The 130,000-nt window shown below is 40.8% G+C and overlaps 1 protein-coding gene across 3 annotated transcripts; it reads left to right on the forward strand.

The window, feature by feature from the left end:
• The first annotated feature begins 43,932 nt into the window (after positions 1 to 43,932).
• On the forward strand, positions 43,933 to 106,755 carry LOC149313730 (endoplasmic reticulum junction formation protein lunapark-like). 3 transcript variants are annotated; one of them, XM_089519703.1, is made up of 13 exons: positions 43,933 to 44,097; positions 52,605 to 52,693; positions 62,943 to 62,987; positions 65,578 to 65,765; positions 71,821 to 71,879; positions 78,382 to 78,422; positions 91,209 to 91,292; positions 91,373 to 91,424; positions 94,927 to 95,151; positions 98,467 to 98,572; positions 99,491 to 99,561; positions 103,186 to 103,356; positions 105,792 to 106,755. In XM_089519703.1, exons 2-13 carry the CDS (start codon positions 52,667 to 52,669, stop codon positions 105,983 to 105,985), a joined length of 1,263 nt encoding a protein of 420 aa, XP_089375829.1. In that variant the 5' UTR covers positions 43,933 to 44,097; positions 52,605 to 52,666; the 3' UTR covers positions 105,986 to 106,755. The 3 variants fall into 3 exon arrangements, with proteins under 3 accessions (XP_089375829.1, XP_089375831.1, XP_089375830.1); XM_089519705.1 differs by having other exon boundaries at positions 62,946 to 62,987; XM_089519704.1 differs by having other exon boundaries at positions 43,933 to 44,042.
• Positions 106,756 to 130,000: the final 23,245 nt, after the last annotated feature.

A 130,000-nucleotide genomic window follows, 5' to 3' on the forward strand; every position in this document is an offset into this window, starting at 1 on the left:
ACACTTGGACTCACAGTTCAAGAACTGCTTAGCTGAGGCTAAGCAATAACGGATCCATATTGAAATACAACGAGGAACACATAGGACCGAAGCAGGTAGACCTTCTCTCTTACCTTTCAGCCATCCAAACCTTACAGTGCAATTTACAATCAAGCCCCTTGAGTTCCATGTGAATCACGGACTGCCTCCTTTAACGAGTAGAGAGACATAGAGAGGCCTAAAAAGCAGCAGATCTAGTTGGATCTTGGAAGCTAAGCAGGGTCAACCCTGGTTAGTACTTGGATGGCAGACTGCCAACTAATACCAGGTGTTGCAGGCTATACTTCAGAGGAGGGAACTGGCAAAACAATCCCCCAGTATTCCTTGCCTGAAACTGAAATTCAGGTGGATCTGAAGGTTAGACCTAAGTGACACTCAACCTTTTTCATAACAACAGTGCAGCAATTTAGGTCCAAAACACACTGCAGAAATAATCCAGTTTGACACCGCTTTAACTGCCCTGGCTCAGTGCCAGGAAATTCTGGGAACTAGTTTTTGTGAAACATCGATCCTTCTCTGTCAGACAGCTCTGGTGTCACAATAAACTACAATTCCCAGGATTCCTTAGCACTGAGCCAGGGCAGTTAAAGCCATCTCAAACTGGATTTTTTCCCCTTTCTGCTGTGTGTTTTGGACACTGGAATACTTTATCTCCCGCTATCAACCTGCCAGAGCTTTAAAATAACCAGGAGAAGGCTGTCTCTCAAGGTGCATCTACACTCCAAAATCATGCAGTTTGAGAGTACTTTAAGTGCTGTAGCTCCATCCTATGGAACCCTGGGATTTGTAGTTTTATAAGGCCTTTAGCCTTCTCTACCAAAAAGTGCTGGTGCCTCACCAAACTACAAATCCCAGGATTCTGCAGAATGGAGCCATGGCAGCTAAGGTGATGTCAAATTGCATTATTTCTAAAGTGTCGATGTACTCACAGTCCCCTCACAAGCAGCTTGGTGAGGACAGGAGAGAGGGCCTTCTCAGTGGCTCCTCCCACCCATAATAATAATAATAATAATAATAAAACGTATTTTTGTCCCACCCTCTGCACAACACACCCTTTGGAATTGCCTTCTGCAGGAAGCATGTGTAATCACTCCCAGGGAGGCTTCTTATTGAGGGTGTCTTTATTTTTTTATGTTTTCAAACAATTTTATACTATTTTGTGATTATTTTGATTGTTTTACAGACTGTATTTTTAGATTTTAACTTACTTTCCACCCTGTGATTTGCCTTGGCTCTCACTTGGAGAGAAAGGTAGCATATAAGTCCCACAGGGCTCTGTCCTGGGCCCAGTTCTATTCAACATCTTTATCAATGGAGGACAGAATTGGGAGCATACTCATCAAATTTGCAGATGACACCAAATTAGGAGGAGTAGCTAATATTCCAGAGGACAGGATCAAAATTCAAAATGACTTGAATAGACTAGAAAGCTGGGCCAAAGCTAACAAAATGAATGTCAACACTGAGAAATGTAAGGTACTGCACTTAGGGCAGAAAAATGAAATGTACAGATATAGGATGGGGGACACCTGGCTTAAGGAGACAACATGTGAAAGGGATCTAGGAGTCCAAGTAGACCACAAGTTGAACATGAGTCAACAGTGCGATGCTAACAAGCCAATGCAATTTTATGCTGCATCAATAGAAGTATAGTGTCTAGATCAAGGGAAGTAACAGTGCCACTCTATTCTGCTCTGGTCAGGCCCCACCTGGAATACTGTGTCCAGTTCTGGGCACCACAATTCAAAAAGGATAAAATGGAGTGTGTCCAAAGGAGGGTCACCAAAATGGTGAAGGGTCTGGAAACCATGGCCTATAAGGAAAGGGAGCTGAGGATGTTTAGCCTGGAGAAGAGAAGGTTAAGAGGTGATATGATAGCCCTGTTTAAATATTTGAAGGGATGTCACATTGAGGAGGGAGCTAACTTGTTTTCTGCTACTCCAGAGAACAGGACCCGGAGCAATGGATACAAGCTGTAGGAAAAGAGATTCCACCTCAACATTAGGAGGAACTTCCTGACAGTAAGGGCTGTTTGACAGTGGAACACACTCCTTCCTCGCTCGGAGTGTAGGAGTCTCCTTCTTTGGAGGTCTTCAAACAGAGGCTGGATGGCCATCTGTCAGAGATGATTTGATTGAGATTTCCTGCATGGCAGAATGGGGTTGGACTGGATGGCCCTTGCGGTCTCTTCCAAATGCTATGATTCTATGAAACAAATCTTAGGAAGAAAATCACTGTAATAGGTTGCCTTAGGGTTGCCATAAGTCAGAAACGGGTGTCCAACCAAAACAATAGTAAACCTCTGAAGTTTTGCCAAGAAAAAAACCTACATTAGGATTGGCCTAAATCAGCATCAGTGAGAAGGCACATAACAACAAATGCATCAGCATAACTTTCCTCAAAAATGGGACCTGAACCTACAGGGCTTTAAGTGCCCTGTCTGTCAGCTACACCGAAATGCTAGCAGAAGGCTCAATAAAATGTAGAGACTGACCTCAGGGTCAGCCAGCATACCCCCTTCTCCTCCTCATCTTTGTTTGGCCTGCTAAACAGTTCTGGAGGTCTGGAAGGTCTGCTTTTTACTTTCTGACATAGTTACATCTTGGTTTAATAAAGGTAGTACCCCACGATGACAGTGTGAGTTGTTATTCCTTATGGGCCTGCACAGCTGCCTTTGCATTTGTTTACCCCACATGATGTGTAAACCCACATGATGGGAAAACCCACATGATGGGAAAACCGTTGACCTTTTTAGAGAAAAAAACGTCAGCTATATAATACCTCTAATACATAAATTATAAACAATGGCCTAAAGTCACTTTTTAATCTCAAGCAGAGTAGGCCCATGAAGTCAATGGAATTTACATCCTCCTTCACTCACCAAAGTTCCCATTCGCTGGATGAACCTATTCTAGTCTGGACTAAACAACTGGATTTAGCCTAATGACAATGGTGCATCATGAGTAAATCTCTCTAAAAGCAAACATGATGGGGTGATATAACCACAATCCACTTAAATCCCAAGGATTTAATGGCCTATGGATTTATGGACTCTTTTCCCGCTGTTGGCTTGAGCTCATTAGACAGAGGTAGCTCCTGTTGTTTCCAAACATAAGCCTCAGGATCCAGTGTTCAAGCTGTGAATTTAAAGCCAGCCATCCTGGGATGACAAATCCCAATGAATGCAGAGAGGCCTTTTGGAAAAAATAGACAGGACCCTTTAACACCAGACTTTACTTGGAAAATTATGCTCCTGCCTCAAAAGTAGCTGGCCACTTATTTCCCAGTAAATGTCCCCAGATGTAGCGCTGGTCTAAAATATTTTGACAGACAGTTAATCTCGCCAGAGGGTCAGCTTTGCCTCTTACCCCATCTGAAACACTAGAGCAATGGGAGCACTTCCATGGCCATGAAGGGGACAGTCTTCCTATTGCTTCTGAGGATAGGCTCTGCTGCTGGAGATGGGATTTGGTGAAGCTATGAGTTACTCATCCTGAGAAAGTCAACCCATTTAATTAATTGCTGAATAGTGAATAGTCAACTCATAGGTAAATCCCAATGATTCAATGAGTCTACAGTGCTTTGAACCACCAATAATAGGCTTTAGGTCAGCAGTAGCACCACCACCACCTCAGAGCATGATATCGTGCAACGAATCCTACCCCTCAACTGAAAATTGTACTTTGCACCAAGTCTTCAACTGCTGCTGCAGACACAAAACAACATGAACTGCAAACTTTAAGGAAGACATTTAGGGACTGAAAACCTCAGGGTAGTTTCATCTCTTTGTTCTTGTCCAAGGTGATGCAGAAATAAGGAAGTCCTATGGGTTAAGCCAGAGAGCCAGCATGATGTAGTGACCAGGAGACTGGGGGACTAGAGTTCGAATCTTGGCTTGGCCATAGAAACCCACTGGGTGATCTTAAGCCAACCATGCTCTCTCAGCCTCAGAGGAAGGCAATGGCAACCCCCCCCCCCCTGAACTGCTCTTGCCAAGAAAACCCCATGCTAGGGTCTCTATCAGTCAGAAACGACTTGAAGGCACACCAAGGGCCAAGGCATTGACTCTCAGCTCACTAACTGAAAGCTATGCAGAGAGATCTTGTAGCACCTTTGAGACTTTACTAAAGAAAGAAGCTGGCAGCATGAGCTTTCCTAGACTTCAGTCCACTTCCTCAGATGCTTTTGGTCCAAATGCACTTGAGGAAGTAGACTTTAGTCTAGGAAAGCTCATGCTGCCAACTTCTTTCTTTAGTTAAGTCTCAAAGGTGCTACAAGATCTCTCTGCATACTATTCGACAGACTAACACGGCTATATGTTTTGGTTGAAGGGCGGCAGCCTTGCTCACAAGCGGACCTTCCGTGGGATTTGCAGTCGCTCCCTCCTGCGACCTGGATCAATCCTCCCTTGCTTCCTTGCTTCCCTTCCCCTCCATCTTGTGTTGGCGACTGAACAGTCCCTCAGCTCAAAGAAATCCTTGGCCATGGGAGACAAGAGAGAAAAAAGGCTGAAGAGGAGAAGGCCCAGGAGTTTCGTTTTGCCTGTTTTTAAGCGAGGAGGGAGAGGGAATTAGCGGGAGAAGAGCAGGTGGCTACCGAGAAGCTGCTGCCCAGAGTCAAAAAAAGCCCTCCCCAGCTGGTGCCATCCTGGCTTTGCTCCCAGGAGCGCCTTTGTTCTTCTTCTGGGAGGGAAGGAGGGAGGGACACCCCCAAATGCCCAGCATCCTGTTCCTGAAATCTCACAGGCCTCGGCAGGGAAGGGATGCAAGAGAACCCCAGTCTCCTGGATCCCAGTATCGGGAACTTTTCGAAACGGCTCGATCCTCCTCCTTCGTCCAGACGCACTTTATGAAGCCTAATAGTAAATCCTTCTTGTGATTCAAGGGAAGAGGCAGGAACAACACCTCGATGAGCTTGAAAAACGTCGTTTGTGTCTGTCTGTGAACTGTGCAACATATGCACGCCCAGGTTCTCCTCTTTCCCCCTTCCCCCTTGTATTTAAATGGTATGTCGTAACTTTTTTTAAAAAAATGATACTAATCTGATTTTCACCAGTTATTAAGGTGGCAGATATGACTGTATATGCTTGTTGTACATAGGACTAAGTATACAACACACATACATATGTATACCTATACCTATACATATATGTATACCTACACACACGAGCGCATACTATGTGTGTGTGTGCATATATATATATACACACACACACACACCTGTATATACTTATATACCTATACACACACACACACACACACATATATTCTTTCTCTATATATACATATACAAACCTATATATATATCTATATACCTATGTACACACACATACATACACACTCCCTACGTATACATATATAGCTATATATACATAGATATACACACAGAGACAGAAGCCAGCAACCGCTTGTATACAGATGTTGTACATAGGACCAAGTATTACAACATGTATCTATGTTGCACGTAGGTAAGCCTACAGAGACAGAAGCCAGCAACTGCGTGTGGTGTAGACCTTGCTCTTCATCCATTCCAAGGGAAAGGGAATTAACTGGGGGGAAAGGCTATCGGGGAAGGGAAGATCTTAGGGGGAAAACCCCGACTTTCTTTCCCATTTCTCAGGAAGCCAAAGGGACTGGCCGAAAAGTCAACCTCCTTCAAAGCGAGGAACCTTAAGGAAGCCTCTGTGAGCCAAAGTCCACAGAGAGTGGCTGCTGGGGTTGCGGTCTAAAGGCTGATTCCTCAGAATCCTGCCTTAATTATTCCATCGGTTAAGGTTGGTTCTTACTTTTCTATCCATTTCCTAATCAAGGCAAGGCAGCGCCTTGCAACAACTGGATTTTGCTCCATCCTCCTTCCGGAGCTCCCAGAGGCTGCGTCCACACTGCAGAAATAATCCAGCTCCACACCACTTTAACTGCCATGGCTCAGTGCTATGGAATTCTGGGAACTGTGGCTTGTTGTGGCCCCAGAGCTCTCCGACAGGGAAGGCTAAATGTCTCACAAAACTGCAATTCCCAGAAGTCGATAGCATTGAGCCAGGGCAGTTAAAGCGATGTCAGTCTCGATTATTTCTGCAAGACTCCAGGGCTCTCCTTTCCCTATTTACTTCCATGGGTTTCTTGGAAAGACCCTAAGCCTTGTCATGTTGGGCAAAATGGTGGGTGGTGGGCCCAGGCCTGGAGGGTTCACCTCAACCGTCTTGGTTCCCATTTTAGGAGAAAAGGGGGATATAAGTGCAATCAGTCAATCAGTCAATCAATCAATCAATCAATCAGACATTAAAAGGAACCCAAGGCCTAAGTGGCCAACAACTCAGAGTCATCCGGATTTAGCATAGTTTACCAAGGCTGCATCTCCACTGAAGAATTAATACAGTTTGATACCTCTTTAACTGTCATGGCTCCATCCTATAGTATCCAGGGATTTGAACAGTTGGTCCTCCCTATTCACGACTCTCACAGATTCAGTCCTCCGTGGCTAGAAACATATTTTACAAAATATGCCATATATAAAAACAAACATCGTTTTTACCATTTTATATAAGTGACACCATTTTACTACACTGTTGTATTTAATGAGATTTGAGCATCCAAGGGGAGTCCTAGAACAAGTCTACAGCTTTAAATCTCAGTCCAGTACTCAGACTTAACTCCCACTGAATGTAAAGGGACTTATTCCCATGAAAGTGAGGGCAGCACCGCCTTATGTGCAGTGTGAGTGAAGTATTAAATCTACCTGTTTTTGCTTCTGATCTGTGTGCCTCTTTTCCCCCATTTTTTGAGTGATCTCATGCCATGCAGGGCTGAAAGTCCTCTGATGAAATTGCTAATGGACCTACTCGGTCACTGCCCACTACTGTGAGTGCTGGCATTACTTGCTGCTTGGAGTTCATATATATATATATATATATATATATATATATATATATATGCGCCTTCCAGTCACGATCTCTTGCAGAATCCCTCTCTTGGAAGCCTAGTGGTCCAGTTAACCCACGTTGAGAAACACTGGGTTAGTCTATGGAGGAACCAAGTTACTAATTGGAATAGCACTATATTATTATTATTATTATTATTATTATTATTATTAAATTTATGTTGCTGAATTGTGAAATGGACCACATATAGAGTGTGGATGACCACCTGTCGGGAGTGATGATGGTGTATTCCTGCATGGCAGAGGGTTGGACTGGATGACCCTTGGGATCCCTTCCTACTCTAGGATTCTGAGTCTTACCCCAGCCACGATGTCTGAAGCTGGTGACCCGAAGAAAACCCGTGTTCTCTCATCCCCTCCCTCTCCCAGATCTGCAAGGCACTGGACCAGCCTTACCAGATTGCTTAAAGATGACCAAAACAACGATTGGTAGTTTTTCGTTATGTGTTATTATTGATTTATCAGTGACATTTGTATCCTACCGTTTCCCAAAGAACTTCAGGTAGTGCACAGGGCGCCTCTCCACAAAATAACCTCACAACAACCCTGTGAGGTAGCTCCGATTGAGATTATTGGGGCTGAGGGTCCCCGGTTACTTTCTAGATACCCTCTTGTGAAGGCTCTGGGACGTTGTTGTTGTTGTTGTTGTTGCTGTGTGCCTTCAAAAGTCATTTCTAACTTATGAGGACCCCCTAAGAGGCTTTCTTGGCGGAATTTGTTCAGAAGATATTTGCCCTTGCCTCCCTCCAAGGCTGAGAGAGTGCGACTTGCCAGTAGGTTTCCATGGCCGAGCCCATAGTCGAACTGCAGAAATAATACAGTTCGACACTGCTTTAACTGTCATGGCTCCATGCTATGGGATCCTGGGATTTGTAGTTTGTTGTAGCACCAGAGCTCTCTGAAAGAGATGGCTGAATGTCTCACAAAAGGACAACCCTCAGAATTCCATTGCCTTGAGCCATGGCAGTTAAAGAGGTGTTAAAACTGCAATATTTCTGCAGTGCAGATGCATGCTAGCCTAGTGGTCAAACCTCTAAACTAGGCTTTCCCAGAAAGGTCTGGGGTACTCTCCTTGATCCTGAAGGGCCATGGGTTGCCAGGGACACCGTGGTCCTAGATTTAAGGCATCCTTCAAGAGGAGAGCTCTTGCCTCTCAATGGCTGTACTCTTTCATTTCAATGTATTTCAATTCTCGCGATTGGAAGCAATGGGAGTCAGCAGACTGCAAATATCCTAGGCTCCTTCCCTTACACCTTTCAGAACAGACACACACTCTTCCTTTGGAGAGTATAAACCTCACTGAGGCTGAAAAGGGAACGAGCCTAGGAGATATGTAATTAAGTGGATAGTAATTCCTAACAACAACAACAACACCTACAGGAAAGGCAATTGCCCCAGAAGAAATGGAACTTTCCCCCTCCCAGTTCCTTGTGATTAGAATCGGGTTCGTGCTTTTGGTTTTCTGTTCTTTTTTTAACTAATAAGAAATCAATAGGAACGAAGTGGCTTAAATTAAAACACCCCGGCGCAGCTGTAGTCGCGAATCCGACTTGTGACGCGTAGTTTCCGCGTTAATGATCGGATTTCAGCGTCGGTGATTGATCTGATGCTTTGATCGCTTCCAGCTCCTTTTCTAACGATTGAAGGGAGCTTTAAAGGTTTCCTCCTTTTCGAGCAGGGTTTCCTGACCAGGCTGCATCCACACTGTAAAAAGTAACCCGGTTTGACACAGCTTTTACTGCCCTGCTTCAATGCTCTGGGAACTGGAGTTTGTTCAGTCAAAGCGGTGTCAAACCGAGTTATTTTTTGCAGTGTGTATGCGGCCCATGCAGATGGTCCTCCCGGCTCGCTCTTGGGAGGAAAGTTTCAAGTCTGTCGGTCTTCCTGCCTTCTGCTCTATTCCTCTTCCTCCTCCTCCTCTTCTTCTTTCTCCAGCCGCTTCCTAACCTTCCCAACCGCAGAACTCAATTATAAGAGCTTTGATTACATCGATATATCTTGATAGCGCTCCAAATGCGGGGATGTCAAGGGTAATGCTTCCAAGAGGAGGCCCCGGCGCAGCCATTCATACGCCAGGCGCCTGACAGCTCTTTGATGGCCAAAATGATGCTCTCCCTCTCTCTATCTCAAGACTGCAGAAAGAGAGAGAGAGAGAGAGAGAGAGAGAGAGAGAGAGAGAGAGAAGCCGCACAAAGGCAGAGCTCAGGCAAAAACAGAGAAAAGCAGCACCAGCACTTTGAGAGGAAATTAATTAATTGAATGACATTAAAGTCGGCGTAGTAATTTGTTTGTTGGACTGGGGACCAGGGTTCGATTCGGACGAAATCAGAGGCCTTACTCTGGAAAGAGAAGGTTGTTGTTGTGTGCCTTCGTTTCAGACTAATGCGAATCTGTCATGAGGTTTCCTTGGCAAGTTTCTTCAGAGTGGGTTTGCCATTGCCTTCCTTTGAGGCTGAGAGAGTGTGACTTGCCCAGAGTCACCCAGTGGGTTTCACAACTGAGCTGTGAATCGAGGATTTGGAGGCACAAAAACAAGAACTTAACAGAGGGTTGCCATAAACCCGACTAGCCTTGAAGGTCGATATCACCACCAACAAGTGAAAGAAAGAAAAGTGGCAGCATGAGCTTTCTTACACTGAAGTCTACTTCCTCAGATGCATTTGGAGGAAGTATCAACTGACGAAGTAGACTGAATGCATCTGAAGAAGTGGGTTTAAGTCTAGGAAAGCTCATGCTACCAACGTCTTTCTTTCAGTGAGTCTCAAAGATGCTGCAAGATCTGTTCACATACTGATTTTAGAGACGAACACGGCTATGTCTTTGAATTCTACCATGAACAAAGAAAGCGGTGCCCGTCTCCAGGTCCCTCTTTGAGGGCCTTCAGGTGCCTTTGCTTTCCGAGGGGGAGGAAGCCTGCCAGCCCTCCCGGCTCTGGGGGATAGAGCCTTGCTTGGAGTCACCAGGCTTTAGAGCAGTGGTCCCCAAACTGCTCTTTAAGAGAATTTTGGACTTCAGCTCTCAGAAGCCTCAGCCATGTTGGCCAATAGTCCGGGATTCTGGGAGCTGAAGTCCAAAATCCATTAAAGAGCACAGTTTGGGGATCGCTGCTTTAGAGCAAGAACTGCTGTTGGACTGCAACGGCCCATCACCTTAGTCCGCGTGGCCCATGGTGAGGTGGGGGATGTTGGGAGTTGTAGTCCAGCAACTCATGGAGTCCCAGAGGTTGGCCGCCCCTGGTTTAGAGGTCGGGTTTCCCTTTCCTCTCTCCCCTCCTGCCCTGGAGAAAAAGGCCAGCACCGGGAAGGCAATAAATGGGACTTCTTTCTAAGAATGCAGTTCTGATCAGCAGTGATGCATGGATCAAGTTATGAGCAGTGTTTAACTTTTGGATGCCTAGGGAAGGATGACGCGCTTTCCCCCAAATCCTCTTTTCTCCAGTTCCTTCGGGTTGTGCCATCCACCTCACTATGTGTATTCCAGAGGCTGCAGTTCCCAGAATCCCCTAGCATTGAGTCGAGGCGTCAAAGTAGATGATTTCGTCAGTGAGGATGCAGCCAAAGGGTGTTAAAGAGAACAAATATCACAAACATTTGGGCACAAAAAGACTCTACACCGCCAATTATCACGTGCAGATCAAGTTGCCCATGATCACAAAATGTGAGCATGTTGTACTTCCTGAGCATTTTTGCAATCTGATATCCCACTGATGAGCAACGTGCGCCTTTCCGGATGTAGTCGAACTGCAAGTCCCAAGTGCCTTAGCCAATATGGTAGGGGATTCTGGGAGATGCAGCCTAAGAGTATCTGGAGGGCTGCGTGTTGCTCATCCTCGCCATACACTTTTACCTTGTAATCAAACCTCATTAGTCCACTGACCGAAACCCAACTGCTAGTACCCTGCGTGGGGTAGTAGTTTGAGCCTTGGTGACCAGGGTTCAGATCCTCGCTGGAGAATAAAAACCCATTGGGTGACCGTGGCCAAGTCACACTCTCTCAGCCTCAGAGGATGGCAAAAGCAACCCCTCCTCTGAAGAAACTTGCCAAGAAAACCTTAGGATAGCATTGCTTTAGGGTCTCCATGACTCAAAAACGACTTGGAGGCACGCCACAACCAAGGGTAGCCGCTTTGAGACTAACTGAAAGAAAGAAGTTGGCAGCGTAAGCTTTCCTAGACTTAAGTCTACTTCCTCAGATACATTTCTATATCTACTGAGTCTACAGAGTAACAGGGCTTATATTTGAATTCTGCCAACAAAGTGCCATGCCAGAGCAGACCCATACAGTCAAAGCGGTTCCCAGAAGCGTGGCCCTATTACTGATTTCTGGACTCTGCGGGGACAAGAAATCAGATCCAGACAGAGGTGGGGCTTCCATCCGAGTAGAATAGGGAGAGTTGCATTGATCTGGAGTCCAAATCTTGTCACCGCAAAGCCCCAAGGGCTACAGACAGGCACCGCATTCAGACCTCCTTCCCCTTGGGATCATTTTAAAAGGTAGTTTGGGCCGAAGTGCCTCTGAAGACCCTCAGCAGAAGTCGCCCCAGAAGATCTTCGTGGGAATTGCAATAAGAAGGTTTAGAGTGGTTTCTGGCAGTCACCCTTGGGAGTATATCGTGGAGCCCAGGGGGCTTACAGAGACCCTCTTAGCCCTCTGGGTAAAAAAGGGGGGGCGGCTGGGGGTTCAGTTTAAGGAAGGGCTCCTATTTCCCTTGGGCTGCTTCTGCACTGCAGAAATAATGCACTTTAACCCCGCTTTGTGTCATGGCTCCACCTTATGGAATCTTGCGATTTACGTTTGTAGTTGTGTGCCTTCAAGTCGTTCCCCACTAATGGCGACCCTATCATGACAAGTTTCTTCAGAGGAGGTTTGCCATTGCCATCCCCTGAGGCTGAGAGGGTGTGATTTGCCCAAGGTCACGGAGTGGGTTTCCTGGCTTGGCTGGGATTCGAACCCTGGTCTCCAGAGTTCATATCTCCCAAAACTACAGATCCCAACATTCCATGGCATTGAGCCATGGCAGTTAAATCGGTGTCAAACTGCGTTCTTTCCGTAGTGCAGATTCAGTCTTGTAGGGATCAGTTTTGCCAAGGCCGCGTAAAACATCATTTAATGAATTCTAGAGGACCTCAAGTAGTATCCATTAGACACAGCGACAATAACAACAGGTCGGCCGCCTTGAAAATCTGTTGTAGCAGGGTTCCCCAATGAGTCCACACTCTTTCATCACGAGAGGGGAGGCACCGATCCAAGTGCTCGGAACTACAACTCCCATTAACCCCAACCATCGTGGCCGATGCCCGAGGACAGCGGGCTTTGTAGTCCTGTAGGGCGCCCATCTCTGGGAAGGTTGGTTTAGCTTGGAAGGAAGGGCATAAGTGAGGGATGGATCTGGCTGAAAGAGGCAGAAAACAATTTAGCCCCCTTCTTACTCCGTGGCTCAAGGAATTGTTACACCGCTTTATGAAATGGGAGAGGTAGGATTGATCTCGAAAATAGTGTAGCCACTGGAAACTCCAGTGCAATGTTTCCCATTGTATTTGACTTCAGCTCCCAGAATTCTTAGCTTTTGGCCACGGCGACTGAGGCTTCTGGGAGCTGAGGTCCCAAAAGCTGGAGGACGAAAGTTTAGGGACCCCTGCTCTAGTGCAACTGTCCCTTGCTCACCCAAGAAATTTGCTACTATAGCATCCATAAGAGGTAATGCATGTCAAAGGCACAAAACCTAATTTTCTTAAGGAAAAGAGAGAGAGAGAGAAAAGGAAGGAAGGAAGGAAGGAAGGAAGGAAGGAAGGAAAGAAAGAAAGAAAGAAAGAAAGAAAGAAAGAAAGAAAGGCTTCTCTATATCTGACAGGCCTATGTTGGTAAAATTCCGGTAGTTATCATGGAGCACACGACAGTAGCCATGATAACGATTCCTAAAATATTGCTGCTGTCCCTCCTCCTTTCCAGCTTGATCTTTAAATCCTCCTGAAGGGTGCAACAACTTTATGGCTCGGCTCCCCAGCTGCTGAGAGCGGATGGGCAGTGGAACAAAAGTCCTGGGAGGCCGCTTCTCAGCAAAGGTTGAGCTGCTCTAGCTGTGGACTTCTGCACTGGCAGATGTTGGGCTAGCTGGCCCTGTGCTCCCTTCCCACTCTCTTAGTCTATGCTGTTGGAGGCAATTTGAAGTCAATAGCTGCTGGTGGCCACCACGTCTAGAGCCAGGGTTTTAGTCCTCCAACCAGCTCCAGAACCTTGGATAGCTCCTTGTAAATCTGGAATAAAGCTCACCGCTGATTCACAGAACCTCTGCTGTGGAAGCCACCTTCCAGCAGTGGCAATGTTCACCATCCCTCACTGCTGACTACGGCGGCTAAGGCTGATGGGAGTTGTGGTCCATCAACACCTGAAGGGTCGCCCGCTGACCTAATCTTATTGGTCTAACCCCCTCTTGGAATCTCAAATGCCTTTCCTCTTGTCTAAGAGAATACACTCTGGTCAGAAACTCTCTTGTTTTCAGCTGTTTCCAAGCTGGTAACCCTAGGAAGGGCAAGAGAGACAGTGTGGAGTAGTGGTTTGAGTGCTGGACTATGACTCTGGAGACCAAGGTTTGGTTGCCAGCTCAGCCATGAAAGCCCACTGGGTGACCTGGGGCAAGTCACACTCTCTCAACCTCAAGGAAAGGCAATGGTGAACCTCCTCTGAACAAACCTTGGCAAGAAAACCTCATGGCCTTAGGGCCGCCATAAGTCAAAAATGACTTGTGGGCACACAACAACAACAACAACAATAACAACAACCCTAGGGGACCTTTGGTCAAGCCTGCTGTTGAGTCTGATCCTGCCTGTTTCCTAGCAGGCAAGCCTCAGGGCTAATTCAGTGGCCAGGTGGGTGCATATAGAGGTGAAAGCCCATTGAACACAAACGGGTTATGCCCCGCTGAGCTCATTTCTGAGGAAACGGGGGCGACAGGGCTGCCCCATAAGCCCCAGAGCTTTGTTTTCTTGCAAGCCGCCTTGGGTGTTACTGTATATTTCATGAAATGATGTTCTTACTTTTGTCAGAATGGCAGTCTGAGTTCTGAAGGAACAAGAAACAAGGAAGTCTTTGATACTGTGATAGTTCCATACTGTGCAGAAATGAGCTTACTGTGTATTACCCTCATTTTATGAGGAATTCTTGGGACCTGATGGGGTGCCTGGCAAGATCCTAACCATCAGGCAAGCATACCTTCATTGCACTAAGATTGGGCAGACTGGAGTGGCATTCACAGCTATAGAACAATCCCTCCTTGGTCTACTCAGGAGTAAGTCCTCTTTATGGGTAGCTCTCATTGAACACAGGCGCCTCTTCTAAATGGTAAAGACGGATCAGAATGCAACCAGCCCAGCTATTGCCTGTTGTAGAACCCGAGGCCTGGCAACCAAGTGGATGAAACCATCTCCAAGGCTCCTTATCCTCCACTGCTCTGCTTAAGCCTTGGAGATTAATACACTTATTATGGTATCCCTGCTTGAGTCTATCCATCTAGCATATGGCCTTCCTCTCTTTCTACTCCCCTCCATATTTCCTAGCATTATTGCCTTTTCTAATGAGTCATTCCTTCTCATGGTGTGCTCAAAGGACTACAGCCTCAACTTGATCATCTTGGCTTCCAGGGAGAGTTCAGGTTTGATCTGTTGTTTGTCATTTTGGCTGTCTGCACTATCCTTAGCACTCTTCTCCAACAGCACATCTCAAATAAATTAATTTTCTTCCTATCTGCTTTCTTCACTGTCCAGCTCTCACATCCGTACATGGTGATGGGGAATATTATTACTACTATTTTGTTTTATATTATATATTATTTTATTTTCTGATATCCTGCTTTTCTCCCAATATAGAATAGTGCCTCAAGGCAGTGAAAATAATGGATTGGAGGATTCTAACTTTAGTGCTCAGTTCTTTACTCTTTCAGATCTTGATTAATTCTTTCATGGCTGCTCTTCCCATGTCTAGCTTTTTCTTATTTCTTGACTGCAGTCTCCTTTCTGATCAACCCAAGATGTCTGCCTGCAGCATTGCCTTGAAGGATGATGGTGATGATGGGCAGTTTAACAACAGCTCTAAGCAGCTGTACCTGGCCATAAATCCTATTGATCTTAATGGAACGTTTCTGGGAAAAGAACAGCATATAACAGAAACCATGCATAGGATCAGTGTGTGCTTGTCACTGCCACCACCTGTGCTGTCTCCCGAGGGAATAAGAGGGTTCCCCCCCCTTCCACCAAATTTATCCCTTTATCCTTGCAGACTGCCCATCCCAATGCCCCCAGTTCCAAAATTTAGACACCTATCAGTGGGTTAGGCAGGAAGGTTGCTTGATGCTTCTCTTTTACTAAAACTGCAACCTCAAGGCAAGGCAAGGCAGGAAAAAGAGAAAATTCAGAAGGAGGAAACATCCACAGCCATTTTCTGGAGTAGATTTATGGCTCCTCTATCACTGAACATAAACTCAATGGGTAGACAGGGAGCTGGGGGGTCAAGATAGGGGATGAGAGAAAAACTGCTCCATCTTGAATTGGCTGTCAAAAGGAGTCCTAACATTTTCTTGAAATGAATGTACTGACTCGAGAGACTACCTTACATGAAGGAGAGGGCTTCATCAGGGAGCATCCCTGAGCCAAGTCCTGCCCAACTACCTCACATTCCTACCCAACACTTCAACCCTGCTTTCTAGGTAAGAAAAAGAATCCAGAATGGGACTAGAAAATGCAGGGCCAAGAAATGCATTTATTGAATCACTCAAAAGAGTGGGTTTATGCAGATAAAGATAAGTTATGCCAATCCATTAGTGACTGCTCTAGGGGGCCAAGAGCAAGTATAATCTTGTGCATCTCCCCATAGGGTTGCCTTGTGGAGTAGACAACTTCAGTGAGTCCAGGCACCACTTTCCTTCCTCTTTGACTCTGGGAGCCACAAGGACTGGCAAAAATGCTTACCAGAAAAGAGAGAAAAAGATTTCCTGCCCTTCCTGCATGGAGGGGAAGTTTGGACTGGGGCCCTATGGGGCCTTCCAACTCTATGATTCTACAGTTCTTAGAAAGGAAACAAAATAAAAATAAAAATAAAAACTAGAACTAGTGTTTTGGATGTCTGCTCAGAAGTGCCTTCCATGTGTTTGATGTAGCTTACTCTCAAATAAGCATGCAGAGATAGTTTTCAGGTAGCAGTTTTTATGACTGGGAGCCCTTGATTCCAGTAACTGCCTTCATATTCCTTAGTGCTTGACCCATTAGTACACTGATGATGGACAATACATTAGGAGGCTTGCTCAATTACATAGAAGATCTAATGGTCCAGTTTTGCCAGAGCATTTAAGGAGAAGGTGTCAGCCCTTGCAGCCTAATCTTGGGGAGGTGATTGAATCCTTTGTTCCTGGGTGCATGTGTAGAGTTGGGAGGTACAAAACAGCCTGGATGTGTGTGTGTGTGTGTGTGTGTGTGTGTGTGTGTAAATCCAAGGATTTGACCCACCCCACCATCTGACAGGGTGAGGCATCCGCTTCCTGCAAGATATGTTGTTGTTAGGCAATGACAACACATTCTGGCTTCTATTCCATGTAATTCTTGCATTGTCACTGCCAGTGAGAGGGGTGACTGTGGAATCCTCTGCCTCAGGTGCCAAATGAATTTAGCTGGCTTTGGGAACTCAGCATCTCTCAGCTGGGTAAATGGGAACTGCCATTTGCTGCTCTACACCAGGCAGCAAAAACATCTTGGGCAGGCGCTGTCCTTACATGTCCCATAGCATGTTGAGAATTCATACTTATGGATAAAAAGCATAGCACAGTTAAACACAGAACTGCAGAGAAGTCTAGCACAGAAAGCACAAGTTGAATAAAACACAATTTAATTAAGAACAAAATCAACCCCTCCTAACAATCCTGACTACTTGGTAGTGTTATGAAGGCTGATACTGCAAGGGTTTGTGATGCATCTCTGTGAGCAAAGCTGTTGGAGCTGCAAGGCACATTCACAGTATCCATGGAAAATATCACCTTTTCTATTCCCTTCAATTTCAGAATAATACTGCTTAGTTTTTCATCACAGTAGGTAGAATGGGTCCATGGAGGTGGACTGATACTTAAAGTACACCTATTGATTTCAGTAGGTCTACTCACCAGCTTTGGCTTCAGTTCCCTAATAACCAATGTGTTTGTGTGTGTGTTTTGATTCTGTTATTCTCAATCCATCTGGATGTGCCCTAAAATCACAGAGATAGATGGCATTTTAAAAGATATCACAGAGTCCAATATAGATTCAGGCTAAAGCAGGGGTAGTAATCATGCAACCCTCTGATGCTATTGGATTGCAGCTCCCAGCATTCTTCACCATTGGCTAGAATCTGGAGGGATACATGATTCCCACCCTTGACCTAAACTAGCAAAGCAGGAGTATAGATTGGGATAGGGTACACTGATCAGAAAGAAAGTACAGTCGGCCCTTCTTATACACTGATTTTTTTATACACGGATTCAAAGCATACGCGGTTTGAAAATGTTAAAAAAAAGTTTAAATTTCAACTATCAAGCCTTGATTTTCCATTTTTTATAAGGGACACCATTTTGCTATGTCATTATCTTTAATAGGACTTGAGCATACATGGATTTTGTTATACACGGGGGATCTTGGAACCAAACCCCAGCGTATAACAAGGGTCCACTGTATATGCAGAACATGCCACAATATTGTGGGAAGTGCTGTACTGCCCACATCTAGGCTCAAATCTTCCATCATCTCTAATAAACAGAATTGCCTGCCTTCTAGCAGAATGTACTGCCTCTAAATCGAGGCGACACATATACAGTAAAAGTAAAAGCTAAAGGTAGTCCATTGATATGAATGTCTAGTGGTAACTGACTGTAAGGGGTGGTGCTCATCTCCATTGTTTGTTATCTGAGGACTACTCCGTTGTTTGTTGTCTGAGGACATGTGGCCAGCATGACTTATCTACTTGCATTTGCATGCTTTTGAACTGCTAGGCTGGCAGAAGCTGGGACTAGTGACAGGAGCTCACCCCATCATGCAGCACTTAGGCCTCAAACTGCTAACCTTCTGATCATCAGAACTGGCATCTTAACCACTAAGCCACCACATCCCTATATAAAGTACATATCAATTATATTATCCATCAGACTGGGTCATATAAATTACTTTTGATATTAAAAGGAATTATCAAGTTGTTTGCAAGATCTCTTCCTTTTAGGTTTTTCAAAAGTTTTTTTAAAAGTTGATTGAAATAGGAATGACAGCTTCAGGCAAAGTCATTACATCTTCTCTTTTCTTTCCCTATTTTTTTGAAAACAACATCAGCAGCTTGATTTATACACTTAAATTATGCCACAAGCTATTGTAGGTAACTTTTCTTTTCTTCTTCTTCCCTCTTCCTCCTTTCCTTTCCTTTCCTTTCCTTTCTTCTGTTCAAACCATCAAGATCAGTACTGATTTGCCAGTTTTTAAGCTGGTAAGAAGTGAGCAATCATTGTGTTTGCTTTTAATCAAATTATATTCAAGACATTGTAGCCCTCTAAATATACTAGCTATTTCACTTTGGCTTCACTTTGACTTGGGGAGAAATATATAAGTTCAGGAAAATATGCAGCTTCTGAAATCACAACACAACACTCCAAAGCACAGGGTTGTAGCCGTTCTTTCGTTTAGGTGCCAGAATTCCTGCTGCAACATACATCTTCCAAAGCAGTTTAGTTCCTCCACAGAAAACAGTAGAACAGGTGGGAAAATTTACTTGGCATTTAACGTGTCCTGGCTTCCTTTGCCCCTTTGGATGTTTTTCAAAAACCTGTTTTGAGCAAAATGGTCAGCATTATGATAAAAACATACAGAGAAAAAGAATTGTATATTATAGGCACCTCTGGGGTCTTGAAGGGGGAAGGTCAGAATGTGACCATAAGGCCTAAATGAGCCATTTGGAAGAAAACAGTTTGTTTGACACAGAGAATGTTAAAGTTCTTAGTGATAGTAAGTTAAACATGTAGAAAATATTCTGAGCCATGCTCCGTATCCTCAACTAACCATCCCGGTGGGGGGAGTCTGGGAGGAGGCATCAAAACATAACTTTCTGTCTCTCCTGAGAAGTGGTGGAAAATGCCACTAAATGTTGAAGGAAAATGCAACTGCCAGGCCAACTGGCTTCTGGTGGAAAATGGGGTGGGCACACAATCTTGGCCTTTGCCTCAGGTAGCAAAATCATGCATCTCATACAACACATTATTCAGGGATACATTTTATTCTTAAGGAGAACAGGAGTATGCTCTTCCTATACAGCTCCTTCCTACCAGTAGGACTAGAATCAAATTCTATATTGACTCCCAAACATACGATATATTGTGGCAAGTAAACAGTGCACAGCTGGAAAGCATCCAATTAAATAGGCTCCACTGGGGTGGGGGGGCACCCTACAATTGGCAAAAAAGTTGTGTTGCTATGAGACATTTTTACAGAAGGAAGCAGGCACTGACCTTTTATCCTTTAAAGTCTGGTATTTACAAGTGAAGTTGTTGACTGTCTAATTGCAACTTCGAAAAGCAACATACAGTCTCATTTAATCTCTGACTAGTTGCCACATTTTAGTTTCCTAAGGGATTGTCCATATATTTGCCTGAAATGAATTCTAACTTAGGTTCAGAAAACAAGGATGAAGAAGGGAGTGATCTGAATGCAAAAATGTTCAAAATGGAGAGGGGGTGGGTGCATCTGATTACAAACCACTCTGTACTTTGTTGAATTCAGTCACACTGGACTTTTTCATACTATACAGCAAAAGAATGGTAAAGAGCACAAATGCATGAGGGATTCAGACAAGAAGGCCATAGACTGGGGTCAGTCAAAGTGAGGCAGCTACCTCAGGGGACAGAATTGCGGGTCTTGCAGGACCGCATAGGAGAAGAAATATGGAACCTGACCTGCTCCAACTAAGGTAGTGTCCTATCCTTAGTTACAAAGAAGGCTGCTATCTCATTGCTTCTTTTGATGTAACAGTGTTCAAACAGTATTCTCACCCATTTCTGCAGTGGAATGAAGGTTTATTTTTGCTGTGTGCCTTCAAGTCATTTCTGACTTATAGTGACCCTGTCACGGGGTTTTCTTGGCAAGCTTTATTAGAGGGGAGGAGGCTTGCCTTTGCTGTCCTCTGAGACGGAGAGTTTTTGACTCCCATTGGGCTTCTATGGCTGAGCTGAGAATCTGTTCTCCAGAATCAGAGCCCAGTGCTAAAACCACTACACCACACTGGCTCTCTGTGGAATGAAGGTAGAGAGTACCATTTTATCCTCTGCCCCTACTAAGGCCACATGAAAACGGCTGGGGTCATGGAACAGTTCCAAAAATATGTTCACTGTTGGTGCACATGTGTGAGCTCTTCTAGGAGTGGTGGCACAGAAATTAAATTTACAAAAAAATGAATAATATAGAAAAATCACAATGACCTAGCAACAGCAACACAATAATCCATGTACACAAAGCCATTTTCAGTCATGTAGTTTCAGCATGATCCAATGCATTTTTACTTGATTACTTAAGCACCACACAAAATGTTGATGATAACAGGAAAAAATGGAGAGGGGGTGAATGGGGCAGAAGGGGAGGCAAGGTGCTCTTCTTTCCTTCTGCACTAGGTCCCTAGTCAGTGAATGATTTGGAGCAACTGCACCAATTAAACCATTGATCACTTGGCCGTACCAGAAGCAGAAGATAAAATTGGTACTCTTCCACTGCTTTCCACATTCCACACAAATTGATGAAAGCAGTATTTCATATTTGCTGTCAAGTAACAAAATATCTTGGCTGTTCCTGTCATGGACACCAGACTATGGGCCTTTTCAGATTACACAAGTGTAGTGTGATGATACTGCTTCAACTGCGCTGTCCCTGTCCTATGGAATGCTGGGATCAGGGTGTCAATAGGGGGATGCGGGATGCACCAGGTGACATTCAAAGGCGGGTGACATTGCTGCTCCCCAAATTGCCTTTGGGCAGAAACAGAGTGTGGTGTTCACCTGCCTCCCTTTAAAATGCTGAAGTGATGGTATGAATGGGGTGAGGCTCAGAGAGAGGAGAAAAAAGAAGTCCCAGTTTTTTTTAAAAAAAATTAAAATTAATTAATTAAAAAAACTTTCTTTAAAAACACCAAATCTTACCAATTTCTTACTTTAACCCCAAAAACAATGTACATGTAAATACAGTCAGGCTGTGTGTGTGATAATTTAAAGGTACAATTTTAATTTTGCTAGTTGTTTTATGTCACAAGTATTATCATTACATTCAGTGACATACAGCAGTTATAATTTATGAGTAACATTAGTACGAAAAATATTACTAAGGATTCTGCATGGTTTGGTATGGGAGGAGGTCAATGGGATGTGTGTGACACCATGACCTACTGCACCAGATGACACCAACTCTAGTGACACCATTGGCTTGTGGTTTGGTGAGGCACTAAAGCTTTCTGAATGAGAATTCAAAAGTCCTTCCCTAAACTGAAAATCCCAGGATTCAGTAGGAGAGAACTATGACAATTAAAATGGGATAATAATGTTATAATCGTGTAGGGAAAAAGGGCTCTGTATTGAAGAGTGTAGTCTATAGAAATGGAAACCAGAGTAATGATGCAATCCTCTGCATTCTCACCAGGGTTTAAATTCCATCAAACACATCAGGATTCCCTTCTATACAGGTGCACTATATATGCTAAATAGGTGCACTGTTATTCGTGCCGAAATTGGTGGAAATAACTCTGTTCTAAGAAAATATGCCTGATTTTTCTATCAAAATGCTGCAGTTGCTGCTTTCCTCATTGGCAAAAGGCTGACCTTAACTGCCAAGGTAGGGGAGGATCCATGGAGGCACCCCATACAAGAACCATCCTCCCCAAAAGCCAGGCCACTTCTAGTGGCATGAACAGAACCCATGGGATCTTGACAAAGTTTGTGTGGTTGAGTTGTTATTCCAGTACCTGAGAAATTCAAGTTCTTGTCCCCACTCAGCTGTAAAACTTTCTGGTAAACCTGGCTCAGTCATTTTTTCTCAGCATGACATACCTCACAGGGTTGTTGTGAGGATGGAGAAGAAACTATTCATGATTGGCATCTTGAGTTCAGTAGAGGAAAAGTCGGATCTTAATGGAACTAATAAAGCTCTTTCCCTAAATGGTGCCCCTATTCGTTTGCAGATCAAGCTGTTAATTTCTAGCTCTCATATTGAAAGATAATGATGATATGCAAATTAATGAAGTGGAGGAAGAGCAAAATGATAGCTAGTGAGCATCAAATAATCTTCATTTATTGTAATGCAGTTTAACTCATTAACCCACTCTAAGCAATCAATATTTTGAATTATTTCCCTGCCAACCGTTTCAGAGGTAACATTTTGAAAATGGATTTATGTCAAAATTACAGTGGTACTTCCCAGAGCACATGAAACCTCTTCATTCCCTAGAAGAGCATCCAAAATGCCCCAGTTCAGTTTCAGACAACCTATTTATTGCCACTATCAGCTTAGAGTATCCTGAGAAGCAAGGACAGCCCAAACTAAATTGAACTGTATAAAATACACACCATGGAGGAACCAACACAAAGTATGCTATTCATAAAATTAATTACTATACTTTTGATTTAAAATTACATATATATATATATATATTTTGCAATGTAGTTCCTAAATCAGGAACACTGGCTTTATCTTGCTTTAAAATCCTGGGGAAAGCATAGATGGCTTCTGGAATTTGTCTATTCCTGGCTAAAGTATTTATAGGCTCTGTCTTCATTTTGTTGTTTGTCACTGCTAAATCCTTATGCCCAAATCCTAAATAATCAGATGACAGTTTCATGTACCTGTTGACCACACAGTTCTATGTGAGATCCACCATTCTCTGTAGTGCTAGAGAAGGTTTCTAGTTTGTCTCCAAGGATACAGATGCTTTGTCTTTGGCCTGTTACAGACTGCCAAAATAAAGCTGCTTCGGGTCTCTTTGGACGTATGCTATTTAAATGATGCATGCATCCTAAGTATCCAGAAGCTGCACTAAAAGCTGCACTCTGGTGCTTAGGAATGGAGTGTGGCTTTGGTGTGACCTCCGGACTCTTAGGACCCATGCATCATTTAAATAGCATACCTCCAAAGAGACCCGAAGCAGCTTTATTTTGGCAGTATGTAACAGACCAAGGTGATACAGGTGTGGCTTTCCCATTTAACTAATAAATGGGAAAGCACATGAGGCAGACAACAGTCTACTAAAAGCAACTGTTACCTGCTTTGATGAACAGTAAATAACCAGGATGCATGGGTATTCAGGCTTATGACTTTTATGTACAGCAAAGAAACCTCTTCCAGGGATTACTTTAACATTTCTTGAAACCCTGACTGGTATGTTTGCTAAGCACTCCTGTTCAAGGGTGAGGCCAGTTCTCAGAACTAGGTAGCCAACATAAAGCATAAAGTTCATTGTATTCATTAAAGACCAAAGCAGGGAGGACTTCAAGAACAGTCAGCTGTTTTTAAAATAAAACAATGCATAGAATCAAGTAGCTAAATTTTACTATCAAGAACCTAGAATTCTTACTGGTCTCATAGGAATGACTAATCAACAGATCCAGTAGGTGAAGAGACACCTGAGAGTCTGTTGTGTGGTTCAGCACTACTCAAAGTGGTGTGCTATGGATCAATATCAGCCCACAGGCCATCAGCTGCTACTATATGGTAAGTGTCCAGGAAACTATGTGCATATAATATAGAACAAATATGATATTAATTTCTGGCACATTGGGAAAAGGTTGCCAGTCCATCGCGTTGATCTTGACTCTTTGCTAGCTACATGGAAACAATGAGGATTATTTTTATTTTTAAAAAGATAAATGTACAGTATATAGTTGTAGATGCTGGTCAGCTCTCAGAGAAGGAAATTCAAATTGATTTAATCAATGCCCTGGGAAGACATGATCATGTGTCCTCCAAGTGATTTCTGTTGATACCTGGTTACAAAAGTGCTAATTTTCTATTACTTTTTAGATTCAAGGGGGGAAAAAAACACAAGTATGAAAATACTCCACCCTAATGTCTCTAGGTAGTTTTAGACATAATCACTATATGTTGTTCTTTACACTAAAAATAACAGTGTTACTAGTTACAAATAACTTTGTCGTCTCGTTTTCATTACCCCCAGAATAACATGTTACAGGTAATACCTTGACTTTTAGCCTTTTACTTTGGAGATTTGGTGAGGCCAAAACTTTTCAGTGAGCTCCTTGGGGGAAACAAATAACAACAAAAATGCTGTAAGTTCCTCCTAAGAAATGTTGTGATGTGCGTGCCTAAGGAGGTGGGGAATCAAGCCCAGAATTCAAAACACAAATATCTTTAGGTCAGTATGTTTGCATCAGGGATACAAATTCTGTGAGCTGACCCGCCAGATACTGTTGGTCTAAAAGTCCAAGCAGCCCTATCCATTACGTTCAAGGGCAATGAATGTTGGGAGGTACAGTTCAACAACATTTGGAGAGCTGCATGATTCCCAAATGTGTATATACAGGAACCTAGTGTCGTGATTCACTGGCTAGACCTCTGGAAAGTGAAAGCACTTATCTCTCTACTGAACTGCTTGCTAATCATGCATTTTTTTACAGGTTCACTAGCAAAAAATCTTTAAAAAGTGTCTTTTTAAATTAATGATTAAAAAAAAACTTAGCAAGGGTTCCTGGAATACAAGGAGAGAGAGAGAATAGATAGTCTCCTCCTGGTCAGCATGTAGACTTTGTTGTTGTTCCTGTTGTTGTTGCGTGCCATCAAGTCATTCCCGACTTATAGCGATGCTTGGCAAGATTTGTTCAGAGGGAGTTTGCCTTTGCCTTCCTCTTAGGACGAGAGACTATGACCCACCCAAGGTCACCCAGTGGGACTCCATGGCCAAACAAGGATTTGAACCCTGTTCACCAGAGTCAAAGGCTGCTGTCACACTGCAGAATTAATGCAGTTTGATACCACTTTAACTGTCATGGCTCTAGCCTATGGAATCTTGGGATTTGTAGTTTGTTGTGGCACTAGAGCTGTCTGACATAAAAGGATAAATATCTCAGAAAACTACAAATCCTAGCATTCCATAGTACTGAGGCATGGTAGTTAAAGCAGAATCAAACTGCATTAATTTGCCAGTGTTGGTGTAGCCATAGCCTAATACTCAAATCTCTACACCACTCTGGCTCTCTTCATCATGTAGATACAGGTCTGTCATGTAAGTCGTCATAATTTTACAGTGAAAGTAGCAGAATCTTTGATGGCTTACCTGTTTCTTTTAGGAGAATGAATTGTCCCACTCCAACTGTGCCTCATTTCTCTGCAGCCCAGCAATTTCTAATCAACAAAGAGAGTTGGAAACTAGGGTGGGTCTGGAGGTTATTTTTCTCCCCCCCCCAAAAAAAAAAAAAAAAAAAATGCCAAAAAGCAAAAAGAGGAAAGTAGCCAGAAGTTTGATTCTGTTTTTGAAAAATGTTTTCAAATTTTTAAAAGGTTTAACAGTGAAGGAGATGAATTACTGCTTCTGGGGGCTTCCAGGGAAAGTGACTCATCCTTTATTTTTGGTAAGAAAAAGGTCAGCCCAGGGAGTCAAAATGGGACAGGGACTGCCAAAACAGAGGAGTTTGCTACCCTCCATATTTCAATGTGAGGTTTTTCTCCTTTGTTCAGTGTTCAGTACATCCCAACTTAATAATGCCGCTTCTGACACAGGGCTTCCTAGGTTCCTGCCTTCTGGGACTAGGCCTTTGTCTTATTTTCCTACCATCTTGATCTTCTAAAAGTATTTCCAAGTTGAAAAAGGAAAGCAGAAAAACTGTGAGAGAATGATGCCTCTCCCCACCCAGTGAGAGATTTGAGGGCAGTTTGATAGTCCCCTCTGAACTTTTGTGTTGTTTTAAACTGTTGTTTTAAACTGCTCAAGGAACTTTGTGAACCATAGACAGCAGTCAGAACCCCATGAGAAACAACAGTCCTATATCATTTTAGGGTTAATTTTCTGGGGTGGAGGGATCCATCTGATTTCATTCATAATATTTATTTATTTATTACAGGCATACTTCAGTTAACAAAAAACAGTGAAGCTCCTTTTTACAAAGGCTTTCACACCTATCCTCTTTCTCCTCCTCTTACCCTGTATAGCTGAAGAGGTTTTTAAAGGCAGCATCAGCCTTAGGAGGATGGTGAAGAAACACAGGTTTTAAGTGTCAGGTTGCAGCAGCACATGTGCTCTAACTAGTATGATAAACTATGCCTGACCTGGAAGAGAACAGGATTCTGCTGTAGCCAATCTTACTGTGGCTGTGTATGCCTGCCTACAGCAAGCATGGTAAACAGAAGCTGCCTTCAGAATCTCTTAGTGAATATGCCTAAATGACAAAACAGTTGGAAGAGCAGATAAGTCTGCCTCATTAACTCCTCGTAGCATTGTAAAAATAGCATAGATCTATAAGTTGAGACTGCCAAAATGGGGAAAAAAGTGGAGGCTGGTGAAAGAAAATCATCCCTGGATGCATTTTGGAAGAAGCTGTCAAGTGGCCTCTAGAAAATTCAGAACTCATGCAAGGCTTACCTGATTGGGCTGTTGCATTTCACTTATGCGTATTCTTAATTTTGGATTAAAAGTTTGCAGAAATATGTCAAACTGGTCTTCATTTTTGTGGTATAGTAACCTATCCCTGTTCTTACCATGTTATTTTGGTCTATGCTAATTTTCTGTTAAAGAATTAAAGCTCAGGAACACATCTATTTCACTGGTTGAAGTATACTTGTAGTTATGCAGGTAAGGAGCCCTGGTGGCACAGTGGTTAAATGCTGGTACTGCAGCCACAACATTGTAAGTTTGATGCTAGATGAAAGCTCCAAGGTCCACTCAGCTTTCCATCCTTTTGGAGGTTGGTAAAATGAGTACCCAGTTTGTTGGGGGCAATTGGCTTACACATTGTAAACCACTTAGGGAGTGCTAGTTTACTGATAAGTGGTATAGAAATATACTTGCTGTTGCTATTGCTCTGATGTTTATATCCCATTTCACCTACAAAAAGCTCAAGGCTCTTTGCCCTCACAACAACATACTGACCAACATTTCACAGATGAAAACTGGGAAACATGTGGCCAAGCAACACCATAATGTGATCAAGATGCCAAAAAGTACTAAAAGACTAGACAAGCTAGGAGAGACTGCAGCAGTTTGCTTTTCCCTGACAGTCCACTCCCTCCTTATCTTCTCCTGAGTTGATTGCTTGCAAGGAGGCTTCTTATGGGAGGCGAGGATGCTTTAAAAACAAACTTTTGTGTCCTTTTTAATGGTTTTGTGTTGCTTTTTTAAACATGTTCTTTTAATACAATTATTTTAATTGTGTTTCAAACTTGTATTGTTTTAAACTTATTCTTTCATGAGCCACCTTGAATCCTAATCCAGGAGAAAAGCAGCACATAAATAAATGAAACACATAAATAAACGATCAGCTCAGGCTCACCCAATAAGTTTCATAGCTCAATGGGGACTAGAACTGGGATTTCCCTACTCCCAGGCCGACCGTCTAACTATTACACATGCTGTTTGTATTTACTCCATTTTCTGTCAAAGGTATGTTGGATTTTCTTGCAACAACAAGTAATAACGTGCCTTCTGGTATTACTACATTCTGTATGACCAATTCAAGAGAAGGCCGAGGGGGTCATTTTATCCAAGAAAACTCAGAACTCAGCATCCTATGACTTCCACTTTATGGAGAAAATGGCTCTTAATGATACATATTATTTTAACATGCACATTTGCTTTTGATTAACCTCTATAACACTTCCATGCAGCCGCATAGGGTTGACATTTGCCTAAGAATTGCAAGTAAAATGACACTGTGAGTCATGCACAAAGAATTTACAAGAAAGACCATGACAAAACAATGTCCTTTTTGTGAACAGAGTGGGTATTATAGGTTTTTATTGCTTTGCCAGAAATACATAATTAAATATGCCTATAAAATCTAGCTTTGATCCTGCTGTTCTCCCCTTTGGCCTAGAGCCAGAAACACTGTACCTGCATCCAAGATAGACGGGCATTTGGTGGGTATGTTTTGTGATTATTTATGTGAGATTTCCCCCATTAGCTTCCTTGTAGTCTGACAGTTGGGTCACAACAAGGTTTAGTAAAGTTTCATGGCGCCTACTACTGGTATTCACATAAGGAGGAAAGTACAGCTTGACATTGAATCCTGCAAATTGCCATTTCCTGGTTTCCTCATCTATAATCATGCATCTTATCAAGGATATATAACCGGGATTTAATGTGATTGGTAAATATTCACATTGAGTCTATTCCTGGTTACTCTTTGGCGCCTTCTGTTTTATTTTATTGTACATCCTCTTTATAAAGAAAAGAAATTCCAGGCAATTTACACTATCTGCATCCATGCATATATGGCTATTTTTACCCATTAGCAAACATCAAGAGCTTTACATCCCCAAATTTTGGCTGTTCCACAATCTTGTAAAGCTGCTTCTCCTCAAGGCCACTTTCTAATCCCATTGGACTGAATAAATTCTTACAAGTTATATAGCTGCGTAGGTGTACAGTGTAAAGTTGGTAGTATGAAACCCATGTGAACTACCTTGATCTTATTTAGAGGAAAGGCAGAATATAAATAGTAATCAACACACCAGACAACTGTATTCACAAGGTTTTAGAGGAAATAAAGTTTTGCTGACCTGGTCAATTAAGAGTGTGGTTTTAATGTGTATGTTGGAAGCAAGCAAAAATGAAAGTGAGAAAGGAATAGGAAGACAGATGTCACCAGAGCAAAACTACATTTATTGCAAAATAAATAAATTAAAAATAAAATAAAATTCAACCCTCATCATTAATGAGTTTAATATTTATAGAAATGGTTACAAAAGAAAAGGAATCAGAACTGCATTATTTATACAACCCTGACATCCGTCTCCCGACTATATTTCTTTCATTTCTACAGTTTAAAAGTTAAATTCCACAGACAGTTCAAACATATGTTCCAGCACTGGCCAGAATGAGGCAGTCACCTCAGACATCACATCTGGGGTCTCCTAAAATTGTTATTGTTATTGTTATTTATGTTGTTGTTGTTGCATTTTTGCTGCCAGGAAGAGGGAATGAGATATGATATTTCAAACGCCAACATAACTTTGATGGCTTTCAGAACTATACACTTTGACATGGGCAAGTGTGTTGTTTTGACAGCTGTAGAAAACTTTGGGTTTGGCTTAAAATATTCTAAAGACCAATGGGATACCTTGTTTCTAAAGAATTAGCAAATTAGGAAGGAGTTACTGTAATAACACTGTGTGCATTGTTTTTCCATTAATTATACCAAACATGATGGTGTTTAATGTTTAGTGCATTTATTATATATCTTCAATTATAAAAAATAGCAAAAATGTTAAAGAAATCAACCCCTGTGTAATTGTTGATGTAAGAGATGAAAATTACAGGCTTGTTGCGGTCCATAAAGGCATTTAACTCTGTTGGATTAAACGTGTAATAAATTGTCTAGAACAATAAAACTTTATTTGAAAATAAAAGAACTTACCAGTACATAAGAAAGAAGAAAAATGTATACATTGGAATTAAAGTAAACCCAAACGACTAAACAGTATTATCCCATTTAAAATCTTTATAATGTACAAGGGGAAAATACATCATATATGTGAGAGAGGCAAGCAAATTGGCATTTAACTTGGTTCATCTCTCAGTTAAACAAAATTCAAATGTCCCTGGGGAGGACAATGCTAATACCAAACATAATTGTATACACTTTGCATATGAAATTCAATTTTAGCTTTAGTGGGCCCCATAAAATTGAAAACTGTAGTGCAAGACCAATAACCTTTAATCAAATTGCACTGCACAAGAAAAGCTGGGCATTTGGGGTTTTGTGCATTTTGTCCCCAATGCTTCATGCCAGTTCTCATATCCTAAAACAGATACATTTTCTGTTGGTCTTCCTACACTATTTAACATAATGTTAAATGTTTACTTATTTAATACATGTGATAGGGAACATGCGTTCATTTTTCCTTTATTGGAAAAGGGATTGACTGTGTTAACTGGCAAAATGCCTCGTTGGTTGCAGTGGGCACAAAATATTTAGGAGAGGCAAAGGTCTAATCAGCACTGCAAAAATAATGCAGTTTGATATTACTTTAACTGACATGGGTCAATGCTATATAATACTGGGATTTGTAGTTTTATGAACTATTTAGCTTTCTCTGTTGGAGAGCTCTTATGCCACAACAAATGACAAATCCTAGAATTCCATAGGATGGAGCCATGATAGTTAAAGCAGTGTCAAACTGTGTTGCGGTGTAGGTTAGACCATCTCCTGTAATAGCAAAAATGATTTTGCAAGTACGGATTAGATTATTTTGCAACATCAGCAGGTAAAAAAAATGCTTGCTTTCTATGACAGAATAAACAAGCTCTCCTGGATCCCTAATTCAGAGTTTGGGAACTTTTTTTTTTTTTGGGGGGGGAACTAAAACCTTCCATAATCCCCTATGGCAAGCAAGGCTAGTGATTTTTAAGAGTTGTGGTCCTAAGATACAGTAGGCCCTTAGTATCCCCCATGGATACCAAAATGTGGATGCTCAAATCCCATTAAATACAGTGGCATAATAAAATAGTGTCCCTTACATAAAATGACAAATTAAACGTTTGCTTTTTGAAATTTATATATTTTAAAGAATATTTTCAAGCTATGGGTGATTGAATCTGTGGATAAAGACTCAGTGGATTTGGGGGGCTAACTATAATTTTTTTTAGCTTGGCTCTGTTTCCTAAAGCTATAATCCACAATTTTTATGTTTTAAAGGGACAAACCATTCTGCAATCCCAACAGGACTTTGCCACACTACCTCCCTTTCCATGCCAAGAGGTTCCAGGGGCAGGGCACAATGCAAGGAGCTTTTGGCTCTTGAAACTTGTCTTTATTTACAACATTTGAATGTATTTATTAATAGAGCATGGTCGATGGCAAACAGTGCTAGGAAGGATAAGAGGACATGTGCTATCCCACATCAGACTCCCAGGGAGAGCTGGCCCTACAGCAAGGCAGAGTGAGGCAACCATGTTAGAGCTGAAGCAAACTCAGAGTGATCAGGTTTGTCATTATTGCTTTTTAGTGCAAGAGGTGGAGATAAAATGCATGAGTTTACCTGCAACACACACACCAAAAGAACTTGGCTTGCTTTTAATATTAAGCACCTTGATTTAGACTGGTGGTGTGCTGCTCCACCTCTGGCAGCAAAATGACCAGTAGCCTGCCCATAACAATATTCTGTAATATCACATCCTTCCAACCAAGGGATTGTTTAATACTTCTTGATGTCTAATTTACTTAATAATCACTACTTACGCAGTTTCATAATAGTGTTTATATAGCACATGTGTTTTTAAACCTTTGCTGCCCAGTCAGATTTTAGTGTACTCATTCTTCAAGGTGGATCCAGAATGATCTCATTGAGAAAGAAGTGGCAGATTTGTGGGTATGCCAAGTTTGGCAGAAGTACAAAAATAATCCTTTGGCAGAGGATTATGGAGAAGGAGACAAGACAGCAACCTAGCAGTGGTGAGGACTGAGTATAGGGTAGATAGACTGAAAACGGGAGAAACCTCTTGCACCTTTAATGGCTGTTAGAAGAGGGAATTTCAGCAAGTGTTGCTTGTCGCACAACCAGGTAACCAGCAACATCTGTTGAAATTCGCTCTTCTTCACGAGAGTTAAAGGTACAGTCTGGCAGTCCTAACCAGTTACTGTATGTTCAGTGTCCCTGAATGCTGATTGTTGCAGGAAGGAAATGGAAAAATTGGAGGGGTGCAATGGAATAACTTGAAAAAGTCTAAAGGTGGTATCTGGAAGCCCTGCTCCTATTTCTATATGTTACTACAAATACCTAGTTTACAATATAGATTTTCATAGTCCCTTCCCAAAGTTTCAAAGCAGGCCACACACACTGCTGCCTGTTGCATGTTCCTGTCACCTTTGCAGCCTGATTAACTACAGCTTCATCAGATTGGATGGGGTCCAAATTGAAACTGCATATGTGTACCACAGCTCATGGCATGATCTTAAATATATCTGTATAACCACCTCAAGACAAACAGTTGTTGCTGACACAGATAACACCAATCTGGCCCATGTGGAACATGCTTCTCTTGCATGACTCTTTGTACTTTTATTTTAGATTGTATCCTTATGACATTGTAGTACAGCAAATAACCTTGTCACACAGGCCAGTTTCAGACTCCAGGTAGTCACACAAGGTACAGCCCCCCTGCTTTATTGTTGTTGTTATGGTGGTGGTATGCATTTAAGTCATTTCTGACTTGTGGCAAATCCAAGGTGAACCTATCATTTCTTGGTCAGATTTGTTTAGAAGGGGTTCATTTTTGCCTCAGGCGTTCTGAGGCTGAAAGAGTGTTACTTGCCTAAGGTTCCCTTTACTCACTCCCAAAGGCTATCTTGTAGGTTGATCTGCTCCTCACTGTTTAATTCAAACATGTCAAGGCACAAGCCAATCCAGAATCCTCATCCATGCCTCAGCCCTTGTTCTGTCTTCTCAAGAAATAAGTCAATATGGGCATGGGATAGGAACAATGTGCCACCACAGGTTTTGAATTTGCTCTTTGGGTAGAACACATTTCTTTCTTTTTTTAGAAGGTTCATTAAGACTATTCGGTACATCCAACCTGACCCAGTTCAGGTGTCACTTTTTTCTGTTTTCTGAATTTTATTATATTGTAATATAATTGCCATTTGATGTTCTTAGCTGCCTTGACTTTCTTTCATGACGGATGGGATTTCCTTGAAATAAAGGACCATGCCCTGCACTTACACTGTAGAAAGAATGCACTTTGACACCACTTTAACTGCCATGGCTGCATCATACACAATCCTGGGATTTGTTGTTTTGTGAGGCACCAGCACTCTTTGGCAGAGAAGACTAAGGGCTTTGCAAAACTACTAATCCCAGGATTCCATAGGATGGAGCTGCAACACTTAAAGTAGTGTCAAACTGCATTATTTCTACAATTTACATGTACCCATAGACAGTTTATTAAGTAGTAAAAAGTAGCCTTTTGAACATAATCACATAGACTTCCTAAGCAGCCTACAGCTGAGGACAGAGACAAAGGTACAGAGGCACAGGTACTCCTAGAGAAAGCCTTTGTGGAGCACTTGGAAATGTTTTTTATTTCTGTACCTGTTTATCTATTTATTTGATTTATATACCTTTCTTTCTTTACATAATAGCATCCAAACTCCCCCAGCTAAGCAGGGCTCTTCCCATGACCGCTGGGAGATTCTGGAAGTTGCCGTGGAAAAGGGGAATGTGCCAAGCTCTGTGTAAAAGTGTAATATATGACCATTTGTTTTCCAGGACTGATACCAGATTAGGAAGCAGCAGCCAGGACTCAACACCTTTGAGCCTCCAGGCAGACTAAGGACAGCCACGCTGAACCCACAGCCCTTTCCTGCCCACCCCCTGCACTGAACATGAAATTGTGCCACCCAAGAGGTGTGCCTGGCAGGATGCAGATTCTGTTACCCAGCTGGATGGCTTGATCGCACACCGCCAGCCGCTATGAACCAGAGAATACTGGGGCTTGATTTCCCCATTTGTGAATATAGATTACAAGACAGGAACTCTTTCTCTCTTCACAGGCATAATCACATGGTTTTTTTGCTTTTATTGAAGATAATGTCCATTAAGGGGAGTTGGTAATAAGCCGGCTTACATGCTGAAGAGCTTTGCCTTTGAAATGAAGATAAAATGATCCACCCAGCTGCAGGCCTTTAAGACCCTGGGCCCTAGTATGAAAGGGTGGGGAACATTTAATAGGTGTTTATGGCTTGGGAGCATCGGTTCCTCCTTTAAATGAAAGAAGTAGCAGAAGGGGGGGGGAAGTCCATGATAAAAGACAGCAGTGGACTCAGACAAAGGCCTCACACGCAGAATATCTGTTATCAGGATAACACAGGATATACCACACTGTCTGAGCTCTTTGAGGGAAGAGGAGGGGAACTTGCTTTTATTAAAAACTCATTGAAAAGCATTTTTGTGTTACTACACGTACATGCTTGTAAAGGGTCAATGGAGAAGTATATAGTCCAAACCCAAGTATTTCTCAATTTTACACGCTCAGTCACACTCACGCACACACATACACACACACGATTGTATCAGCATAAAATGAAATGTTTAGAAGATTTAAGGTGGGAATTCAGGGATTACTACTTTTGCTTTTAAGAAAAGAAAGAAACAGGAAATACTGTTTAGGCCCTTTTTATATCAGAGGTTCTGCATTTGTGAGGGATAATTTGCTCTCAAATATGTGGGCAAACTGCCTAAATTCTCTAATTGAGTAGTTTGCTCATAACCCCAGGCCATTAGGTGAATGTAAACTGTTACAAGCTTAGCAAGAAAATAGTCCCATTAGGAGTTTGTATTTGAATGTGGTTGTGGGTTCGGGTAACAGTTTCCAAATTCATGTATTAATGAAAAGGCCTTTTTTCTCATTATTTGCAAATGCCTCCTTTGAAATGCCTACACTCAAATTAAGTTGAAGGATCCCCCCCCCCTCAAAGAACAAGAAAGTTGTTGGGTTTTTTTAAACCTAGTAAACAGTGAAACTGATTTCCTGTGTGCACTATCTAGGAAAAATTACAATCGTGTGGGCAAAGTCTGATAAATAATATAGGAAAATGTCACAATATCAGGTAAGAAAAGTATGGTCCAACTAGAAATGTGAGTGTACATCTTGCATGCATTATGGGTATGTTTTATTAGCTAATGATTAAATGTAAAAGTAACATAGTTTTTTCACATTCTCATATTCCTCAAAGGACAAAGACAACTTTGTGTGTGTGTGTTTCTTTAATCCTACAAAAACGACATTTTTTTCTTTTCAGATAATACATCTCTGTTAGAAATAGTGTATTCTCTCTCCCCCCTCCCGTGTCCATGTTTCTTTTAGCCAACCATTTTCAATGCTTGCTATTCTGTTGTTTGCACACCTAAGGTACCAGATTATGTCTGATTTTGGAAGCTAAGCAGGGTCAGTCCTGGTTAGTACTTAGATGGGAGACCATCAATGGTGAGGGAACTGGCAAAACCATCTTTGAGTATTCCTTGTCTAAGAAAATCCTATGAAATTATTGGGGTCACCATAAATCAACAGATGACTTGAAGGCACATACACACAATATCCTTATAGTGCACTTTTGGATCCAGCCCATTATCCATTTGTAGAGGGATCATCACAGAATAGAACCCCATTTCCCTCTATCTTGTCCTCAGTGATGTGTATATGATGTGCAGACCTTTGCAAGGAATAGGGAGCCCCTAGAGACCTCCCTCACACAACATTCTGTTCAGCCAAGGACAGGGGGATGAAAGATGGTGGCATGAGAGATGTGAACAAACCTGCCTTCCCCCATAAATGAGTCCCCATGCATGCACATCACAGAGAAAAAAAGATGTAATGTGTTGCCCCCACCCCACACCTAGTTACAGTTTTCCAAGCTGCAGAGTATTGTTCCATTCAAAAGCTTCCCAGAGGGCAAAGCAAAGTTCAGTTTCATTCAAGTGTTTGCTGCTATGGAAAGCACATTCCAGTTCCATTTAAAAGCTTTACAGCAGAGGTTGGCAACTTACAGCCCGCGGGCCGCATGCGGCCTGCTGAGGCCTAGGGACCGGCCCCAGCCCAGCCCTGCCGCAGATTGCCGCCGGGGCCTCTGGCCTCCGGCACAGGCGCATGGGGCCTCCGGCACAGGCGCGCAGGGCAAGCGGCGGGCAAGGGGGGCAAGGAGGAGCAAGTGGGGGCAAGGAGGAGCAAGGGGGGCAAGGGGGAGCAAGGGGGGCAATTGTCTGTAGATGCCTCAGAAACATGCATTTATATTAACATTTTTTAAAAAAACAGCAGATTTTTTTGCATGTCCTCCATTTTTTATTAAAAGTGTTCTCCATTTTAAATGTGTATCCTACATTTGTCCTGGTTTATTTATTTATTTAATTTAAAAAAAAATTATTTAATTTTTTTTTAGCTTCGGCCCCCCCGAGTTGTCTGAGGGACAGCAACCCGGCCCCCGGGTCAAAAAGGTTGCCTACCCCTGCTTTACAGGATGCAAAACACAGCTCAGTTCTATTCAAAAGCTTCCCAGAATGCAAAGCACAGCTCAGTTCTATTCAAAAGCTTCCTGGAGTGCAAAGCAAAGCTCAGTTCCATTAATGAACTCCAGGGTTTTAAATAGCTTATCACTAATCAGAAACAGCAGAAGAGACTTGTGGGACTGACAGAATTCCCATCGGCCAGAGGCTTCTCATTTCTGACATGTCGAAATTCCACTGCAGCGGGGGCACCGCTTCTAGAGTGGATTGAACAGAGCCCATTAAAGTGAATGCGATTTGCTTCCAAAGAAGTTCACACAGAGCTGATTCATTTGGTATCCACATGGTACAGACTTCTCACGTAGCCATACTATTTCAGAATAAACATAATATACTTGCTTGAAGCATCCACGTGTCAAAATAGCTTTCCTTCCATGTGGAAAACTGATTGTTCAGGATGAAATCTATAGCTACAATCTTCTCTCTGATGTGTAAGCTTTCCATTCATGGGAAAATGTTGCTGATGGATGCTGTCAGGTAAGTAACCACTGAGCTGTTCTACCACATCATGCTGAATCAGGGTCTATAGTAAAGTGATAGAATCTTGGATTGTTCCACTCCAGCTGCACGGGAGAATTTCCCCACACATAAACAACTCCCGTCATTTGGTAAACTAGCCCATCAGGAGGGAAACACATAATGAAGCGCTGTTCCTGATGTGCAAGTTTTCTATATGTAGAAGAGGGGTGTGCATTTTGTTTACATGGGGAAACATTAAACAAGAGATGACTCCTTATCCAGCTGCATTTTCAGCCATCCAATATTCTGCAGCCTCATTCTGAAAGAGAGTGTGATTGATGGGTTGTGAGGTGCTGTAGCAGCTCAAAATAACAGTAGCCTAGAAGGAGAGCTTGTATATTTGAAACTGATTGTGATCCTAAGGACCCCTGGGTGTAAGTTTCTTTAAATTAAAGGTAACTGAATTTCAAGTATTATTTTTTAGGACTGGTGTAGTCCTACTAGTGTAACATGGTGTTGTGGCTTGAGTGTTGGACTATGATTTTGAAGGTCAGGGTTTGATTCCCTGCTCAGCCATGGAAACCCACTGGGTAACTTTGGACACGAAAACCCCATGATAATTTGCCTTGTGTGTGCCTTCAAGTCATTTCTGGCTTATGACAAGTACCATGGGGTTTTCTTGGCAAGATTTGCTCAGAGGTTTGCCATTGCCTTCCTTCCCCTGAGGCTGAGAGTGTGCAACTTGCTTAAGGCCACTCAGTATGTTTCATGGCTGAGATGGGAATTGAACTCTGGTCTCCAGAGTTGTAGTCCAACACTTAAACCATTATGCCAGTCTGAGGTTTGCCTTAGGGTCGCCATAAAACAGATGTGACTTGAAGGCACACAACAACAACAGTGTTAGGGCTGCAGTCAACAGGGTAGGCCATAGTCAGGTAAGTGCTGACTCAGCAAAGGCTGGTGTTGTAAAAGGACAGCAGATTGCTCATTACTATTTGTTGTTATGGGCTGGTGAGAAGTGCTAGGGAAATTTTCTCCCTTACTTGTCAAAATAGCTTGCCTGATTTTGGATGCTCTGCCCAGTGACATGAATGAGTAGAGAGATGCCATTTTCCCTCAGGCAGCAAAATGTTTTGAGCCAGGCCTAGCAACTAATTAAACACACTTCCTTGGCAGCAGCAAGTTCTATTGGAGACCATAAAACTTTCAAGCAAACGGGTCTTGTATTTGCAGCAAAATGAAAGCAGCAAAAAGAAACTGAATAATTAGAAATACAAACATAGTAAGTGAGTGAGCATGCTCCCCCTTCCCCTTCACTGTGATGGCACCTACCCTCCAGAAAGACAGCATTCACAGTCCATGGATGGTTCCAAAATGAATGAACTCACCTGTTTGAGAAAAAAAGGAGGGGGAAAACTTAATAATGGTCAGGCAGATATGGAAATAGTGAGTGTAATTTTTCTGCTGAATTGGTTTGAAAGTTTCCTTGAAGCGCTAACCCTTTCACTTTTCTCATTTGAAGTCCTGGATTGTCAAGGCTTCACCTCTCCATTTTACCTTTTCATGACAAGTTCTGGAGGAGTCTCTAAAGAGATTTCAGACCGAGGAAGGATGTCTGCGTTAGACAATAATGTTTTTTAGGCAAAAGAGTAGATCCAAAAAGAAGAAGTAAAGAGTGACAGACATTTTGTATGGAGTAAGAAAGATATTTCTTACATGGCTTGATACCTACTGATGCTTGGCCTCTACTCACCATACACCCAACACATTGTGTCTAGCCTTTGAAAACAGTGGTGCACATATCAATACAATGATCAGAGACTCATTTACAAGCTGCCTGGTTTTGTGCAATAGCCTCTAAATAAGAGATTCTTCCTGGAGCTGCAGTGATTGAATTTTCAATCATTCATTAATCACTTTCAATGTTATCAGCTTAACTGGTGTCTGGCCTTCAGCAAGATCAGCACCTCCTGCCATTATTGGCTCTGCCAGTACAGCAAAGTCTTTCTGTATTCTCAGCAGGACAGTTTTCAGGCATTGCAAAATCTTAAAGGAATCCATGTTCTGGAAGGTTCTCCCCCCCTTTTTTATTTTAAGTTGCTGGCAAATAAATTAAAAGCAGCAGTTTATTTTGAAACTCTGCATAAGGCTCTTGATCATTTATTAATTTTTGTCCTGCCTTCCAATCACAGATTTTCAACAGATTGTGAAAAGAAAAATCAATCAACCAACAACAATTTATTTTGATCCAAAGTTTTCATCCTGTGAACAAACAGGGTTTCTTTTTATAGAAGGACAGTCCTGCTCTAGAAGGAGTACTATCTTGGGCAGAGCTGTCCTTCCCCTCCTAAACAGATCAAAAACATTAGATCCAAGACAGTAACATCAATTAAACAGATTGGAAGGATTGCATTTTTCACTTTCAGGATGGATTGATGAGAGCCACTAAAAGTCCATTCAGAAGTCATTTACAACCATTGGAAGCAGTGAAAGCTAGCGGCTCTGATGTCAGGTAAAGGTCAGATTAAAACCTGAAGCAAATTCACAATATGTCCCTGGCTGGCGTAAAAGGCACAGGTTTTCACTGACTGGAAGCCTAGGAGAACAAGGTTGTATGCTTATACATGACATCTGAATGATATCCAGTTGTTCGTTAGGTGATCTCACTTCTGTAACTGAGGCACAGTCACCACAAAAAGCTACCAACTTTCCTCTAAAAATGAGGGCATAATTTCTTTGTAGAAGAGAGCCCTAATCAGCTGACAGACATGACAGTCAGACAGATTTGCTACAACAAATCAAAATTCTCAGAATAACATTGAGCCACAGCAGTTACAGTGAGGTTGAACTGGTTTGTTTCTGCAATGCAGATGCAGCCTAAGGCAGGGAACATGGAATTTTTCAAGAAGAATTGGAACTAAGGCCCCATACAGACAGGCCAAAATAAAGCTGCTTCGGGTCACTTTGGAGGTATGCTATTTAAATGATGCATGCATCCTAAGTGTCTGGAAGCTGCGCTCCAGTCCTTAGGACTGGGTCGTGGCTTTGGCATGGCTTCCGGACTCTTAGGACACATGCATAATTTAAACAGCATGCCTCCAAAGTTACCCAAAGCGGCTTTATTTTGGCCTGTCTGTATGGGGCCTGAGGCCCGTTATAAACGGGCCGTTTTGTGCGTGCGGAGCGCGCACTAGGGTTAGAAAGGGGCGGTGCTTCTGCACCCCCTAGCCCTAGTGCGCACTCCGCACGCACAAAATGGCGGCGGTCGTTCCACACGGCCACCATCATGAGGACGTCACGACCGCGCCGCCTCTATACGGGGCAGCGCGGACGTGATGTCCTCGCTCCGCGCCAGGGCGCTTAGTGCGGAGCAGGAAGGAGCTCCGTTACGGAGCTCCTTCCTGGTTTGGTCTGCTGGGCACAGTCTTCACATGGCTGTGCCCAGCAGACCAAAGGAGAAAGGGGCCAAGCGGCCCCTTCTCCTCCTCTCCGCCACCGCGGGATGTCCTTGGGGCTTGAAGCCCCAGGGACACCCCTTTTCAGGCTGCGGGGAAGTGGCGTTTTGCTGCTTCCCCGCAGCCTGAAAAGCAGCGGATCGGGGCATCAGTGGCTGCCGTTCTAGCCACTGACGCCCCGATACACCAGGGAAAGGGGTGGGTACAGCCTGCCCCAAATGGGCGGTCTGTAACCCGCCTTAGTTACTTTAAACATTAACAGGAGCAATTATGGGCAGAATAGTTACATTTGATATATTAGCATTCGGTGTTCATTTTGTCCATGCTTGGGCATACCTCAAAGAAATTTTGTTTCTTAATCTAAACACAAAGCAATGGCTAGCATGACGAGAAAAATGTGCATTTCAGTGGCATGCTAATTTGTATTTTTCACTGAAACATGACAATATTTTACACATGGATCTTGTTACAAGAATAGCTTTATAAGCCTCCCATTTTACATGATCATATGAATTACGAACTGTTATTTTATATCGTTTATAATCTTTCTACCTCTTTGCCATTACTTTTACATGTCTGTGTCTGGCCTTGAGAATCTTTGAGATGGTGCCAAAATATTTATTGTCATTTCTGCATTCTGGTACTAATGTGGTTCATTGTCTTGGTTGGAAGCCACAATCTTATTAGCAGGAGTAGTTCACATTATTTTACTGAAAAGAAACCTAAGTACCACTTCATGAATAGCATGCACTGGTATATGAAACTGTGTAAGACACAAAAAGCTCCAGACCTCCCTCTTTGAAAGAGGTTTTAAAATTGCAAAATGTAGCAAAAACCATAGCAATTTACTTTGGCAATCCTATGAATATCTGCTTAGGAGTGATTCCCATTGAACTTAGTCCAAAACTATGGTGCAGCATAAAGTCCTGAATTTATGCAAGCTGTTTATTGCTAAAGTGCATTTTATCGTAATGTATTTTCAAGGAGCAAATTATCTGACGTCATGTTCAGTATTTAGCCACTAAACGAATGAGTTTATTGACTCAGGAATGAGTTTTCTAAAGGAATCTGGGTAAATTATATATTTTCCAGGTGTCTCTACTCAGGACTTTTTCAGTTTGGTTTCACTAAAGCAGAGAGGAGGAACCGCAGGCCTGGTGATGGTATTAGGGAAATGATTTCTGTAAATATCTCATAATTAAAGTAGTGGTTTGAGCCTAGGACTTGGACTCTGGAGCTTGGGGTTTGATTGCCCACTTGGCCATGGAAATTCACTGGCTGATCTTGAGTGAGTAGTCTCAGAAAACCCCGTAATAGAGTCACCTTAGGGCCATCATAGGTCAGAAATGATTTGAAGGCACACAGCAAGAACAACAACAACAACAACAACAATTATTATTATATGGGCAAGATTGGGAGTGAGGATAAGATTTCTGGAGCTTGGTGGCTTCCAAGCTCCAGAAATTTCTGGATGAGATGGATTACCTAAATCCATTTCAGTCTGGTTTCAGGCTTGGAGATGGGACAAAGGCAGCTTTGGTCACCTTGGCAGGTAACCAAGGAACTAGACAGTGGGAGTGTGTCCCTGTTTCCATGCATTTACAAAACAGATCATAACCAGAGATTTCAATTGCTCACTGTATATATGTTGACTGAATTATGAATGCATTATGAAACAACCGTTACCTATATTCCCTTCTTTAAATACATAGGTCCAAAACACACTGCAGAAGCAATCCAGTTTGGCATCGCTTTAACTGCCTTGACCCAGTGCTAGGGAATGCTGGGAATTGTAGTTTATTGTGGCATCAGAGCTCTCTGACAGAGAAGGCTAAATGTCTCTCAAAACTAGTTCCCAGAATTCCCTAGCATTAAGCCAGGGCAGTTAAAGCAGTCTTAAATTGGATTGTTTCTGCAGTGTGTTTTGGACTTTAGATGCCAGTTCTTATATCAAAAAAGTTAGTGGCAAATCTCAGTTAATATAAATGGACCAATGATCACGGTGGGGCAAGTAACAGAACTGACAGTTGTAAAACATGATTTGATTTGAAAACCAGTAAGCCTGGTTTATAGCCGAACAACAGAAATACTGTGTAATAATGATACACCATTAATATTATATTCATAGTTTAATCCTATTGGTAATGCTACAGCCACAACTTAATTAAATATATAGTTTTAATAAATGAAACTATAAATGCATGGGATATTAACCCTGCCTAATTAGCTACTGTTCCCAATGTCACAGACATGAGCAAAGTATGACTATTACGAGAATGTTTTGATTTCAAGCCTCAACACATTACTTGGGAATACTGTACATTCTACTATACTTAATGGAAATTACTTCACATAATGTTTACATTGTTGGGGGCGGGTGTCTAAACAAGCAAATTCACAAATAAATATATGTCACAGTCCACATAAGCACATGTGTGTTTCATTCCTATATGTAATTTAAATAAGGTATAAAAATGTTGTTTGCTCACGTTGTTTCCAATGTATAGCAGGCAAATCTGTCACGAGATTTTCTTGGAAAGATTAGTTCAGAGGGGACTTGGCTTTGTCTTTCTCTGAGGCTGAGAAAGTGTGACTTGCTCAAGGGCACGCAGTAGGTTTCCATGGCCAAGTGGGGATTCAAACCCTGGACTCCAGAGTCAAAGGTCCCAAACACACTGCAGAAATAATCCAGTTTGAGACTGCTTTAACTGCCCTGACTCAATGCTATGGAATTCTGGGAATTGTAGTTTATTGTGGCCCCAGAGCTCCCTGACACAGAAGGCTGAATGTCTCACAGAACTACAAATCTCAGAATTCCATAGCACTGAGCCAAAGCAGTTAAAGTGGTCTCAAACTGGATTATTTCTGCAGTGTGTTTTGAACCCTAGTCTAACACTGCACCACGCTGGCTCTCAGTCCTAATAAATTTAAATTATATTGTAGTCAGTTTTTTTTGGGGGGGGGAATAGCTGTTTTAACTGCCATGGTACAGTGGTATGGAACTGAGGGATATGTAGTTTTGTGAGAAATTTAACCCTTCTCTGTCAGAGAGCTCTGGTGCCACAACAAACTACAAATCTCAAGAATCCATAGAATGCAGCCAGGGCTGTTAAAGCGGTCTCAAAGTGGATTATTTCTGCAGTGTGCATGCAGCCTAGAAAGCAACCCACCCAAATTGTCTTTGCATTTTAAAAGGTAAGCCCATTTGTTCAGGGACATTGCATTCATCAATGGCACTGGTGAAGTGTTCAATAATAACAGTGGACATTACAAACGCTATTTCCTGCAAAGCGCATGCGCAGAGTGCTTTCAAATTTCCCGCCCAAACAAGAGACGCCACGCCCACTTCGGGGCAACACCCGGAGAGGGGCGGAGCCTGGCCCGCATGACTGACAGGCGCGGGAGCTCAGCTCAGACTCCCCCTCCCCTCGGAAACAGGGGACGTTTCGTCATCCCTCCGGCGGCAGCATTCCAATTGTTAATTGGTTTCTCGTGCCCGCCCGGCCAGAATTCAAACGCTCGCTCTCCTTGTTCTAAAAATAGGCCGACTCCGCCCTTCTCTTCAATTCGGCTTCCTTAGGGGGCGTCGTAAAAGCGAGACCACCACGTAATTAACTACTCATGGGGGCTGCTCTCCACAATGAGGGGCTTAAGGGGAAGAAAAAAATAAGGCCTCTCACAATCTGCCTCGCTTCACTTGCCCTCTTCCAAGATGGATGCAGTGAAGTCACACACGCAAACGCGCATGCGCACCTTGATGGACCTTTTTCCCGGTGACAGCGGTTCGTCTTCTCTCTACCGCCCTTTTCCAAAATGGCCGCCCAAGCCTCATTGCCAGCAGTATCTGGATGAGGCGCGGAGGAAGTTGGAGGGACGGAGAAGATTCGTGTTTCCTCCTCCTCCTCCGGTGAGTACTAGTCCGGGCGAGACCTCGGGAAGGAGCCCAGCGGGGGGCGGGGAAGGTGCGTGGCTGGGCGGAGGGGCTGGGAGGCGTGTGTGTGTATACATGTTGTTGTATTGTGCCTTCAAGCCATTTCAGGGGTTTTTATGCCTTGTTCAGAGAGGGTTTGCCATCAGTGCCTCCCCCTGCGGCTGAGAGAGTGTGACTACTAGCCCAATGGGATGATTCGAACCCAGGTCTCCCAGTGTGCCAGCCCAAAGCTCAAACACCTGGCCCTTACTGTATCTATGTGTGTGTGTGTGTGTGTGTGTATATATATATATATATATATATATAGAGAGAGAGAGAGAGAGAGCGAGCGCCTGGTGCAGTGGTGTTATTGATCATTGATTATTTTAAACCCAGAATTTTAACCAGAAACAGCAGGGAGACCAAGGAGCCATGGCTGGAAAGGAAACATTGTTATTGTTTTAGCTGCAGCCTTGTTCCCAGTAGGAAATTCATCCAAATTACTGAGACCCCCGATTTGAAAACGAACCAAGTTTGCCATAGCATTTTGAACCAAGAAAACTACAAATCACATTATGTAGGTTACTTGAATTAAACATTTGCACCCCTGTGTATCCATTGGATATCCTAGCGTACGTCTCCATCCCTCCTGGGTTAGCCATCGATCAATCTTTTATCTATATGTTTGCTTTCACTGCCCAAAAACTGTTTATGCAGTACTTCCTTTTATTTGGGTTAGAGTCTTAGGAGCCAGTTCCAAATGGTTTACGTTCCAAAACAGATAATTTGACATAACCTAGAATATCAGCCTTTGCTCTTAGTACATTTCGGCACTATAATCTTCAGCTCCTGAGCATAAGTAAGGGCCCAAACAGACAGGCCAAAGTAAAGCTGTTTCGGGCCACTTTGAAGGTATGCTGTTTAAATGATACATGTGTCCCAAGAGTCCAAAAGCTGCACCAAAGCTTTGGCACCACTTCTGGCCTCTTAAGATGTGAGTGTCATTTAAACAGCATACCTCCAAAGTGACCCAGAGCAGCTTTATTTTGGCCTGTCTGTTCAGGCCCTAAAAATCTACCACAGTGCTTTTAAGGTTGGATTTGAGAGTCTGAAGTAGATTGGTTAAAACTGAGAATTTCACTCATGGCCAGGAGTTGAAAATTATAGTATGAAATGTATATGGAGAGGAAAGGTTCCCAGGATGCAGGGTTTCAGGTCATGTCAAATCCTCTGCTTCGGAATGTAAACAGTTTTGGAAACGGCTCCTAACTTAAGATTCAAACCCAAATAAAAGGAAGTACTGCATAGACAAGTTTGGGGGCAGTGAAACAAAACATATAGATAATAGATAGGTAGGTAGGTAGGTAGGTAATCCATGAGGGATAGAGACGTACGATAGGACATCCAATGAATATACGCGGGTGTCAGTGTTTAATTCAAATGTTACCAATGAAATGTGATGTGTAATTTTCTTTGTTCAAGGAACTATAAAGGGCTGATTCTTTTGGGGGATGTGGGCTCCAGAAATTTGGATGTGTTTCCTTCTGGGGACGCTGCAGATAAATAAACTATGTTTCCTTTTCAATCATGACCCCTGGGTCTCTCTAAGGAAAACAAATCTACACCAAGACCAGGGTTTGAATCCCCGCTTGGGTGGCAAGTCACACTCTCTCAGCCTCAGGAGAAGGCCATGGCAATTCTGGAGTGGAATTCTATGGACAACTTCTGGCAGATATTGATCACAGAGTTGCACTGGAGGACCTACAAATGTCTAGAGAAGTGTTCTCTCTAGGAATATCTAGGTCCTCCAGAGTGATTTTTACAGATGGTATTTATATATGTGGGTTTTTTTCACTTTCACTGGGGTCTTGTGTCCCTAACCTCAGCGAATGTGGAGGGCCTATTTTATATGTAATTAGTTTTCCCCCTCCGCACTGCACAGTCCTGAAATGGTTCACATCATTCTGTGCATTGGTCTTGCTCTGTGTGGTTTAACATTCCTTTCCAGGTACTGGTTCTAATAACTGCTTATTATCGATGGTCATGGGATCTGTAATGGCATCTAATAAAACAAGGGCAGACATTATGTGCCAACCCTCTTTCTGTAGAGTTTTGACATTGCTGAATAGTTTTGGGTTTAGTCTGGGGTCAATCTGGCTAGCCCTGGGCCATACAATATAAGTCCAAAACATACCGCAGAAATAATTCAGTTTGAGAGTGCTTTAACTAATGCTAGGGAATTCTGGGAAGTGTAGGTTTGTGAGACATTTGGCCTCCTTTATCAGAGAGCTCTGGTGCCACAATAAACTACAATTCCCAGAATTTCTTAGCCCTGAATCAGGACAGTGAAAGCAGCCTCAATCTGGATTATTTCTGCAGTGTGTTTTGCACCATATTAAATGTGACTTTCCTTCCTGCCTGGGGAGATGGAGATCTCCAGTCAGAGAATGGAAGACTGCATTGTGATGCGAAAAGGAGGATTTGGGGTTTTGCCAGAAGAATAACTAAAAAGGATCCCATGGAGTACTGTTCCCCTAACTGTAGCTACATTGGAGAAATAAGCACACTTCCTCAGAAAGCGGCGGGGTTTCTTTCTTTGGAGGTTTTTAAACAGAGGCTGCATGGCCATCTGTTGGGGGTGCTTTGATTGTGAGTTCCTGCATGGCAGAAGGTTTGACCGGATGGCCTTTGGGTTATCTTCTGACTATGATTCTTTGAAATGTTAGGCAAGTGCTGGAAGTTACATAGTTTGTTTATCTCTTATTGAGTGCAATTGGAGGGAAGGAAAAGAAGCCACCTCCAAAAGAAGAGAACACCCTTATTTCCTGCCTGTTGGTGTGAGCCCAAGGCAGGTTTGGTAACTATGGCCCTCCAGGTGTTTTCATCAGCACACAACTCACAACAGCCTTAGCTAGCTTAGCCAATAGTAAAGGATTGTGGGAGCTTCAGTTCAGAAAGGTAAAGAGGGCCACAGTTGTATAGGAGAGTGATGGTTCATCCACCTTAGATTGCTTGTTTAAAGATATGTATATTTCAATATTTATTTCTTTGAATTAGTAATTTACCAACCTTAGAAATTATTATCCTTTCACATATAGCTTCAGTAAGTGGGCCTTGGCAGAGATTTGAATACTTGAACATTTAGTTCATCATTTCATTCCAGGCTATTCCTTGATGACTTGTGACACTTTGAATGTTTACTTTCTTGAAGACAGAATTACAAGCTGTGAGATATATGAGAAATCACCTCCATTGCATTCCCTTATCCCTGCCCCAGCTGCTTTTTACTCCACAAGGAGAAAAGGTTTCTTTTTGTTTTGCAAGACCGAAATAAGCTTAAGATGTGATAAATTTTTAGTGGAAAAGCACCCAAATGGATTAACCGATGGTCTCCCTTGCATCTGTCTTGTGTACACCCTCCATGGCTGTGCTTTGTAAATTAAAAACAAAAACAAAACCCAAACAAACAAACTAAAAACGATTGAGACCAATTATTGTTGTCCAGTAATGTTTGTGTCATGTTCAGTTTGGCCCTAAGTATATTTAAGCTCTGTGCATATGTCTGCCTTTTTGTGGATAGAGTTTTTATAGTTGGTTTTACACTTACTGAATAGCAGAAGTTGCTACAAGTGACACCTTGGATTGTGTGGTTGTCACACACAGAGAGGTGCTCTCAAGATTTCCATCCCCCGTATGCGCGCACACACACACACACATCTGGCAGCTTCTTTTTGCTCCCTGGAAAGGGTGTGATAGCAGTGGTGCCACGGCTGAGGCACTCCTTTGGCACTGTATCATATAAATGCAGTGCTGGAGGAGCGCCCTGGTGCTACACACCGTGTGGAGTGGTGCATGGCATCAAGCCGCCATGGGGGCAGAGTCGGGGCACGCATCATATGGATGCCACACCCCAACTCTGCCCCCAGGCTGGCCCTAATGCTAGTCTGCACAGCCCCTAAGTTGAGGCCAAGCAGAAAGAGAGGAAGGCCACATACTAGATGGATAGACACAATCAAGGAGGCCACGGCCAGGAACCTGCACAAACTGAGAAGATGTGTTTTGTCAGGGGAGCTTGGAGGTGTCTCACAGGGTTGCCATGAGTTGAAGTAGACTTGAAGACAGTTAACAAAAACAACAATGGCGCATTACAGACTGCCCCTTTGAGGTGGCCTGTAGGCGCTGCTTTCCCCGGTGTATCGGGGCCTCAGCTGCCAGACCGGCGGCCTCCGAGGCCCCGATCCGCCGCTTTCCAGGCTGCGGAGAAGCGACAAAAGGCTGCTTCCCCGCAGCCTGGAAAGGGATGTCCTTGGGGCTTCAAGCTCCAAGGACACCCCGTGGTGGCGGGGAGGAGGAGAAAGCGGCCCCTTTCTCCCTTGCGTTGCTGGGCGCAGCCATCTAAAGGCTGCGCCCAGCGACGCAAACCAGGAAGGAGCTCCGAAACGGAGCTTCTTGCTCTGTGGAAAGGACGCACTAAGCGCCCTGGCGTGGAGTGACGATGTCACGTCCGCGCCGCCCCGTATAGAGGCGGCGCGGTCGTGACGTCGTCATGGCGGCCCCCATGTGGAAGGGGTGCCACCATTTTGTACGGACTCAGTCCGTACTAGGGTTAGGGGCGTCCGGAAGTGACGCCCCTTTTTAACCCTAGTACGGACTGAGTCCGTACTTAAAGGCCCGTCTATAACGGGCCAAAGGTAGCATTTTTGAAGGAGACAGTTCCTTTTATAAGCAGTGCACAGGACGGAATGGGGTCAAGGTTGGCTAAGCAGTAGAACATTGGCTTTGCATGTAAAAGACCTAGAGTACATTCCTTGACATTTTCAGGTATGGCTGGGAAAGATACCCACCTGAGATTAGGGTGCGTTGTGGCTCATTAGTACATACTTCCCTTACAGATGTTTTAGACCACAGTGCCAAAGGCCAGTGGTGAAAGTTAATGGCAATTTTAGTCCCAAGCATTTGGAAGGCACCAGACTGTCACAGTACTGGGGTTGTTGGTTTTACTTATAAGGTAACTATATTTGTCCCTCCGCATTCGCTGGGGTTAGGGGCTCAAGACCCCCGTGAATGTGGAAAAACAGCAGGTAACAAAAACATGTTTTTACCTGAGAGAACACCTCTCTAGGACTCTATAGGTCCTCCTGTGCAACTCTATTGACCATAGAATTGTGCTGGAGGGGCTATAAATGCCTAATGGAGTGTTCTCTCTAGGAATCTCTAGGTCCTTCGATGTGAATTTTGGTTGAACTTGACCATAGAGTTGCTCTGGAGGACCTAGGTATTCCTAGAGAGAACATATTAATAAAATCCATGAATAATCAAAGTTGCAAAAGTCAAAGCTGCAAATGTGGAGGATGAGTGTACAGTCCGTCCTCGCCTTACGCGGGGGATCTGTTCCGGATCCCTCCGCGTAAGGCGAATTCCGCCTATGCTCGAGCCCCATTGCAAACAATGGGGCTCGTGCGTGGCGGCGTGGGCGGGCGCGGGGCGCAACGGGCGCGCGCGCCCAGTTAATTGAATGGGATGTGCCGCCCCTTCCACCCCGCGCGCGCCCTGCGGCTTGAGCGCGTATGCTCAAGGCCACGTATGGCGCGGGTGCGCTGTACTGGTTTTTTGATTTCAGCAGATAAAACTGTGTTAGATGAAACACAGGGCTGACATGATGGCTTCCAATTTTCACATATGCATTTAGCAGTGAATCAAGCCTTATTTTGGAATTCATATATTCCAAATGCATGCATGGTAATCGATCATTCTAAGAAATATAGCATAGCATGCAAGTAAATTGAGTAAACTATACAGCATAGGAGCAAGCATCGCCTGTAGTTTTTTAGGTACTATAGAGATTAGAGGGACTTTTATTTTAGAACTTTTGGCATACATGCAAGGAAATTATGGGGCATCACTTACTTGACAGCTAAAATTGACTTGTTTGGAAGTATCTCACTGAAAAATGTGGGACCTCTAGCTTGATCCTGTGCCTGTTTGTTCAGAAATCAGTGTGTGGAATGTTCTGTAACCAAGTCCTTACAGGGGAAAATACTTTCTCCATGAGATGGAAAGTAAATGTCTGCGGTATTTGGTTAATAGTTATAAATATTCATAATTTGAGAACTGAATATAGAGCTCAGGTAGTTGAAGAACAAACGTATATTGGTTCTGTGGATGGTCCTGGAAAGACTGTGGATTATATATTATACAACTTTGCCTGTGTAACCTGCTTGTTCTCCTAGGTCTGATAGCAAATCCACAATAATACATAAAAAAGATAAATAAAATAATATAAAAGTAATAGATGCACCATATGATTTAAGGTGTCATTTACAGTTCATACAGCATGCTCCTGTGCTTGTTTACTCAAATCTAAGTTTCAGTGTGTAATCTGGGGCAAATTTGAAAGATGTAGAATTACAGCCTTAAATTTAGATATGAGAAATTTGTCCTGTGGGTGTCCTTTTTGAAACACAACAGTACTTTATGTTAAACAGGTGGCAGCAATTATGTTTTAAAGCATCTTTATACTGAGATTTCATTCTTAACATGTTTATTCTTTTACTCTCATTTTGCCAGACAGGACATTTTAGTGCTCAAGAGTCTTGTTTTGTTACAGAATTCACGCAGAACCCAACTCACAAGCCAGGCACTTTCTATCATTGTACCCTAAAGGCACCAGAATCTGTCTGATTTTGGAGGCTAAGCAGGGTCAACCTTGGTTATGGGAGACCGCCAATGAATACCGGGAGCTGTAGGCTATATTTCAGAGGAAGGAACTGGTAAAACCACCTCTGAATATTCCTTGCTTAAGAAAATTCTATGAAATTCAGGGGGTCACTATAGGTCAATAGGTGACTCGAAGGCACATACATACATATAGTGCAATAGCTTTAAATATTATCTTTGAGTATGAGTCATCCACCAACTACGGTTCTATTTTTAAGGTCAAAAAATCACTGGGACCAATCTGTTGCACTTGACCCTTGGGTTATTTATTCTAAACAATACAGTACTGTATATTGGGACAAACAAGGTCCCATCCTGTTTGGTGTCGAATGTGATGTGAGGAAGCTAAGATGAGTGCATAGATGGGAGACAATCCTTCTCCTTGCTCAAAAGTGGGAGAGAGGGCAGTGAGTGTTTCCTCTCTTGTACATGTTCACTTGATCCTGCCCTGGAGGACCAAGTAGAGGTGCAGTTTACTGTTGAGCTGTCAGAGGATGTATCCCAGAATACCCAGGGCCAAAGAAAATACAAACAAGGAAGCAGTGCTAGAACTCTTCAAATGCTCTGTGACAGAAACTTCTTTATAACTTTATCCATGGAATAAATGAAGATTTAGGGACATGGAATGAGAGAAGGCCTTCCAAAGGCCAAGTGTAGGGTCACTTTGACATCACTGATCTGAAGGTGTGCTCTTGATGGGGCATATCATGGACAATAAAAAGCCCTTGAGGAATTAGGGCATTCAGTCTCAGGATGCTGCCACTTCAGAGCAACAGTGACCATGGGGCAATTTTGTGTCCTCAAGGCACGAAGGGGAAATTACATTGTTTGAAGCTATGAAGTCTGCATGTTGACTTGAGATAGTATGCCAGGAGGGATCCACAGACAACTAAATTAGGCACATCAGGTCACAGTGCCTGTGGCAGTGAAACCACTGGAAGCAAGAAACCAAATAAAAGGGAAGCATTAAAATGTATTACTTTATTTGAGAATATTATTCTCCCACCCACAAAACTAGAAACATTTTCCTGTCTGATTGAAACGTCAAGGACCATTGTATAGAAATATGTGAGTTCCTTAGAAAGTTTTTATATTGTTAGGGATGCTGATGAATTTTTTGCAAAATTTTCAGATCCTGTATTCTGAATCCATGCTTGCTATAGATGTCACTTAATTGGTAGTGCTAACTAAATAAGGATTAAAACTTAATTTTGTTTCCTTGGCAACCTGGTACTTGTGAACATTCTTTGAAAAGCTTTTTATAACTTCACACTTGCAAATCAGATATGTAATATAAAGCATCATGGAAAATGGGTGTATGTGAAGTCAGAGTGTGGTAGAGAAGTTTGAAACTAGGCTGTGTGCATTGGATTATATACTGTAGGTATATGGGTGTTTGGATTGTTGTTTGAAATGCCTTTGTACAGGCTGAGTCTCCTTTATCTGGGTTCTGAAATCCAAAATATTCCAAGATTGTCCACATAGGTGGGTGTCACATGGTTGTCCACAAAGTGACATCTTTGTTTTCTGATGGTTCAGTGTACACAAACCTGTTAGAATTTTTGTGTATAAAATTACATCAGGTTATATGTTTATTATTATTATTATTATTATTATTATTATAAAGTATATTCAAAATATAAATAAATTTCATGTTTAGACTTGATTCCTATCCCCAAGATAACTCATTATGTATATGCAAATATTCCAGAATCTGAAAAAAATCTGAAACCCAAACCCCTTCTGGTCCCAAGCACCTCAGATCAGAGAGACTGAACCTGTAGTTCTTGGCTTATATTGCAGGTGTATTTTTAATTAAAAATACAAATGCTTTACTTCTAGCTGTGCGTTGCATTACAAGATTGGCTACAAGTTGCAAAACATCCGGTCTCTAAAACAAAGAAATGGGTGGAATAATTTCCAGATGGCGGGTAAGTAAATTTTCTTGAGTAGAGGTGGATTTTGTGTATGTGTGCATGCATTTCCTGAAGAACCAGGTCTCAAATGCTATTTCTAATAAATTTCCTGTGATACAGAATGAAGAGCTGAACTGGTATAGTGTATTTAGGCAAAACAAATTATGGCTAGATTTATTGGAAAAGTTATATTTGTCAGTACGTTGATTCAATCTGAAATGGTTGGTTTTCCAAACAAAGTAAGAGACTAGAATTTTTAAATTGCAGAATATATTGTCAGAAATCACAGAGCAGGCCCAAATTAACCACCACTTCCTAAACAGTAGCTGAAAAGTAAGAGATTTATGTGTGCTTATTCAGTTGAAATCAACAGGCATATATGTGTTTTATGCTGTGTTGGATTGTATCTAGTTCTGCTGGGAAAGAAGTGCTTTGGACAAATGTTCTAGAAAAGCATGTTGTCAGCAACCAAGCACTGATCAAGTAGCTAGTTATTGTCTAGAAAAAAGTACTTGCTGACATGAAATCTGCTGAGTGTTGGTCAGCTAATTCTGTGATGTCTGAAAAGCAGTCTCTGGAGCAGCATAATCTCTTTGTTAATTAGAGGCACATACTTGTCTGGGGATTGTTTTTGAATCAGCATCAACAAAAAACAGCATTTTCCAGCAGTGAAATGCTGAACATCCTGAGATGGATTGCTCCGTCCTCTTCCGCTGATAGGCAGGAATGGCACAGACCTTCGAGGAGCACCCTTTAGTGAAAGTAACCCCTGGTATGGCCTCATGCCCTATATGTCTTGGGTTTTTTTCTCTTTTTCTTCATTGTTTCAAAAGATCTTTCTTAAACAGCAACAACACTGACATCCATAACAAGAAGGCTTTCCATCTTCCTCTTGTTCTTCAGTGAGATCCCTAAGTGGGAATTCCCTCTCACATGGAGAGGCCTTTTTAGCCACTACGAAGTTATAGCATAAGCTTTCGTTTACTTGCTGTACTTCCTCTACTTGGCTTATATTCCACTGGTCCTTGGTTTTGTGATTCCAGAACTCTAGGTAAATTTAGGGGCTCAACAGACCAGCGTTATACGCTGGCGTGGGAGTGTGGCATACGCACGCTGTCTGCCCTCATGCCGTCCGCCTGACCAGGTGGCATCACACTGCATCTTTGGCACAGCGTTTACATGTGCTGTGCCAAAGAAGTGGTGAAAAGCTGCTGTGGCAATGGCTAGGGCACCCTTTCTGTGGCGCAAAGGCCAGATCGGGGCGGCGGTGTGTGGTTGCAGCAGCCCCGATCCAGCAAGGAAAGGGGCGGTTACAGGCCACTCCAATGGGACAGTCTGTTGAGCCCCAGAGTCCCATATTTAAGAGGGATTGATTGTTCATTGTTTCTGAAAGAGTTGGTATTTGTTCCTGGAACCTGTATCCTAGCAGAATGTAGTTCTCTACAAGTGTTCAAGCATAGTAGCTACATTCTCATCCCTATTTTTGTTGTAAGATTAGTCTCTCTGTTTGTGTGCCTTCAAGTTACCTGTTAACATATGGTAACTCAATGAATTTCATAGGGTTTTCTTAGACAAGGAATACCCAGAGGTGGTTTTGCTAGTTCCTTCCTCCTATATAGCCTATAGTGCCTTCCTGCTTGCATTATGCAGATACACAAGCTGGGTTTTTGTCACTTCAAGTTATTTCTGACTTAGCTTTCTTGACAAGATTTATTCAGAGGGTGTTTTCCATTGCTTTTCTTTAGGACTGAGAGAGTGTGACTTAGCCAAGGTCACCAGTGGGTATCCATGGCTGAGTGGAATTCAAATCCTGGTCTCCCAGAATCCTGGTCCAGCATTCATACCACTATACTATGCTTTCTGTTAGCACACATGCTCAGATTTAGTATACTGTACAGCTTCATATATGGATTTGCTATTTAAAACTGAGGAAAAGAAAGTTTATTTTTCTTTGGCCGCATACAGACAGGCCAAAATAAAGCTGGTCCGGGTCACTTTGGAGGTATGCTGTTTAAATGTTGCATGCGTCCTAAGAGTCTGGAAGTCGCGCCAAAGTCACGATCCAGTCCTAAGCACTGGAGCGCAGCTTTGGCACAGCTTCTGGACTCTTAGGACGCATACATCATTTAAACAGCATACCTCCAAAGTGACCCAGAGCAGCTTTATTTTGGCAGTCTGTATGGGGCCTTTGACATATTTCTTGTAGGAACTTCTCCCTCTGCAATTCGGTAACAGAAGGATAACCTTCCAAAATCTTTTATGATCCTGTAGTCAACAATTCAATCATTACAGAATGTTCTCAGTCTTCCAACAGGATGGTAATAACCTGTTGGTATGGACAGAGAGAGTTTTTAAAGTGACTGATCAAGCTTATCCTCATATAAATTCAGATATAATTCTGGAAAAAGTTCCTGCTAACACAAGGTGCATCCATGCATTTGTATGGACTCACCAGTGTCTACGGGGGTACATGTTAACGTAATCTGCCTTTTACCTAATTATGGCAGTAATCTTATACAGATGATTCAGATATTTTACCCAGAATAGTGAGAAGTTCTTTACAGACTCATCCGTATACCTGTATATAATAAGACTATTGCCATAGTTAGGTAAAGACCATTAATTGAAAGCATAAAAGGATGAACAGCATGCCTCCAGTTGAGTGGGCCAAACACTTTCCTGTGTTTTGCCTTCTCCTGCTGAGTAGGCTGTCTACTGTGTAATAGAGTAGAGCAGTCTTAACTCTTATAGGATGACCTGAACCAACAACTGTGGCCTAACATGGGCAAGTGGCTGCCACTCTCTGTTGTTAACATTTGCTAAATTCTCTTCTGTGCACATGATAACTCCTTTTTAATGGGTGGTGGTGTCCCTGGTTAAACCCTCATGGTCAGTTACCAGGAACCTGAAGGCACAAAACCCTGGTCATGGTCGGTTACCAGGGATAGGCTTTGGCAAGAATTTCCCTTATCTCTCACAAGCCAGGGATTTAACTTTCTCCTATGGGCATGGAATATTTCTCAGAGACATCTCCATAACATCTTAGCCAGTTACTCAACAGTACTTAGATGCTTTGATAATATTGCTTATCAAATCCTTGTATGTAATACCTTGAAATATCTATCCTGGAAAGTAGTCTTCTGATGGTGGTTACCTGTGCTTACAGACTATGAGAGTGGGAAGCCTTTCTCACTGGGAAACAGGGAACTGAGTGCAATTTGTATAAATTCAGTGATTGTATTCCTGGTTCTTTGATCCCAAGGTAAACTCTATTTTTCATAGAATTAGGAAGTTATGTTTTGCCATCTTTCAACTTAGTCCCAAGAAGCCACTGGAGAAAGTCCAGCATACCCAGGATGTTTGAAAAGTATTCAGACTTAACTAAATAGAATGAAGAATCTCTCCTTTCTGCTTTTCTTTCCCTTTTCCTTCCATCATAGTTGACAGGGAAGAATGTTTTCAGTCTTCCTGTTCAACAGATGGCTCAAGGCCTGCATCACTCAATTCAAGCTATGAGTCCTCAGTGTCATTGTTACTTGGGGAAGTTGTTGCTGACCCCATTGGGAGTGTTAATACCCATTGGGAGTGCAGTACAGCCCCTCTGGTAGTCATCTGCCAGAAGACAGCCATCAGGAAGTCAATCCTACCTTTGTGAAGTCGAAGGCTTTCACGACTGGCATCCATAGTTTTTTTGTGGTTTTTTGGGGCTATGTGGCCATGTTCTAGAAGAATTCTTCTAGAACATGGCCACATAGCCCAAAAATCCACAGAAACCCTCCTATAATCCTACCTTTGTGATGTGCTGGAAGCCAGGTGCTTTTATCTCTGCCAAAGCCTCATTCGATGAGAGGATGCACAACAGACTGTTAGGAATACAGTACTTTATTCTGAAGACACCAGTAGTTTGTTTTCGCACCCTTTATTTGGGATACTCTGGTATGTTCCACCTCAGGATGTTCAGCCTTTCACTGCTGGGAAAAGAAGCATTGGTTTTACCTGTGATATGTTCATTTCCATCAGTGAAAGATGAACTTTCTCCCCAACCAGCATAGTGGTTGTTCAGTTACTGCTACTGTTGACTCATTACACTACTAGTTGTCAGAATGGGAAAGTGAACTGGCCTTACCAAGGGCTCCTCTCACTAAAGAGTCCTCCTCAAAGGTGTGTGTGTGTGTGTGTGGGGGGGGTAACCCACTTTCACTATTGGAAATGAACATATCATAGATAAGACCAATTGCTTTATATTAGGGATGCGGAACTTTTGGCATCCCAGGTATTTTGGACAATAATCTCCACAGTTCTTTTTCATTGGCCTTGCTGGATGAGGCATATGCCGCCAGATATAGTCCTTGCTAGCATTCTGAGTATATTTTATTAAGGAGCTTTATAAGAGCTCTGTAAGATGGTTGTTGGTTGCTGTCAAGTTGACTTATGACAACCCAATTAGAAACCTCCATGTCGCCCTGTTATCAGTAGCCTTGCTCAAGTTTTGCAAACTCAGGGCCATGGCTTCCTTGATTTAGTCTCTGCATCTGGAATGTGATCTTCCTCTTTTCTTACTGCCTTCTACCATACCAAGCATCACTCTCTTTTCTTTTAAAAAATATTTTATTGAAACTTTATTGTTAAAATCAAGGATAGATACACCAATACAGAAAAGGAAAATAGGAAGAACAAACATCCAATCCTTCCTTATATCTACAAACATTAATAAGCACATACTAACATGCGCATAATAAACATACTACAACAATAATAAACACAATACAAGACTTCAGTCTTTCTTCTGCTGCAGTTGTTAACTGAACCTTCCACATTTCTTTTTATCATATAACACTAAGCCTTATCTGAGAGATGTTTACAGTGTCTCTTTGCTCATTGAGAAAGGGAGAGGTGTTTCTCCAGCTCACAAGCTGCTGACTACAGTCACAAAGGTGGAAAATCTGGTGCCAAACGTTGACGTGTTGCCTCACGCGCTGCTCAACATCAAAAGCGTTTTAACAAAATATACCTTATCTAATCCACTAACTGTAATCTTAGTTTACAATCAACACACAACTCTGACCTTGTCTATTTTAACACCAACTATTGAAATCTATTAACATTGTATCCTCCTTTGTTGTGCATATTCTGTAAAAAAAAAAATCCATTCTTTCAAGAACACATTTATAGATTTCCCTCTAATCAGATGCGTCAGTTTCTGCTTCTCCACTTATTATCCATCCCCCCCCCCCCCACCATTCATTAATTTTTGGAATTTTGGAATTCTTCCAATATTTAGTATACACCAGCCTAGCTGCCAGTACCATATACCAGACAATCTTTACATTTTCTTTTTCTATTTTTGAGTTTTCATCAAAAATTTCTAACAGAAAGAGTTCTGGATTATTGTCTTTTCTAACAAGTCATGTCTTCTCATGATATCTCTGTAAGATAGGCAGTTTTTACTGTCCATAAGTTTACATATTCAGCTTGGACTTGCAGCTGAGAACACAGTAACAGATTTAGAAATCTTTGTGATTTCAAATCCAGCTAAACTTAGTTGAAATAAAGCTCCACTGGAAGCAATTCATTTATGATGTTCTGGCTAATAATTTCTGTTTGATTCTTTAGCACTTGGGTCTAATTTTAGTTGGATCCTTTATGTTAAATGTGAACAAATGGCATTCCACCATCTTAGACTGAATTCCGCCATCCCCCAGCATTCCCAAGGGATTGTGGGAATTATATTCCAAAATATGTGGTGGGCTTAATAATAATAATAATAATAATAATGATCAATTATATTTCTTTCCCACCTCTCCTCAAGACTTGAGGCGGGGTACAACACGTTACCCATTCCTGTCCTATGTGTTTGTCTGAATTGTGAATAGGTTAGCGTTGAGCCAACATAGACAAAACAAATATGCTCTGAATGGCAGCCTGTTTCTCAATTCTCTTTGATTATGGAATGAAATGTAATTGAAGTGAAAACTGTGTGTGCTTTGGTTGAAATAGTTGTGGTTTCTAATAAAATGCTGTATGAATTTTGAAAGAGGCGGATAACATGGGGCAACTAATTTTCATACCTAGACATAATGTAGCAATCCTATTAGTCCTGTGGAGCACAACTGTCAAGCATTTACATTTGCGTGTGTTGAGTATGATTTGTTTTCTGCCAGTCTGAACAAGTTTCATAATTCACATCAGTTACTATGGAAAAGACCCATCTAATTAAATGGAGCTCCTTCACACTGAAATAAATAGCTCTTTCTTTTTTTAATGTCCAGATATATAGGGGTTGAGGAGAAGCTAACACTCTCAAATTTGAGGTTTTACATGTGTACTGATTTGTGTACTGCAGGTCTGGAAATTGTGTTGCCCATGAGCCACTCCCAGCCCTTGTTGTGGGTCTAGTGTGACCTTGGAATTTACCAATTTTTTCAGTCTCCCTCAATATCCTTCCATTTTTTCCCTTAGCTAAAAACACTTTTTTGGCCAAAAAGCTTCATATCATATCAGATTTATAAAGGCTTCAGATTAGTTAAATAATCTCCCATCTAGAAAAGCATGAAACCCTTCTACTGATAGCTAAAAAAAGCAACCAGTCTCCAAAACTGCAATTGCAACGGTATGGCAGTGACAATGGTGGTTTTTTTTAAAAAATAAAAAGTATTATTTTATTTAATGTTCAATTAAAAAAAGTCTTAGACAAAAATTCATAGTAATGTTCTCAGCTACATATGATGTTTTAATGTTGCAGCAATAAGGAATAAGGAGATATTTAAAAAAAGAGAAATTATTATTCATGAGCGTCAATAAAAGCAAACCAAATATCTGAATATAAGTCCATTTGTAAATTATGTTGATAATCATTCTTTCTAATATTGCAAGTGTTGTCCATTGGATCATCTCTGTCCATTGGATCACTCTGTGTGTGTGTGTTTCCTTTCCAGTACTGGAGTATCAGTCTTAGCAACAGAGAGGGCATGAAAGATCCATTTCCGCTGACCATGTATTAAATTCCAAGAGGTGGGCAAACAGTATAAAAGGGTAAATAAAATGTATCACTGAATACCAAAGAACTTTCTAGCATGAAATTATTTTGTGTAATTATTTCCCCCCAGAATAAGGCAACTATAGGGCATTTCCAAAACATATGGGTTAAAGAAACATTAATAGTGTTATCCATCTGCCAACTTCGCAGTTCGAGAGCATGTAAAAGTGCCAAGTAGATAAACAGGTACCACTTCGGTGGGAAGGTAACAGCGTTTTGTGCAGTCATGCTGGCCACATGATCACAGAGTTGTCTTTGACAACATTGGCTCTTCAGCTTAGTAATGGAGATGAGCACTGCCCCCTACAGTTAGACACAACTTGACAACCTTATCAAAGGAGAAACCTTTACTTTTACCTTTTTATTACAAAGATGATGTTGTGACCAGTATACCTGGAACAGCAGTTTTTGTTGCATAACACGTAATTGGAGCTCTATAGTCATTCAGGGTTATAGATGTTAAAAATTCTGACCATTGATTGGCCAAAAGTGGGCACTCCAATTCTCTAGTCCATTCCTGCTGTAAATCTTGCATGTCATATTTTTTGTAGATAAAAATAATAGATCATTAGCTTATGTACTCGGTGAGCCTCAATAAGTATTTTTAAAATTAAAAGGAAGTTCAGCTGCACTAAGAACTGCAGAGCCAAATCAAGATTGTAATAAGTGTTGTAATTGTAAGTATTGCTATTTAGCTACTGAAGGTAGATTAAATTGATCTTGCAAACTTGAGAAGGACAGAAGCACATTATCCATTAAAATAGAAATCCTGTTTTCTGCCCATTACTTTCATAGAAGTGGCCTTTTCCCAGTCTTTAAATCAGAATTTCTCTATAGGGTCAGTTTAGCTTGGACATATAAATAAATTGTGTGTGTGCGTGTGCATGCCTTCAAGCTGCCTGTTGACTTATGGTGATCCCATGAATTTCATCAGGATTTCCTATGCAATGAGTACTCAGAAGTGGTTTTGCCAGTTCCTTTCTCTGAAATATAGCCTACAGCAATTGGTATTTGTTGGCACTTTCCCATCCAACTAGTAACCAGGGCTGGCCCTGCTTACCTTCCACAAGTCTTAGGGTATTTTCCTAGCGATCAAATTGGAACTGGTGGAACTTGCCATGTAGTCCTAACTGCGGAGATTGTAGGTGATACGCTATCTGTTCTAGCAAACTGAGAACCTAATGCCATCTTAACCTTTTCCTGGAGGAGATCAGGGAAGTATAGATGATGTTAATGCCATTTTATCCCTATGTTTCTAGCCTGGACCAAGATATTTGTTTTATTGAGTCAACCTGGCAGACTTAATGAGTTTAAACTGAATTTGGATTTAAATGCACATCTCTGTGGCTCTTCTGTATTGACCATCCCTGAGAAGGAAAAACGAGAAATTGCTACAGTCAGTTTATTTGGCTGTCATGTTACTAATAACAGTCTGGGAATGCTGTTAACTAAAAATTACCCTTGTTACTAATAACAATTTGGAAGTAGTCTTAACTGAAAATTATCCTCAACTGTGTTCAGTGAAGAAATACAGAGTTGTCTTCTGTTCTTTCTCTTTCTAATCCTTCTTTCTTCACATCACTTTATTTTATCAGCACTTTCAGATACAAGTCTCATTCATTTTTTCTTTTTGACACTTGGTGCAAGATCATTATTTAGTTCAGCAGAAAAATCTGACTGAGATGTGGCATATAAAAGGTTTATTTTACTTCCTCAGGATCAGAAGATTTTTCCAAACCATCCAAATCAGCTCTTTCTCAATCCATTTTTATTTCCCTTTAACAATTAAATGTGTCATGTGTGGTACATGTGCAGTACATGGATATCAAACATAGTCTAGAGGCCAATCTTGCAAAGACTGAGCATGGTATAGTGGTTTGAGTGTTGACTAGGTCTCTTGGAGACCAGGGTTCTACTGCCTGCTGAGCTGTAAAAACTCGCTGGGTGACCCTGGGAAAGTTAAACACTCTCATAAGAGGAAGGCCATGGCAAACCACATTTGAATACAGAAAACCCTAGGGATGTGGTCATTGTAAGTCAAGAGTCTACTTGAAGGTATATAACAACAGCAAGCCCAAAGCTGGAGTTCCCATGCAACAATGGGATAATCATATGGAATTTCATTTTTGTTCCCATTGCTTAGATATTTCTCTTTTCCCTACAGCATAATGTAACTTTGTGTGTATATAATAGGAATGCATCTATATGTGTATGCACACTTCTTTTATTGGTTTGAAGTAGCATCTGTTTCCCGGTTTGCCTTTATATAGATCAACAGACTAGTCCTGCAGAGGATGGGTGGGAAAAGCTCTTGTTGGTGACTCTGCCTCATCCATGTCCTCTTGGGCTTGTGTTATTGGAAGGTGGAAGAGGCCTGTCCCCCTCCACCATGCTTTTTCATGACCCCACCGTCAGGAGTGGTGTTGTTTCTTTTCTGTTTGTAAGCAAGGTTTGGCAGGCTCTTCTTCCTTTCCACAGTTGTTATAGGAAATATACATTAAAGTATTTTGCCTAATAAATGTATTGTTATATTTAAATTGTAGAAATATATATTTTTCCAGTGTTGGTTGCTTCATCTGCTGTCTTCATTCATCTCCATGAGCTTCTTACTCTCCTTTATTTTTTTAATGATTTCCTGATGAATGTCCATAAAACAGGGATCCTTGGCCAATGTATGTGTGTGTGTGTGTGTGCGCGCGCGCACACACACACACACACACACACACACTAAGACTACTTAATAATAGAATTTTTTTACTCATAATATGCTTTTATTTTAAGAAAGTTATGGGTCTAGATAAGTTGGCTGTTTCCTATTTTCATCTATTCATTTCATATATCACAGAACAGATCCACAAGATGCAAGCTATTGTAAAACTCTGATGTTTGAATATTATTTTTGGCCTTGTCTACACTGAGTCATTCATCAGTTCTGATTGCCTTTTTTTAGCAAATGGCAGTATTTCCCATCACATTTTATTTTTCTCATCTCATTTGTTAAGGGGGTTGTGATGATGGGAAAAATGGTAATCCTTGTGATCTTTGTCCTTTGGTTTGTGATTGTAGAAGTAGAGTTGCTAATACAATTAGAAAGGACGTTTGAAAAGTCGTATATTTTACAGTACAAATAATTGCATTTTGTCTCCAATTTTGGATTCACTTGTTGGCAATGTATATAACCCAGCTCTTGAGGGTCAAATTTCACACCCATTTCTTTTCCCTTGTAAGCAGACAAAGCCTTCCACTGTAGAAGTATTGGAAAAAATTGATAAGGTATGTTTGATTTTTTAATTATTTGTTCTGAGAGCTAAATTTAGTGTTTTGATATTATTTTTCATTGTTATATTTTATAATTTGAATTGATACTATGGACTATATCTGGATATAGTCATAGTTGGGATAGACATACTAAAATGAATGAGAATTCATAATCATGATTAACTCAGTTGCACTAATTTTAGTGAGTCTACTCTAAATATGACAAAATCTGGATCCAAAGATCCTGAACTGTAAGAAATATCTGAATTGTAAGGAACCATTTTGGTTTTGCCTGTTTATGAGAATCAAGCAAAGAACAGAAGAAACTATCAGTGTTAGTATAATAAGAAGCACTATCCAAATAATTAAGGAGATGGGCTAGTAGCACACACTGCATTTTGTATGTATGTTTCTTAACTGACATTAATAATAGTAATAATAATAATAATAATAATTTATTTATATGCTGCCTCTCCCACAGGATTGAGGCAGCTTACAATAGCAAATAAAATACAGTATAAGATACAACATATATTAAAATAGATTCTATTACTTCCTTGCGCCCAGCTATACTATAATAAAATAAATAAAATATTATTAATCTTTCTGGTGAGAAAGGGCGAGTGAGAGAAAGAGAGAAACCATTTGTCAGTGTAAATGGGGAATGGAGGAAGGCCACAGATGTAGAGATGATAAGGAAAATAAAAGGGATATTTCAAATTACTTTTCATCTTCAGCCAGCCAGCCAGCCAACCAGCCAATTAACAAAGCATAGCTTCTTCTTGTTCTTTTATTTTAAATACCAATTAAGTGACTTGTTATCTATAACTTATTTGGAAATAAGATAAGTTATGAAGACTGGCACAGCAGACATCCTTAGAAGTTGCTGACGACTTAAAAAGGAAGGAGTTAAAAGAGTGGGTAGGAGAAGAAGCTTTGCTTACAGTGAACCCGAGAAACTAAAAATCAATACTGAACAGCACCATAGAAGTTGAAAGTTACATGGCCATTTACCTTCACCCTACCCACCAATCATATCTGCATAGACTGTGGAAATAATGTGTTACAAGTAATTTTATCTGTAAAATGGGGCTGTATCCACACTGTAGAAATAATCCAATTTGACACCACTTTAACTGCAATAGCTCAATGCTGTGGAATTCTGGGAATTGTAGTTTTGTGAGACATTTAGCCTTCTCTGTCAGAGAGATCTGATGTTACAACAAATGACAATTCCAAGAATTTTATAGCATTGAGCCATGCCAGTTAAAGTGATGTCAAACTGGATTATTTCTGCGGTGCTGACACAGTCTTAATGAGGGCATTAGGATCTTCATACTTCATATGATCCTTTACAAGTAATGGAACTTAGTAAGGGGGGACAATCATGGATAGAAGCAGTTCTCTTGGTAGAGTTGGGAGGGTGCTGTCTCTTTCCTACTGCACCCCTCTTTACCCTGAAAATCTTCTTTAGAAGCCTGGCAACTCTCTGCAGTCAGTTTTTGATCAGCAATTACTTGTTAATTTGCCTAACTTTTTAAAGGATGGTTAAAATGCTGTCTTGAGTAATGTACCCTGCCTTTTATCCATGCTTTTTTTTAAAAAGCAAATCAAGCTCGGTACAGACGGGCCTTATGGCACGTCTTGATGACGTGCTAGGGTTGCCTCGGGGCATCGCTTATAGACACCCCGCAACCCTAGCACGTATTCCGTACGCCAAAATGGTGGTGCCCTATACAGATGGGCGTCCGCACATCACAGCGCAGTTTGTCTGCTGCAGCTTCCTCGTGGAGCAAAACAAGGCGCAGTATGTACTGGGCCTTAGTCAATAAAAATGCTTTTTAACAAAAATGATAAAATTAGTGACAGGAGTTGCAATGAGTTATATAACAGATTAATTTTAAAAAGCAATTCCAAGCTTTAAATCTGTTGTTGTTTGTGGGAAGAGAAGGTAAAGGGAAGAAATGCCCACTAGTGCTGTTCAGAATAAGGGAACAGATTTTTCTCTGTGAAATCTGCCCTTATATTTTTCGCGTGGCCTAATTCAGTTGCTGTTATGTGGTCATGCTCCTTGAACTTTCTCGTTCTGCAAATCAATGACATTCTCACCCAGGCTGTTGATATAGCTGATCTCACCACAAATGACTGGTGTACAAGCCTGATAGTGCAGCCTAAAGAAAAAAAATAGGGTTGAAGTTCCATTAAAGTCAATAAAAACTTTCCCCCAGTAAATATGGTAAGGATCAATACGTTAGATTAGCAAATTTCAGATGTCTATACAGAATTGGTTGGTCAGCTCTGCTGCATCCATTATGATTCTAGAAAATAAAGTTTTCTGGTTTCTGTGCAGCTGATTCCCTACTTTTACCCCACCACAAGACACACCATGTGTGGAGAATTGCACTTGTGTGGGAGGTGCACGTGTGTGCTGCTCTATATATAGCTGATTGTGACTTACATTTAACATTAAGGATGTGGTTTATATTTGATACCTGGTTTAGTTCTTATATTGGTTTTCAGAATCTTCAGGTGAAAGGGTCAGAAGTATGAATGATACTAGTATTAACTATTACACTTCAAAGTGTGTGCTATTTTTAACCTACAGGATATTCAAGCATTAGAAGAATTTAGAGAGAAAAATCAGAGGCAGCAGAAGCTATGGGTTGGCAGGTTTCTCCTCTATTCGTCTGTTCTCTATCTTCTTACCTGCATAATTATCTATTTTTGGTACCTTCCCGATGAGTGGACTGCGAGGTTCGTTATGACACTCCCTCTTTTTGCATTTCCATTGATGTAAGTAAAATATGCCTTTTTAATAACTATGTATTGTGCTGTTTTTGTAGAGGCAATGAAGAATGAGTTGTAGTAGGTTGGGTGGGTGTGTATTTGGCAGTTTTAGAGTTTATAAACGAAGTTCCTTGCTGGATAGGACCCACAGCCTACCCGGTCCATTATGCTGATTCTCAAAGATCCCTAACCGTACACTGTACTTCGTTTTATCAGTCCTGAGTTTCCCACCATTCACTTTCATTGGATGACCAAAGAGTCTGCTATTATAACAAATGGAGGATATGGGAAATCTCCCTCCACATTTCTTCCACATGATGCATAATTTGGTGTACCTTCACCAAATTCCTTCCTTGTTTGCTGTCTCCTCTTCTATTGAATTGGCCTTTGCTGCAACTTTTTCTTACACAGGATTAACTTCAGTCCTTGATAATTCTGGATGCCCTTCTCTACATCTTTCCCAGCTTTTTGAGAGACAGGGACTTTGGCTGTACATAGTATTCCTAACTGAGCTGTTAATGTGGATCTGCTTTAAGACTGAGTGGGAACACCAGCGATTTTCTTGTTTTGGGGGATGGACAATGAATGGAAGATAGTTGTCAGTGCAAATTTGGCTGAGTGGGAGAGTGTGTGTTGGGGGTTGGATGTGAGCATCCTTATCCATTACTGGCTCTGCCTACAGCTGACTGAATACCCCCTTTCACCAAAAGAATGTGGCACTCAACTTCAAAAAGGTTTCCCACTCTTTAACACTTCATTTATCCTTATTTTATTGAAAATATTAATTTGTGGGATTGATGTGGTTTTGAAAATTGAAAAAACAGAGACTTATTGTGTGAAACCAAAGTATTGGAAGATGTGTCCTAAGAGGAGACAGTTGAACATAAGTTTATGATTTTTGGGAAGAAAAGTATAAACAGAATGTCTCTGTTAAACTGTGATTTTTTGCTGTCTTACTGTTTGGGGGTATTAAGAAGCAGTAGGGGAGTATTTCAGGACTGCTGATATAGCAATGGCTGCCTATGCTCTCCCTTCTACTTAATGAAACAGCAGGGAGAGGAAGAGACCAAAGAAGCTACATAAGTTTAAAAGCAAGGATGGAGAACATGTTGTTATCTAGATACAACATGTTTTACCCCTCAGAATTGACTTTGCTCATTAGGGCTGATGGGGGTTGCAGTCCAGTAACTGGACTGCACTACAGGTGAATCTGGAGGCTCATGTGTTCCTAAGCCTGTTTTAGAGAGAAGTGGAAAGGGTTTTCTGATAGACCACTTGGAGGGATGGGGAAAAGGACTTAGTCTGTTTCTACTATTTGCTTCTTCAGTGCAAAATTCTTTATCATTCAGGATCCTGAACTGGTCCACCTCTCATCACTTTCACTGAATATTATATTGCAAGACCTGAGCAGAGCAGTTGAGGACCAGGGGGCTTAGAGATGTCTACTTGAGGGCAGTTAACAACAATAGCAGCAATGTAGAAGGCAATAGGAAAAGAGGATGACTACATTATAGGTGGATAGATTCAATCGAGGAGGTCATGGCCCTAAGTCTGCAGGACCTGGGCAGACTGCTGAAGGCAGGGTGTCTAGGAGATGTCTCATTCATAGGGTTGCCATGGGTCGAGATCGACTTGAAGGCAGCTAACAATAACAATTGATTGATTATGTGTGGATATTTTAATTGAAACAAAGCTTTCAACATACAGGATGTCTAGATTTAGATTCTACAACCTTGCTAAAGTCAACTTTAGGAGAGCTTTTGTATCCTGCTCCTTCTCAGAGCAGCATCTAGAAAAAAGAATGTGAAAAGCTTTCCCCTTAACACTTGAATAAATTAAATGTCCATTGAATGTCATTCTTGAAGCTACTGGTTTCTACCATTGGTTTTCTCAGTCATTGATTTGAGTTTTTTCCTTTTGAATTTACTGCATATAGTCTAGTTTTCAGATACCTGCATATACTTAACTCACAATTTCACATTAACAATTTGCCAAAAATAAATAAAATAAACATCCTCCCTCTTTCCAAGGTTGTAGCCCCTATTCCCCAAACTCCCATATAGGAATGAAAGGCAAGTCACTGCCAGCCTGTGTTTGCTTTTGATCAAGAGGTGAATCCAGAGTGAACACCTAGAGAGATCTAGTGGATGCTTTAGAGATTTTTCAACCTTAAGCAAAGTGAATAATGGCTATTTTTTCTAGTTTGCAGTTGTTCTTGGGAGTATTTCTACTTTAAGTTATTCCCCAAGGATTTGATAGTTACTGATGCTGGCAAAGTGAGCAGGCTTCCAGGAAGCTTGCCTAACTGGATGCATGCATTTAAATTGCTGTTTGAAGACTTGAGAAAATACGGGTATGTGAGATGTTTTCATTTCTGAAAATCCAAAGCATTCTACAGGGAAGTTATTCAAAGGACTTTCTTGAAACCCTAAAAAAATTACAGAATTGCCAAACATAAATAAATGACTGAAAGAAAAGTCTTCATTTTTGAGTTTGCATACTAAAAGTGCAATATATCGTTGAAACTTTAGTGCTTGCCTGATCTGCGAATTATTTTGAAAAAGATAGTGAAATATATAGCAACCAAATATATTTATGCTTCTGAACATAGAGTAAGTCACTAAGGGCCCAAACAGACAGGCCAAAATAAAGCTGCTTCAGGTCACTTTGGAGGTATGCTGTTTAAATGACACGCACATCTTAAAAGGCCAGAAGCTGTGCCAAAGCTGTGCTCCAGTCCTTAGGACTGGAGCGCGGCTTCTGGCCTCTTAGGACGCACACATCATTTAAACAGCATACCTCCAAAGTGATCCAAAGCAGCTTTATTTTGGCCTGTCTGTTCGGGCCCTAACATCCTTTTCCTTGATATGTATCTTTCATATTGTACAAAATGAGATTTGTAATTCACAGAATAAAATTGCCTTTAAAAGTGTTGATCGAGTATGACTTAACAACAATCTTTCTATCTTGTATTGGTCAGTCTGTGTTGTGTCAAGGCCAAATCAATAATAATAATAATAATAATAATAATAATAATAATTTTTTCTTGTATTTCCCGCCTCTCCCAAGGATCGAAGTGGGATTACATCATTAAAATAACACAGTACATTTTCAAAGTAGAATGTACGCTATTGGCAGGTTTCATTTTTATTGATTTTATTGTTTTTTTTAATAAAACATTTTATTTACATAAAGCTAAAAATCGATTTTATTGTTCGTATATACAGCGCTGTGTAAATCTACAGTGCTATAATAATAATAATAATAATAATAATAATAATACAGATCAAGGAGATGTTTTGGAATGATGAAAAGTTTATTGAAGCAATTGATTTAGCTATTCTGTTTATAGTTGTACTATCAAACTGATGTGGTACAAATGTAAGGTGAATGAAGTAGTCTTGTCATTTGTTACATTACAAACAGAACTTGCAACTCAAAACAAATCTAGGATAAAGCAGCAAGTCTGCTTGAAAACTGCATTTCAAAAAGTGGATGTGTCAGTAAGAGAACAGGTAAAAGGCAGAAGTTGAAATGTTGGATGTTTGTGGAAACCTTCTCCTAAACTGTTGTGAAAGACAACTCGGGAGATATTTCTGAGACTTAGGAAGTTGTACTGATGTTCTGTGCAGTGTTAATATAAATGATAATGATGATGTGTTTCATAGAATTGTAGAGTTGGAAGATACCACAAGGGCCATCCAGTCCAACCCCCTGCCAGGCAGGAAATCACAATCAAAGCATCCCTGACAGATCACCATCTAGCCTCTGTTTAAAGACCTCCAAGGAGGGAGACTCCACCAGACTCCGAGGGAATGTGTTACACTGTCAAACAGCTCTTACTGTCCGAAAGTTCCTCCTAACATTGAGGTGGAATCTCTGTTCCTGGAGCTTGCATCCATTGCTCTGTGTTCTAGTCTCTGGAGCAGCACGAAACAAGCTTGGTCTATCCTCAATGTGACACCTCTTTAAATGTTTAAAGAGGGCTACCATATCACCCCTTAATCATCTCTTCTCCAGGCTAAACATACCCAGCTCCCTCTTTCCTCATAAGGCATGTTTTTCAGACCCTTCACCATTTTAGTCACCCTCCTGGACACACTCCAATTTGCCAACTTCCTTTTTGAATTGTGGTGCCCAGAACTGGGCATAGTATTCTAGGTGAGGCCTGACCAAGGCAGAATAGAATGGCATTATTACTTCCCTTGATCTAGAGACTATACTTCTGTTGATGCAACCTAGAATTGCATTGGCCTTTTTAGCTGCCGCATCACACAGTTGACTCATTTTCAACTTGTGGTCTAGTTGGACTCCTAGATCCCTTTCACATGTAGTCTCGTTCAGCCTGGTGTCCTCCATCCTATATCTATGCATTTTATTTTTTCCCCTTAAGTGCAGTACCTTACATTTCTCTGTGTTAAAATTCATTTTGTTAGCTTTGGCGCAGCTTTCTAATCTATTAAGGTCATTTTGAATTTTGATCCAGTCCTCTGGGATATTGGTTATTCCTCCCAATTTGGTGTCATCTGCAAATTTGATAAGCAGATGTAGGGTAATGTTTCTTATCCATTTCTCCCCAAGGCTCAAGATGGAGTACAGCATAGATTAAAATACAAGATATAACTAATGACATGAAACCATTTAAACACATAGGTTAAAACACATATATTTAGGATTAAGATAAGGCTTCTCTTGGAATATTGTGTTATATTGTGGGCCTACAGCATTGATAACTAGAAGAGGATAGCTTGGAACTCATATGTAAGAGAAAAGGCCAGTAGAAGTTCTAGAGTTTATTCTTGAATGATGTGGACGGACCATCAACTGACTGCAAATCCTGCAAGCCCTATGTGACCATAGCCAGTGGTGAGAGATGATGTTACGTAGTTACAGTCCCCTCATTTACAGAAAAGAGATGTCAAGGGGGCATAGGGCCTTCTTTTCAAAGGGTCCTGAGAAGCAGTTTCTGAATATAATGTGACAGGCTTTAGTAACATGACAAACTGCCCAATGAAGCTGTAGTGCCTTTTTTGGGCAAAATTGTCTGTCTGCTTGTCACCTGTGTTTCCACTGTATTCATGTAAGGAGCCCTGATGGCACACTGGTTAAATGCTTGTACTGCAGCCACAAGGTTCTGAGTTCGATCCCAGGGACTTCAAGGTCCAGCCTTGCATCCTTCTGTAGATCACTACAATGAGTACCCAGCTTGTTGGGGGCAATTAGCTTACACATTGTAAACCACTTAGGGAGTGGTTAAGTGCACTGATAAGTGGTATAGAAATGTAATTGCTATTTCTATCTGTTTTTTTTTAATAACAGCCATTCTCTGTGATTTCCTTTCTCTCCCACTTGCTGAAGAGACCTCCATGTTTATAAAAAGTGTGTGGACAGTTGCCATGTATAACTTTTTTTATTCACACCCTTCTCAGAAGAATGATTCGTATTTCTTTTTGCTGAGACCCATGATACTGTTCAAACTGAGGCAGGCAATTCTTTCTGCCAGAGCATACTTCTGCAGAAAGTGAACATCACCAATTTCTTTGAGAGCCCTCTGGTTCAAGGTACACAGTAGGGCAAGCTGCTTTGTGTAGGAAAGGGCAAGTGTACATATCACATGGCCCCATCCTTCAATATGAAGACTCTGTGTACATGTTTTCTTTATTTATTACAGTGTAGATATGTAAGACAGGGATAGATTAGGTTGGAGAGGAAATTGTGCATCCCTTCAGATGTCACTGAACTGCAGCTCCCAGCAGCCAATGAGGAGGGAAGTGAGGAAATGCAGTTCAACAACATCTGTAGGACCTTACAGCTTCCACTCATGAATCAGATGAATGTAACTTGGATATCAGCTCACAGCCCACCTACTTCACATTCATTATTTTGCAATCTTTATTTTGCTCTTTTCTTAAAACAATTCACCTAGTATCTGTGCAACAATATTTTTTTTGGATACTAGTTCCTTTTGGAGACTGGAATGAATTGTGAAATTGAATTTACTCTTGTCTAAATTTTAACATTGGAAATTCTTTCTTTCTCTCCCCCCCCCCCCCCCTTCCAGAATTTGGTCTATAAGAACACTTCTTATCTTCTTCTTTTCGAAAAGAACAGAAAGAAATAGTAAGTATAATTTTCCTAGATTTTTTAGGGTACACTGTGTAACCCTAAGTTATATATACTGTGTAGATAGTTACACTGACAGTTGCCTTGTGTCAGACATCTTGTAGATTGAAGGTTTTATGGCTGACTTTCTCTAAGACTTCAGGAAGCCTACTCAGCCTTATATTCAGCTATAAAATGGAAAGCGAATATAAAATGTGAAGATGAGTAGATTAATTGTTAGGTACTTAAATGCGTTTGAAAGCTGAATACTCAAGTGATTACAGGATAAAAGAATATTTGAATTACTTTTTATTACATAGCAAGTTAAGTGTGATTATAGCCCATTTATATTTTGATAAATGTATTGCATTTTAGATACTCCAGTGTTTTATACCCAGCATGGTTGAAATATCATTGCAGTTAAGGAAGTATGTATTTTAAGTTATAAAGTATGGATTGTCAGTTGACAGCCCCAGGGTAGCAGCATACCTCGAGGGCCCAGATTCAGCTTCCCCAGTGGCTTCCCTGAGTTCTCCCCCCTCTGTTAACTGAAGACAGTATGTGCCATTAGTGTATGGCAGTCTTAGAATTTCTGCTGTATGCAACATGAAAGTCCAAGGACAAGATTATTTGAGATGTCAGGCCAGCAACCTGCATGCTCAATTCATGTGTGCCCTTCCTGGCTTATTAGAGTTGCCAGGATAGGACAGAACAAGTGTGAAGGTTGGGCATTGTCAAAGAGGATGTATGTTCCAACAGCCTTAAAGCTGGCCATGATAAGATTCTTATAAGGTATATTATTATACTTTACATGTGGACACATTGAACAAAGAACCATACGAAGATGAACACCAAATTCTAAAAAACAAAAAAACAAAGTGAAAGGTGCAAGAAAAGAGAAATTGGGAAAAATAAATCATCAGGAACAGATGATAGTCCAATTGAACTGCTACAATGCACGCAGACAGAAGCTACTCTAATGCTAACTAATGTATGTTAACAAATATGGAAAACAAAACAATGACCAACAGATTGGAAACAATCAATATATATCCCAATCCACAATAAGGAAACACAAAAAATGCAGCAACTATAGAACCTATGTAAACAAAATTATGCTCCAAATCCTGCAGCATAGACTCCAGTCATACATGGAGAAAGAAATCCCTGAGGTGCAAGTGGGGTTCAGGAAGAGAAGAGGCACTAGGGATCACATTGCAAATATATAATGGCTACTGGAGTGCACAAAGGAATTCCAGAAAAAAAATATTACCATGTGCTTTATAGACAATAGCAAAGCATTTGACTATATAGATCATGAACTGCTATGGATGGCTTTTAAGGCCATGAGAGTGTCACTATATCTCATAGTCCTGATGAAAAATCTGTATGTAGAATAAGAGGCTACTGTTAGAACAAAATTTGGAAAAACAGAATCGTTCCCGTTGGCAAAGGGGTCAAAGTTGCACTCTATCACTCTATTTATTCAACTTGTATGCAGAAAATATAAGAAAAAGCAGGTTTAGACCCAGAGGAAGGAGGAATAAAGATAGGAGGAAGGAACATTAACAATCTAAGATATGTGAGTGACACCATAATACAAGTAGAAAACATCACAGATTTGGAACAATTACTTAGGAAGGTCAAAGAAAAAAGTGCAAAGGCAGGCTTAATGCTGAACATAAAGAAAACAAAAATAATAACCACAGAAGACATACATGAATTCAACCTAGACAATGAGAAAATAGAAATAGTCAAAGAGTTCCCATACCTTGGATCAAACATTGATCAGAATGGAGACCGCAGTCAAGAAAGAAGACCAGGAATAGGAAGGGCAACAATGAAAGAACTAGACAAGATCCTAAAGAGTAAAAGTATACAACTGAGCACTAAAGTTAGAAATATTCAAGCCATTGTATTCCCCATTAGCGTGTATGAATATAAGAGCTGGATAGTGAAGAAAACAGACAGAAAGAAAATCAACTCATTTGACATGTGGTGCTGGAGAACAGTGCTGACAATATCGTGGGTGGCCACAAAGACAAACAAATACATCCTAGAACAAATCTTGAAGCCAAGATGATGAAACTGAGGCTGTCATACTTTGGACACATCATGAGAAGCCACAGCTCACTGCAAAAGATAATAATGCTAGGAAAGGAAGAAGGTAATAGGAGAGGAGGAACAATGGCAGATGGATGGACTCAATCAGGGAGGTCACGGGAATGACTTTAGAGGACTAAGTGGAACAGTGTGGAGGATATAGGGGATCTTGGAGATGTCTCAACCACAGGGGCCCTATGATTTGGGGTTGACTTGAAGGCAGTTAACAACAACATTGAACTGGATTCTGCTCAAATTGCGGAATTGTCTCAAGTATCCTTGTTCAGGTCACCATGTTTTAGCATATTGTCATAGTTCTACTTCTGGGATTTCTGAAAGAGATTTATTACCCAAATCCATTTCAGTCTAACTTGGTGACCTGCTTTAGGGTCATGGTCAGTCTTGGTACTTTGTCAAATGACCTATTCTGGGAAAAGGAGTAAATGTGGCCTTGTTTATTTTCTTGGACAACTGAGTTCTGTTGGCCATGGCATCTCATTGGGCATACTTCTTGGAATGAGACTGGAGACATTGTTTCTCAGTGGCTGTGACTGTTCTGAGCAGGTTCCAAAGGTAATGTTCAGCATCTACCACTCCACCCCATAACCACTGCTGGGCATGGTATTCAAGAGTTCTGTCTTATCCCCATGTATTTTAGCATTTTGTTTATAGCAAGATATTGTACAGCAATGTACAAGTATGCCCAGTAGCATAAGTAGCAGCTGTTGGATTAGGTTGTCTAGATATTTTATATGAAGTTTGCTCAATAAGTAAATGATACTCTATACATCTGATACTAGAGCTTGTGGTATACAATGGAGATGTAGTTAAAATATAATGAAATCCAAAATCCGTGATACCTTTATTGGGCTAACTGCAAAGTATAAAATAAATTATGCAAGCTTTTGAAGCTTCATGACCTTCTTCGTCAGGCAAAGATGTTAAAAGTCATACAATAATACTTTTCCAGGGGAAAAATGGTGACAGTATTCTGTCTGAAATTTTGTATGTGAAGATGGTTTTAAGGGATTTCAATACAGGCAGAGGCCACTCCTTTTGTTGATCATGTGAGGATTAGAGACAAAAACTAGTAAAAACAGGTAATAAAATTTAAACTCCAAGAAGTGATGGTTGCCAGGTTTTAAAACAGTGATTCTCAACCTTCCTGATGCTGCGACCCTTGAATACAGTTCCTTATGTGGTTGTGACTCCCTACTACATAGGAGCAATATCTTGGTTCCTAATACCATCGGAAATATGTGTTTTCCAATGGCCTTACGCGACCCTGTGAAAGGGTCTTTCGATCCCCAAAGGGGTCCCAACCCACAGGTTGGGAACAACTGTTTTAAAAGGAAATTAGAGAAACTTGTGGGTAAGCCTTCAGTGGCTTGCTGCTGCCTAGGTATTATCTGCACTAGTAGATGCTTCTTGTTGTCATTTGTAAATAGAAGGGTGCTGTTACCTCATACCCTGATTATGGTCTTCCCTAGGCATCTAGTGGACCACTGCATGAGCAGAATTGATAACTTTATGGACTTTGGTCCTTTTTAAGCCACTTTTAGCCCACCCAGTAACCCATCTGAATTTGATAGCTAAGTAGGCTTGGGCTTGATAAGTTCTTGAATGGAAGAATATCAAGGATTTCCAGAGAAAGAATCCCTGCATACAGCTACGAAGATCTGCTGTCTGTCAGAGTTGACCTAGGTGGATGAAGAGTCTGGACTCATCAAAGGATCATCCAGAACAACATTGGCTTGGGGTCTGAAGACAGAATAGGGTGATGGTGAAAATCATACCCCTTCTATTAGTGACATACCCTGCTTGATCAAAAGCCATTCAGTGAGCAGATTAGGGTTCCACTTTGGATCTTTTCTCCTCTATCTGCTCACCTAGAAACAAAGCAGGGGAGTGACTATGTATATGTCTCAGGTGCACTGTTTTGTCAGTGATATAAAGCCCTTCAAAGCCATGGTTCTCAAGTATTGGCCATACAGATATTTCTGTATTTTAGCACCCAGAATGTCTGATCATGGTATAGTAGTTTGAGTGTTGGACTAGGACTTCAGGAGAAGACTTTGAATACTCACTTGGCCCTGGCAACAGACTGGGAGACCTTGGGCAAATCACACTCTCAGAGAAGGACAAATGGCAACCCCGCTCTGAACAGATCTTGCCAAGAGAAGCCCCAAATTGGTTTGTCTTAGGGTTGCCATAAATCAGAAATGACTTGAAGATACACAACAACAACACTTGACCACTGGCCATGCTGGGAGTTGCTGTCAAAAACATGAGGGGTGAGAGGAGATTGAGAGGCATTGCTTTGAATTGTTCATAAAGCTTTACAGCAAAGTTACATCAATTAATCCATAAAATTAAACTCTGACTAAGCCTATGTCCCTAAAATATTTTCAAACAAATGCCTTCCAGTATAGTCTAACTACCTTTTGCAACTCTTAGGCTATACAAAATAATTTGAAGTTGAGCACAGCCTGGGACTAGCATGAACCAACTTATTTTGGCCTGTTGAAGATTGCCATACCTTTAATTTAGAATAATATCTGCTAGCATCAAATATGATTAGTGATTTGTGAGAGTGGATCTTGAAGCTGATATAGTAGAAATGATGTTTAAAAGAATGTTCTGATATTGCAATTGTTGAGCAAGTTAAACAACTAACTGGAGTTTGCTTCTTTTAGTCGAACTTCAAGAGAGAATTGAGATAACATAATGAATGTTACTCAAAAATGGAGTGATACCATGACACTAAGAAGCTTTCTGTTAAGGATATCTTCTAAATTGCCTCTGGGAAGGCAATTTGGGCTGGGGAGATAAAGTTTGGGCTTTGGCTTTAAGTTCTGGAATGGGCATTCTTTTATCTTTTAAAGAGGGCAGATGGAATCATCATAGACTGCCTCTTATTCTGGAAGCAGTGAATGGGCTTCCTATGGAGGAGAACTGTGATTTGAAAGCTGTCTCTTGCAAATTATCTTTCATGCTGGTGGTTAATGGTTAAAATCCATTGTGGCTTAGAAATACATGCTATTATGTATATGTGCAACAAGTCTTTAAAAGGTAGGTTGTAGAAGTTCTAGTTCACTTATGCCCTCCTTCCAAGGAACTGAAAACAGCACATATTGTGGTAACCCTTTTGTCCTAACAGCAGCTGAATATGCTGACCTAGTGAGACTGTTGGTGAAGTGGAGATTTGAGCTTGACTCAATGTCTAATCCTCCAAAATTTAATCAGTACGCTACATTAACTCTCATACCTAACCAGTCCATTGCCTTTGGATACTTTCTAACAAAATACTTATTTGAGTAATGTGATCATGCCTGTGGCATAAACATGGTAAGCAAGAAGACTGTGTTCAGTAATGAGTCTTGAAACTTGCTGTTCTTCTCAAACAGTTGTTAAAAATTTAGTACAGTGGGTCCTTGGTATCCACTGGGGTTTGGTTCCAGTATCCTCTGTGGATAACAAAATCTGTGGATGCTCAAGTCCCATTATATACAAAGGCACAGTTAAATGTATCCAGGCTTGTTTATTTGAATTTATATATTTTGGGGAATATTTTCAAGCTGTGGATGCTTGAACCCATGGATAAAAAATCCGTGGATACGGAAGGCCAACTGTATTTAAGTAGCACCATTTGTGTTCCATGCTCTTCCTACTGACTTGTTTTCAATAGAACTGTATTTTTACTGCTTTGATAATAGCTTACTTCATTAAAGTTTTTAAAATTTTAAAACTTGTTGAATTGATTCCATGAGAAATCCCGTATTAAAAAAAACTTTCAAAATTCAACTTTTTTCTTTCTTTTTCCAATCGGTTGAGGGAAGATGTCATAACATTTTAATACAAAAGTGTCCCTTCTCTTTCACCATAATTCTTTCTGACTAGAAGTAATTCCTTGAATAAAGCAGGATTTATTAACCTACAAGCCTTACCGGATTGAATCTCTGATAACGCATGTTAATTTGAGGATTGATTTTTAACACTTTAAAGCTTAGAGCATTGTTTAAATTTAGGCTTAATACAGTTTTTATTAAGTGTCATGTCTGTATCAGCAACTTCCCATCAATTTTTGCCTTGTCCGTTGAAGCTCTTACAATAGGTCAAAACAATTTTAGTTCTAATAGTAGCTTGATGGATAAAGTGTTGCATAAAATCTTTTAGAGGCCTTCATAATTCACTACACTTGATTGCAATAAAAATGAAACGTTGATTGTGAATGGTAATGAGTCTTACAGAACTCTCTCATTAATTAGCCAGAAGACAGAGGAATAGCTAATGTTCTGTTGAAACTTTGACCAATAGATGGGGAAAATATGCTCAGTCCAAATGCTAAGTGTGGATATTTTATCGTCTGGATATATAGATACATTTGACTTTTCACATTAATTTAAATATTTTCTAGATGAAGCCTTGGAAGACCTAAAATCCCAGAAGAAAAAAATAGTAAGTGTGTGTGTTCTTAAATGTGTTAGTTTGAAATGTTATTTGTATATCTCACCCATTTAACTATAATATTTATTTTGGTTAAATTGAACTTTGTTAGGTTATACAGTACGCCCATGTCATATGTGGGCGCACTTTACATGGCTTCCAGCATATGGGAGCACTGTATTATTGCAACACTATTTGATTATCTTGATTATTTGATTGACATTATTGTCCTCTGAAAGACTAACTTGGCATTGTATTCATGAGAATGTGATGGCAGTGTTTATTTGCCACAATTGTAAGTCTTGGGTTATAGCTTCTAGTCTCCAAGCTTTCTCTTGAAATGAATTGTTAATTTTTTTAAAAAAAAGAATTAAAATTTATTTTTATTCTCCTCCTCCACTCTAAAAAGTATGTGTAGACATCCAGTTTAAAATGGCACATCATAAAAGAAAAAAGGGCTTGCAGCCCTTGTAGGGCTGATGGAAAGACCCTGCTTTCCATGCCCTCTCCCCCTGCTAATAGCTGGGCTGCTGGGATTAATGCCACAGATGATTGTTTTGGTGTCTGAGAAAACTGCCTAAAAGCAGTTTTGATGTATCTTTATAATGCATTCAAAATAATTTTTACTGCATTAGTAACCCAGCCCTTGTCTTCAGAAGTGGTCCATATGTACAAGATGGAATGCAGGATAGTAAGGTTTTAAATGCTATATATTATCATTACCCTTGAGGTAATGTATAATTAATAAGTTTCAGAGTGTTCCAGTCTGGTATATTTTGAAAAGTTGGCAAGATGTCCGGATCCAAGCACTGTCATCCAATTTTATTTCTTTTCCTAAATTCAGCTTGTCCTCTAAATTTCTTATACCACAGTGTTGTGTAGCATAGTTCATACATGGGTCACGTGTAGCAGAAGGATCATCTGATAAGCAAATTCACCAGTACAAATATTTTCTGAAAGCAGCATTTGTTCATTAGCTTCTGTATATGGCTGGATTCACTGTTGTATTGGTCAAAGCATTCCGGATATTCACATTCCCATATCCTTTGGGTTTCTTAGCAAGGAATATTATTCCACTAACTTCATTATGAAATTTTATTGAATATTTTTTGAAAAGGTAAGCTAAGTGATCAAGTAATGTGAACATATGTATTGTATTATGTGCTTTGTAAGCTGTATAATAAGCAGGATATAAATGAACAGCAGATACTCACTTGCTTTGTGTTCAAGTAAACACTTAATTTTTTTACAGTGGGCCCTTCCCTTATGTGGGGGATCTATTTAGGACCACCCCGCATGTAAGGCAAAAATGTGTATGCTTGAGCCCCATTGAAAACAAAGGGGCTTGTGGCGTGGTGCACATGCCATTCTTTTTATCACAGCGCGACTTCAGCATAAGCTGAAAGCCGTGTATGGCATGCCCAGTTATGATGTGGGTGCACTGTAATAGGAAAAAAGCACAGGAAAATTAAAACACCAGTTAATCTAATGTGGAATTAGACTTAAAACTGCTGAATAGTGAGCAGTCCTTAGTGAAACCGTAACAGGGATTCTTCCAGGCAAAGCTGGCCACAGCTTCCTTAAGATATTTGTATCACATCTTCACCTCTTTGTAGCTGGTCTAATAAAGTATATAGCAGTAGTGAGAATTCATTTATATAACATAACTGCTCAGAAAGCATGAAAGTTGTATAAAAGCATGCAAGTGTTTTTACAGAAAGAGAAACAGTGAAAGAGAGCAAATTGGAAAAATTCATGTGCTCCTGCATGAATGTATTTTTTCCTTGCTGTTTAACTGAATTTATTTTGAAGAGAAATGTGGAAGTGAAGTTTAAGGTATCAATAGAGCTTAACAGAACTGCTGAGCCTTAGCAGCTTAAAACTGTGGTTATGTTTCTGTGCAGTTATTGTAACTGTTAGTTAAACAATTTAGATCGTGTGCGTGTATTGTTAAACTGTGAGTCTATCATGTTGTAGTCAGAATTTGCAGGGTTTTTTTTAATGGTGGCACTATATGAATCTCAGCAACATCTGGTTAAAGGATATACATTAATACAAGCATACATGTGTGTAAAATAATAGGGTAATCCCCCATTGCTTCAGTGTGCCTCTACACTGGTCATGTGCTGGTGTCTTCTGCGTATCCTTGCTGTTTAAGCTAACCGAGAGGGGTTGTTTGGTTGTGGTACTCTGGAGCTCTTTTGCCAGGGTGTGTGTGCTTGGTGCTTTTTAAATATTAAATTCCATGCAAAAATCCAGACTTTCACAGGTGCCCTGGTGGCACAGTGATTAAATGCCAGTACTGCAGCCATTCACAACCACATGGTTATGAATTCAGTCCCAGGCAGGGCTCCAGGGTCCACTCAGCTTTCTATCCTTCCGTAGGTCGCTAAAATAGGAACCCAGCTTGATGCGGGCAATTAGCTTACCCATTGTAAATCACTTAGGGAGTGCTTAGGTGCACTGATAGGCTTTATAGAAATGTATTTGCTAATGCTATTGACAGTATTTTTAAAAAGAAATCTGTGAGGTTGAAGTCTTTCATGGTTGGCATCCATAGTTTTTGTGGGTTTTTTCTGGCTATGAGGCTGTGTTCTAGAAGAGTTTATTCCTGATGTTTCACCACAGCTGTGGCATCTTCAGAGAATCCTGGCATGGAAGAGAGTGGGGTATACTGTATATACTGTTCGTTGAGAGGAAGCAAAGTGACCAAGAAAATCCAGCAAATGCTGCGCTCAGTGAAGGACAGGAAAGACCCTCTCATGGCCACAGGAGTTTACCGCATTTCGTGCAGCTGCGGACAAGTCTACACAGGGACCACCAAATGCAGTGTTCAAACATGAATCAAGGAACTTGAGAGATACTGCAGACAGGGTCATCCAGAAAATCAGCAGTAGCAATACACATTGTAAACCATCCTGGGCATAAAATGCTATTTGGAAACACTGAAATTCTGGACCATGCCAACAACTATCAAGCAGAATGTACAGGGAAGCCACTGAAATCCATAAACACCTGGACAACTTCAACAGGAAAGAAGAAATTCTTAAAATAAACAAAGTTTGGCTGCCAGTCCTGAAAAACACAAAAATCAAGACCCAGCAAATGCAAATGAAAACTACCCAAGGTGAGGGGGGTTTCTCAGCAGAAAATGGATCATTAATTAAATAGACTCCCCAAGGCCTTGCCATTCAACAACAGAACAATACACAGATTAACATGTTAGTCACTTCTTCTCAACCAACAGTATATATAGCCCACTCTCTTCCATGCCAGCATTCTCTGAAGATGTCAGTCACAGCTACTGGTGAAATGTCAGGAATAAACTCTTATCGAACATGGCCTCATAGCCCTAAAAATCGACAAAAAACTTAGAAATCTCTTTTTAATGCCTTCAGCAATGCTTTTCGTCATTTATGTGTGTTTTGTGTCAGGTCACTCTACAGGTGGATATTGCAGGGTGATGGAGAAATCCCTTAAATTATGATCTAATGCTGTGGATTTGTAATTGAAATGTAAGTCCAAAATGTGTTGTAAAAATATGTCCAGTGAGTTCAGTTTTTTCAGGGCAGATGTGGCCTGCAAAAGGCCCCATGATAGAAGTATAGTGAGCTCTCCAGATTTACTGGGATTAGGGGCATAGGACCTCCATGAAACTGCAAATAAAAAACCCACTATTTTTTTTTACCTGAGAGAACACCTCTCTAGGAATCTCTAGGTCCTCCAGTGTGTCTATTGGCAAAAATTGACAATAGAGTCCTGCTAGAGGGCCTAGAAATTCCTAGAGAGAACATATTAATTAAATCCATGAATAATGAAATCCACAAGTCAAAGCCACGAATGTTGAGGGGCAACTGTAGATTAAATAATTAACCAATTTATGAATTAAGGAACCACATATGGTGTAAGACCATAAAAACCAGTTTGAAGACAGTTGTGTTAAACTGTTTCTTTGTTGTTTTTGTGTGCCTTTAAGTTGTTCCCCACTTACGGTGAAGGTGAGAATATCATGGGGTATTCTTGGTGAGATTTGTTCAGAGGAGGTTTGCCATTGCCTTCCTCTGATTCTGAGAGAGTGTGACTTGCCCAAGATCATTCAGTGGGCTTCGTGGCTGAGTTGAGAATTGAACCCTGTTTCTACTCAGAGCGAAATGTCTTCCAAAGAGCTGCTAATCTAGCCATAGAGGAAATGGGTGATCACACTTGATAAAGCCTTCTTCCTTGTCATCTCCTTCCATATCTCTTTCAAATGAGCCCTTGGAAGGAAGGCCTTAAATACTGATTTCAGAAACATTCTGTCATGTATTAGGCTCCTTACGTATATATATATGGATCAAGGCAAGTGTCTGAATAGGTATGAGTAATGAGGGAATTGAAAGAGTTAAGAGTTCCCATACCCTGGATCAAACATTGTACAGAATGGAGACTACAGCCAAGAACTCAGAAGAAGACTGTAAATGGGAAGGGCAGCCATGAAATAACTAGACAGGATTCTAAAGAGCAAATATAAACAGATGAACACTAAAGTTAGTATTATTCAAGCCATTATATTCCCTATTGCAAGGTACAGATGTGAGAACTGGACAGTGAAGAAAGCGAATAAGAACAACTCATTTGGGTTTTGATGATGGAGAAGAATGCTAAGGATACTGGGGCGAGATGAAAAGACAAACAAATGGGTCCTTGAACAAATCAAACCTGAAATCTCCTTGGAAGCCAAGATGATGATGATGATGATGATGATGATGATGATGATGATGATGATAGGATTTATTTATATACTGCCCACTCACTGGGAATCCGGGCGGCTTACAACAGAGGGGAGAATAGACAGTTCCTTGCCCTCAGGCTTACAATCTAAAAGACACGACACAAAAGGAGAAGGGAATGGTGAGGGGGGGAGGGGATCAGGTCCAGCATTCTTCTCTCCCTCTGAGGCCTGGACCAAGGCAGATGGGCCAGCCTATTCTCCCCCTCATAGGCCTCCCTCATATTCTCTCCCTCGTAGGCCAAAGGATGACAGTTATGGAGGGAGGAGCCTCTTTCTTCAGGCTAGCCCCGATGGAGCTGGGCCATCCTATTCACTCCCTCCCAGGCTGAAGGATGACAGTTATGAAGGGAGGAGCCCCTTTCTTCAGGCTAACCCTGATGGAGCTGGGCCAGCTTATTCTCTCCCTCTCAGGCCGAAAGATGACAGTTAAGGAGGAAGGAGCCTCTTTCTTCAGGCTAGCCCTGATGGAGCTGGGCCAGCCTATTTTCTCCCTCTCAGGCTGAAAGATGACAGTTAAGGAGGGAGGAGCCTCTTTCTTCAGGCTAGCCCTGATGGAGCTAAGCCAGCGTATTCACTTCCTCCCAGGCCGAAGGGTGACAGTTATGGAGGGAGGAGCCTCTTTCTTCAGGCTAGCCCTGATGGAGCTGGGCCAGCCTATTCTCTCCCTCTCAGGCCGAAAGATGACAGTTATGGAGGGAGGAGCCTCTTTCTTCAGGCTAGCCCTGATGGAGCTGGGCCAGCCTATGCTCTCCCTCTCAGGCCGAAAGATGACAGTTAAGGAGGGAGGAGCCTCTTTCTTCAGGCTAGCCCTGATGGAGCTGGGCCAGCGTATTCACTTCCTCCCAGGCCGAAGGATGACAGTTATGGAGGGAGGAGCCTCTTTCTTCAGGCTAGCCCCGATGAAGCTGGGCCAGCCTATTCTGTCCCTCTCAGGCCGAAATATGACAGTTAAGGAGGAAGGAGCCTCTTTCTTCAAGCTAGCCCAGATGGAGCTGGGCCAGCCTATTCTCTCCCTCTCAGGCCGAAGGATGACAGTTAAGGAGGAAAGAGCCTCTTTCTTCAGGCTAGCCCTGATGGAGCTGTGCCAGCCTATTCAAGATGATCAAATTGAGCCTGTTGTACTTTAGCCACATAACGAGAAGACTTGACTCATTAGAAAAGACAATAATGCTAGGAAAGGTAGAAGGCAATCGAATGAGAGGAAGTGTGTACATAGATTCAATTAGGGAGGTCATGGGTCTGAATTTCCAGCACCCAAACAATGGCGGGCAGGGGGTCTTGGAGATGTTTCATCCCCAAGATTGCCATGAGTTGTGGTCGACTTGAGGGCAGCTAACAACTACAAAATGTGGGGCATTGCTTTTAATCTCATGGAGGAACACCCAGAGAACATTTTTGTACATCACTGACTGGTTGCAGTTTAATATGAACATTTTAGTTTGGGGTCTACAATGTCAAATCACTTTGAGGATATTCTTACATTTTTACTGATTCAAGAGAGCTACATTTATACACATAATTGCAGAAATCATTTTGTTTACAATTTAGGATGTACTTGTTTAACCCACTCTTAGATACCCTTTCCTGTGCTGATAGCTGCCTTTCTCAAGATCTTTTTACCTTTTCCTCTGTCCTGTTTACCACTACCTATGTACCACCAGATTTAGGCTCCATTTTCTCATTCTTTTTTTCTGTTGACAACAGCCACATACCATCTTCTACTTTCTCTTTCTTTTTGCATCTTTGTATTTTTTTCTTTGTGGATAGGTAAATGTTTCCCTTGGTTCCAGCTTTGTACACAGTGTTATTATCATTTGAAAATGATTTCTGCCCAGATTTGTGGAACTCACTGCCACTATACCTCGTTGTTCCTTAAATCTACTCATAGTCATTGCCACCTATATTTTAAACATCTTCTTGTAAGCTGTTTTTTTTTTTTTTTTTTGTAGGCTTAGGCATCAAATGGAACAGCACCACCCAAAACAACCCAAACTGTTAGAGACACACTTTTACAGAAAGGAATTCAGTCACTAAATTTGGATGGTTTACATAAATACAAGGTGATGGTCTCTGAGAGTTTGAGAGAGAAGGTTACTGTTTGTAACCTTCCCTCAGCACAAACACCCTAATTACAATTTTATTCTTAATGGTTTCTTTTACATTAACCAAACCCATCTTCTCCAGTTCCACAGCTGAACTATATCAACCCGCAACTGTCATCCCAGAAAGAATATTTTTAAATGTTTTAAAACTAGGCAGAACATACAGCTAGATAAGGTTTAGGGCTTCTCGGATCAATCAGAATTAACTTGCTTAATCCAGCCCCCAATTATGAATTTTGAAGTAACTATCTCATTTTTAATCAGCATCTGGAGCCATGCAATGCCTGGGGTTTCTGGATGAGATGGATTATCTAGATCCATTTCAGTGTGATTTCAGGCCTTGTTTAGTGGTCTCAGGATATAGACAGTTTTGGTCACATTGGTGGATGACCTGTGCTTGGAACTAGACAATGGGAATGTGTTCTGCTGATTCTGCTGGACCTTGTAGTGATTTTTGAGACCATTGACCATGGTGCCCTTCTGGGCTGCCTTCTGGGATCCCCCGCATAAGCCGAGGGTCCACTGTACTGGCTATGAACATATAGCCCTATATTGGGTCTGCCTGTGCTTTGACATTTTCTGGGGAGGTCCTTGTCTCTTTCCATCCACTCTCACAGGATGACAACACAGGAGAGGGTCTTCACAGTAGCTACTCGTAGGTTTTGGTTTTTCCTTCCTAGGGAAATTAGACTGATGCCATCCCTGCTGTTCTTTTATAGACAGGCAAAGACCTTTTTGTTCCAGTCGGTCTTTGATGGCTAATTGCTCAGGGAGAAGGACCTTTCAGAATGTGCTGTACCCTTTTTTAAATTGTTTTTCTTTTTAATTGCAATACTTTTAACTATTTCTAATTATATTTTTAATTTTTATGTGATAGGAGTTTTAAAATTGTAACCATTTTAACCTTTTAAAGCTGCCTTGAGTCACAGACTGTGAAAAGGGTTGGGTATAAATAAATATGACAAGAACAAGCATCATTGTCATTTGTCAACAAGTAACCATTCCATTTTACAGTGTAAAAAAAGTCACATTATGGAGTTTTCCTGTCTCTATTTCTTTATAAGTAAATATACCTCCTTGTATTGAACTGTTTGAATTAGTGTAGTATTTTCTTCTTCACTCATACAACATAGGATCTGAGAGAGATGGGTGTAGGGACAGTGGGAAACACTCCACATCCATAGAGAGGTTCAAGTCCTTGCCCAAGGATATAGGCATCTCTCCACATGCAGCTAGTAATAGTGAACTGGGAAGATGAAAAAAGTTTCTTCCAAACTCTGCAAGATTTGCAAGGCAGAACCTACAGAATTACATTTTGTGGGAAGATGCAAAACAAACTCTAAAAATTGGATGGGTAAACATCCGGTGAACAGTTTCTGTGATTCTGATCATATTGACTGAGAAATCTGAAAGGAATGGGGTGCGTTATATGGGTTGACTTGTTCTTGTATGGCCTTTTAAATGTATTAGAGAAAACAATTAGTTTAGTCTTTTGATAAGGAGCTTTGAAAGGGCAAAAATGTTTTGTGGAAATGTTCTTAGTAACTTAGGAGGATGAAAACCTAAGCTAAAAAGGTCAAGGGAAATACTGTTTGTGAGCCAATGAATTTTCTTGACCTTTCCTGTGTAGGTTTAACTTTCCAGAAACACATCTTCCACATGCTAGTTACTTGAAGAAAAGCTTTTCCTCTGTATGTAAATTTTGCACCATGGCTTTGTCTCAGAGACTGTTTAGTGCAGCAACAAAATGTGTTCAGTGATCTCCACCATTCCTTTCGGTTGGCATGTATGTTATGTATATGATCATTCTTTTCTGCTAATCTCCCCCACTTCATTGTTTGTTGGTGTCAAAACTATGAATGACAGCCATCTTTTTGACAACATATGATCACTGCAAGGATATCAAGTGTATAGTCAATGTGAGATCAGTCACTATGGTGTTCGGATTGAGATTTGCACTCATTGAATTTCAACTTGAACTGAAGGATGAGACCAGCAATTTCTAACAATATCTCCTTCCTTCAACACTGCTTCTCCCTTTGAAAAAAGCTGCCCTTTCTTTTAGGAACGAGGTGTGTGGAGATGGTTAAATCTTTAAATCAGAACTGTACTTCTGGGAAGTATGACATTTTAGATCGTGACATATGTTCCCTGTGTACCTAGTTCATATATAAAAATGTGTGCGTTTTAGCTGCCATCACCAAAGTTCATCAGCATGGCAGAAATTCTGTGTGTGGGGAGGGGGAGGCTTTTTGTCACTGCACCGCTGAGATATTTTTTATTGCCAGGGTAGACTTTCTGGTGAGCCAGCGTAGTGTAGTTGTTTGAGTGTTGGACTACAACTTTCGAGACCAGGATTTAGATCTCTGCTTGGTCTTGGAAACCCACTGAGTAACCTTGGTCAGGTCATACACTCTCCATTTCAGAAAAAAACAATGGCAAACCCCCCTTTGAACAAATCTTGCCAATAAAAACCTGTGATAGGGTTGTCAAGTTGGAAACGACTTGAAGGCACACAACAGTAACAAACAACAGAGCTTCATGTGAATTGAGTGGGAAGAGGAGTCCAGTGCCCAGTGCCCACTTCCTTCGCTCCTTTAAGGTTTCCCATCTTGTTGTAAAGTGGCATTAAAAGTGAGAGAGGTAAAACTGGTGAAATTTCATCCACCCTGGAGTGGAAACCTTTCTGGAACTTGTTCATTTCATGCACTGAAGGAACACTTCAAATCTAACCCATTGTAAACTAAATTGTTAGTTGGGGAATAACTAGCTAGATTTTAGTTTAGTTTAGTTAGTTCTAAACCATAATAAGAACAGCATTTGCATCTTAACTTCTCAGTAGTTAAGAAATTAAGAACAGTGCACATGCTCTTGTGAATTCTCTCCCTCCCCTAGTTTGGTTCAGTGTTGACCATAGTGTGTATCTTACACAGCTTCAGTCCTGGGTAATATTAACCAAAGTTAACTTTGAGTTTGAAATTAGTGCATGAAGTTGGTTTGCAAAAACATTTAAAATCAACTGGGCATTCTGTCTCTGTAACCATAACAGTAAATATGTGACCTGATATCGCTGTAAAGCCTCTCTAGGTTTATGAAGGTGTTTATCTGTCATTTAGATAGTGGGTACGAACATAATACCATGAAATAGAAACCCACTTACACAATGCACTTCCCTGTTGAGTTGCAACTTAAAATACCATTCTCAGCCAGAGCAGATATTTCAGATCCACTTTGAGTGTGGGAAGAGAAGCACAAGAGACGATCCACATTCCTTTTATTACCAACCACATGGAAAGGCAGCTCAGCTACTGAGAAGAACGCACTAAGGAGTTGTGTACTGAGTGTATAAGACCATCCCTCTTGCTGTAGCTCTAGTTGCTACTGTAAGAATTTAATATTTTCAATATTGAGGTAAACTTGCCATCTGAATATGCTGCCAACCTGGTCCTTAAGACTGGCTGGATGAGGTCATTTTTGCTCAACGATTACTTTATTTTGTTAGTTGTGAAGATGTCGCTTACAGCAAAATCTTTTAAAATGTTTTCCTGCTTTTCAGATGGCAGAAACTAAGATGCATGTGGCTATGTGGAATAAGATGCTATAGTTTAGAGCCCTCCCTTTAGTGTAGGGTGTATTGACATTTCCCTAGGCTAAACAAAGATTATTATATTTCACTAATATGCCATATAATAAAATTTTATATGGTAGCCAGGATATGAATGAAACATTCTATGATGGCGAAGCAGTGAAACAACTTTAGGCTTGATCTGAAAATAAATATTGCATGTTTTTCATTCCCCCGCCTCCAAGATTTCTACTTTTTCCCAGAAAAGGAGAAATACATTTCTCACCAGTAGATTCAAAACACCCAGAAACACTGTATCTGTAGGTGTGGAAGGCACTGTCCCCCCATTCCTTGTCAATTGATTGTGCTGCCTAGAGCTAATGGAGTGCAACAAGATCTAGAGAGCCATAAGTGTCCCACCGCTACTCTAGAGTATAAAATGGAGCTGGAAGTCTTGGGGTTTGTGGGATGCATGTTTTTGCAGCCCCCAAACCTCTCCTGGATACCTCAATGCTAAATAAATTATATGTTCTTACTGGGGGTAAAAGGAGGATTGATAAAGTGCAGTCCTGCCCCTCTCCCCCAGCACCTTTTTAAACGTTAAAAAGTGGCAGACCTTGAAAACATCTAGGCATTTGGTTTTGTGGATTGTCAAATATTGCTAAGATACTTATGGACTAGGATTTTGGATTAGTTATTCTAACATATATTTGTTTCTGTTTGTTCTATAGCATATTATTTGTGGTCCTAGCAAGCTGGTGAAGCACCTTTTTACCCCCTTTTTAAAATTTCTAATCTGCTCACAGTTAACCAGGTATCACTTATGGTATATATTAACACCTGAAAAGCAGAATTGTGTCTATTGACGCTCTCATAATAGGGACTTTCAGAATTTTTTGAGGACTTAGATCTTAAACCAGTATTTTCTTTGGAATTTTTTGAGGGGATTTGGATATCTCTGATTTGCTCATTAGTTTGGAAATCTCTCTCTTCAAATAGTTTTGACATTATGTTTTAGTTGTTGAATAGGTGGTTGGTTTCTTATACGGACTGGAAATTGTTAATATGTACATTTTACATCTGTGGGTAACAAAACTTTATGGTATATTGTTCCTGTTTAGTATGCAGATGAAACACAGAAGATCAAGTTGTGTAACATACCAGAAAATAATATTTATACAGCTGTCTTCTCCAATATGGTGCTCTCCTGCACATTTGTAAGCTCAAACCAGCATTGCCAATGGCCAGGGGTGATGGGAACTGTACTACAAATAATCTGATAGAGACTGTGTGAGACAAGGCTGGCATCTAGTGCTTCCTGTGCACAAACAATACAAGAAAGATGGAAATTAAACTGTGTGTGGGCACGTTTGTGTGTGGGAGGGAGGGAGAGGGGGGAAGAAGGGGCTACTGTATTAATGAGAGGGGGAAAACTTTTAACAGTGAGAAGAACCTGAAGACAGGGACCCATCAAAATGTACTGTGCTTTATATTCCTTGGACATATTAGTCATCTGTCATAACTTCAGAACCCAAATTTTCATAGTTAAACTTCTTCTGATGCTGGCTATTAACTGCTAAAATGATATTTTACTAGTGATTACTTTTTTAATTAAGCCCATGTATTAGCTATAAAGCCCCTTAAGTGCATTGTAAATAAAATGCTGTAATAATGAAGTGCTTTAATTACAATCCCTAAAGTATGCATAGTACTCCGTAAATTTTTTATTTAAATTCTTAACATGTTCTATTTTTTCCCCCTGAAAGGCAGTTTAACTCTAGCCATAAAGCCTGGAGCTTTATCCTTTAAAGTCATTTGAGCAAATTCCATGGCTGTTCTCCCAGTTAGCGAGTTTTCATGGCATTTGCAGCAAGCTAATTGCTTCTGCTAATAAATAATCTAAAATCAATGCTGACAGCAGTTAATTGGCACAGAGACTTTATTCTGTAAAGCACTTGGCTAACGACCTTCTTTAAATTAATAGCATTAAGTGCTATGAGGAAATAAATCTGAGGAATTGCCTGTCATTTGCTTGTCATGTCTAATAACTTCCAATAATGATGGCTGATAGATTTTTGCACATTCTATTATTGAAGTTGGTGCATGTAATTATTCTCCTCATTATATGTAAACAATTAGCAATATTTGGTGTTTCCTTGCAATAAAGCTGTTGAGTACAACTAGTGCATTAGAGGGGAGGAATGATTTTTTTAAAAGCTAGATTTGCAGGCAGTGACGGTTATGTGTTGTGTGTGTTTATTCCAGGATTTCTTTATCTGAATTCATGCCAATAAAGAAAAGTATTGAAATTTAGACAGTAGTTTGGCATATCTTGACCAATAAAACTTTTTTATTTTTAGCTTGAGGAAGTAATGGAAAAAGAAACATATAAGGCCGCTAAGCTAATCCTTGAAAGGTTTGATCCGGAAGCCAAGAAGGCAAAGGTAGGATCTGATCTCTGTACTGATTTACTGCAAAGCACACCATAGAGCAAAACACTTTGTAATATTATTATAATTGACAGGATGTTGAACCGCCATCTGCTGGAGCATCTGCAGTTGCAAGACCTGGCCAAGGTAATAGCTCTGTAAAACTGCTGCTTTTCATGAGGAAAATTGTATTTACACCATTTAATTTTCATTCCAAGAGGTTTTGAATATTTAAGAAGTCAAGACTAACATAAATGGGATCTGTGTTTCTAAACAGATATTTAATTTAGGACAGATGATGGCATGATCTGACCTGAAAGTATATTAGTTAGTTGTGGACCAGTTACTTGGCACATTAGGATAGGTTTTTTTCTCCCTACACCAGTTCATAAGGATCAGTAATTATTTACAGTAAGTGAAAGGTGTATGTTTATTAGTAGCAGCAGAAGGTTGCTTTCTTTTTCACAGTATGTTTGGAGAGTTCTTGGAAGTAGTAGGTAGAAAGATCTAAAGGTTTGCACATCTTATGCAGGTTTTGGGATTTCGGGGTGAAGCAGCCTCACATTAGGAACAAATAACAAGTCTGCTGCAGGTGTAGGTCGCTAACAGGTTTACTAAAAGAAGAAGGACAGTGGAAACTCTATGTTGATCCAGGTAGCTTGGCATTCCTAAATGCATGAAGGAATATTCTGTGTGTCCTTTCAAAGAAGAGACATGGTGAATACACAGGCTCCTAACTTGGTTTTGGGCAGGGACTATTTTGGACTGCCATTTCCTTCCTGTTTACGATGCTCTCTGGGACTCCTGAAAGGTGAGGGCCAAAAGTTCCCTATGCTGAACTAGGCATGGGGGAAATCAGGAGACCTAGACTGGTTCTTTCTAACTTAAGATATCAATAGCATATATCTAGGACCATAGCATTCAAACACAATGCAGACATTTACCTTTGTGTTTGTGGTGAGTGTGGTTTGTTAATAGCTTGCTAAGAGAGTCAGCATGGTGGTGTAGTTTGAGTGTTGGATTAGAAATCGAGGAGATCAGGCTTCAGATCCCCACTCAGTCATGGAAACCTTGGGCAAGTCACTTTCTCAGCAACCTGAGAGGAAGGAAATGACAAGCCTCCTCTGAATAAACCTTGCAACAACAACAACCCCCCCCCCCCAAAAAAAAACCCTTTTGATAGGTTCTCTATTTTATAAGGAGCTATCTTCAGTCACTTAATAAAAATGAATGAGGTTGCATACAATTTTCAGATTTGCTTCCAAAACAATGCTTTCGGCTGGATACAGACCACCCCTTTGGGGTGGCCTGCAGGCACTGCAATCCCCGCCAGATCAGGGCCAGCCCTGGAAGCCCTGATCCGCTGCTTTTCCAGGCCTCGGGGAAACAGCAAAACACCACTTCCCCCCGGTCTGGAAAGGGGTGTCCTTGGGGCTTCATGCCCTAGGACACCCCAGGGAGCCACTGCCAGGAGAGAAAGGGGCCACTCGGCCCTTCTCCCCCCCCAGCTTCGTTCCGCAGCCGTTTGGTGGCTGCGGGAATGAGGTGCTCCCCAGGAAGGAGCTTTGTTTTGGAGCTCCTTCCGGTGCCGCTGTTAGGCCACCACGAGTGGCCTGACATGGTGCAAGCACGTCACGCCCACGCTGTGCCATTTGGACGCGGTGCGGCCGTCACATCAAAATGGAGGTGCCCATCTGTACAGGTTGCCACCATTTTGACGTACGGAGTACGTGCTAGGGTTGCAGGGCATCTGTAAAGGACGCCCCAAGGCAACCCTAGCATGTATCCAGGCTGGCGCAAAGCGCTGGTCTGGATAGCACTTTCCTGTCCATTTTTAATACCACATCTTTCCCAAAAATTAGGATTCAAGATGGCTTTCAGATTAAAAAGAATAACAGTCAAAAACACATGTAGCTAAAAACATACAAAAACTATGATTAAAACATCATTAAATTGTCTATAAAATTAAAACCAGATGGCCTTCCCATCCTCCTACAGCTACCTTCATTTCTGACTGTGGGCTATGATGTTTCAGTCTGATATAACTTAATATCCAACAAAATGCAATATCATCTGGAGTGTGACAAGTTCCCAATCCCTGGAACATGTTTATATGTTTATTGTGTCTCTGGCAAAAGAAAAGGGCCAAGGCTTCTGAGTAATAGTTGGAGTCTGGAAGATCTTAAGGAAAACTGCTAAATAATAATTTGAGTCTGGGAAAGGAAGCTGTCAGCCCTGTTCTTCTGTCTCTCGGCTCAGAAGTTTGCGGCCCTCCAAGTGTTATTCGGTTCCATTTCTCATCAGCCACAATCAGCCTGGTTAATAGTATGATCTGGAATGTTGTATTTGTTTACCATTTGAAGTGTTACAGGTTCCCCAGCTCTGGGTTATGCATTATTGTCATTTGAACATGATGCACAGATAATATTCATCTTAAAGAGAAATTGCTAATGTGTATAAAGCTGACATAGTGTAGCTCAAACCAGCAGTTTGAATTGAGTCCTAGAGGAAGTAGAAATTACTCAGGCCTCTAGAGCATGAGCGTTTCCTATGCTATGCATTGCTGACATTTTCTTCAAAGTTGTCATGAAGAAAGACCTGGAGGCTACAAAACAGAATGATGATGCTAGGTCCTGGTCTGAGAGAGAGAGGCTTGCAGTCTTGCCAGCAGAGAAAATCCTAGACGTAGTGGTGTACCCATATGGTTATGAATCTGAATGATTGGATAACTCATCAGTGAGAAGCATGTGCACAATCTTCAGATTGGAATCTGCCAAACAATCATTATCTTGGTCTTGATTTTCTTTCAGTTGGGTCACTCCTCTTATCTGTTTCCTAGTCACACCAGGAAAAATGACAGGATCAAGGTCAGATCAGAGCGGCACCATCAGCATATTGATAGCACCTTAAGGCCTACTTCAGTACTCATTATCTATGGCATATTCCCACAGAGTCGAAGGCAGTTTTATGTGTGTGAGAAGGATTTAACAAGACTCCAATTCCCTTTGGTCTCAAGCCTCTCTTATGGCACACAATTCGTTACTAACTAGGTGGCTGTTCTTTTTTGCACATCCTTGGATTTCTTTCTAGCACAAATCTAGTTGTGAACCAGTGTTAGTTCCCACTGCACATTTTCCTACTGGAAAAGGCAGCTCGGTCTTTAGTAAATGGCAGTGTTTTATGAAGGAACTAAAATGATATGGTGTGGGTGTAAATGACTGTGGCACTGAATAGCCTGAGAAAGGTAGGCTAATGACTATCATCTGTAGCATTTTGAACATTGTGTGATATCACTTGAAGAACTAATTAGTGGCCTTGGGGTCATTCACCTTACCTTTTGACATGTTAACTAGTTTGTATTTTTAATATAGGGTAACTGTTCTTGTGATGCCATTTAGAGATGGCAGAAAGATGCAATTAGAGTGTTTGCTTTCTTAATGGGCAGAAGCCTCTTCAAAATAAATTTAAAAAACAGATGATAGAATAAAATAAGAATGGGTCTATCTGCAAATTCAGTTGTGCTCTTCCATACTTTTTGCATTGTAACCTTTGTAGAGATTGTGTTAGTGAACTGAAAATATTGCCAGATCTTGAAATCTTTTGGTACTGTACATTAAATACTAAACCCATAATGTGAATGTTCTATCAGAACTTCGTCATCGGACCCCAGTGCGAGGGAACGTGTCACCACCTCTTCCAGGTACACCAAAGCAGGGCTCTCCCAAAGCTTCAAGTCCAGTGCCAGCGTCTCCTGGCTTGCAGAGAGAGATTTCGGCGCCTGGTGGACCTCCAGAGAGAACTCCAGCATCCGTCTCACAGCCAAATGTGCTACCCAGACATCCGGGGTCCCGTGCTACTTCAATGCCTGGAATGGGTAAACAGAGCACTTAATGTTGTTTACAGTTTATATTGCTTTCTCTAGTTACCAATAAAACAGGCCATTTTCAGACAGTATGGAAATGGCATTTTGTTTGGAAATAGAAGAGCAGTTATCTTATTAAGCAGGAGTTCCATATTCAATTAGCCATAACTCTTTACAGCTGGCACCTTATGATACTGAAACCTATTGCCTGAGCTCATTTAACTGTTATGGCTTCTTTGTTTAAATGGCAATAAAACTTTGCAGTATTCTGTAGTCAACAATATAGCATACCTTTTTATGTTCTTGGTTTAGGCTCTAGACTTGTATAAATCAGGTACCTAAGAAAACACTTTCAGGGTATGTTCATGTTTCTTTTGAAGCCCTGGACATATTTTTAACTTCTGTTGTGACATTTATTTAAATGTTTAAGCAAAAAGAAAAAAAGTTCACATGGGAAAGATTAAAACATAAAATACTCAATAACCAAAGAGGTTTTTTCTATTAGGTAGCAGAGCTTTTTGAAGTGGCATGCTAATAAATGGGCTAGCATTGGTTATCATGTTGCCTAAAAGATTTTACCTCTCCTTTTTCATCAGCAGAAACTAGTAGCTAAACTCAGAGACCTTTTAAAGCTTTCTTCATTGCTGGATTGATTTTCTGTTTTGCACATGTGTTTTTCAGTTGTGTGTGTTTGGAGGGAGCAGTAAAAGAGTGCACTCTTTCTAATTAAAAATTATTAACGGTTGCATAGTGTGCCAGAATCCCTCCTGTACACTTCCCCCTTCCTTCAGATTCTTGTTTATATGGATGAGAGTGCAGATAAGAGGACCAGAAAGGTAAACTTGTCTCTTCAAGTTGGGGGTGTTGCCTTCTCCTAGTTTGTGTCTGATTTACTTGCCTACATTATATTAAAGATAAGCACTTACTTGAAGCTTTCCTCTGCAGTTGCAAGCCACATGTATATAAACCCCTTTCTTTGCACACAGCTCACCCTAGACTGTTCTGAAGCTGAAATTGAAGCTTAGAATTGTGGTTTATAATTCTTTAACCAGACTGTCATATTTCATGGTGGTTGAGCCCTGACAACATTATGTATGGCTTCTAAAAATCCATTGGTCAGTCAGTGAAAGTGTAGATCTAATATCTTGGCTCACTTTTGGTTCAAATTTACTTTTCAGCAATGTTATCTTATTGTAAAAGTTACCACTGAACTATATAGTTGCTAAACTACTTTGAACAAAACCTTTCAGTAAGAACTGCTACAATTACAGTAGTTACCAGAAGGTGATTTAAGTAATGACATGACTTCTGATTACCAATACTAAATACAGATTGTGAGCCCTTTGGGAAAAGAGACAGATATAGATGATATTTCTATAAGCCAGATAAGCTTATAGGATAGAAATATAAGAAATCAAATGATAGATTTACAACCTACAGCCTAATGTAGCTGTAAATCTTCAATTCTTAAGAGGAGTACTTCCAGGGTTCCATCCAGTCTCGCCCTGTTCCCAAATTTTGTAAGCAATTCAAGCAGGCCATTCATTTCTCTGCCTCCAACTTCTGGTTTCCTTTCCAAAGAACCCTCAACATTAGTAGCTGTTGAGCTTCTAAAGGTTTAATCCTCATTTGGGTGGATTTTTTGGGGTCTGTGTGTAAGATGTTGCCCCCTTAGATCAGTGTTTTTTAAAATAGTATTTTTCTGCAAACCTTGTGATTCTCCTGAGTATGCAGCTACTTTCATCTTATTTTTGTCTATGCTAGCAGTGATCACTATTGAGTTGGCTACTAGAAGGAGTAGTATATCTACTGCTCTAATATTAGTTGATACCTAGCTGTAAACATGGGCAGCCTATATCACATGTGGGGGATGAAGGAGTTCTGTATTGGAAGGAATAACAAAAACTGAGCATGCTGTTTCTGTGCTGGGTCTACCACAGTTTTTCTAGGGACACTAATGGAGGAGGTGGAAGATAAATTTAAATGTCTCTTCATATCTTGCTTTTGGTATCCAGCAGGTATTGGATGATGCCCATTGTTTCTTCTTGTTAAGTGATCTTTGGATAACTGTGAAAATTAGTACTGTATCCCTTATTTTGAACTGAAGGTTAGCTGTTTGGTTCATTTTTCAATTTTAAATTATAGAACCCAACCATTAATGGCAATTAATTCTATTAATAATGGTAAATTTAACTATTTTAAAAATGATCTCAGGAATGAATAACAAACAAGTGCTTTGATTAGTATAAATTCCAAAATGTACTAATAAAAGGGATAATCATGACAGTATTGAGAGTGTATGGCTTGTTCTGGAATTACAGTGGCTGTCTGTATGATATATTAAAAATAACTTATCCATGATAGACATTACAGACAACACATGGTGAAAGGTAAAAATAATTCAGTTTCTTGGTGCAGAGATTTCTTCTTGTCTTGTGAGAAAAGCAGTTGAAGTACATATGACTGCACTTAATTATCTTTAAACTAGAAAAGATAATTCATTTTTTTCATTACATTATACTTTGTGGAGAAGAATCAATTTAATATGTATTACCACAGAGCTTCCATATGTCTAAAAATTAATAACCAGCAGGTAGTTGAGAGTTTGCCAAGCGTTGCAGAAATGGCCAGACTGGCCACAATGATTGCTTTTGATGTTCGTATTAATTACTGTTGTCCATATCAGCATGAGGAATAAGATGCATGGTTGGAAGGTTTGTTAGTGTGCCAAGAAACTGGAGAGATACTTGTGGCACATGATCTCAGGTCTGAGGCCATGTTAAGAGTAGCTAGGAAGCATTTAGCTACAAACCCTATGGTTGTTTCATGCTCGAATTGTATTCAGATCGTTAATGCTTAATAACATGGAAAACATTGATCTTGAACACTCACAAGTTAGGAAACTGCCACATATTGAGTCAGAATATTATTCTGTTTATCCCCATATTGTCAACCCTGACTGACAGGATTCTTTCTTGGCTCTGCCTGGAGGTACTGGGGATTGAATCTAGGACTTTTTGTGTGTTCAGATCATGTGTTCTAGCTCTGAACTACCACTTCCACTAATTTGTTTTGTATTTTAACTGTTGGGTATAGTGGCAGTGATGTTCAATTCAGCCCAGTAACTTGGGGAAAGTATTTTGTTTTTTTAAATCTTCAAAGAAAATTATGTTTGACTTATTTTTCATTCGGGAAAAGTGGAGGTATGGGACACAATGTGACAGTGGAGGCCAGGAAACTCATGTAAACTATAAAATATGTTAGGGAGCATTATTCCTTGTTAAGGTGTAGCCTGGATTTTTGCTCCCCTATCTTTTGGTCTTCCAGGTCTTCATCCTCCAGGACCTCCTTTGGCAAGACCTATTCTTCCAAGAGAGAGAGGAGCATTAGATAGAATTGTTGAATATTTAGTTGGAGATGGTCCACAAAACAGGTAAAATGTCTTTTATTATAGTAATTTCCAAAGTCATAATGATGAACTGCTTTTCAGATTACCTATGAAACTTCTTTTTGTACCATTTGGGAAGTGTCAGAAACCCTCTACCAGATGGGAGGAACTCACACTGTAGCTTTTAACTTCGGTAGTGTTGTACTTCTCAGATACTAGGCTAGGTGATATGCAAAGGGGCTGTTAAATGCAGTCTCTTTAGCCGCAGTGGGTTCAGTGGGACTGATTGCTAAATAAGCAGCTGTATGATTTCAGTTGTGTGTTTTTCTAATAACTTACAAAAAGTTTGTTTCACTAATGCAAAAATTTAGTTACCGTTTTAAGAACCATGACAACAAATTTTAACAGTTCGGTTAGTATTTGTGCCTGTTCTTATATATGCTACCATTGTTGAAGCGAGATTTGTAAATCATTGGTTTATTCAAGAAGTTTTTTGTAGCCTATTTTCAAATATTCTGCCCTGTCTGTATACATTAATCCTGCCTTGATTTTTACTAAACCAACTTTATCTAGCTGAAATGTGAAAGCAAGAACAAATTGCTATAATAATTGAGTCTGTAAGCTCAAGTGTATCCCAATAGTGAATTTATATAGGCAGTATTGTGATACATTCATGAAAATCATTTTATAGTATGGCGGGATAGTTGTCTGGACAGTGAACTAAATACATGGGCTGAGGAACCTGGGCTTCCCACTTCAGAGAATATTCCACTCCGGTTGACATTGTGAGATGAGGGCACCATGACACCAAGGAGCAGACCAAGAAGCACAAATGCCATTTGTCCCTTTAAATTTTAATGCCCTCTTGCTGGCATGCATTTTTGAAGCGATCTAGGCACATGGTAAAATGCCTAAATTAAATGGCACAGTGATGTTTTTAACCACTCATCTTTTGTTTTTTAGATATGCACTGATTTGCCAGCAGTGTTTCTCACACAATGGGATGGCTTTGAAGGAGGAATTTGAATATATTGGTAAGAATAAATGCTTATTAGAGTGATTAACAAACAACTATTTAAGTGTTGTCGCAAAACCTTTTAGTTTCTCTCTTCTTCTGTTGCTCAAAATAAAAGTTAAGAATAAGTGAATATATTTTGCTGCTTGAAGAAGCTTAAGCTTGTTCCTTCGAGTTCCCTGAGATATTTTGGTAATGTAACATACTAGTTCTGTGTCAGACAGGGTTATAAGAGTGCTTGTATCTTTTAAGGTTAAGTGCACTTAATTCTATGTTGGAGGATAGCCCTTTTAAAATCATCTTTATCATAATTACAGTGGTCCCTCTGGATTTGTGGGGAATACGTTCCTGCCACCCCCCCTGCAAATCCGAAATTTCGCAAATATTCAAGTCCCATTGTCCTCAATGGCGGATCGCCATGGGGACAATGGGACTCCTCCCTCCCTCCTTCTTCCCCCTAGCATTGAGGCCACTGGGGCATGTAATCCACACTGACTGCATGGGGACTCGCTTTCCCAGCAGTGCTCAGGGAGCTTGGTGTACATGCCCCACCCCTTCCGCTGCAGCCAATTGACGTATCACATGCCCATTGGCTGCAGCAGCAGGGGATGGGATGGGGTGGGATGTGTGCACGCCAGGCCCCAGGCGCTGCTGGGAAAGTGAGTTCCCATGCAGTTGGCATGGATTAAAGGCCCCGGTGCTGGGGGGAAGAAGGAGGGAAGGGAGGGAGGGAGGATTTGCTCATTTGTGAATGATCAAAACCGTAATGATAAGTCTGTGTATATCGAGGGACGAGTGTAGTTGTATTCATTCATGTGTACCTTTATAATATATTCCAGGTTTTTTTTTGTTTGAAGTTTCATAATGTCCATATCATAGACATGAGTACAAAACTGGGCTGTACAAATACAATTGGCCCTCCGTTTTCACAGGGGATCCTTTCCAGACCCCCCCCCCCACCAAAAATGGAGGCTCGCACATATTCAAGGCTCATAGGCTTGAATGGAGTGTGCCCCCATGTGTGCGGCCTGGGCACGCGTGCCGTAGGAAATAGCAGAGGTCGCCCCTCCATGGATTGTGCGTGCAGATTTGATATCCCCGAGTTAAGAGGGGTGACTGTACGTTGGTGTGTGTGCTTCTAAACACTGCTCTTAACTATTCATACTACTCTGAAAGGTTTTATTTCTAGGTCCCCACTGTGGAGAGCAGACAAAGTTGGGCTGGCATAATGACAGCCAATAGAATGTTGACTGGTAAGAAGAGAAAAATTTCTTTAGTGATAGTTGAGGCCAGATAGGGTTTTGTTTTCAGACAGTTAGGGTCTGATTGAGTGACAGTCCAGAGGTTAGGGACTGTGAGAGCTGAAGTTGGAAGGGAACAACTGAGCTCTGTGACAGGGTCAGATAGGGCTCAGTTATATCCAGAGTCCATAGAGGAAGAGTCCAGTGAGGGAGAGACAGGAACGGTTAGGGGTAAAGTCCAAAAGTGAGAGACTCCCTACTGATATACATCCAGAACTCAGAGAGAGGGAGTTGCTGGAGTGGGTTATCCTGTAGAATTTAATTAACCTAGTTGGCTAGGATAGAGATAGGTTTGAGAAGGGAACCTAATACCAAGATTGTGAGAGTTTTAAGTAAAAGTAGCTGATATTCTCTATAGGAAGAGATAGTAAAGTAACAATGTGTAACTGAATGCAACAAAGTAAAACTGTAACAAGTGAATATACCAACTGAACAAGTGAAACATTATCAAACCATTGTTTAAATAAAGTTTATTTGTTGTCCAAGAAAGACTTGTCTGGAACCTGAATACTTACCAAGCTACTAACAATTTTAAAACATATTTTAAGAGTAAAGTGGCAATCAGTAGAGAGATGGCAGGATCACAAGTAAAATAGAACAGTGATTACAAGTAAAGGGTCTTGACATAAATTGGTGGCAGTGGTGGGATAAGAAAACCCATGGGGCTGCCACAGTAGGAAAGTAGTTTGGTGAGTAGGTCTCACCATCACACTCACATTAACAAAATTTGCTTTACCAGCAAAATCTGTAGGAAATATCAGAGGTGGAGTAGGAACAAAATCCCAAGGCTATTCTTTAGTTTTATAGCTGACAATAACTAAAGACAGAGACACAATTCTTCATCGAAGACAGATGTTTGTTTTTACCTTCTCTCAGCAAACAAAATTCTGTCTGCAAGTAATGTGAAATAAATTCGCAAAGACACATGCTTTCTTCTGTTTTACTTGGGTATATGGTCCTGTTTGCGTTTTGGCTTTGCAAAAGTGTTCATGGCAGTTACCAGTGCCTTCTGTGTGCTCTTGTATTATCAGGGCAATAATTTTGCTGCTGAAATATTTAAAGAACCCTGATCTATACATATGTGGCTAAAATTCGGCTCCATCCCTCCTGAATACATCCCCCCTCCCTAAATTTACTTAAGATGCCTCAGATAATGATAGTCATTCTGTGCATATAACAGAAAGTTTGTATTGAATAGTGCCCCTAAATGTATATATGCTATATTTTGCTCTTACGTTGTGACACTATTTATTTTAGTTTTTTGTTTTTAGTGGCATCAATGTTCTTAGCATGCTGCTTCCAAACATCTGCTTGAAAGCAGATTTCAGTGTGTTGTAGCATCAGTGTCTGTTCTCCTAAATGCATTTGTTTCCAAAATCTAGTATATATAGATAGCCCCCATTTACCGGTACAATATGCTTTCATCTGGGTCGAAATTACCTGTCACAAAATAAAACCAGTGCATATGTCCTGTGGTGAAGGGAAGAACTTGCACATCTAGGGATTTAGAGGCATTTTCTTTTCAGAAAGCATACATTAATGTCTCATATGTAAAGTATTTAAAATGTCTCATCAGCTGTTGATTAGGCTGTGGGGTGTGTAATACAGAACCTTGGAGGAAGTCATCAAAATGTCTGTCCATTTGTGACTGCTTACTTAAAATATGAGACGTTTTGTATTTTACGACATTTCTTTGCCACCCAGTTGCCAAACCTTTTTCAATGTTCATATTCTCTTTCTGCATACATGGCCAGTATTCAAAATTAAAGTTAAGAATGGATCAATCCACTTGTTCTACAAAGTAGCTTTTATTCCTTAATATTTGCAAACTCTAGGGAATCATCCATTGGAGGTAGGGTTGCCATTGGATTTTTTCATTTTGTGGGTTGAGGTAATCATGGGAGAGGCATCATGGGTGACCTACAAGGACCAGCTATTATTTGCTATTGCCAGGAGCCATGAAAGGACATGGTCATGCACCAAGCTTGTGCCTTTCCTTTCCTACATCACAGCTTTAGCATTATGCAGGGGCCCTAACTTGGTCCTGCCCTTTTTAGCATTCCTGTGACTGTGTTCCTTGTTGAGCTTGGAATATTAGAACCAAAACATTTATGAAAATATGTAGCAAGAGTTTCAAATGTGAGTGGTGACTTTCCTGCTGTAGAAGAGCAAGTCTTGGTTTTTTGTTGCTGTTACCATTTCTTAACAGTCAGAGTAGACAGTGAGCAGCTTATAATGGGAAACACTCACTTTCCAAATAAGAACAGAAAATAACTTCTAAGTAATTAACCCTTTATATAGATTGAAGCATTTGCATATTCTTATATCAAATCTTTGTGCAGCGTTTAGATGTGCCTATTGCTTTTTCCTGAACCCTGCAAGAAAAACCAGACCTCAAGCTCCACGACTTCTGGATTTCGGTGCTGAAAAGAAGCAGTCTGCTGAAAGTGAAATCACGACTGAATCACTGCAGTCAGAGGAAGAAAAGTTACAGGACACTCAAATAGCTGAAGGTTTGTATGAATCGTCTATATTTTGCTTGATGTAGTGATCTGAAGGATTTTTTCATTTTTTTGCATTGCTCTTCATTGTTTGCTAAGGTTTGTCATAATGTGATCCTAACATTATTCATAACTAGAGGCAGCTACCAAGTCATAGCATGGGGGAAGGATCTCTTTTCACTTTGATTTTTGAGAACAGCTCCTTGGATTAATCTGTGATATATTTTTAACACATTTGTTCCTACTTTGTAAGATTATGTTTTAGGTATTTTTCCAGCTGTACAGGGACTCCAAATTCATATACTTCTCATTTATAAACTGAATTCTTCTCATGCCACCTAGCAAGGTTATTTTTTCCTTAAATTTTGTTTCTGTAAAAAAACCATGGTTCTAGTGATTAACTATATTTGTATCAGTATAAGTGTTTGCACTCTACAATTAAGGAATTTGGGTCCCAGAGGGGTTAAATTTCTTTCTTTTTCACAGATCATTGGGTTGAAGTTCCTGCCTTTGTTCCTTAAGTTAGATTTGCTGTTTTCCTGAGGGCAGGAAAATCTAGTAAAACTGACTTGTTTAAAAAGGGGGAGGTTCAAAGACAAATTGTCAACTTTAATTTAACAGAGTTCCTTTTCAGATGTTTAATAGGCAAAAAATACAGTGAGCATCTTATATTCAGCTATTAAGAAAATACTGTATTCAGCGAATATAAGGGTAAAATGCTCCATTTTAATGTTTTATTCTCCATTGAAGAACATAGAGTGAGAATATCTGTAGCTCTTATTTTTTAACATTCTAGGCAGAGAATTTCCCCCTCAAATGTCCATTGAAAGTGAACCCAAGGTCATATAAGTAAATGTGTCCCATTGAAGGAATATAATAGGCTACAGAGTAATAATATTGGTCAAAAACCCTTTGTAACCTTTTACGATATTGATGCAGATGGATAATTGGTTTTGGTTTTGTATCTGGCCTGAAACACAAATTCATTTTTCAAAAATGTGTGGTAACAGGTATCTAAGGCATGTTATAAGGAAATAAATGTAATGATCATAAGGTACAGCAACAAAAAGAGCCAGTGTGGCATAGCGATTTGGACTACAATTCTGGAGACCAGTGTTCAAATCCTCACTCAGCGGTGACCTTGGGCAAGTCATATTCTCTGAGCCTAAGAGGAAGGCAATGGCAAACCTCTTCCAAATAAATCTTACCAAAAACAAACAAACAAAAAAACCCATGATAGTGTTGCCTTAAGGTTGCCATAAGTCAGAAACAATGTAAAGGCACACATCAGCAAACACCAGAATTCAGCAGGGTTATTCCATTATTTTTGTCAGCATAACTAGGAGAATACATTCCCTCCTTCCATCAGGCCCCTAAGCACCCTCAAAACTAGCTCCAGATCTGAACACACTAGCAGATTTTTGGGTGGTCCTAAGAAGTGCAGGAGGAAAGAAAGTGAATAAAAGTTCTATCATGGCTGCTATTGCATGGTTAGATATAGACCACTAAAAGGCCAGAATCTAAAGGACCTACTCACAGACCAATGGGCAGCAATCTCACATAGTAACCTCCAACAGATGCAGCTATCTGTTGACAGTCAATTTAATGTACTGGTTGGAGTATTAGACTCGGACTTGGTAAATCCAAGTTCAGATCGCATAGAGAAATTCCCTGGGTGGCTGTGGGCCAGTCATCCTTTTTCCGCTGGATGTGCCCCACAGGATTTTAGTGAAGATAAAAGTGGCGAATTGTAGAACCTCATCTGCTGTCCTGAGGTCATTGGGGGAAAAACAGGATGTAAATGTAATTAATAAATAAAATTGTTTCTCACTAGAAAAGAAGGTCTTACCTTACTATATCTTGTGAGAAATATAGTTGAATAGCATTATTAACATATTTAATTGTTTGTAGCAGAAAATTATTATGTAATTATGTCTATTTTTTAAATTTCTATTTATTATTATTATTATTTGTTAAAATACAACATTTTTATAATTTCCAAAGCTTCCATCTTATCTTTCTTGTCCTTGAATTCTCAAATTTCATTCTGCGGAAGCTCAAACTGGATGGCAAGCCTGCGGTTGGTGTCGGCGCACTGTAATTATAAGGAAGGATCTTTGAGAACATACCCAGAAGGAATCTTTTGGGGCAGAGGGAGATTACTGAAAATACTCCTTCCCACAAGTGGACTAAGGTTCAGGGAGAATTCATCCAGAAAACAGTTACAGGGCTAACCAGTAGCTGGGAGCAGCTGTAGCAAGAGCTTATGTTGGCTAAATTAATGCCTATTCCAGATAAGGATTTCTCCCCTCCCTTGCATTTAACTCCTAAAAACTGTAGAGATGTTTGAAACAATATGCTTAAAAATTTTATGTGTTAGATATTTCTGGCTAAGTTAATGCTATGGAAATCATATTAGTGTAATCAAAAATTTGTGTGTCTTGCAGAACGTTTAGATGAAAGCATCCCACTTACTGAAGAAGATGTGGAAAATGTTCAAGCTCTCATTATTGAAGAACACAGCGTTGATGTAGCTGAAGCAGCAGAGAGAGAACAACCAACTATTGAAACCAAAACTGGAGTTACAAACTTGACACCTGTTCCAGATGACCAAAGGGAAGAACCTATAGTGGAAGAATAAGTGCCTGATTATTTTTTAGCAATATTCTTTCAGTTGTTACTTTTTCAGGTGGGTTGCTTTCAGACAAGGTTATGTCCACACTCTCATGAGCTACGACTGCCACTCCCACTGTTAAGTTAAAGCTATGTGCACAACAAGTATTGCATAGCAAGACTGTGTTTGCTTTGGTGATGACCTAAAACACTTCAGAATGTGCAGCTATCAAGCAAAGTTATCCTTACCTTTTGTTTTGGAAACTTTAAAAAAAATGTAAACATGCTTAACAGTATATTTTCCAAAGGTGCGATCTAAAATGTAGTATTATTTGGTCATTGAACAAATGAGTGCTGCAAATCACTCAAAGGTGTATAATTAATTCTTGGTTTGGTAAACATTTAGGGTTTTTGTTGTTGTTGTAATATTTAGGTATTAAATACATTTTAAGTATCTAGACATTTACAGGAGAAAATGAGCTTAGGTATTTACCATAAACAGTACGAAAGTGACATTACAATGAAAATGTAAGTCACTCCTTATCCTTTTATTTCCTTGAGAGAATGCAGCTGAGGGGAGTAGTCAGAGGTACAAGCTGTCCTTTAGGGGCTATATGCAAAGCAAATGGTCTAAAGGCATGTGAAATAGAAAACTAGGTTGTGTTTACAAGAAGCGTAGGAATATCTGCACTTGATTGTACTTGAATACTGAACATTTATTTATACCTGTACAATAATGACTATATAAGTGAATTTTGTGTATTTTGTTAAAGGAAAATAAAGACTATGTAGCATTAATTGCTCACTTTGCATATTTTCGTAATTGCCCTACACCAGATCATTGGCCCTCCTGCAGTTGTTGGACTGCAACTTCCAGAAGCCCCAGTCAACATAATCAGAAGTGAGAAATGATGAGAGTTTAGAGTCTGGCAATATCTGGAGGGCAGCACAGTTCCCACACAGTATAATAAAGTTACACTTACTATTAAAACCATTTTTATAATTTTGTGAAAGTACTTGAAAGATAAAAATCAGGATAGCAAAGCCTAGTGAAAAGAGGTTAACAGTCCATATTCCTATAGATGTTAATGATGATAATTACTTATTTTGATTCAGAATAATATGTGATTATTATTTGTGTAGCACTTTAGCACACTTTTTCATGTTTGGTGATCCACACTGTATATATTATTAATTTACTTTTATATGGCCCCTGGGCTGGTGCGACATGTACTCAAGAGAATGGTCTGGAAACATTTAACAATATTAGCAGTGACTTGATACAAATGGGTATGAAGCGCCGTGCTTGCGTCGATTTTAGCATTAGGGACTGCACACCAACCGCACGTTCCCTAGCCGTAGTACGGTGCGGCGGCACAATAATGGTGGTGTCCCGTCTATACGGGCGCTGCCATTTTGACGTAAGTGACACGCGGCGTCTGGGTTCTTTTTACTCCAGAGTGACGGCGCGCAGTTTGGGGGCTGCGCCATCCCTCTGGAGTACAAACGGGTGCCGGTAGGCCAGTGTTTCTCAGCGGTCTGTACTGCGCCATAGTAATTCTAAGTAGATCTCAGCCTAGACAGTGCCACCTGGGAGACTTTTAGAATGCCATGTAAGGTGTTTTGAAGGGAAAAGCAGGACATAAGTATAAAGAATTAATGTGCTTGATTTTCAAAATATCAAGAAAAACAGTTTCCTTTAGCATTTAAGCATTTAAGGACCTATGTGTGCGCAGCCCTTTGCAAACTTCGTATCATGTAGGGTTCATGGATTTTACTCATACTGGGTCTTCAGTAGCCAACATTCCTTTTCAGTTTTCTTCATTAAAATTCCTGCACACCTGTCTGTACCCGGCTTCCACTCCACCATAAGCATCTGAAGAAGTAGACTAAAGTCTATGAAAGCTCATGCTACAAACTTTTTCTGCCCAGTTAGTCTCAAAGATGCTACAAGATCTCTACACATATTAGTCTCATTTAGTTGATAAGCTACAAACTGTGGACAGAATTTGACCAAACCTTGATATGTGCAAACCAAAGTATTAATCCAGGCTAGCATGGTTGTGCCCTGGCACCCCACCATGGGTAAAACAGTGCTGGTTGTACTCTGTCATTTAGTACTGTGTGGATCTGATGGTGGTGATTGTTGAGTTCTACTGGGGTAATAAAATCAGAAGCTTCTACTTAGGCACAGAAATGTGGCAGTTCTCTATGCCTGATGCGCAAAACGTAGGTCTCTGGCCACTTGTAGCAGATTACCTAGGATTCCTGACTACCACTACATTTAAAATAGCAAGTAAAACTGTTTTTTAAAAAGACAAATATTTATGCCATGATGGCTTTCCAGCAAGTCATCTTTCTGTTTTCTTTCCCTGTAAAATGGGCATCCATATAAGGTTGTCTTTGATCATGTCTGTGTTGAGTTCTGGCTACCTCAGGAGATGGTGAGATCCTCTATGAAACAGGCTGAGCATTCATGCTCTACTTGTGCAATTCCATGTTTTCCCTGCACTCCATCAATTCTCAAGCCTTGTTTGGTGGTGCTGCTTCTTACAGGTGGGAAAGGGGTGCAGGGAAAACAATTCAGATGATGAAAAGCAGCTGGGCTCAGCTCAGGAAGAAATGCATTCACAGATCACTCGCAGCCTCCTTATCCTTCATTTTAGAGCCTAGACTTGCTGCATTTTAAGCATATGAACTCTTCTTCCCTTGGTAAGCAGCAGCAGCAGCTGCCCCTCTGGCAATTTAACCACTGTGGAAGTTGTGGTTGAATAGGCTGCAAAAGAGCTACAGATAGCAATTTGCCTCATCCAAAATTTTTTTAGTCCCAATAAGATAGAACCATAAGAACAGTTTCAGCCTAACCCCACTTAGGCCAGAAATGTTGAATATGTGGCCCTTCAGATATCAGTTGATTGCCAATCCATTCAGCCCAAGATAGCATAGCCAAGGACATTGCAGTCAAACAACATTTGGAGGCCCAATTTCTTTCCATCCCTTCATGTGGTACCCCATGTGTCTGGTCTCTTCCATCCTGTTCTAGCATCGAGCTTGGAAAAGTTGGACTATGACTCACAATCTCCCACTGGCCATGCTGGCTGAGGGAGTGGGAACTGTAATCCAGAAGGGAAAATAAAAGAGAAAGGATATTGTCCAAACTCTGTCCCTGTTGGAATGGTGACAGCATTCAGCTACTGTGCCCATCATTTCAGTTGTCACTTTTGAGCCAAGGTCTCTAGTCATGGTTGTCATTCATGCCCCTTGCTGTCAGGACTGGTTCAGTCCTCTTTGCAGCATCAGGTCTCAGAGACCACCTCTTCCCAATCAGGTCTCGATAGAACCAAAGGGAGATTGAGAAAGTGGCAGGGAGAGAGGGAATTCCTTCCATCTGCTCCACCTGCAAAGGCACTGTTGCTGTCAGAACTCAACTCAGTTGCCAAGGGTAAAGCTGGTTCTTGCTGTAAATTAGCACATGTTACAAGCTTCATTTAGGACCAATCAGTTTATTTAGAGCAATTAAATAAACCATATTTGATGCCTCTGTTCGGCGTGAACCATCCAAAGAAAGCACTGTATGTTTTTGTTATTTCATGTATTTACCAAAAACAAATCCCAGTCATATTTTGCAGCCCTGGGAAAATTGAGTACTGTTGAAGACAGCAGTATAATTGATTTGATGAAAATAATAAAAGTATCACCGTATAATAGAAAGAGGAAAGTGATTGTTTTAGATTGTAAGGTCTCTGAACAGGGACTATGTCTCTTTAATATTCTGTACATCTGTTCAAGTTAAATATGAAATAGTTATAGGAGCAATAGTAATTGCACAAGCAGCAAAGAATCCCTCTAAGATGTAACTGAAATCCAGGCCTCTAGTTTTGATCTCTGGAATGAACAGTGTCATAAATGTGAAAGTAGAAAAACCAGTATCAGTGTTATTTTACATTACTGAGTCACGATTATTTAGACTTGCATCAAATATTTCCACATTTTCATGTGGAAATGAGCAGTTCAAAACTGGAGGTGCAAGTTTCTCCTCAAACCCAGATTATTTGAATATTGCCTTTTGGATGTCATTCCATCCCTGTGCTTCCTGCTACTCAGTTCTAGATTAGCCAACATGTTATCACTCTCACCACCCCCCACCCCACATCATATAGTGAATGGGATATTTGTCAATAATGTGTTCAGTCTGCTTTGGCAATGGGGTGATGGCAATTTCAACAAGAGAACATGTTTATAAAGAGTGTTGGGGGGTTGCATTAACTACTCATTTCCCATCCCTTTTTCAAATTCTGTCTTATATGGAGGGATTGGGAACCCTTGAAAAGATCTGGGATGAACTGGAGAAAGAAACAAGAACTAATGTTGCACAGATGGAAATAGGTTTGGTGGTGTGTTGGTCATGGAACTGTCAGGGAGGAATTTTAACTTCCACAACAGCCCAAAAAGTGGCTTCTAATAGTGTAAGTTGGACTATTGTAATTCATTAACAGGATGCCAGCCATAATTGACATTTCCTGGTCTGTTACAGGAACAGAAACTGACTAGGAAATAGACGAGTTTCTTCAGGGAGGAATTGGGGCTATTAATCATTAATCCCTCTTAGAAGATAGGATATTTTAGTAAACCCTTCCTCGGTCACATTTTGTTGTAGAATTTCCACAGTACTAGGCCTGCAAAGCAGGAGTTTTATGGTTTTATCACTGCAAGAATTTTAAACTCCAAGTTTCAGCCACTTGCCATGTACAAGTTTTATTTATGGCTAAAAAAATAACTGGAACAAAAAGAATGTCACAGTATATCTGTTGAATATTGCCACTGGGGTTGTTTTTGTCCCATACAATGGAATGGATGGAGGGGGGATGTTAGTTTCCATTTTGTGGTCAAAACACAATGCAGAGAAACTGGAGGTGAGTGCTTGGATGAGAAACAATCACGTTCTACAGCTCCTTGGAGGTGGAAGGGCAACCATTGCACACTCTTGATTGTGAACAGGAAAGCCCAAGCCAGAGATATGGATGTTATGACAAGCTTTTTAAAAAATTCTTATTTGGAAATAATGTATTTTTTGATTACAGAAATTAGGTTGTTTATCATCTTTGCAGAAAACAAAGTTTGCTAGGTCCTCCAAGAAAATATTCTGCTTCATGTAAACATAAGTTTTTCTGGCTGTGTATGTTTGGTTACTGTGGAATCCCTTTCATTCTACAGTCACAAAAACATTCCTCTGGACACGGGGCATTTTAATCTCCCAAAACACACTGACATTTCCCTTGGGTCAAGAAAATACTCCCAAAAGTGTGAGAATTTAAAACCTTTTTCAATCCCATCCATGGAGAATAACAGGATATGGTATATAGCAAGAAAACCCACAAATAATACATTTAATGAAGGGTCAAGAAGTCCTGAAAAATTTCCATAGTGGTTTGCACTTCAGTGAGGATAAAGCTGAATGCGCTGGTCTATGATAATGCTAGCAACGTTGTCAAGCTTCTGCTCCAGGGTGAGCGAACAGGCAGGTGACAGTTGCAGTGGAAAAGGACTGAGGTAGGAAATGATATTGGCAGAAACTCACTTCTTCTGATTGAGGACAGAGTTGATAGAAGAAGCAGCTTTTATTCTCTATGATAGCCTACCCTAACCTGCCAGCCTCTGAATGCATTAGACAACAGTCCCTATCCCCAGCCAACTTGGTAACACATTTGAAAGGCATCGGGTTCAGGGAAGCCTGCAGATATGTGAATGCCCATAGTGAACAACTTGTGGCCCTCCAGTGTTGGACAATTTCTGCTATCACTCCTATGGGCTTGTGCTGGATGGGACTGATGGAAGTTTCAATTAAACAACATCAGGAGAGCCACAAGTTGCCTTGCCTTGGTTTCCAGCCCTAAATGTCCATTTGGGGAAGAAATAGACAGAGCTCAGACATCAGAAGAGCTGCCAGACCCAGGAAAAACCACAAGAGTGAAGACAAACAATGACCCAAAGGGAAGGTATTTTTACATCAAATGGATACAACGGATTGCTAATTAAACAGACACACATATCCCCCCGCATATCCTCCCACCCTGAGGCCTTGCCATTTAACAACAGACCAGTGCAGAGATTAACATGTGAATCACCTCCTCCCAAGGGTCACACAGTGTATATATATATATATATATATATATACACACATACCCCACTCACTTCCATGCCACCAATCTCTGAAGATGCCAGCCACGGATGCAGATGAAATGGCAGGAATAAATTATTCCAGAACATGGCCACATAGCCCGAAAAACCTACAAAAAACTATGGATGCCAGCCTTGAAAGCCTTCGACTTCACAATAGACAGAGCCATTGTACAGATATTGGGTAAATGAAATTTATTTATTTATTTATTTATTTATTTATTTATTTATTTATTTATTGGATGTATATTGATTTTCATTTTAAGATCTTTCATTTTCATTTTAAGATCCTTTTGAAGGGATGTGCATCATCCAGACAAAATTAGAGATGCTCCATATCATTTTTGGAGGAGAATGGTACATCCAACATTAAATTATCTCACTAAAATAAATGATACCTTAAAAAAAAGGCTTATCTTTAAGCTGGACCATCTTCACGTTTGGAAAATATTCTTCCTGGTCTTGGAGGGTTTATAGTTGAAGTGCAATGGAAACAAGTCATTGTGAGAACCTGTATATCAAGCAAAGGCTGGTATTCTGTTTTCCCCTCTGCTGGTTTATTTTTGGCCAAGCTAAAGAAGAGTGCTAGGATGAGATTTCATGTTAAAGACTAATGCTACCTGATACCCTGGTACCTGTGTTGCTGTCATTCTAAGTAGTACTTCAAGAATGCATAAATCGGCCGTGGCAGTGAGGAGCTTGGATGTTCCTTCTTTCAGAGAAGGAGCTAAGACCAGGATTCCACATCAGGAAGTCAACATCTTTCATTCCCCAGAGCTTATTCTCACATACAGCTGGATACATTTGGAGGAAAGCTACATATTCTTCTGTAGTTGGGGTTAATTTTTTTCTGTAGTTGGCAGCTAAATCATTTCTTTAAAAATGTGAAAAGAACATAGGAAAAATAGGCTGTTTCCTATTAGTCTTTGTAGTCATATATTAATAGAATAGTTAATACATTTGGCAAAAGGGAAAAGCTCCATTCTACTTCCCCATTTTTTCCAAGGCACCTCCATTTATCATTCTTCCTCTCAGATTTCCCTTCTTTTCTATCTCCTTTTCATCATTGTTGCCTCAACCCCTCTGTCCCTTCTTCCCCCTTCTCATTTTCCTTTTACCAGTTTTGTTGTCATTTTTCTGTTCCTTCTTGTAACATCTTCCAGAAGAGACAGTAATGTTCATGAGCTGTGGATGTGGACTATACCAACTGCTATTGCAATGTGGACAGGATGGAATAAACTAAACTGCATCACTACCAAAAGGTTATGTGGTGAACTGTGCCTCCTCAGGACTTTAAGAAGGCACCTAAAATGCCATGCCATGAGAACTGTGAGTTCAGCCAGAGGAAGCTGCACTTAAGGTAAACTGTATTCAGCTGTGATTCTGGTGAATTTTCACTTCTGGCAAAGCACTCCTAGCAAACCAAGATTGATGCCAGACTCAAAAGTGGCAATGGCTCCAGTGCTTTTAAAAGCTGTGCAGAAAAGGTTGTTTCAGTAGTTTCTTCTTGCCACGCAACTAGGTGACAAGCAACACTGTTGGAATTACCTCTTTTACTTAGCCATGAAAGGTATAGGAACTGTCTCCAGTTTTCACTCTAGCAACTTTGCATAGAAAAGGATGTGTGGTAATCAACTGACACTCAGTTCAAACACATGGAGGTTTCTGTGTGTGACAACAACCTGTTCGTGGCTTTTGCAGGCAAACACACTGAGGGCCACACATTCGCTGCCCCCATTCTAGGGCCTGCACAACATAAGGCCTGTGGGACAATTGTGCCCCTGCCTTCATCTATTGACAGCTCCCTATTGGAGCTATCCATTGTGATGTTTTTTGAATTCCAATTCTCATCATCTCCAGACACCAAAGTTCAGTGCTGAGAGCTGTAGTTCATAACGTCCAGAGTCACAGCTTTCCTGCCTCATCTGTGGTTGGTATTGTCATACTGGGAATGTTCTTGAGAGCCCTGTCTGCAGGATGGTGGGCTCATACAGCTAACAAGATCAGTAAACATTTTTTAAGGGGCTGGAAAAATAAAAATGGAGCAACATGATCTGGATCAGGGCTGGATGAAGTGCTGCTGAGTTCCAAAACGAACTGGCTGACTGTGAGCCAGTCATTCTGTCTCTCCTAGCCTGGCCTATCTCACAGAGTTGTTGTGAGGATAATATTGGGAGAAGGAGAGTGGTGTATATCACATTTTCCTGGACAACAAGATTAAGAAGGGGGGGGGGAAGGAGGGGGAGATTTCCCTCTTCTCAAAGCCTGTGATTTGTCTTTTTAATACGTTTCACCTCTTCTTCTTGCTCTGTTTAACAATCACTGAAAACTACATGTGATTTTCTGACTCCTGGTATTTTTTTTGTTTTTTTGTTTTTGTTTTTGTTCTTTGGTTTTTACTTCTGTTCAGGTTTTTCTCCCCAATTAAGGTGGTCCGCAGAAAGTCCTATGAGGCACTCCCGAGAACTCCCATAGTTGCCCATCCCTGTTGTAGCAAGATCTGCTATGGGATGCATTGAAACAATTTGGGCAACAGAAATCAGGCTACAGGGGGAAGTATTCTGGTATGGCAAACCAACAACATGATGTAATGCAAGTTATTACCTATTACTGGATTCCTTTGTTTGGCAGAAGTATTTTTCTCTCTGGCTCAGCAAGAGATGTATCATGTACAGGAGCACTTCTTTTCAGAAATTCAGGCTTTCAATAGTAAAAACAGAAAAACTTTATTCAGAAAAATATAGCTATTCACCACACACATGTGTTGTAAGGACTAGAGAACCAGTGTTAGCAAGGCATCATTAAAGCATACATAAATTCAGATTTTAAGTGGGCTACATTCTCATTTTTCATGGAACCAAAATACTCTTCCCCTTTTCCCATGGAACCCCTCCTTCTGCTCTCATACCATCTGTTCTCAGGAGACTGACCTTGGCTTTCCAAGCACAGCCTCCGAGAACCTTTCCACATGCTTGTTAACTACAAAGGAATCTGGGCAATTAGCAATTAAAATACGACTATATTTACCATCATGTAGCAGCAGTACTCTATAGTGCATTGTGAGCAAGCAAAGCTATAACAAGCAAACCCGCTCTCTTGACCTTGGTTGGTAAGCTGAAGGACTCAGCTCATGACAAGATGCTACAGCTCCTAAATGCTCAACTGAAACGGGAAATGTTGTTTTAAGACCACTCCCCTCATCCCCCTAAACTTTCACTGACTTGGATCCCTAATGGAGTCAGGAAAGGATCCCCTCAAAACCTCCAAATTACCCTCCCCAGTGCTGGTGTCCTTGGAAGGACTAGATGTGTGCCAAGTGACACTGCTCTGGAAGCTCTCAAAGATGCTTTGAGAAACATGCTTTGGCACCATTCACTCCCATCTTGGCACCACAACCAGCAGTGTCCTCAGCAAGGTCACTGGTAAGGCACTTTTGGGATGTACTGGTCCTCTCCTGCTCCTTGCCTGTGGCTTACAAAATGACCCCTTTGTTGATGGTGGTTCTTAGCATTGGTACCCAAAGAGCAGGTGGGAGGACTGGGGGAATCCCCACCAACTGTCATTGATACTTCAAATGTTGAGTAAATGAGCTTTGCAAGAGGGATGTGTAAAATGTATTTATTTATTTATTTACAGTATTGATATGTTGCCTTTCTCCCTGGAGGGACCCAAGGCGGCTCACAGACAAAACATTTAAAGTCTTAGTAAAATTTAAAACAATTAAAAACATCTACACATAATATAAAATCACATAAAATATACTAAAGTTAAAAACATAACTAAAACCCACCTGCTCCATAAAAAACATGCTGCTATGAATTATATACCAAATGTCTGCCTGCATAAAAATGTTTTTACCTACTGGTAAAAGGCCAACATGGAGAGGGCCAGCCAGCCTCCTATGGAAGGGAGTTCTCTCCCATTTTCTCACAATGAGTGCCTGTGATGGTAGGACCAAGAGAAAGCCTTCTCCTGAAGATCTTAGGGCTTTGGACTTTGTGAATCAGTGTATACTAATAGTAACAGGGAGGACTCCAGGTTTGGGGTGAATTAAGAAAGTTTTTTATTTAGAAAAATGCAGAGTACAATCACATGCACACACAAGATAGCAGTTTGCACAAACACAGCATACAGAGCTAACTGCAATGGAAATATGTAAATGGGACAGTGGAGTTTTTAGGGATTGCAGTGGGGTTAGAATTACCTGTCTGATGAGAAGACTGTGGGAAGTTGGTATGGCACAGACTGGGAGGTCCAAGGGCGACACAGAACATACAGAGAATGCTGGCATGTATGCAGGCTGGGCTGTGTGCGCTGAGGTTAGGTTTTGAAACCATATTTATACCATAAAACCAGCTCCCACAAAAGTGATTGGATCGGGATATCCCTGAGATGATGGATGGAAAAGTTTGGCTGGGGACACAACAGGGGATAGGTAGGTAGAGATTGGCTTAATGCATTGGGTCCAAAGATATCCTTTAGCTCTGATTTCAAGAGGAGATGCAGATTACTTCAGGAAAGGAAGGAACACTTTAAACTTGATAGTTTTGTTTACTTGGATTTACACATACCTGGGGGGGGGGGGGGTAACAATCCATTTTTCTCAGGAACCTTGTGTTCATGAAAGGTCAATGATCTTTCAAAAACATGCTACATGCTATCTTCATGTATGAGATATGAGAATAAGAGGACCCCAAAATACAGCACAGAGTATGCAGCGGTGCTTAACAGCACTCACTCATTTCCAGTTGAATTTTGGAGGGAGAGACTGGGGAATCTCAGCCATTCAGGGTTGGGAAAAATACAGCACTCCAGATGTGATTGGGCTGCAGTTCCCATTCAGTCCTAGCCAGCATGATGGGACTTGCAATGTAGCAATGCCTGGAAGGTCACACACACACACGTCGTTCTGTACAGGTAAATCCTCTGGAACACTCTGAGATGTTTGAATATTGGGAAAAATCAGTGAAAGGCTTGCTGTTCTCTTATTCTTCCTGATGGGACTTTTGGGAAACCCAAATACTCTTTCCATCCGTAGACACACATGCTTCTGTTGCTGCGCATGGAAAGCAGGGTAGATCACGTCTGGTGGTAACCATGATAGACTGTTGCAGCAAGAACAACAAAATGTCCAGTGTACGTTTGAAGCCCAAATGTTTACAGGCATAGATGGTCAAAGGGCCATTTTTAGCTCCTAATTCTGTGTGACCCATACCACTGACATTTGGGATAGCCTTCTGGGAACTACAAGTGACCTCTAAGTGCTTTAAGGAGTGATTTCCTCACAGCATGTGTGGTGTGTGTGCATGTGTGGGGGAAGAACAGCGTTTAGGTGTTAAATCCTTTGGTTCATTTTTCTGCTGAAAATTATATTATATACATGGCTGTTTTGGGGAGGTGTCACTGCAGATCTCCTCACTCTCAAAGACTGTATCCAACCCATGGATCACACTAACATGTTTTAATTTGTAAAAGCTTTCAGAAACTGCAATGGACATCATCAGTGTAAACAGAGTGAAAATCTGAAGTTACAGTGTAGCCTTATTAGGGGTTATAATGACAATTTAATGCCCTCTTTTCTAACAGCATCGTTAATAATTAAAATCATTAAAACAATGCAACTGGGTACCCGTGACTGATCTGTGGTCCCAACGCACCAGTAGATCTCCGCATTCTGTCACACTGGTGAGGTGAATAGCGTCTGGGCTCCCCCACACTTTGCCACTTTAAAAATTACAGAACATTCTCCTAGCATTATGTTGGATGGGAGTGATGATTTTCTAATTTGCAGCAGGTTTACTTTAGTCTGATGTGGTCTCTGCCCATGCAGTTACAAATATAGAAGAGTGTGTATATACATGTGTACACTCTGCCAAGTGGTACTTCATGCATCTGATGAAGGAGGTTCTGGTCCATGAAGACTTTGGACTTTTCTATTCTAAGGTCTGTCACAGTTGAACTTTTCCAACTGTTCTACAAATGGAAGAGGTGACAGCGGTCTGTCTAACAGCAGCTGGCCAAAGTCCACACATTTTATGAAGGTCAGTTGACAGGTGGCTGACCTGCCTTGGCCTAATGTTGAGCTGAAGTGTCAAGCAAGAGAAATAGCTGAAGCAAAGTCCAGTGTGTGTCTCTCTCCCCGCTCCAGCTACTAATACCTGTAATGCAATTACATGCTACAAGCTGTAACACCAACCATTTATTAATGGTTATCCTCTAGTTCCTTCTTTCTGACCCCCCCCCCTTTTTCCATTAGTGCAATGCTCAGAATTAAGCTCAATGGGACTTATTCCAAAGCAAGTGTATGTAGGATCAAGGCCAATGGGATTTGCAGCCTGCTGCTAATTTATCAAATGATGGCAACAGTAGGCTGTAGGGATCACCTCTATTAGCTGTACTGCCTAGTAGTGCTCATGGAGACCTCCAAGGTGGAAACTGACATGTTTTGGCAAAAAAGCTTTTGGGTCTGTGCGGATAGGCACCAGCTGCACTTGGATGTGCAAAAATGGCACTGAGGCTGCATGTGGCCCACGGTTTGCTGATACCCCACCCCAGATCTCTGGAGACCCTCAAATCAAGGAGTGAAATCCACCTACATCTCTATCTAAATACATATCAGCTTATGGAGGCTTCCAGTGATATGAGATTTCACCAAATTCTTGATGCCCAGACAATTTATAGTTCTTGTTTTGAAAAGGTGGAACTGAAAGCACCAAATTGAGGTAAAGAAAAGGACTCTCGTTGGCTATGCATTATCAGTTTTGCCCTTTGATATTTTTTCTCTCTGCTTGATTAATAAATAGATTGAAAAAGTAATTTGTAAAAAGTATCTGAGAATCTCATAGGCCTTAGTTCTCAGCAGATAGATGTAGGCACTGTAAGAATGTTAACTGAAGGATTATCTAGAAAGGAAAAATCATCTCTGGAAGTATCGCTTTCCAGTTCTTTTTGTTTTGATTTTATCTGCATATTCATGGTTTAGCATCCAAACTCTTTCTTGAAAATCATGGGTCCCCCCTTCCCTTGAAGACACATAACAACTACCACTATACCACATTGCCTCTGACCAAAGAACACTTTCCCTTGCACTGGCGGTGTAGAAGTCACTGTGATAAAGCTATGTTCCTATACTGTTAAAGTTCACATGCCACAAGGGCACACTCAACACAACAATCTCTCCTTGTACAATACAAGAATTGTCCTGACTGGGAGTCAGCACACTTCTGGATTTTTCTCACATGCTACAGATTTTCTCCCATTTCCTTGGTAGTATGGTAAGAAATCATACTGAAGAATCTTCCATGTTGACAACATAAGAAAGAGTCATTACTGACTGGAGAGACAAATACTGAAAACATCACCTTCACTTCATGAACCTGCCCGCCCAGCCAGCCCCTGCCTGCTCCATCTGATATTTGATCTGCTTCCCCATTGACTGGGACTTCAGTTGTCTCAGAACTCAGACTGCAGAAGCTCTTACCCTGGGAGGCCCAGCTGGTAAAGCATCCTAACCTCAGTTGACTTTTGGGTGTCAAGACTTTTCTTTGTTGCTGAAACCTTTCTCTTGATTCTGTGAGTTATGTTTACCTCCCTCTAGTTTTCAGCAATGCTTTTGCTGTTGTCCTTGTTGAGAGCTAGATTATTAACCTATCCTGAAAGGGTTGTACAGCCCCTGCCAGATCAGGCTCATAATATGAGTGTTCCTTGCACCTATTCATTTCCAGGGGGTAATGGTGGTAGCAAGGAGAGATTTAAACAAGTACAACAGCAATAACTTTTCCTGAGTCAATTTGAACTGACTATGGTTCTTAATTCATTAATCATAGCATGTCTTTACTGGTGCATTCCACATAGGGCAACCTTTGAAGAATATCATGTAATTTCAATGGATGCAAAATACAGTCTCTAGGTTGTTAACAAGCACATCGTATCAGGATCAAATTACTCGGATACTAAAAGACCTAAACTAATTATTGGTCAAGTTTTTGAGATAAGGTATCAAGTTTAATCTTAAAACCCTAAATGGTTTAGGGCCTGACAATCTATGGGACTGACTCTTTTTATGAACTTGTCAAACCATTAAGGTCTCCTGCAGAAGACTTGCTTGAGGAGTGCAAGACTCATTTGGGTTGCTGCCAAACTGTGGAATGTACTCACTTCTGAATAGTCTCTATTTTTGCTATTCTTAAGAAAAAGCAATTTATTTTTTCAAAAAATGGCCTTTTAAATCTTTAGTGGTTTTATTGTTGTTTTTTGGTTTTTAAAACTTTTAATTATTTTTTAATTATTATTTTTGTCCTGTTTTGCACAGCCTTGGCTCTTATTTACAGAATGGCAGTAAATGAATGCAAATGAATAAATAAAACATTGTATTATTAATCTGCAATTGTATGCCATCTTGGGAGTGTGGAGGAACATGGGGATGAAGGCATAGACATATTTAAAACTCAACTGATCTCTGTTTGCTTAGAACCACAGACCATCACAAAACAGAAGGAAAATGAAATCTACAACCGAAAGGTCAGCTCAGCGGCAGATAAACATATTGCACATAACTCCATTTCATTTGAAAGACAGACACTGCATGTAACAGAACTTGATACGTACCAAATTGGATCTTATCACCCAAAAGGATGCACATTTTCTTGAAATCCTAACATCTCAGGATATGACAGAAAACTAAATAAACATGTTTCTACGGTATAAATAAAAAGGAAATATCCCATCTTTCCCATCACCACAATTTCTGTGTTGGCACCAATAGGATGGAAAACAGAAGTCCTTCTGTCTTCTACAGATCCTGATAAGCCCAGCTTATCTACAGAGCAAGCCTGTTGAATCACAGCATGAGCAGTGAGCTATTCTCCAGGGTCAAGATGGAATAAGGTAGTGAAACTGTAAACAGGGAGGCTGGGTGTGGAGTTGGGGGGGGGGGGGGGCTGGATCCGGCTTCAATTACTTCATTTTATGTTGAAATTTTTATCTTTGCAAAAGAGTACAAAATTGGAAAACAGTAAGGTTTTTTTTTTGTCTTGGGATAGCTTATGAGCAGAAGGTGTAAACATTTCAGGTGAACTATTATAGACTGATTGTCTGTAAATGGTGATTTATGTCCTTATTTCTCCATTATTGTCCACTAGGCACTGCCCTGTGTCATTTTTCAGGTGGTTTTATTTTCATTAGTATAGCCACTTTAGCCTGTGATCACTGCAATGCTTCGTATTAGATTCATAGTACTGACATCTAACCCCTTTCCAAGTGGCTCGTTGACCCTGCAGCTTCCGAAACATCGGTTTATCCTCTCCGGCCACCTCCCTGCCCCTTCACTGCTTGAAACTAGAGAGTCCGCTATCTGTTTCATGTATGTTGTGGGTAGTTTAAAGGCTGATCAGAATCAAATATTGCTCTTTCGAATTTGATAATGTATGACTACAAAATGGTGACCTTTGATATGTAGTAATACATCAAGATGACAGGAGCAGTAAGTGCCGCAATTACCTTTACTACAAGTTGAGATTGTGTGTTAGCTCTCATCGTGCAAGCAATTATTTCCAAAAAGAAGGGGCAAGAATACAGAGAGAGAGAGAGAGAGAGAGAGAGAGCAAGCGAGCGCATCTTTGGACTTTTGTAAATAATGAAAATGCAGAAATGAGCACCAATTCAGGCAGATCCTCTCTGATTCATGTACTTACCTAAAACATATTTCCCTCCCTGGAACCATATAGTGAAACAGAAATGGGAATGAAATGGCCCTCTTGATGTTGTTGGATTGCATGTCCCAGCAGCCTAGCCATCATAAACAATGGTGATGAATGCTAGGAGTTGTACTACAACAGCACCTGGAAGGCAGTGCCATTCCCACTCAGTGTAAAAGGATGAGAGTTCTTTCTCCTACATAGTTTTGACATTTTGTTGTGCTAAAGTTCTCCTATAAAATTCTGCTCTGCATGCATCCTGACACACAGAAATGCACAGAGGGGAAAGAGAGGTACAGAGAATTGTTTGGAGACCAGCTGTTCCAATTTAAACTTCAGGTGCTGTATAAATAAAAGTATGGTTAAGAGCAACGCCTTAACTATGCAGGAGTAAAGGAATTTCTTATATCTGGCAATGGGGAAGAGAGTTCAGGTTAGGTAGTCTGATGTTTTCTGAAGAGAAAAAGTGGTCAGAACCAAACATTTGATAACAGATGCTATGGAGGCATTTTGAAATCTATATCTTGGTGTGTTTGTTCTTTTCTAGTAGGGAAGAGAGAATTAACTCCAGACCCAACCTGATGGGATTTTCTTGGATACTTGCACACTTATATTAAAGAATAATTTGTGCATGTGCGTACTATCTACAATAGTTTGGTGGATGTGTAGCTTTCCAGGTGTGCTTGGACACCAGCTCCCTTCATCTCATGGCTATGCTGGCCAGTTTAGGATTGATGGGAGTTGCAGTCCAACAGCATCTGGAGCATCACTTAACCTAGTCATTGGAGGGCAGTTAATTTTCTTTCTTTCTTTTTTTTTTTTGCAGGGGGACACTACAATTGACAGATAGCGGGACCTGTAATCCAAAGAAGTAACTTTTTCAAATGTTGCCAGAGCAATACTCTGAATGTGCACTTTTGGCCACAGGCTTCACCACACATACGCACCAAAACCTGGACTTAGGTACAATTTTGCTTGTTCCTAAGCTTGGAACATGGGGAGTTCCTTAGAAACAACAGCAGCAGCAACAACAACAACAAAACACAAGGCCATCTTATTTTCCCACCTTATCTGGCAACCACTGTCTGGAATTTTTGCATCATGACCTACCTGAGCCTTTCTTTCTAGCTAGGGATGCCTTGAATTGAACCTGGAACCTTTTGCACTCAAATCATGTGTTTTCCCATTTTCCTACAGACTCTTCTAAGCTCAACAAACTAGAGAGTCCGCTATCTGTTTCATGTATTTTGTTCTAGAGCCAGCATGGTCTAGTGGTTTGAGTGTAGTTCTACACTCAAACCACTAGACCATGCTGGCTCTAGAACAAAATAGAACATAGAACATAAGTTTTACCTTGCCTATATTAGAAGGTAACCTCATCTGTTATGGCTGATCCCATAGCTTTCTCCTGTATAGAGGAGGGGGTTATAAGATTCCGAAGATCAGATATTCTAAGTCTAGATCTAATTGATTCAAAATAATGTATATCATTGTCCACATAGGAATTTGGGGGTGGGCATGTCCTCCTCTTGTTAGTAAGTCATGAGCAAAAGCTTATGAATTGTTTGACTATCAGTTCTCCTGGTGAATTTGTTACTGAATTTGTTACTGGAGGACAATTGCCCTCTGCTTCAGGATGCCTGATGCTACTCATATGCCTCACGGGGATTGCGTTGATCTCTTTACTGATTGCTGCTAGTCCACAAATGCACACAGAATGTGCAGTGTGACTGGAGTTTGTGTAGTCATCTACCTTACTTGTAACTGGTCTGCTGGAGTAAAGCATGTTCATACAGGATAAGGGATGGTGGTGGTGGTAATATGTGTTTAAAGTGGTCTCTGACACATAGCATGAAATGCCCTATATGTGACTACTTCCATTCAATTAATGCTCCACATGCCTCTCTCTTGCACCCTGGTGTGCAACCATTGGGATCTGTGCACTGAATCAATACATAAACCAACCCTCAGAAATGTATAAAACTCAGCACCATCAGCATAAGATAACCCAGTGCTAGGGAAATGTTCTCAGACCAGATTTTACACATTAGTCTTGTTTAGGCTTTTAATGCTGGAGACAGGAGGTGTTTCTGTTTTGCTAAAATATTTGGACACATTTATCTGTTTTCATTGAGGTGTCTTGGCCACCTGACTTAAATATATACTGATCGATGATTTATGTTTGAAAACAGAACTGATAAGAAGCATAAGTGTTCTTGATATTATGTTTTGTCATATCTAGCTAAAAAGATTGAAATCCCAAGAAACAATTTTCTGAAGAAATGAAACCATATGCCCTCCTGAACCCTTGAGGGAAAATAGCCTCTCAGTTTGCTCAGAATATGAAACAGTGGAGCACTATAAGTAAAATAGACAACCTTGCCAAGCATGTCACATTTCTATTTGTGCAGTTTGGAATGATGGTTTAAAAACATTTTCTAGTTATTTTTGATAAATAAATGGTGCAAATAACATCTGCAAGCTAACTCTGCTGAAGTCAGGTTTTTCTTTTTCTTTTTTGACCAAATTAGATTGGATTTTTGTTGCTGTTGTCATCGTTGTTGTTTTGGGAAAGCCTGGAAAATTGCTTTACTAAACCTGTAGAACTTTCCGAAAATATGTATGATGAATGTAAAAAAAAGAAGAAGTGAGCAATTCACTTCACCCCATCCTTAATAAAAGGCTGTGGCTGAACCCAGTGGCTTTCTAAGCAATGTTCCATAGGAAACGTGTTAGGGATTCTTCAAGAGGAAAGATAAATAATGGCAGACCATCTATTCCACCCAAATTTAATCTTCCCCATTCATGGGGAAGTATTGGTAGGATGATCACCTGTCAATTGCCAAAAAAGAGGGAACATGGATTCTATCACATGGAGGAGGCAAGTGTAATTAAAATGTGATAATAGCGTGATTGGGGAAAGATTATCACACCCCTGCATGCTTCTCCTGTTCATGTCCCATGTGTAAACTGTAATGGACGCATCATTGGGTAACAATGGGACATGTCCATTACAGTTTACGCATGGGGCACGAACAGGAGAAGCATGTGGGGATGTGATAATTTCCCCCCAATTGTGCTATTACCACGTTTTAACCATGTTTTAATGACACTTTCCTCCCGTGTGATAAGAGTCCCATATTACAAACCAAAGAATAGATAGGTTTGCATAAAATTTGCCTATGCCAATTTATGTGTGGAGATGCTAATCTAAAAATTTATTATTACATAGGTAGAAATACCTAGGAGTCCTGGTGGCGCAGTGGGTAAATGCTGGTTTTGCAGTCACAATGCTGTGAGTTCTATCTTGCTCTAGGTTGACTCAGCCTTCCATCCTTTTGTAGGTCAGTAAAATGAACACCCAGCTTGTTGGGGACAATTGGCTAAACACATTGTAAACTATTTAGAGAGTGCTTAGTTCACCATGAAGCAATATAGGGATGTAAAGTGCTATTGCTATTGCTATTGCTAAATGCAACACATGCCCCTCCCCACGTGATGATGAAGAGGGGCTGACCAGGAAATCTGTATGCTTGCTCACTCTACTGTTTAAGTGCAAAATGCTGGTGAGTAATTCCAAGTCCTCTTTGAATCTGTCTGTCTATCCACAGATAGAATCTGTCTGTCAGGGTCTCCTTAGTCATATTTGTATGCAACATTTATTTCAAGTCAAAAATAAAAGAAAACAGAGGGGAGACCAAAGCTACAAAACCATTTGCAATTTCAGCAAGAATATTCAGAAATGTGAGGTCAAAAGCTTTCATGGCTGGCATCCATGGTTTTTTGTGGGTTTTTTGGGCTATGAGGCCATCTTCTAGAAGAGTTAATTCCTGACATTCGCCAGCAGCTGCTGGCAAAACGTCAGGAATAAGGTCTTCTAGAACATGGCCTCATAGCCCAAAAAACCCACAAAAAAGTATTATCTTCAGAAAAGCTACATAACTGTGGGAAAGCTAAATAGTTTTTGAATAGAAACAAAGACTGAGGGACTAGTGCAAATGTGACATACAGTGGATTCCATGGTATGAAATGGCATAGGATATGGGGCTGAGATTGATGACATTTATCCACTTTAGTTCCATCACTTAGTGATATGTTTTGGAACTCCTTTCCATGTCAAATCTGCAATATTGTATCCATTTTCATTTTCAGATCATTCCTATTTAACTTTTTCATTATGACAAATGAGGAGTGAAGGCTGTGGTAAGGAATGTCATAAGAGGTGAAGGAAATGAAGTGAAAAGATAAAAAAAATCATAAAGAACATTAAAGTAAAGAAGTGACATCAGATCAGCATAGGAAGCCAGTGGAAGAATGCACTACACCAAATGTCAACAAAATGGAATTCTAGATACAGAGAGTAGCAGAACAAGCTCAGTCAAGGAATTCCAGAAAGAAGAAGCGTGTAGTAATCAAGAGAGGAAACTAGTAGCAGGGGCTTAACAGTGTCTGTAGTGCTGAGCACAATACTTGCAATGAAGAAGAGCAGGGATAAAAAACTTTAGCACTCCAGATGTTGATGAATTACTACAGTACTTGCAACACATCTCTCTACTGACCAGGTCAGCTGGAGTGGATGAGAATGGGAATTTAGCATTGGGAAGGCCACAGGTTCCCCAGCCCTGATGAAGATCAGGATGCACAGTCCTCCGTTCTTCAGAAATTATCTTCTCAGATTATGGGAGGGGCATCATTTCTGCAGCTACAGTGCTCTCGCTAGGTGCTTTGCATAGTGGAATGAGAATTGGAAAAGCCCTTGTTCAAATACAAGAACATTGCTAGAACTCACCCCTCTAAAGAAGGATTGAATGGATGTGGAGAAGACAGCAAAATACAAACCCCAACAAAATACAAACAAATACAGTGTCAGCATTCATGTCTGGAAAAGCCCTCAATAATTTCAAGCTCAAATTAGAACAGGGGGTGGGGAACATTTCTTCTTCCAGATGTTTTCAATTATAAATCCAACAATTCCTTAACATACCTGAAAAGGGTTTCCCATCCTGGAATTAGAAGAGCAGTTTAGAAAACACTGGAGATGGCTGAGTGTGGAATATCAACAACAAGAATATCAAAATATCCTAATTTAAAATTTGTAGTCTAAAATCAATTGGGTATGCCTGCTGGAAGAGACAGATCTTTAATACTTTTAAAAATTCAAACAGCATATTTAGCTGTCAAATCTCTCCTGGCAAGTCATTCCATAGTAGGGACAGCCAATGGGCTGCATTTTCTCTGTCTCTAGTGTACACTAGCTGACAGTAGCTCTTCAGAGGCCTAGAAAGAAATCCTATTCTTTAAAAGGTCTGAGAGAAGTCTGGGTTGTGTACGGGATGAGTACTGCCTGAGGATGGAGTGCGCGATAGAATCTGTCCCTGTGCATTTACATCTCATGCCTAGTGTGAGAATAAAAGCCAGTGCCCTAATCTTCTAAGTTATTTTTAAAAACCTCCTGGAAAACAGAGGAGCATCTGACTTTAAAGCAAGGGTAGGTGATTGGAGTGGAGCCCATTTTTTGTCTCACATTCCCATGACAGCTTGTAACACTCAATTTTCAGGTACAAATTGGCTGAAAATCAAATTATTAGATGTTTAATTCTGATTGCCGCTATTGGGGGTTTGGTCCAATTTTTGTTGACTTTGGGGGACTGAGCATGGAGGAGTGTTTAGAGTGGAGTTGCCACTTCAAATACAATTTGAGTATTTGGGGATGAATTTGTCCATTTAAAACAACAACAATGGAGTGTTTGGGAGGTTGGGTAGTACAGGGGGATCTTGAGGAGCTTTACAGAAGGTAAAGCAGGATCCTTAGGGTCCATGGATCCCACTTTCCCTATTCCTGCTTTTAAAAAAATACCCAACCTATTTGAATAGCCCGAAAGCCTCCCTTTTCTGCTTCTTACACAAGGCCTCCTATCACTGGTGCCTTCTGAGTTTACCCCTAACAGAGGCATTACACACCCATGGTGATAGTGGGAAGCTTGTGTGGACTCAGGTAGAACCCAAAACCCATTGAGGCAATCTTGTTCAAGCTCCCCACTCTTTTCCAAGTCATGGAGTCAGCAAAACATACAAGGGACTCACTTATACAGTCTGTTTTCTAGTTTATTTTAACAGAATTTACCTAGGTGTGAGATGGTCTAAAAGCTTCCTCTCATGTGTGAAGAGCCTCAGATTGTGTAAAGAACAGATTGAGAAGAAAGGTCATGATGGGGTTTCTGTCTCAAGAAGTCCACAAATGGAGACAAAAAGATTTATTCCGTCCCAGGACTGCTCCCCGTAGTACACTTCCAAGTGGTTTGGCCAGCCTAGTTTTAAAAGGATCAAGCAGTGTGTGCACTCTGGGTAGATCTTCAAAGAAAATAATGGCACTTAAGTGCCTATCATCCATTGATTTTTCAATGAGAAATAGACAGTTAAGTGCCATTTTTGCCTTGAAAATCTATTGCCTCCATTTTGTCCCTCAGCACAAATGTGTATTACACAGTATGGGAAGCATTTTCAAGAGTTTGTCCAAATACCAAATATACCTTTTTTTAAAAAAAATCTAAAATGTTGTACTGTATTTTGGATCCAGTTAATATTCATTTTTATTTTATAAGAGAAGTGTGAACTTTAGATATTTAGAAAATAAAAATAATACAAAAATATCAATATAACATGTCAATATTAAAATATTAAACCAATGTATAATATTAAATCAACATTTTAAAAAATCAGTATTAAACAAACAGTTTAGTAATTAGTGGCCTTGAAGTTTATGAATTCATTTATAAATTAGGGTTGCCAGGTGAAATAAGGGTTAGTGCATTTCTCTTTTAATTATATGTTATTTTACTGCTCAGGTCCACACTGTTTGGCAGACAGTTTCTCCTGGTATGAACTGGCCCAGACTCTGAGATCCTCTGGAGAGGCCCTTCTCTCCATCCCAACACCATCACAAACACAGTTCGTGGGGATGCAAGAGAGGGCCTTCTCAGTGGCTGCCCCTAGACTCTGGAACTCCCTGCTCAGGGAGATGAGAACGGCTCCCTCCTTGATGGCCTTCCGCCAGCAGGTGAAGACCTACCTGTTCACACAGGCATTTAAGGAATTGCTATAAGGACCGGTTGGGATGTTGGACCAATTTAAAAATTCTTTTTAATGTACATTTAAAAAATATATTTTTAATTGTACTGTTTTTTGATGCTGTGAAGACGCTCTGAGTCCCAGTCCTGGGAAAAGAGCGGGATACAAACAAACAAACAAACAAACAAACAAACAAAATACTGCTGTAATCCGCTTGGATTCCCTAAGATTAAGTGGAATAATAATAATGATGATAATAATGGCTCCTGTACTTGTAAATAAACTCCCTTACGGTGTGGTGCTGGAGATGAGTGCTGAGGATACCATAGACAAATAAATACATCATAGAACAAATCAAGCCTGAACTCTCCCTTGAAGCCAAGATGATGAAACTCTCATACTTTGGCCACATCCAGAAAAGGCCTGACTCATTAGAAAAGGCAATAATGTAGAAGGTAGAAGAAAGAGAGGAAGACCACATACCTGATGGATAGACTCAGTCAGGGAGGTCATGGTCTGAACCTACAGGATTTAAGCAGAATAGTGGATGATAGGAGGTCTTAGAGATGTCTCATCCACATGGTCACCATGAGTGCGAGTCGACTCAAAGGCAGTTAACAACAACAACGAGGTGAAGGGGTTTTCTTGGCAAGATTTCTTCAAAGGAAGTTTGCCATTGCCTTCCCCTGAGGCTGAGACTTGCCCAAGGTCACCCAGAGCTTGTCTCCAGAGTTGCACTCTGACACTTAAACTACTACGCTATGCTAGCTCTCAATATTGTATAATACACTGTCATAATATGTAAAAGACTTTATCAGATCCTGTTTAAAATTACAGCTTTCTGTCAGGTCCATGGTAATTGCATGAGTGCTATGTTCACACCCATTGCCTCTGTACATTATAGATCAGGTCAAACTCAGCTCTCCCATAACATATTGTAACACCCATGTAGTAATAGTGAACCAATAATAACAGCTTATTTAAACCTACATCACATGGTTGCTGTTAGGATGAAAATGGGAGTGGAGGGTATTGCTCTTTCTTGTGACAGCAGCGAGGATAGTGATAGTGATAGCGAGAAATTGGAAAAACAAAGACCCCCC

The sequence above is a fragment of the Sceloporus occidentalis genome, unplaced genomic scaffold (genome assembly GCF_023333645.1).
Source record: "Sceloporus occidentalis isolate IW3139 unplaced genomic scaffold, rSceOcc1.0.p SCAF_4, whole genome shotgun sequence".
In the NCBI taxonomy this organism is placed as follows: Eukaryota; Metazoa; Chordata; class Lepidosauria; order Squamata; family Phrynosomatidae; genus Sceloporus; species Sceloporus occidentalis.

Coding starts and splice junctions, on each gene's coding strand:
- LOC149313730 (XM_089519703.1), top strand. CDS start 52,667: ATGGGTGGAATAATTTCCAGATGGCGG. Junction 52,694..62,942: donor GAATAATTTCCAGATGGCGG/GTAAGTAAATTT, acceptor TTCCCTTGTAAG/CAGACAAAGCCTTCCACTGT. Junction 62,988..65,577: donor TATTGGAAAAAATTGATAAG/GTATGTTTGATT, acceptor TTTAACCTACAG/GATATTCAAGCATTAGAAGA.